Source organism: Meles meles, chromosome 17 (genome assembly GCF_922984935.1).
Source record: "Meles meles chromosome 17, mMelMel3.1 paternal haplotype, whole genome shotgun sequence".
Classification (NCBI taxonomy): domain Eukaryota; kingdom Metazoa; phylum Chordata; class Mammalia; order Carnivora; family Mustelidae; genus Meles; species Meles meles.
In genome coordinates, this window is record NC_060082.1 from 27,794,085 (window position 1) to 27,906,247 (window position 112,163).

The 112,163-nt window shown below is 46.2% G+C and overlaps 5 protein-coding genes and 1 pseudogene across 8 annotated transcripts; all 6 read left to right on the plus strand.

The window, feature by feature from the left end:
• Nucleotides 1–1,060: 1,060 nt before the first annotated feature.
• On the plus strand, nt 1,061–6,469 carry LOC123928424 (NADH-cytochrome b5 reductase 1). 2 transcript variants are annotated; one of them, XM_045983577.1, is made up of 10 exons: nt 1,061–1,163; nt 1,473–1,622; nt 1,744–1,816; nt 2,275–2,381; nt 2,621–2,750; nt 3,452–3,535; nt 4,669–4,754; nt 5,210–5,309; nt 5,650–5,839; nt 6,370–6,469. In XM_045983577.1, the coding sequence occupies exons 1-9, from the start codon at nt 1,149–1,151 to the stop codon at nt 5,820–5,822; spliced, it is 918 nt and encodes a 305-aa protein (XP_045839533.1). In that variant the 5' UTR covers nt 1,061–1,148; the 3' UTR covers nt 5,823–5,839; nt 6,370–6,469. The 2 variants fall into 2 exon arrangements, with proteins under 2 accessions (XP_045839533.1, XP_045839532.1); XM_045983576.1 differs by having other exon boundaries at nt 5,650–6,469.
• Nucleotides 6,470–9,686: 3,217 nt separating this feature from the next.
• On the plus strand, nt 9,687–24,924 carry ADIPOR1 (adiponectin receptor 1). Its single transcript, XM_045982963.1, has 8 exons — nt 9,687–9,860; nt 17,240–17,474; nt 18,969–19,085; nt 20,160–20,331; nt 20,780–20,966; nt 21,975–22,162; nt 23,538–23,731; nt 24,063–24,924. Exons 2-8 carry the CDS (start codon nt 17,334–17,336, stop codon nt 24,189–24,191), a joined length of 1,128 nt encoding a protein of 375 aa, XP_045838919.1. The 5' UTR covers nt 9,687–9,860; nt 17,240–17,333; the 3' UTR covers nt 24,192–24,924.
• A 1,405-nt stretch (nt 24,925–26,329) lies between these two features.
• On the plus strand, nt 26,330–27,247 carry LOC123927981 (annotated as a pseudogene).
• Nucleotides 27,248–32,568: 5,321 nt separating this feature from the next.
• KLHL12 (kelch like family member 12) lies at nt 32,569–62,519 on the plus strand. Of its 3 annotated transcripts, none has more exons than XM_045983287.1 (12): nt 32,569–32,726; nt 34,573–34,806; nt 39,394–39,547; nt 40,842–41,059; nt 47,073–47,222; nt 48,646–48,760; nt 57,032–57,138; nt 58,382–58,577; nt 59,675–59,833; nt 60,147–60,245; nt 60,602–60,788; nt 60,970–62,519. In XM_045983287.1, exons 2-12 carry the CDS (start codon nt 34,612–34,614, stop codon nt 61,094–61,096), a joined length of 1,707 nt encoding a protein of 568 aa, XP_045839243.1. In that variant the 5' UTR covers nt 32,569–32,726; nt 34,573–34,611; the 3' UTR covers nt 61,097–62,519. The 3 variants fall into 3 exon arrangements, with proteins under 3 accessions (XP_045839243.1, XP_045839245.1, XP_045839244.1); XM_045983288.1 differs by lacking the exon at nt 32,569–32,726 and adding an exon at nt 37,476–37,522 and having other exon boundaries at nt 34,674–34,806; XM_045983289.1 differs by lacking the exons at nt 39,394–39,547; nt 40,842–41,059.
• A 2,442-nt stretch (nt 62,520–64,961) lies between these two features.
• Nucleotides 64,962–74,620, plus strand: RABIF (RAB interacting factor). The gene is made up of 2 exons (XM_045982119.1): nt 64,962–65,376; nt 73,828–74,620. The coding sequence occupies exons 1-2, from the start codon at nt 65,077–65,079 to the stop codon at nt 74,071–74,073; spliced, it is 546 nt and encodes a 181-aa protein (XP_045838075.1). The 5' UTR covers nt 64,962–65,076; the 3' UTR covers nt 74,074–74,620.
• Nucleotides 74,621–82,262: 7,642 nt separating this feature from the next.
• LOC123927507 (tubulin alpha-8 chain) lies at nt 82,263–95,050 on the plus strand. The gene is made up of 5 exons (XM_045982118.1): nt 82,263–82,390; nt 84,053–84,275; nt 85,663–85,811; nt 87,814–88,494; nt 90,152–95,050. The coding sequence occupies exons 1-5, from the start codon at nt 82,388–82,390 to the stop codon at nt 90,443–90,445; spliced, it is 1,350 nt and encodes a 449-aa protein (XP_045838074.1). The 5' UTR covers nt 82,263–82,387; the 3' UTR covers nt 90,446–95,050.
• Nucleotides 95,051–112,163: the final 17,113 nt, after the last annotated feature.

Here is a 112,163-nt window from a genome sequence, read left to right on the forward strand (position 1 = left end):
TGCTTTCCTTCCTCTCTCTCTGCCTTCCTCTCTGCTTACTTGTGATCTCTGTCTGTCAAATAAATAAATAAATAAAACCTTTTTTTTAAAAAAAAGACCTTGGGAAAATACCGGAAGATGTGTATCTACCAGCCCACGTCAGAGACCTCAGAAGAAACCAAGGGCAAATGTCAGCCTGGTTGGGAAACTGTATAGGAGAAAGAATGGCCATCTTGGCATCCGGGGGCTCTCAGAGTCTATTTCTGACTCCTCTTGTCCCATTTTGTTGCCAGCAGAGCTCAGTTCTAAAACCCTATCAGTGCTATCTTCTGAGCCATGATAGCAGCTGACACCTGTCAAGTATTTTGCTCTAACAGGTAGTACACTAGGCACATTACATATCTCATTCAAGCCTCACAACAACCTTTATGGACTAGACAGATGGTAGTATATATCCATTTATAGACAAGGAATGCCAGAGAAGTTAAGTAAGGTCACAGAGCCCGGACGTGCTAGAGGCTAGATTCTTATCCAGTACAGTCAGCCTCCAAATCCCAAGACTTTCACTCTGAGGATAGGAGAACCCCGATCAGGACAAGCTGGATTTGGACCCAAAGGAAGCTACTGAGCGGCCCAGATGGCCTGGCGCTTATAAGCATAACCAGTTAAGGGTGACCGGGAAATGAAGTTGCAATGCCACACTGTTCATTCCTGAAAGAACCCCCACCAGACTGTGCAATTCTGTTGCAATTCATTCTGTTGGAATACTAAGGTAATTAACTTCAGCCTTTCCTTCTCGACTGTGGGCCCATCTCTGGCTCAATGCCAGACAGCTTTCTGTTTAGTTTCCGCAGACTCAGTTTTTCCAATCCTCCCCACCCTTGGTATGGTTCTACATTTGACGGGCCTCCCATCTTGCTCGGGAAGAGTGGATCGAAGTGGCAGGGACGGAAGGCTAGGGAGGGGAAGGAGGAATGGAGCTGCGGCCTTAAAAAATCTTGGATTAATCCATGCCCCGCGGCCCCGAGTCTGGGAGCACAGGGGTGGAGCGCAGAGCCACTCCGCCCGCCCGAACGCCCCGCCCCCACCGGGCCCCGCCTCCTGCCCGCCCCGTGGCGCATTGTGGGATCTGTCCGCGGGCCTGGCGGTGGAGGACGCGGTTCGCGGAAATGGGCTTCCAACCGGTGAGACCCTTGCTCGGTGCCCTGCACCAGGGGACTCCGCCCCATCTGGTGCTGGGAGCTCCGCTCCGGACCAGGGGCTCTCGCCACCGACCCCGCCCTATAGAGCGGTGCACCTGCCCAGGATGCCGGGGTCCCGGTACCGCACAGTCGGGCTCGGGACCCTGCTAAGGTTACCTTTCTGGCCCTGACAGGCTCCCGCGCTAGAGCTCGGGATCGCTATCCCTGGGGCGGCTGGTCGTACGGGGCAATCATCACCCACTCCCCGGCTCTTCCCCAGCGTGATGGTCACGCTGCCTCCTCTACCCACAGAGCCCAGTCCTGCTGGCCTCCCTGGGGGTGGGGCTGCTGACTCTGCTGGGCCTGGCTCTGGGCTCCTACTTGGTTCGGAGGTCCCGCCGGCCAAAAGTCACTCTCTTGGATCCCAATGAGAAGTACCTGCTGCGACTTCTAGACAAGACGGTAAGTTGTGAAGGAAGGAGCCTGGGTGGGGGAGGACCGTCCACTGTGGTTGGGATGCCCCAGGGGACTTCGCAGCACCAGACCTGCCTGATGAAACTTGTGTGTCATGCATCCCCTCCAGACTGTGAGCCACAACACCAAGAGGTTCCGCTTTGCCCTGCCCACCGCCCACCACATTCTGGGGCTGCCTGTGGGTAAGGAAAGTGTGGAGTGGGCTCCTTTCCCTGGTATCCTAACAGGGTAATTCCCGTTCCCCATCCAGTTCTGCATCCATCAGGTACCACTGACCCTTGGACCACTCCAGGGTGTGGCTTCTGTGCGCCCAGACACCCTTCACACACCAGTTATTCCTCATCCCTGCAGGATTTGTTTATACCTCCCCCTGAGCAAACACTAATTTTTTTCTCACTGCCCAGACTCTCAGTTCACCTGCCCTTCCTGGCAGTAATTGATGAGTTTCTCCAATGGGGGGGGGCTTATGAGGGATACTACTGGTGGCCCAAAGGGTCACCTCATGCCTGGTAGCTCATTGGAACCATGCTAGGAAGCAAGACATCCTTATTCTCTCGAAAGCCCTTAAGTATTTCGAAAGATAACAGGAATGCCGCTCATCTACAAGCAGCCTTTATGTAGCTCCCCACGTGGTCCCCAGGCAAACATGTCTACCTGTCTGCGCGGATCGATGGCGGCCTGGTCATCAGGCCATACACTCCCGTCACCAGTGACGAGGATCAAGGCTACGTGGATCTTGTCATCAAGGTAAGGGGGTGGGAAGGAGCCCCAGGAGCTCCTTATCCTTCTCTCTCTGGCATTTGTAAACTTTCAGGAGTTGTTTGATAGCAGGAGACATGTGTCCTTTGGGCATATGATGAAAGTATGTGGACTGGGGAAGATAGCATGTGCGTAATTCCTGCCCCAGCTTCAGGGAGGATTCTCCAGCAGGCGGCTCAGAAGTCAGTGACATTCCAAATAAAGTGTGTTCCATCCTGTTTTACCAGGTCTACATGAAGGGTGTGCACCCCAAATTTCCTGAGGGAGGGAAGATGTCTCAGTACCTGAATAGCCTGAAGATTGGGGATGTGGTGGAATTTCGAGGGCCAAGTGGGTTGCTTACTTACACTGGAAAAGGTAATGGTCTCTCTCCTCCCTAAGCCTGTCTCCCGCTTCTCCAGTGCCCATAGTCCTCTTGGCGCTGTGTGGCTGTGCGCATGCGTGTATGTGCGCCCATGGGGAAGGCCCAGAGCCGCCCTTCCTTTAAACACAGCACTGATATGATAGGCATATTTCTCAGCTCCATTTGCCCCAGGGATCGGTTCCCTAGCCACTCGAATTCACCAGCCATGACTGCTGTGGAGATGCCTAAAGCAAACCCATGTCTCTATTTCCCGCCCTCAAGAGATTCGCTTCTCGGGCTGAGCAGTTCAGATAGCTGGAGATAGCTTTTTTTCATCCCTGCCCATGGGAACAGCTGTGTGCATTAGCAAGCCTCCAGAGCTGCTCTGTGCCACTTGGGAAAACAGATTCCCACCTGGCCCCATGCCTGTCGCCCTACCAGGGAGCGACCCTCTGCCAGAAGCAGCTAATGACTCACTGTGTGGCCCTAAACTGACTGGGACTTAATAATATGGGACAGATAGTCCTGGCCCCATTGTCCCTCAAGTATATTATTGTCAGGGCTGCTCAGATCAAACCTCCACCCACCCAAGCTGCGGGATCCAATTTCGTAGCAGCTGCTGAACTGGCCTGGGACATGTTTTCAGTTGTGTTTGTTTTCTTATTTCCCGGTATTGTCTTTTTTTCTTCCACTCTCTCTTCACTTGACTTTTCAGGGAGTTTTAGCATTCAGCCAAACAAAAAGTCTCCACCGGAACCCCAAGTGGTGAAGAAACTGGGGATGATTGCCGGCGGAACAGGTGACTGTCACTTGAGGGGCTGTTCTCTTCCACCATTGTTAATTGTTGCCATAACACCCAGGTGACTCTTAGAAGGTTTGATAATCATAGCCAAGATGTTAATCAGGGGATTCCTGGCAGTGCCTAGAACTCCCCAGTATCAGAAAAACAAAATCATAATCAGGTATAAAGCAAAAAATAGTAATAATAATAATTAACAAATAGAATGAGAGAAATAAATCATGTGGCTCTCCCAAGATCTCCAGTTGAATGAATCTAATAATCTTTAGGTGAGAATGGAGAAGCAGCTAGAAATAGGGAAGTTGAGAAGGAAGAAAATGAACAAACACTGGACATTTCTCAATATTAGACATGATGCCTGTCACTTTATATGTGTGTCTATGAAGTAGATATTAGTCTTCCCCGTTTACAGATGAAAACAATGGAGGTTCAGAGAGGTTGAATGATCTCCATAGGGCTAAATAATAATGGGCAGGAGCAGGATTAGTACCTAGCTCTGTCCAGTTCCAAAGCACATGCTCTCCACCCACAAGCCCGGTGTTCCCGAACATTCATCATTGAATCAGTAGGTACTCAGAGTTATCTGTGGCATTGGAGTCCTAGCCTCTAATAGATTTTCAGAGGAAGAGTCTGAGTTGGGTTCCTTAGTAGGATTTTAACAGTATAATCTTATGTGAATAGTGAGCATGACCACAGTTCACCTACCGGGTACAAAGTTGAGTGTGGGGTCAAGGGCATCTCTGTCCCGGAAGGTCAGTGCTGCAGGACACACAGGAAGACAGAGGATTCGGGTACTAAAGGAGGATGGAGCGGAGTGGTGAAGGAATAGAATGAAAATGAAAGGTTGGGGGCACCTGGGTGGCTCAGTGGGTTAAAGCCTCTGCCTTCGGCTCGGGTCATGATCCCAGGGTCCCGGGATCGAGCCCCACATCAGGCTCTCTGCTCCGCAGGGAGCCTGCTTCCTCCTCTCTCTCTGCCTGCCTCTCTGCCTAGTTGTGATTTCTCTCTGTCAAATAAATAAAATATTAAAAAAAAGAAAAAAAAAAAAGAAAATGAAAGGTTGATCAGCTAAGGTGTGGGGACAGGGGAAGGGCTGCGGCCATCTCATCTCATCGTGGGCTGTCTGTCGGCAGGAATCACCCCCATGCTACAGCTGATCCGGGCCATCCTGAAAGACCCTGATGATCCAACCCAATGCTGTCTGCTTTTTGCCAACCAGGTTGGTTTACTCTTGTCAGGCCTCAGTCTTCTAAGTTACGGTAGAGGCTGAGAGGTGTGACCTGGGCAGGCACAGCCGGTCCAGTGCCAATTGTGGCCTCTGCCCAAGGGCCCCCGTTCAAGGGAGAGGACCCTCTCCTGCCACAAGGAGGACAGAGCACTGAGCCAAACTCCTTCCCTAGCCCCCAAGGGAAAATGAAAAGAAAATGTATAAAGAATTAGTTCTAAGTGTAGAAAGCTGCTTCTTGAATTTCCTTTGTTAAATATTCCATTTTTATTCCTGTGTAAATGAGGGCTACTCCCCTCTCCTTCCCCTCATGCTACCTCTCTAAACGCCTTGCTTCTTCCCTAGAACTTCAGCTTTTTGTTTTCATCCTGGTTGAAAAGTTGTTATAGCAAAGGACTTCTTTTACACATGCCTAAGGTGGTTCCTAAAGTCTTGGCTTCCCCTTTCAGACTGAAAAGGACATAATCTTGCGGGAGGACCTGGAGGAGCTGCAGGCCCGATATCCCAATCGCTTTAAGCTGTGGTTTACCCTGGATCACCCCCCAGAAGGTACCTGCCCCATTTCTGGACATCCCCCAAATCAGGGCCTTCTCCCCCTGGGGATTTCAGTTAAACCAACCCTGCCTGACATCACCAGACTCCCAAGTGTGAGTGCACAGACTTAGTGCCTCTGCTGAGCCCTTTTTTTCGGGTTCCTGTTTCCGGGGGGTAGCGGCAGGGATGGCTGTGAACCTGAAGCAGGCTCGGCGTACCCACCTAGCTACTGCTACAACTTGATCCCTTCTCAAGAGGTTTTACCCAGGACTCACCCCTCCCCACCCTAAGGCCCCCGATCCCCTTGCCAGCCTGAGTCTGTAGTGTCTGCCCTCTTCTTGCCTTTGTATTTCAGGTTGGGCCTACAGCAAGGGCTTTGTGACAGCGGACATGATCCAGGAGCATCTGCCCGCCCCAGGGGACGACGTGCTACTGCTGCTCTGTGGGCCACCCCCGATGGTGCAGCTGGCCTGCCATCCCAACCTGGACAAACTGGGCTACTCCCAAAAGATGCGATTCACCTACTGAGCATCCTGCTCTCCATGGTGCTGTTTCCCTGGTCCCGTTCCCTGCAGTTGTCCTCAGTCAGTACTCAAATGCTCTAAGTCCCAGATTGCTTTCCTGACAGTATCAGCCTTCTTATCTTACTCTGCAGCAGAAATCTGGATGCTACCTGCGGGAACAACATCCTTGTAGCCATGGAGGAGGGCCAGGGCTGCGTAGTTCCCTGGAAGGCCCCCCAGATCTCCCTGTGATAGAAGGTCCGGGTCAGGCCCACAGAGCAGTTTCTTCCACGGGTCAGAAAGAAGGAAACATGTGCATTCGTCCCAAGACTAGCTAGTTCCTTGATAGCATCACACTGGGTGTCTGTGATGAAAGGAACAATCTGTGTCACGGGTTTTACTTAATATTTGGTGCTGAACCCAAGCAGATTCTGCACGTGTGAGTGCAAGTTGAGCGGCCTTACATAGTCTCATAGCGATTGCAGGAAAGGAGGAAATGATTTCTTTAGACCTCAGAAAAGGGAATCTGAAATAATGTATGTGTGTGTCTGTCTCTCCCTGCCCCTGCCCAGGCTGGAAGGAGATGGCTACCCACAGTCTAAGGCAGCTGCTTGTGGCAGAAACCTCTGGCTATGCAAATAAATGGGGCTCAGGCCCCTGTGTTATACCTAAGGGGTTGTTGTGTTTGGGGTCCTTGTTTCTAAGGCTTTGCATGCCTGGGAATCCTGGGAGGAAGCCTTTCCCAGCACAGAATTTCTCCCAGGCCTTCCAGAGAACCTTTGAGCGGTAGAGCCATGTGCTGAAATCTGACCGGCCACCAAACTCAGGGATCACTTAACAAACAGCTGCCTCAGCAGAGCCAGAAGCTTGGCTTCTCCCTGGAGGCTTTTAAGGGTGGGGGAGGAGAACACAAGTCAGAGGCGATGCTTTTTGAACCCAGGTATGATCACAGTGGTCGCTTGGTTCGGCCACTCTTTCCCTGCCTTCTCTTGCCCCCCGCCTTCCTTCACCATACTTCTATTTCAGGGTACCTGGCAAGCAAACTAAAGTATTGTCTTTCTATTTGGGAGAGACACTTTCTTCTTTAAATAGTAACCTGATATCACCAGCCCCAGACAGACTTGTTGTTGCCTGGAGAGAGTTGGCCTCCCCCAGGCCCATCTATCCTGACTGCCCTTCTCCCAGGGTTGGACCAGGGCAGCTTCCTCAGATCTTCTTTGTTAGTCCCAGTGGGACAGAACAGTGAATCAATCCCAGGAGGAAGGTCGACATTGCTTCTCTGCATGAAATATGTGTTGCTTTCCCTGGGGCCCCAAGAGAAAGGCTTGTGGGACCTGCAGAATTCACCCCTCCATATAGTGAAGTCATCAGTGAATGCTGTTACTAGTATGCCATCAAACATTTCTTGATTAGCTAGAACGTGTAGGCCACTGTGCTCCATGAGACACACTTGTTCACCTCACCTCCAAAAAGAAAGATCTTGCATTGATCGTTAGGCTCAAATAGTGAAGCAGCCCAACAAAGAGAACTTCCCACACAAGAGCTCACCATTCCTTGTCTTATATGGGTTTCTGCCTCATTCACTCAACATAGAAACATTTATTAAGGACCTGCCACCAGCCAAGCAGTGTGCTAGTTCCTGAGGATACAATTCTGACCAAGATTGGTCTTAGACCCCCAAAAAACTCGGTCTAGAGTAAGATAGACAAGTGATAAACAATTATAACAGTGTGCAGTGTGATTAACAGTATACTAGAGATACAAGATGCGGATGGGAAGGGTTGGGGAAAGATTCAGAGTAGGAGAGAGAACTAACATTTTTTAAAGGTTTTATTTATTCATTTAGCAAAGAGGGAAAGTACAAGCAGGGAGAGCAGCAGAGTGGGAGGGAGAAGCAGGCTCTCTGCTGAGCTAGGAGCCGGATGTGGGACTCTATCCCAGGACCCTGGGATCACGACCTGAGCCAAAGGCAGCTGCTTAATGAACTGAGCCACCCAGGCATCCCGAGAACTAACATTTTTGAGTTAGCCATTTAATATGTGCTGTGCTAAATACTCATCTGTATAATTTAATCCTTATAATCCTATGAGTCTAAGATTAAGATTTTGCCAAAGGTGGTACAGTTGGGAGTGGCTGGCAGAGCCAGAATATGCACCTGGCATTGTCTCAGTCCAAAGCCAAACCCAGGACTGGGTATTGTAAATTGCTTTGGTCTTTCAGCAGAGAATGGGAGGAAGGGCAATCTGGCAGAAGGATCAGCATTTGCAAAAGCCTAGAGAAATGAAAGAAAGTCCATATTTGGAGAACTAGAAATTCATCGAGGCCCAAATGCCAGAGGGAAAGTAGAGCAAGATGAATCCTGAAAGTAGGTGAGAGCCAGCTGATAGAGGCCTTTGTAATATCACACTAAAGAAGCTTAAAGTTCAGATGCCTGGGTGGCTCAGTGGGTTAAGCCTCTCCCTTCGGCTCCCGTCCTGATCTCAGGGTTCTGGGATCGAGCCCCCCTCAGCAGGGAGTCTCTGCTTCCTCTTCTCTCTCTGCCTGCCTCTCTGCCCACTTGTGATCTCTGTCTGTCAAACAAATAAATAATTTAAAAAATGAAATTTAAAACTCAACTCTGTGGACAATAGGAGTTTCTGAGGGTTTTATACAGTGAGCAACTCACAATAGCTAACTTTTATGAAGCATTTGCCAGCCATCACACTAAGAACCTGCATAAATTATCATTTAATCTTGACAAAGATTCAGTGAGCTAGCACTTTTTTAAAAGATTTTATGACTTTATTATTTTTTATATTTTAATTTTTATTATTTTTAATAATACCATTTTATAGATAATAAATGTAATATTTTAATAAATACATATTTATTATTTTTAAATAATAAATATGCTCTCTATACCCAACATGGGGCTCAAACTCACAACCCAGAGATCAAGAGTCATGTGCTCCATGACTGAGCCAGCCAGGTGCCCCTGAAACACCACTATTTTATTCGCATTTTTCAGATGAGATCATTCTCTTGATCAGTAATGTACTCAAGATCATAGGCTGGCCAGGGTCAGAAACTTGGTTTTATGTGACTTCTGAGCCTCTTTTAACCAGCACCAAAAGAATTAATCCCAGTGCCCTGAGCCATCCATGTAAGAATATAATAAACTGCCTTCTCTTTCAGCATGTGGGATAGCACTAGCTACATACTATCCTTGGGAGAATTGAGAAAATTGTCAGTTCCTCAAAGTTTCTGTGTTCTGTGATTCATATGAGGGCTGCACCGCCCAATTGTCTCCCAGGCAAGCACTCTGGGGCCACCCTTCTGGCTGCGATATGGGAGCAGCGAGCTGGAGCAGAGAGTTCTCAAGCAGGACTAGTTAGAAAACAGCCCCGCTGTTTCTGAAAAGAAGTAACAGGAGTCAAAACTTAAAAGTCTAGCCCAGTACCTTGCACACGATAGGCACTTCAAGAAACATTCGGGGAGGGGAGAAAGGGACGGTGGGATTGAAGAAGGAACTAAGTGTTGTAGAGATAAAAACACTGGCGTTGGTAATAGATGAAGTAGAGAGTTTCCCAGTTTAGAAGACAAGGTGCATGGTAAGGAATTCGGCATTCCTTCGCTGGATTCCGTCTAAATCCCCGAAATTCCTTCCCATCACGCGCTGGAGGTGGTAACTCGGGGGTGTGGTCCTCGCGGGGTCTGGAGAGGCGGAGTTTACCAGTGGAACAGAGCGAAGGGGCGGGGCCTGCCGCGGGAAATTGCGCCTCGAAGGTGGTGCCTGCCGCGGAGGGGGCGGGACCGAGCCAGAGGGGGCGGCACTTCGCCCTCGGGAGGCGTGGCCTAGGGGACCTGGCCAGTGATTGGGACTGCGAGAGGAATGCCTAGCAGTAGGGGAGGGAGCGCCTGAGAGGAGGTGACGCGGCCGCGGAGGTGACGCTGTGTGGTCGCGCGCCCCTTCCGGCGCGAGGAGGGCGCTGAAGATCCGGGGCCCCTCGGCCGCAGGCCGCCTCCAGCGCCGCGGGATGTAGCGCGGGGGACCGCGGCCCCCAGCAGAGCCCGCCCGCCGGCCGTAAGTTCCCCCCGGGCTGCCGCGGCGAGCGGGTGGGCGAGGATCGGCCGCAGCACTGGGACCCCCAGGAGCCTCGGCCCAGACCTGAGGCGGGGACAGCCCGTCGGGCTGACCCGCCCAGACACGCGAGGGTCTCGAGTTCCCCCACCCTGGAGCCCGCAGCTCCTCCCGGCTGCTCCGCGGTCGGGGTTGTAAACATTTCCGGCCCCTCCCACTGCGCGCCGCCTCAGAGGCGGCCTCCGAGGCAGTCTAAGGGCGGGTGGGCTGCTGGTTCTCGGCTTAACCCCCCGGCTGCCAACAGTCCTGGTGAGTGCTGAGTGAGCCCTGGCGGGGGGTTGAGACGTCGGGATCCCGGCCCGGGGATCGTATCGGGACGGGCCAGGCCAGAGCTAAGCCGGGTCCCAAGGCCGCTGCGCGAGGCAAGTGGGGAATGGGGGTGTGGGCCTGGGTCGCAGAAGCGCCTCTCTCAGCCTTTGGTGACAGGGGCAGCCCCAAGGGTCCTCGATCACAAGTCTTTGGCAGATCAGACTGTGACAGTGTGCCCATCTCGACGGGATGGGAGGCGGGGGGAGAAAGTGAGATTAGTGGACGATTTACCTTTATTTAAGGTAATCCCAAAAGCTGGAACGTGAGCAAAATCGAAACTGTTTGGGAGAAAAACGGAATTTTATTCCTTCAGAAATTTCACATTGGTGTGTACTATCTTACGTGTGAGATTTTGGGTCTTCAAGCCTTTGGCTTTTAAGAAAATAAAATAGATAAATGCTTCCCCTCAGTTTCTGGTACTTCTCAGGCTACTGGGAAACTGAAACGGCGAATTTCAGTTTCTACAATTTCAGGTGCCGGGAGCAATAGGAGGCCTACATACTACTTTCCCAGATTAACCATACTATTTCCCCCAAGTATTTAGAAGACTGGCGAGAAAACAGCAGGGAATATATAGGCTGCTGATGTTAATTAAGTTAACACCATAATGGCTGGTTCTTTTCTAAAGTGAAGTCCTAGTGGGGTTATTCACTGCCTTTCTCTCTTGATAGGGGCTGGGTCACCTGTTAGGGTGCAACTGTTGTTGCTGATATTTTAGAGCATCTGTACAGCACCAGGAATTTAGACTGGGAGCTGCTAAGTAGATTACCCTGTCAGGGTAGCCGTTTCCAGCTTGCAGCCACTAAATTTATTTCCGGAGTAACTTCTGTGTTCCCCTATAGCAGTTGGTACTTGGGGAATCAATTTTCTGAAAAACCGTGGTGTGTGAGGGTCCATCTTCGGGTAGACCGCCACAAAACCATACCTGATTGTGGAATAGAATATGAAAGCCTTCCGTTCTCAGTGGCCAAGAAATTACATGATTCCCAAGGGATTTAAAAATAAATGACCACTTTGCCTGCAAGTAGGAAAGCATCACTAGGCTCACCATTGCTAATGGATAAAGGATTCCACCTTAAGTAGGCTTTTAGGCTGTCTTCAGTTTCTTAAAGTCTGGCCTCATTTTATCTGTGGAAGAGTCCCTTGTGGAAAAGTGGATTATTCACTACCCTGGGGACTGTGTTCTTCCAAGCCTGCCTTGGTTCATGCTACGTACACTTCTAGAATGGGCGCTACTTCCATTTTACCTGTCAAGATGCTTCCTTAAAATCTTCCACAGAACCTTTCCTGGTCATTCTAACTAAAATTGAGCATTTCTTCTGAATTCCTCCAGCACTTAATGGCATTTAGCTCTGTAGTGATGTTAGTAGAAAAAAGTTACTGCCCCCCTCTTAAAATAGAGGCCGGCAACCGTGTCATACCGCTAATTCTTTGCCTTATCTCTGTAGCCACGATGCCACGTACACTGTAAACAATCAGTAGGTATTGTCAGATGGATAAAGAATAGAATTTGTGTCCTTTCTAGGCCAGTTAAGTTTCTTCTCTGTTTCCCTAGGAAATTTCCTTTGACCCCTGTAGTATAAAGCCAAACTGAACTTTTTTTTTTTTTTTTTTTTAAAGATTCTGTTTATTTGACAGAGACACAGGGTGAGAGGGAACACAAGCAGGGGGAAGTGGGAGAGGGAGAAGCAGGCTTCCCGCTGAGCAAGGAGCCGGAAGGATCGTGACCTGAGCCAAAGGCAGATACTTAACAACTGAGCCACCCAGGTGCCCCAAAGTGAACTCTTTAGCACTCTTGCTGTAGGGGCACCTGGGTGGCTCATTTGGTTAAGAGGCTGCCTTTGGCTCATGTCACGATCTCAGGATGTATTTGGCTCAGGTTATGATATCAGGGTCCCGGGATAGAGCCCTACAGCTGGGAGTCTGCTTCTCCCTCCGCCCCTCCCCCTGCTCCTGCTTCTCCCTCTCCCTCTCTCCCGACTCATGCGTGCTCGCTCTCTCAAATAAATAAATAACATCTTAAAAAAAAAAAAAAGAAAAAAAAATCTTGCTGTATTATCCTGCCCCATCTACGTGTGATTGCACTGGTGAACTAAACAGTCATGTTCAAACCAGAAGCTTTATTAATTATGGTGTTGCTATTGTTTTTTCTGGTACTGGTACTTATCAAAGTCATTACATTTTGTCCTTGACGTCCATTTGTCTCTAATATCACCCACCAAACTTTGTTGCTCTCACCATTCTCAAAGTTAATTCCCTTTTCCTGCTCAGTAATGTTGGGGGCGTGATTAGTGTTTATATCTTCAATGGAAACGATCCTTGAAAGTGCCCTGTAGGCAAACCAGTTCCAACTGATTGGCGTTTAGGCATGCACCTAGATGGGGTTTCTGAGGTGCACAGTGTAATGTGACCGCTCTGATGTAGAACTATGCTAACCGTATGTCTAAAGGCCAAATATTAAAAACAGGGACTGGCATGAAACTCCATCATCAGCCTGGGTATTTTCTTTAATTTTTTTTTAAAAAAATTTGGGGATGAGGCCATGGCATTTGAAAAGCTTATCTGTCTGGGGGTGCCTAGGTGGCTCAGTCATTGTGTCTGCCTTCAACTCAGGTCATGATCCCAGGGTCCTGGGATTGAGCCCCGCAATAGGCTCCCTGCTCAGCGGGAAGCCTGCTTCTCCCTCTCCCACTCCCCCTGCTTGTGTTCCCTCTCTCGCTGTCTCTCGCTGTCAAATAAATAAATAAAATATTTAAAAAAAAAAAAAAAGCTTTTCTGTCTATAGGATCGAAAAGTCTTCTGTTGGGGTAGCTGGAGGAAGGCTACAAGGGAGGTGAGAGTGTGATTTTCCACTTCAGACACTACGTCTATGACACTTAGCATCCAGTGAGAATGCTAAGGCCCACTGCTGCAGTTTGGTAATTTTCAAACATAGGTCTTTGCTTTGACTCATTTTCCCCTAGCAGTGCTATGAAGCCACGTCCCCTAACAGAGCAGATGTAGTGAAGATGGCCGCGTTCTTTGACTTTACTGCTAAACTAATCTTGCTTTGGAATGATAGAGTCAGGCAGGCATAGTTAGAGCCTACCCATGCCCTCGCACAGAATCTCTAAGAGTCCAGAAACCCCGGCTTAAAAATTTGCAGAAGAAGCTTGATGCCTTTGACCCCAGGGAAGGAGTGTGCTTGGAAAACTTAGGAAGTGGTTCTCAGAATAAATGTCTCCAGAAACTGTGAGGAAAGTAAACTGTCTGGCTAACTGGCTGGTGATTAAGAATCAGTTCTTTCCCCAAGTGTGGCAGAGGATTATCTTATTTATAGGAGCACAAACACCTCCCTGCCTCCACAGCTCTTTTCTATTAAGATCATAGGTTTATCCAGTTGGGAAGCTTAGTGGTAAAGATTTTTATTAGCTTGAGTTGAAGAAATCCCATCAAAAATGCACTCAGTGGAGTTTGGCCCAGTTATAATTTGTTACACTGGGTGTGGTGAGTTTGAGGGGAAATGTGTTTCCTCTAAGATACTAAGGATATAGAAAGGTGGCAGAAAGTTGAAGCATGTTGGACTCTCCTGAGCGCTCCCAGAATCGGTCTTAACACCATAGGGGTTTATGCTGGTTTTATAGAATAAAGACAAAAACAGTTGATTGTAATAATTCCCAGTTGTTTGTGACTGGTCACCCTGCCAGAAGTTGTATTTCCAGGTCCCAGTATGATTTGCTCTTCTCTCTTGCCAGACCTCCGATCCCTATCTCTCCCTTTCCTGTCCCTGTGTTGCTACAGTTTAGAAGACCAAACTGGACAATGGACTTTGCTCACTATGATGACATGATCTCCATTGACCTCCGTTGTATGTACTTTACATGATGCATGATGCCATATCTTGTATATGAGTCATAGCTGGTGGCTGATTTGTGAGTTAATTGGGATGTCTGTTAGGTGTAGTGACCGGGCCTAGAAGTTAATGCTGAGGGGAGGTATAGGAGTTAGGGATAGAGGAGCTGGCGGGCATCAGAAGAATTAACAGAGTGATTTGGACTGAAAGGGAAAAGACATGATGGCCAAGAGACAGAGATCATCCTAGGAGAACACGAGACTTGAAGGCGTAAAAACTTTGCAGATCAAATGAGGAAATCAGTAAGAATACCAAGCTGGATTCTGCATTGGATCTCTGATCCTAACTGCCCAACTTACACTTTGACTCTGCTAGACTCATTGCCTCTAATGAAATAGTGACACAGCATTCGAAATCATTGAATTTAGTATGTGACCATTCTAGATTATGACTTTTCTCCCCCCACTGCCCTCCTGGGACTGTGAAATTGTATCACTGACTCTGTACGTATTACAAGTGACGTCATGTCATCCAGTTATGGGCTCCTTTGATGTCACTTGTTCAGCTGTGTATTTTGCACAGCTTAGAATGCCTTAGGGTGCTAGTGCTAAACGTATTTGTTAAATACTCCGTTAATATTTCGGCTTACTCTAGGGGAAAAGGAGAAAGCCCCACAAGCATAAGAAAAAGTGCAAAAACCCTTAGTTGGTGACAAGAAGCTAATAAGTCATATGCTTGGTGACTAGAATGCTGTCCCCTCCATGCATTCATTCCGAAATATGGGTTCTGACCAAAATCCAGGGTATATAGCACAGAACCTGAGTTGTTGATTTTTTTCCACCCTGGCAGCAGTGTTCTAGGCTAAGTGTATACTCCCAATACAGGCTTGTCCGAAGTGTGGAAAGTTTTTTTCATTTCTCTAGTATAAATTATTTCTTAGTAAAGTTGTTAATTCAGTAGTACTTCACTCTAAGGAAATTTGTTTTGTGGTCAACCCGTTGAAAAAGATTTCCCAGTGTTTCTTATGAGGATTGCCTATTTCCTGAGGTTTTTCAGGGGCCTCCAGTTGCCTGTTCTCCTTAGGCTCAGTTGTTGGCTTTTACTGTGGGCTGGCATCTGTCTTGTCGGAATCTTGCCCATTTGAAGGAAGAACTGTCTATGTGTCGACACCGTGTTAAAGTCTGTTGTGCAGTGAGTTACTGTTTGCTCTCGTACCAGATTTGCCTGTTGCTTTCAGATGTACTTGTGAGTTGAGCATAACATGACTTTGGAAACCTAAGGACTGCCCTCATCTGACTACTTAGATCCAATTATAAACCCTGAGAAGGAACTGCAATTAGTCTTGGATAAAAAGAGAACTGATATGAGCTATCAAATATGTTTATGTAGTGAACAGCGGTAGGAGTGTCTGTCTCATGAGCAGTCATGGTTATTGCCTATTATAAAAGATTTGGGTTCCCTAAGCTTCCATTTCCTCTCTGGTAATGCAGCCCACTCCCCGCGCAGGTGCTGCTTGACCCTCTCTGCATTGCCCTGTGGTCATTGGGTTCAGATAACCAGTGCCTAAAAATGCTAATATTCTGGTCATTAGTGTTGCTATGAGTAATAAACTCCTTTGTTGGGAGAGGGGGTGCTAGTAATATACAAAATGGTGAATACCTCTCTTTTCAATATCATTTTCATCTCCCTGAGACCTGATTGAAAGACCACTGCCTGAAGTCCAGCTCAGGAAAACCTCAAGTATTAGAAGTTTTTCCTAGAAAACTGACTTCTAGGTTTCTCTGGTTTTCCTTAAGGATTTGTGTACTTGTCTCTAGTTTCTGAAAAACTAATTTGAGTGGGGCTTAGATTATGAGCTACAGTGTTTGTGACAAGCACTTGCTGAGCTGGTTGTTTGGCATGTGTTTGGCAAAGGGCAAGGCTGGGGCTGCCTCCTTGTCTTCAGCTTCCTGCTCCCAGGTAAGTTATTGCTTGCTTTAAGGAGAGATTATGATGAAAGCTTGTTATCCACGTGTTTAACCCAGGCTATAATCCTACAACAGAATTAGTAGACATTGCAAAGAAATTAACCACTGGACATCTGGCTCACAACCAGGTTCCTTCTGCATGTGATGCACACTTGGCAGAGCATTTGTAGAAAAAGCCCACCCGAGTTCAGTTGGCATTTGATTTGTTTCAGGCTTGGTGGTCTTGAAACACAGTTGACCCTTGAACAACACAGAGGTTGTATGAGGCACTGATCCCCACACAGTTGAAAATCCTTGGATAACTTTGGACTTCCCAGAAGTTAACTCCTAACAGCATACTGTTGACCAGAGTCTTACCAATAACATAAACAGTTGATGATCACATATTTTGTATGTTACATGTATTACATTCTGTATTCTTACAATAAAGCTAGAAAAAAGAAACTTATTAAGAAAATCCTAAGAAGAGAAACTATATTTATAGTACTGTACATATATGTCTTGAAGAAAATCTGCATATAGGTGGACCCTCACAGTTCAAGCCTGTGTTGTTGAAGGGTCAGCTGTAATTACAGCCAGGGCCTGGCCTCCAATTTTTGCTCTTCATTCTCAGAGCCAAGCCTTTCTTGGGCAGAATAGCTTTGGGAATGGTAGGCTAGACTCTTATTAAATGGGCTCCACACCTTTGGCAGGGGGTGGTTGAGGGTGAGTCACTGGTTTTCCGTGGTGACAGTTTGGTACAATAACCACAGATCCTTTGAAGACAACCAATCAGATGTTATATTTTCAGCCTTATCTGTAAGATTAGTGACGTTCTGGGGCACCTGTGTGCTCAGTGGGTTAAAGCCTCTGCCTTCAGTTCAGGTCATGATCCCAGGGTCCTGGGATCGAGCCCCGCATTGGGCTCTCCACTCAGTGGGGAGCCTGCTTCCCCCTCTCTCTCTGCCTGCCTCTCTGCCTACTTGTGATCTCTGTCTGTCAAATAAATAAACAAAATCTTAAAAAAAAAAAAAAAGATTAGTGAAGTTCTGAGTCAAGACTAACATTGAAGAGGGAGAACAAGGAATAGATTTTAATTTAGCAATCACCTAGCCTTCAGAATTGGAGATAGGGTGTCAGCTGATTAGCTGTGTCTTACTCAGGGTTGACTCGAGGTCATGAAAGTAGAAGAGGAATCAATTGCCAATACCCTTCTTGTTTGTGTTTGCTTTCAGTGTTCACCATCACAGGGAGATCTCTGCCCCCTGGGGCTGAGAGACTCCAACCTTTCCCCAAGCTGAAGCTGCAGGGTTTTGGGGTACAAGCCAGATGTCTTCTCACAGAGGATCTGTGGTGGCACAGGGCAATGGAGCTCCAGCCAATAACAGGGAAACGGACACGGTGGAGCTGGCTGAACTGGGACCCCTGCTAGAAGAGAAGGGCAAACGGGTAATTGCCAACCCAACCAAAGTAAGTTGTCTTCCCAGGAGTCATTGCCTTGATCAGAACTTCTTATTAGGCCTGTGTCAGTGTCCATTTTTCTAAGATCTCACCTCTCTCCCCAAAGGAGGAACCCTAGCACCCTGGGACTATCTCTCCCAGGCTTATCATACTACATTACATGGATCTTACTTATTTGTATCCTTTTCCCACAGTAAGCTTTTGCAAGTTCACTCATCTTTATAACCCCAGGACTTAACACAAGGCCTGAAGTCCAGTAAGTAATTAGTAAATGCCTGTGAATGACTGAAGCATCAGTTAGGATTAGGTTTGGCTTCATATAACAGACAAAAACCCCTGTAGTCTTGACAAGAGGGTGTGTCTCATGTAAAAGAATTCTAGAAGTATCCATCCCAGGGTGATAGCAGAGGCTCCACTGCAGTCAGGCCCTGTCTTGCTCCCTTCCTCCATTGTCAGTGTTAGCCATCACACTCCCCTACCAGCCACCAGAAAAGAGGAAGGGGAAAGAGAAGAAGGTCCCACCCTTTCTGGAAGTACTTCACAACCCTTCCATTTACACCCCATGGGCCGGAACTTCGTTACATAGTTATGTTCGGCTGCAGTGGAATGTAGGCAAAGTGTCTCTTCTTTGGGCCTGAGGAAAATTACAGGAACATTGCCACCCTGAGTAAAACCAAGGACTTTGTTACTGAGGAAGAGAGAGAGAGAATGGATATTGGGGTAGGCAAGCAGAAATCTGTACCATAAAATTTAAGAGGGACCATTTGTTTCCCAGGGACCATCAACGGGAGAGAGAAAGAGAAGGAGCCGAACCGCCCGGCTCTCCATCTCCATGGTTTAGAGCCTTGGGACTGAGAGAAAAGTCTCTCTCCTTGATAGGGAAGTGCTCTCCCGTGTGCACACTTTGTGTCAAGGCTCCTTGGGGTACAGGACTCAGCGCTGCTGCTTTCTACAGAACCAGTCTGGAGGCCCTGAGACCCTTGGGAGCTGCAAGGAAGACAAAGTTACAGTCACGATATAATCCCCAGAGTCCGTGAACCGGGAACTATAAACAGATTTAAATTCTTAAGGGAATCTCTGAGACTCTGTCTCTTCCATAGTTTCGAGAATTTAGTGGTCTAGAATAGAGAGATATTTGGGAAATTGGGGACAGTTGAGAACCACTGTCCAAGAGGTAAGGAGGGGCCTCCAAACTTAAAGAACATTTAGGACTGGCGTGGCAGTCCCGTATCCCTTTCACGTCAGCCCCCATCCGTCTACCGCCTGGGTGCTGAATCGAGCGCTCACTCCAGCACTTGCAAAGTATTAACAAGCCTGAGCTACCATGTTATAAACTCATTAACTCTCATGCTTTTGGAGAAAAAGCCACAAGGTCCTATGTGTAGGAGTGTGGCCAGGCAGGAAGTGTTGAGTTTGGGTTTCTCTGGATCTTTCTGATCTGGACTAGCAGAGTTTATGAGATGGCTCTTAGGATTGGTTTTTACGTATTTTTCATCCCTGTAGGCTGAAGAAGAGCAAGCATGCCCGGTGCCCCAGGAAGAGGAGGAGGAGGTGCGGGTACTGACGCTTCCCCTGCAGGCCCACCATGCCATGGAGAAGATGGAGGAGTTTGTGTATAAGGTACAGCCCAGTAGCTTCTGTCCTGGAACAAGGGCAGTGGGCTTCCCTGGGATGCTCCCAGCTGGCATCCACTCATTGGACTGAAGAACTTTTACTCTCTCATGTGGGTTTGTCTTTACTTAGGGTGAAGGAAATCAAGGGGAAGGGTAGCTACATTTTTACTACCTACCGTGTTAGGCGGTGCTCAGAATATATTCTAAAACAGAAGTTCTTAGTTTTGTTTTGTTTTTGCTATGGATCCGTTTGGCAATCATTAGAACTTTCTAATTTTTAAAAATTCAGAAATTTTAATGTGGGCTCCTTTTATGCACACATTAGATATGCATTAATGACAAGTGATAATGTATTTTATTAAAATTTATGCTTCTGAGCAGTGAAGAGTAACAATATTTTGATATCTGCAAAACTAGTGTATGAAATTCTCCCCCATTTCCATGGGTGACAGTCACAGGTTCTGCACTACTGCGCTTTTGGTCACGTTTATAATTGAAGGGAGTGTTAGATTCCAGGTAGAGGTGAGTGAAAATGAAAGATCATTTTTTTCCATCCGGATTTCTACCCCTCCCTAGATTCTATCCGTTGTCTGTGTGTCCTGGGTTAAGAACCCATGCTCTAAAAAGACATAGTCCCAACCTAGGAAGGACTTAGAATCTACTGGGAGGGGGGGAGGATTGAGCAGGGGACAACTAGAGTCTCCTGGATTAGAGGGGCAAAGGAGGGATAAAATGTATGTTTTCGAAACCATTATATATAATTTCTATTTATTTGTTTTCATTCACTATTTTTACTTAATTGTGAAATTTCAAGTAGCTTAAAGAAATCTTGCTGTAATTTTTTTTTGAGATTGAAATACATTTATCTAAAGCATATCCAGATAAACTAACATGATGCAAGAACAAAGGCATTAGCAAAAATTGGTCAAGATACATAGTACTAAAAAAAAAAAAAAGATACACGGTACTGTGATGGCCTCGTTCATACTGTGTCTTGGATATCTGCAAGTCCAGGCTGATTCCCTTGTCCTTGTGGAAACTAGCACTCTTTAGGGCCCTTCTTAGAGTGTATATATTCCAGGTCTGGGAAGGACGCTGGAGGGTCATCCCGTATGACGTACTTCCTGATTGGCTGAAGGACAATGACTACTTGCTACATGGCCATAGGCCACCTATGCCCTCCTTCCGGGCTTGCTTCAAGAGCATTTTCCGCATCCATACAGAAACTGGCAACATCTGGACCCATCTGCTTGGTGAGTGATTGGGGCGGGGAAGAAATCCAATGTTTCGGTCTCCTTAAATGCCAAAGGAGGGATTATATAGCCTTTGTCCAGGGGAGGGAAAAGAACAAAGTTGTTCTGACCGATTGATTGATCCTTAATCACTGATCTTTGAGACTAGAAAAGGAAGGCCTAGAACCAAGAGAAGAAATTGGAACTAGATGTTCTTTTGGGATTCCCTTCAGAACTGTCCTCTGTGGAGGCAGTCGCTTGTATCTCATGAATTCCCATTGTCCAGACAAAATGGCATTTCAAAACAGCATTTCAAAAAGTGCTGTTTTAGTCTGAGTTTCTATGACTGGTGCCATTTTCTCCTGAAATTTTCGACCACAGTTCTGAACTCTGTTGTTTTAGTGCTGATTTAACACCATCAAGGTGCATGTACTGTCTTAGGCTTTTTTTTTTCTTTTCCCTCCTCTAGGTTTTGTCCTGTTTCTCTTTTTGGGAATCTTGACCATGCTCAGACCAAATATGTACTTCATGGCCCCTCTACAGGAGAAGGTGGTTTTTGGAATGTTCTTTTTGGGTGCAGTGCTCTGCCTCAGTTTCTCCTGGCTCTTTCACACCGTTTATTGTCATTCAGAGAAAGTCTCTCGGACTTTTTCCAAGTGAGTTGAAAGAAAGTCAGTGTGGAAAGACCACACACTACTGTCACGTCTTGTGATATGAGCTGACTGGGTGCTGAAAGCTCCAGTCGCTCCTAAAGGTTCCCGGATGTCCCAGAGGAACATTTCTATTTTGTGGGTATAATTGGGCGGTGAAGTTCTTCTCTTAAATCCTTCATGAAAAGATACACTGCAGCCTCCTCAACAGATGGATTTGACCTGTATGGTACTATCGCTTTTGAAATTTGGGGTGCCTGTGGGCTGCTCTTTGAGCCCAAGTACTCAGTACTATCTGACCTTCCCATTGGCCCGAGCCACAGCAGGGCATGATAAGGTATTCCTGCTTCGTGCCGCTGATGCTTCTCCCCACCCGTCCAGCTGGCCTTATCTTTGCTGCCCACGCACTGCTGGAAGCCCCAGATGTCCATCCGCTAATGCGTTTCAGATTCTCCAACTCTGTGCCTGGAATTCTGTTTATTTGCTTGTTGTTGTGGTTGTTGTTGTTGTTGTTGGTTTTGGTGGTGGCAGCGGAGGGGTTATTTTGGCTTTCCCGTAACACCATTAACAGGAATACATTTCCATCATTCACAAAGTCAGCTAAATCAGAACAGTACCTCTTAGGAGTACTCCCAATTCACGGGTTTTGTTTGGGGAACTCAAGTGATCAGAACTGAAGAACATTCAGAGCCCTTCGTGAATGGGAAGCTGGGGATGAGCTAGTGACAACTCCTAAACTGAAGTCTCCACTAGGGGGAGATTTGGCTGCTCCAAATCCAGGGATGAAGTCCTGGGGTCCCGGATTCTTAGAAACTTTTCCATTGCAAAATAGACGCGCTTGACCTGGTGGGGTTTTGATCCAGGATGCAGGATAGATTGTATGGGAAATGAGGGGAGGCTGAGTAGAGCTGTTCAAATCTGGGAGCAGGTGAACAGAAAGAACAAATTCAACAAGCCGTAGGATTTCTTCATTTCTCCCACTGATTGATTTCATGTTTATGGCTCTTTTTTTAGACTGGATTATTCAGGGATTGCTCTACTGATTATGGGGAGCTTTGTCCCCTGGCTCTATTACTCCTTCTACTGCTCCCCACAGCCACGGCTCATCTACCTCTCCATCGTCTGTGTCCTGGGCATTTCTGCCATCATCGTGGCACAGTGGGACCGGTTTGCCACTCCTAAGCACCGGCAGACAAGAGCAGGTGGGTAGGAAGACATAGAGGTAAACTTCATTTATATTCGGCCCTTGAGTCTAATAGGCCTAACCCTGGACCCTAAGGTTTGCAGTTGGGGGACCCCATCCAAGCCCTGATTTGTGTTTAGAACTCGGAAAGCACCAGGAATTTTCAAAGTTCAGTTCTCCCCGGTGTTTCATAGTATTTGAGTGACATGCTGGCAGGACAGATAACTACCAAGCTGGTTAATTCGCTGTAAGTATAGAAGTGACTGCTCTCAAATTTGGTTTGAGAAAGTTAAAAAATCTACAGAGCCATTTTAATGACCTGAGTCCTAGGCAAGGGAATGGAAGGGTTGGTTTGGTGAATTTAAAAAAAAAACAAAAACACCTTGAGCATAAACACTGGTCACAACTATTGTTAACAGCTACAAACATAAACATCTTTGTCTTGTCTCATCTGAACTCTCCTTTTAAGCTTCATTTTTGCAGCAGCACATTAGTTATCACTAGTTTTCAGGCCCTTTGGACTTCTTAATATGTGCTATGTCTTAAGCCTTCAGTTAAAAGAATTAAATATTTATGAGGCACCAGCTGTGTGCCAGCATTGTGCTTTAACCAGGTCATCTACAAAAATGCGGAAGGTCAGCCCTGCCCTCCAGTTAAGCGTAGGGTAGTGATGTTGAGACAAATACCCATTCTTCCCTTCCTCTTACCTGACTTGTGTGTCCCTGAGCCTTGACAACTTCTGATCTGGGTATGTCTGTCTACTCAGGAGGTCAGAGTCCCGTTAGTTAAGTTTTTTATGAACTTAATGGAAAAGCTGCCCAGCTCCTCTCTGACTTGGAAGCCACCCACCTGAAGCCTTGCCATTTAGGTTCTGTATCCAAGTCAGCCATGAGAGGTATTTGACATAGGCTTTTGGCCAAGGCTTCACATTTCTTTCTTTTTTTTTTTTTTTAGATTTTATCTATTTATTTGACAGGCAGAGAGAGAGGAGGAAGCAGGCTCTCCACTGAGCAGAGAGCCCGATGCGGGGCTCGATCCCAGGACCCTGGGATCATGACCTGAGCCAAAGGCAGAGGCTTAACCCACTGAGCCACCCAGGCGCCCCGAGGCTTCACATTTCTTAACAAATAATTAAGAATGTCAGATGTTTGTTCTCGGTGCTCCTTAAAAGGTAATAGCTAGATTAGCACGGACACAGACAGCCTTCTTCCCATTCTGGATGTTGAAGAAATGCCTGCTGAATGTTATCCGCCATGTGGTTCAGTTTCCTAAACATGTCCTGTTCACCAGAAAATAGCTAATTGTGACAATAAACAGCTGAATAGTAGAGTAAGACAGTGGTGCTTGCCACATGGTGACCATTTCCTTGGCAATCTTCTGTCTGCTTTGTTCAGGAGTGTTCCTGGGACTTGGCTTGAGTGGTGTTGTGCCCACCATGCACTTTACAATCGCTGAGGGCTTTGTCAAGGCCACCACAGTGGGCCAGATGGGCTGGTTCTTCCTCATGGCTGTGATGTACATCACCGGAGCCGGCCTTTATGCTGCGCGAATTCCTGAGCGTTTCTTTCCTGGGAAATTTGACATATGGGTAAGAAGGGACTCTTCCAGCGGGGCCTAGGATGTGAGTGACCAGCCAAAGTTAAAGGTCTGAGTACAAGGCGGTAAGAAACATAGGGACCGCGTAGTGTAGTGTTTCGGGGTACCTGTATATACATAGGGAGAAATGGCAGGGGAATAACCAGTATTAACATTTTGATGTATCTCTCACAAGATTTATAAAAAATTTTCTACAGCAAATACATCACTTTTATGATGTAAAAAGACTTTTAAGGAGACACTAGAAGAGGCAAATGCCTGCTACTTACTTGTGATCTCCCCTTGCCACTGTCCTAAAGGCCCTTCTCTTGTCATTCCTACAGTTCCAGTCTCATCAGATTTTCCATGTCCTGGTGGTGGCCGCAGCCTTTGTCCACTTCTACGGGGTCTCCAACCTTCAAGAATTCCGTTACGGCCTAGAGGGCGGCTGTACTGACGACTCCCTTCTCTGAGCCTTCCTACCTGAGGGGTGGAGGAGGAACTTCCCAAGTGCTTTTAAAAATAACTTCTTTGTTGACGTGAGAGGAAGAGTCTGAGTTGTCTGTTTCTAGAAGAAACCTCTTAAAGAATTCAGTACCAACCAAGCTTCAGCCCACTTTCACACCCACTGGGCAATACTTTCCATTTCCCTAGCTGAGGAGGGCGGGGATGGCCCAATTTAGCCATGCCCGTCTTCAGCAGCTCCCCCTTGTTGGCAAGGCAACTACCGTCCCCTCACAGAGACAGTACTTCGAAGCTCATGTTGAGATTTTACCCCTCCTCCAACCATTTTGGGAAAAAATGATGGACTGGGACTCTTCAGAAATTCTCTTTCTGGAGGAAAATATCCCTCCCTTACCCCCATCCTTACTTTGTAACCTGGCTTATAACAGGCCATCCATTTTTGTAGCACACTTTTCAAAAACAATTAGAACCTGGTCCCATCTTTCTCGGGCCTGGATCTGCTTTTACAGCAGGAAGAACAAAGCCACCAACTTTTACATAGCCCGGCTAATCATGGAAGTGTGTCCAGGCTGCAAGTAACTTGACTTTTAATTTTTTTTTTTTTCTTGGCAGAGTAATGTAAAATTAAAATGGGGAAAGATATTTAATATTTAATACTAAGCTTTAAAAAGAAACCTGCTATCATTGCTATGTATCTTGATGCAAAGACTATGATGATAATAAAAGAAAGTACAGAAGACACTCGGCATTGGAAGCTTTAACATGTGTGGTCTCAACTATTTGTACACAACTCCAAAGGATTAAAACCAGTAACGTAGTTTCAGATTCTGCTGAGATACAAACTTGAATCATAGTCATTGATTGACAGGCTGGCCTGTGCGGGCCAATGAATGAGCCTAATTTAATTCCTAGCATATGCTCCTCAATCCAGCTTTATTTTTCTCTACTTAGACCACACAGACATTGTGCTAGAGAGTTTGGTTTGCTGTAGTAGTATGAATTAGGAGATTCTCGAAGGTGTTGGGAATATATCCCTGTGATCAAATCTCTACTGCATATTACTTAAGAATTTCGTTCTTCTAAAGCTTCCCTCCTTGAGGATGTCTCATCAAGGGGTTATTCCATGCTTTTCTGGGCTTTTGTGAATTGCGCTCAACTTAGATTTGTCTTCATTAGGCGGCATACGGTCTGCACTTGTCACTGACTGTATGCAGTTAGATAGGAATCTTCTTGAGTTACAAAGTTGGGTTCACTTCAAAGGTCAAGTTTGTACAACTGGAGAACAAATGGTTCTTTTTAAAAAAAGACTCCAACTAGGCCAACACACAGGAAAGGTTTCTCAACCTCAAGTAGTAATCAGGGAAATGTAAATTAAAACCAAAGTGATAAACAATTTCAGTCCTGGCAGATTGGCACAAATTGAAGGTCGTATTGAGTGTTGGTATAGATGTCAAGCAGACCAGATGCTGTTGGTAGAAGTGCACATTGGTAGGATGACTCCGTGTGGACATGCATAGACCATATAGACACAGTATTCAAACATTTTATGAAACAACACTCTACAATATGAAATGCATCTTATGTCTATCCTAGATCACTTCATTTTTGGAAATGCTCCTTCTGGAGCACCTGGGTAGCTCAGTTGGCTAAGCATCAGACTTTGGCTCTGGTCGTGATCTTGGGGTTCTGGGATCCAGCCTCAAGTCAGGCTCCGTGCTCAGCCAGGAGTCTGTTTGTTCTTCTGCCCCTCCCCCCTGCACATGCTCTTTCTCAAATAAACAGAATCTTTAATAAATAAATAAAAATGATCCTTCTGACCCACTAAATTGTTCATAAGTCATTAATGGGCCACAGCTCACACTTTGAAAAGCACTACCCTTGAAAAACTTAGCTTATACCAAAAGACTGATTGTAACTGTCTCTAGTAGCAACACACTACAGACAAGCCAAATGTTGAAAACTGTTGAATGGAAAAATAAGTCTTGATTTACTCATATAAGAAAACATTATTTAGCAGTGAAAATTAGTGACAAGCAACAACATGGATGAATCTCCAGATTAGGGATAGGAGGGAAGCAACTCACAGAATACATCTGGTATGACTGCGTTTACATAAAGCTATTGATTTGCAAAACTAGCTCTCTTTCCCATCTTGCAAGATGGCGGGCGAAAAAGCTGAGAAGCCGGATACTAAGGAGAAGAAACCTGAAGCCAAGAAGGCTGATGGCGGTGGCAAGGCTGAGAAGGGTAACCAGAAGGCTAAAACGTCGAAGAAGGGGAAGCCCCACTGCAGCCGAAACCCTGTCCTAGTCAGAGGAATCGGCAGATACTCCCGATCGGCTATGTATTCCAGAAAGGCCACGTACAAGAGGAAGTATTCGGCAGCTAAATCCAGGGTTGAAAAGAAAAAGAAGGAGAAGGTTCTTGCTACCGTCACAAAACCAGTTGGTGGTGACAAGAACGGTGGTACCCGAGTGGTTAAACTTCGCAAAATGCCTAGGTATTACCCTACTGAAGACGTGCCTTGAAAGCTGTTGAGCCACGGCAAAAAACCTTTCAGTCAGCACGTGAGAAAACTGCGAGCTAGCATCACCCCTGGGACCATTTTGATCATCCTCACTGGGCGCCACAGAGGCAAGAGGGTAGTTTTCCTGAAGCAGCTGAGCAATGGCTTACTACTTGTGACTGGACCTCTGTCCCTCAATCGAGTTCCTCTGCATAGAACACACCAAAAAATTCGTCATTGCCACTTCTACCAAAATTGATATCAGCGGCGTGAAAATCCCCAAACATCTCACTGATGCTTATTTCAAGAAGAAGAAGTTGCATAAGCCCAGACACCAGGAGGGTGAGATCTTCAACACCGAAATACGAGATTACAGAGCAGCGCCAGGTTGATCAGAAAGCTGTGGACTCGCAAATTCTGCCAAAAGTCAAGGCTGTTCCTCAGCTTCAGGGCTACCTCCGCTCTGTGTTTTCTCTGACAAATGGAGTTTACCCTCACAAATTGGTGTTCTAAATTTCTTACAAAGAACCTAATTAAATAACTGATCCAAAAAAAAAATTTGCAAAACTAGTGCTAGTTCAGGGATATAGACATGGTAAAAACTTGAAAGAAGCAATGTTAATTCAGGAAAAAAAAAAATGGTTACCTCTGGAAGAGTAAGAACGGGATTAGAACAGGGGCCCATAGAATATTTCAAAAGTAGCGCCGCTCACATTCTTTTTAACCAGGTGGTGAGTACCCGGGCGTGCCTTATAACATAGTTATATTTTCTCGCATAATATGGAAGAAGTATTTATATCCGTTGAATACAAAACAACTTGAAGTTCAGAAAGTCCTTAAAGAGCTGTTGAATACAAAACAACTTGAAGTTCAGAAAGTCCTTAAAGAGCTGTTATCACAAGTCACAGACTGGTGACCGGCAGGCTGCAAACCTCCACAAACATGTTTTGCTTGGCCTACAGCGTGCAAACAGTCGCCTGCTGCTCAGTACCAGCAATGCCCTTGATGGAGGGCTCGTGCTCTCAGTGTTTCACTGCCCCTCGCTCACTGGGGTCACTGGTGTAGCTCCTGGAAGTAGCTACATTTGCAGTCACTAGTATAAAGCTTGGAAGGAAACAAACCGCATCTGACCCGACTGCATCCATTTTGTACGTGCGGACATCAGAGATCCCTAGCGATCAGTGAACCCTGGTGTGTAGGTGTTGGCTTATCTGTCAGTAGTAGGACCCAGGAAAGAGGATCTAAGAGAGAACGTTGTTATCTTTGTACTTTTCATATGTCATATTATATCTTTTTTATCTCTAACCCTGTGAAGTAGGTAGCATTATCCCAATCCACAGGTGAGAAACTTAAGGTCCCATGGGTCACCTGGGTGGCTCAGTTATTAAGTGTCTGCCTTCAGCTCAGGTCATGATTCCAGAGTCCTGGGATCAAGCCCCTCAGTGGGAAGCCTGCTTCTCCCTCTCTCACTCGCCCTGTTTGTGTTCCCTTTCTTGCTGTGTCTCCATCAAATAAATAAAATATTTAAAAAGGAAGGAAGGAAGGAAAATTAAGGTCCCAAAAGACCAAGACTTTCTGCCAAGTTGATGGACAGGTTTGGAGTTGGTATCTGAATGGAGATCATGCTGACTTAAACCCCGTGCTCTAAAGCTTTGGATCATTTAAAAATCCCTTCTGCTCCTGATTTCAGTATCTTCCCTAGCCTTTGTCAGAACTGCTAACTAGTAGCAAGTGAATATTATCTTCTTTCGGGGCGCCTGGGTGGCTTGGTGAGTTAAAGCCTCTGCCTTTGGCTCAGGTCATGATCCAAGGGTCCTGGGATTGAGCCCCGCATCGGGCTCTCTGCTCAGTGGAGAGCCTGCTTTCTCCTCTCTCTGCTTGCTTCTCTGTCTACTTGTGATCTCTGTCTGTCAAATAAATAAAATCTTAAAAGAATATATATTATCTTCTTTCTCTACATGCATACATGTAGTTCATTCACTTCCTAAATACTTGTTCAGGACCTGCTCTATAGTAGGCACTAGAGGAGAAGAAGTAAATGATGGCAAAACACTGCCAAGCTCTGATTAAAGAAAAGCCAAGAATAAAAGGATCAGGCTTTAGCTCTTCCCTATCAATAAATTAAAAATTAGGACGGACTAACTTATCCCTATCCTTAGAACATCCATTTTCAATTTAAACATAGAAGTTTGGGAACATTAGTAAACTCTTAAATTACTACAAATGGATAAGATCTAAGGAAATTCTTGAACACTCTGTCAGTCTGGTCCTCACAGAAGCATTCTCCAAGATGAAATTAAGTATACAAGGACTTTTATTACAGGAAACGCATATATGTAAAAGAAAATACAAAGGGAGCCAGAGAAGGCAGGGAGAGCCATGAGGCTGTGATGCGATTTTGACCGCCCCCCCAACTGAAGAAAAGAGGGGGAGAAGGTTGGGAGAGTCACCCTCGACTGCCTTGCAATCTAAGAAAGCTTCAGCAAAGCCCTTTGTTTGGGAGAAACCCTTGACCCAGAGTCCCCTGACCATGGAGCCCCGTTTCCCCTAAAAAAGGTCTGCTTTAGCATCTCTCTCTCCTATCCCCAGAAGGGGGCAGGAACCAGCCCTTGGAAGACATGACCTGGGTGCAAATTCACTGATGAATTTCAAAGCAGCAACTGGGGACCTGCTTTGATCACATTCAGTGAATGATTAAGAGAATATTCTCTTGTCTGCCATGCTCTGGTGGTACAGAAATGCAATGGATCCTGCCTAGCTGGTTTCAGAGATTCAGCCTATATTCTATGTACTTGATCTGGAGTTTCCAAAACCCAGTTCTTTGTCTTCTGTTCCTGAAACCCTTTTATATAAATATCCAAACCATAAAGGCAGGATGATGTTTGGAACCTGACTGACTGACTCACCCTATCCAGCCCTAGCCCTCCAGAATGGGCCTAAAAAGGTCAGAATAAGTCTGGGTTATAGGGTTTTGGGTTAGTTATCCAAATGACTAGAAATACTCTTGTGGGGAAAGGATAGCGTCCCCATGACTTAAAGACCCAAAACATGCTGAGACTATTGAAGAAAATTGGATAAGCCTGAACTAGTTCCCTCAGTGTTCTGGCTTTTTTGCTAGCAGTTTCTCCATCTTTTATTCTCTGGAAAAGTGTGGGCATATTCTAAACAAAGCCACTTTTTGTTTTAAGTACCCTCTCATATCATGAAAAATTCTCAATTTAGCAGACAGGAATTAGGCACTTTATCATTAAAGTGCTGTTTTGCATCTGGAAAACATGGGATTATTTTTACTTTCTTTTTAAAAAAATTTTCTTTTTTTAAAGATTTTATTTATTTGACAGAGCGAGACACAGCGAAAGAGGGAACACAAGCGGCGGGGGGTGGGGGGGGTGGGAGAGGGAGAAACAGGCTTCCTGCTGAGTAGGGATCCCAATGTGGGGCTTGATCCCAGAACCCTGGGATCATGACCTGAGTCAAAGGCAGATGCTGAACAACTGAGCCACCAAGGCACCCTGCTTTTTTTTTTTTTTAAAGATTTTATTTATTTATTTGACAGACAGAGATCACAAGTAGGCAGAGAGGCAGGCAGAGAGAGAGAGGAGGAAGCAGGCTCCCTGCAGAGCAGAGAGCCGGATGTGGGACTCAATCCCAGGACCCTGAGATCATGACCTGAGCTGAAGGCAGAGGCCCAACCCACTGAGCCACCCAGGCGCCCCGGCACCCTGCTTTTTTAAAGATTTTATTTTTAACCTCTACACCCAACATGGAGCTCAAACTCACCACCCCAAGATCAAGAGTTGCACATTCCACTGACTGGGACAGCAAGGTGCCCTATTTTCACTTTTTATTTAAATTGGACATATGTTTAATCCACATGATGAAAAGCTCAAAAGGCACAAGTTATAGAGGGAAAAATCTTTCCACCCTGTCTCATAACCAATCAGTTCCTCTCTCCAAAGAAACCAACATTTTGTATCTTTCCTGGTGAATTCTGTACATATACAGGCAAATATGAGTATTAATATTTTCCCAAACTTTTACACAAATAATAGCAACCTATACATCTATTCACAACTTCATGATATTGGATTGTATATGAATGTACCACACTTGTTGAAGCAGTTCCCTACTGATGGACTTTGTTTTCAGGCTAATCTGCAGAGAACCTGGTGCACACATCATTTTACATGTGCATGAGTATATATGAGGGATAAATTTATGAAAATCACTCGAAGTTATATTCATTCATCATTTTCATTCATGTTTCCCAAATGCCCCCAATAGAATTTGTGACAGTCCTGCTTGCCCACCCATAATGTGTAAATCAGGGATACTTTCATTTTTTTTTTAAGATTATTTGTGAGAGAGCATGTGCATGCAAGTGAGAAGCGGGGTCGGGGGTTCTTGGCAGAGGGAGAGAATCTTCAAGCAGACTCCCTGCTGAGCACCAAATCCCTAGGTGGAGCTCAATCTCTTGACTCGTTAAGATGACTGCTTGAGCCAAAACCAAGAGTTGGATGCTTAAATGACTGAGCCACCCAGGTGGCCCAATGAGGAATACTTTTAGATCAGAGAGAGATGATACAAAAGATGGAAACACTATGTAAAATTAGATTGTTATCCACTAGGCTATCATTTTATTATCTGTAAATCAAAGGCCCTACAAAGGAAAACGGTACAGTGGTTCTCCTTTTTCCACAATTTTGGTTACTGGTAGTCACTGATCTCTGGAACCAGACGATGCTCCAGACATATGGCCAGGTCAGTGCGTAGTCTAACACTATGTTACAGTGTCTACATCATTCCCTTCACTTCATCTCATCACGTAGGCATTTTATCATCTCACATCATCAAGAGAATGGTGGATACTGTACTATAGTTTTAGAGAGCGTGATCACATTCACACAACTTTTAGTGTGTTGGTATAGTCTGTTTTACTACTGTTGTTAATTACTTACTATGCCTAACTTAACGATTAAACTTCATGATACATATGCACAGGAAAAAATATAGCATAAATATTATTCAGCATTATCTGTGATTTCAGGCATCCTCTGGAAGCTTTGGAACATATCCCCACTGGATAAGGCAGAAGCACTGTACCATCAAAAATAGTTTGGACATGCATAGAAGTTGGTAATTCCTCATTCCCCTCTGGACCACTAAGATAACTATGCCAGAATCAAGTAGAAACAAAATTCCTAAACTGAACACTCTGCACCCACGAGCTGGTGAAAATCCAGCAGAAGAGAAAGAGGGGGATATGATGACTACTGGGACTTCCCAACCGATCCTTTGCAATTTCCCTCACAGCCTCCAACTTCTAGTGACCACAAGTTCCTTCCACTTCTTTGTCCTGCACTACAAGAAATAGAGGAGAACCACCTCAAGGGTGAAGATGGGCCCATTGTGATGCAGAGAATGCTGAGGTCAGTGGATCGCAAGGCTCAGAGGATTCTCCCCACAGCCATGGTCCGCGGGATAAGGCCGTTGTGGACAATGGACGCAAAGAAACTTGAAGCCCCCGTGGGTTTTCTCGATGTGAGAGGGTTCCTGAATACCCGGCAGGTAAAAGATGCTTCCTGCAACCAGCCCCTGAGTTTAGAAACGTGGAATCTCGTCCATCTGCTGGGTCTCGGGGGACTCGGGCAGAATCTGGTCTCAGCCAATCACGCGGCAGAGAACTGTACACCCCGCCCCTCTTTGCCGGACCCCACCCGGCCCCACCTTTTCTTTCCGCCTTTCTGTAAGTGGGCCCAGGCCGGCACCCGGGTACCTGAAGGTCATATGACGCCTCCTGCTCACGTGACGCAACCGGGGGCAGGGAGGAGGGCGGGTCTCGAGTTGCATTACGTCATTACGTCGCGCGGCCGCGGAGGCGAAATCCAGGACGACCACGGTGACGGCTCCAGAGCCGCCGGGTTGGGGCGGCGGCAGCGCTTGGGCTCCTCCTGAGCCGGCTGCTGGCCCCGCGCCCCACCCAATCTCCACGGGCGGGGAACAGGCCCGGCGTGGCTGGGTGGGCCCGCGAGCGGAGGTGAGTTGCAGGAGGAGGTGGCAGGCAGCTCTGCCCTTCCCTTCCTAGCCCCTGGCTCCCGCTTACGGCCCTTCCCCCATCCATCGACTCCCTCCGGGTTGGAACGCAGAGACACACCGGAGAGTTGAGGGAGGCTTGCGGGGCCGGGGGCGTTTCTGGTCTAGAGCGACCTCCTCTCAGCCCCTTCCTGACCGCGCCCCTCCAGGACCTCCACCTGGAACTGCCAGGGCTGTTCCCCGGTGTTGTCAGAAGGGAAGACTGTCTTTCCTTCTCCCACCTGGAATCCTCCCCTTCTTCCACCTGGAATTTAGTCTTTCCAGAATTTGACATTTTTCCGCTCTCGCCCTCTCCCCGAATCTTCCATGGTGGAACCCCTCTATTCAGATGTTAACAGAAGTTCCAGAAAGGTGAGAGGGAAAGATAGAGCTGAGGTTTTGCCTGATGAGGCAGGAATGTCCAAGGAGGAAGCCTACACTCAGTTAAGGTTAACTGTCGGTTGTGACACACAAACTGTAAAACCCAGTCCTAGGCTGAGCTCTGTGCTAACTCAGAAAATCTTCACCGAAAATGGGCATCTGTTCAGATTTTTCTTAATTTTCCAGAATTGGAAGTAAATAGACTTAAGGAAAATACTTTTGAAAAACGTCATATACTTTGATGAATCGCTTCCTGTTTTGCAAAATGGATCTTGCAGGTTGTTGGAGAGCTTATGTAGAGTTCTTATAATAATGCTAACTGCGTATAGAAGTAGATGAGAATTTAGGATCTCGTTCGTGCTATTCAAAAATTATGGTTGTGAGTTGTGGACTCTTGAAGATCATTGTTTAATTTTTTTTCCTTGGATTATATCAGAAAATTATAGATTCCAAATAGACTCTCTTAATAACCATCCCATTTCATTCCCCAGAAATTGTCCTTGAAACCAAAAAAAGGTCACTAAAGCCTGTCAACAGTCAAGAAAGTAAAAAGTACATTGGGTCTTTTTTAAGAATGTATTACTGAGTTTTTTTTTTAACTTGATGCATGTAAGTGAACTTTGCAAGTGACAGGCTATAGCAGTGAAATTAGTAGTGGAGTTTTAATAGGTTTCTACCCCAATAATTAGGCTCTTGGTTTCAGTATAGAAGAATTACTGCTGGACATTTGCTACTAATGTAGAGCCTTCAATAACTTAATCACGTGAGAGCCCATAGGTAAGCGTGCAGTATTTCCATTACTCAGGGTAGGTATTGGGTCCCCATTTGAAATGTCATTTTAAGAAGAAATCCAGATATATTTGGAAGTCATAATAATTCTTTGCCTATGTCTTTAGAAAAAAGTTATTTTCAGTAACTCTGGCCTTTATTGCTCTAAGTTGAATACACAATCTTTCTTTTCTTGCATTTGATTTCTAAACATTTAAGGTATACCTGCTAGTATAGGAAAAAATATAAAACAGAAACCTATCCTCTAAATACTTACCTACTTAATCTGTTTATGGTTATTAAGTAATAGTGATATCGTACCTCTAGGAAATTTTATCTTTTCATTTTATCATTTGAGACTGTGACAGCATTGTGAAGACATGCAAGGTATGTATGGTTTTTTTCCATTTACAGTACAGTTGGGTGTTGATTATAATAAATGTCAAGTGGTAGGGGCACTCGATATTGGAATTTGGAGGAAGAGGAGATTGTTTTTACTTGGGTTTGTGGCTAGAGTGCTGGGGGAAGACCAGTAAAAGGAGTACTCTCTACTTGTGTTTGGGTCTGAGGAAGCCGCCTTAATTTGTATAGCTAATTGAATATGTTTAATTTTCCTCATCCTTCAAGTGTGCTCTGGGGTTTTTTTTCTCTTGCACTTGCAGCATCCAAGGACCCCTTTCATTCCTTCTCCATATCACTTGATGGGAGGCATTATGGCCCCCAAAGACATAATGACAAATACTCACGCTAAATCCATCCTCAATTCAATGAACTCTCTCCGGAAGAGCAACACCCTCTGTGATGTGACCCTGAGAGTAGAGCAGAAAGACTTCCCTGCCCATCGGATCGTGCTAGCTGCCTGTAGCGACTATTTCTGTGCCATGTTCACCAGCGAGGTAAGTGATCAGTCACCGCCTCACAAATGAAACTCACACTTGCAACCTTGTAGTTGTCTCATCTCATTGGATAAAATAGTAGAAGCTTGATGTAATAGTAAATTTCTGTAGTATGGTGGTTCGGTGGGCAGACTGTGGTCAAAATCTGCCTTTAGATGATATCTTAGTTTCCTCATCTCTGAATTAGGGGTATTTGCAATGTGTAATCACATACGGTTATTGTGACAGTTATTTGAGAAAATCACATGTGAAGTGTTTAGAGCAGTGTCTGGCATGTGGTAAAACAAATGTCAGCTACTGGATTTTACTTATTTTTAAAATTTGTTTTCCTGGTTTTTTTCTCCTTCTAAAGTCTAATATTTTAAAGTGAATTCGAGGGGCACCTGGGGGGCTCAGTGGGTTAAAGCCTCTGCCTTCAGCTCGGGTCATGATCCTAGGGTCCTAGGATCGGGCCCAGCGTTGTCGGGCTCTCTGCTCAGCGGGGGACCTGCTTCCTCTTCTCTCTGCCTGCCTCTCTGCCTACTTGTGATCTCTGTCTGTCAAATAAATAAAATCTTTAAAAAAAAAAAAATAAAGTGAATTCGAGGAGGATAATGGGGAGAGAAGGAAAGAAGAGTAGGATTCAGTCCTCATCCAACTCCACCTAACAGTATATGAAGAAAATCAACAGTCATGCAACCACTGTAGATTTAGAGTAATTCCTCCTCTTAGTTTCAGCTCAGGTTGTGATCTCATGGGTATGAGATGAGCCTGCCTTCCCTCCTGGTCCTCTCCACTCAGCTGGGAGTCTGCTTGAAGCATCTCTCTCTCTCTGTCCCTCCCCACCCCTCCAAATAAATAAATAAATAAATAAATCTTTAAAAAAAAAAAACCGCTTTAGTAATTGGCAGAATACTTAAAATGTAGAGTAAGCCTCTTGAATATATTGTGAAGTGCTCTTAGAAAGCCAAACAACAGAGAGCATTGCAACTTTTTTTATTTTTCAAAATCTCAAGTCTGGTTTTTTAAATTTTAAATCAGTTATCTTGAATTCTTTGTAAAGATTTATTTATTTGAGAGAGTACGGGAGTGGGGGATAGAGGCAGAGGGAGAAGGGAAGGTGAGCATGGAGCCTATCACAGGGCTTGATCTCACAACCCTGAGATCATTACCTGAGCTGAAATCAAGAAATCAGGAGTTAGGGGCGCCTGGGTGGCTCAGTGGGTTAAAGCCTCTGCCTTCGGCTCAGGTCCTGATCCCAGGGTCCTGGGATCGAGCCCCACATCGGGCTCTCTGCTCAGCGGGGAGCCTGCTTCCCCCTCCCTCTCTCTGCCTGCTTCTCTGCTCACTTGTGATCTCTGTCAAATAAATAAAAATAAAATCTTTAAAAAAAAAGAAAGAAAGAAATCAGGAGTTGGATACTTAACTTACGAGCCACCCAAGCTTTTGAAGTTTTTTAAGCTTGAGTTGAGAGTACACCAGTGTATTATATCATGTATCTGTATTTATGCATATGTCTGAAATATCTCATTTTTTTTTTTAATTTTATTTATTTGACAGAGAGAAATCACAACTAGGCAGAGAGGCAGGCATAGAGAGAGGAGGAAGCAGGCTCCCTGCGGAGCAGAGATCCCAATGCAGGGCTCTATCCCAGGAGCCTGGGATCATGACCTGAGCCGAAGGCAGGGGTTTTAACCCACTGAGCCACCCAGGCGCCCCTGAAATATCTCATGTTAACATTATTTTCAAAAAAAAAATTTTTAAGAGAGAGAGCACGCAAGCAGGGACAGGGGGAAGGAGCAGACAGAGGGAGGAAGAGAGAGAATCTCTGGTGGGGAACCCAACGCAGGGCTCAGTCTCAGCAACCCTGAGATCATGACCTGAGCCGAAATCAAGAGTTGGAGGCTTAACTGACTGAGTCACCCAGGCGCCCCTTTAAAAATTTAAAAAACAAAAACAAAAAAACGGGGCATTCCTGGGTGGCTCAGTTCATTAAGCCTCTGCCTTTGGCTCAGGTCATGATCCTGGGGTCCTGGGATCAAGCCCCACGTTGGGCTCCCTGCTCCGAGGGGAGCCTGCTTCTCCCTCTCCTCCTGCTCATGAGCATGCGCACGTGCTCTCTCTCTCCCTCTTTCTCAAATAAATCGTAAAAGACTTTTTTTTTTAAACCATCAGTATTTTCTTTAATCTTTTTACCTTAGTGAAGGTGTTGCTGCTGAATCTGAATAGGAGAGTGATGGTTATATCTCATTCACCCTATGGAGAGATGTTGCCATCTCATTTTACAAACGAAGAAACAAGGTCCCCGATATTAAATGACTTGCCTTAGGTCACATGGCTTATAAATGGTGGAGGTGGGGTTTACTCCTAAATTTTCTGACTCTAAACCTAAATAATATATGCCGTATTTGAAAAGCTATGAATATATGCCATATTGCTTTATACAAATCTTACTTAGTTGCTTTATACAAATTTTAACTACTGTGCTTCCTCAGCCTCTGATAATGCGGATTTTTATATTCTATAATTTCAAAGCCAAAATAGTTTATGATGCTCTGAGCCACTGCTTGGTCTTATGGCTGGTAGGAAAAACATGGAAACCTGCCAGATCAGTCCTGCTAATTCAGGCTAATTTTAAAACGCTCTTGTGTAATACAACATCACCGATCACATCCTGTGTTTTCCTCCAGAAACAATAACTGCCCAGGAGCATCAGAAGCAGTTGGCATTTAACTGGGTAAGGAGGTTCTCTCAGCAGCTGCTGAGCATGAGGTACTAACGGAGCAGGACTGCTGACTACTAATTATATATTGTACATCCTGTTCTTTGTCAGCTTGAGGAAAATTAGCCTGTCTTTGCTCTCTCTGCACATTGAAATTGGTATGGAGTTCTATAAAAGAATTCTTTCTTTTTTCTCATCAGGGATTATTTTATAGTCTTTCTTTAAAAACTGGTATTAGGCAAGAAAATGCCAGATGGTTTGTCTTTATTTTTAAAAGTAACTGATATAAAGGAGAGGGTCCAGAGATCTAGGTCCGAGACTCAGTTCTCTTATCAATGCTTTGTAAACCCTGACAACCATCTAACTTCATTGGGTGGATCTTTAAAATAAAGTAGTTGAACTAGATGGTCCATTGTTCTCTTCCAGCCCTGAAATGCTCCTTGAATGAGGTCCAATGAAAAGCATTTGAGTGAGACAAAAGGACCTGAGGTTTTTAGCTGTCTCTTACTAGTTAAGACACTTTGGTTAAGTCACATAACTGCTTTGAATGGGAATAATACCAGAACTCTCAATCTTTACCAGGTTGCTGTGAGAATTAGGTGAAATAATAGTAAATAAGAAGCACTTGGAAAAATTGTAAAGCAAATATAAATGTGAAATGATACTATAAATTGTTCTGAGTTAATAAATAGCAAAATATTTTCATATTTAAGTCATTTGATGGGAATATGGTTTGTTGAATAAGAAATTTCTGAATAGATGTACTTGTATGTTTCTGTTTGTAAATATTTTTACTTGGTGCAATGTTAATAAAACATTTTTCCAAAATGATTACTAACGACATTTTTTTAAAAGATTTTATTTATTTATTTGACAGAGATCACAAGTAAGCAGAGAGGCAGGCAGAGAGAGAGGAGGAAGCAGGCTCCCTGCTGAGCAGAGAGCCGGATTCGGGGCTCGATCCCAGGACCTTGGGATCATGACCCAAGCTGAAGGCAGAGGCTTTAACCCACTGAGCCACCCAGGCGCCCCGAGAATACTTCTTGATTATTATTTTGGGCTTATGGAGAAATCAAAGATGATAAAGTCATTTAGTTTGTAATGGAAGGTTTGTGAGTAATTTTAATTTCTAACTAAGGTTAAGATATAATAAAATTTTCATAAGGTAATCAGTCTCCAGGTAGTTTACTGTCCTGTAAAACTGAAGATTTCCACTCTTGGTCAAAGTTTTCTGTGATTATCTGTCCTTTTTGATACTCATAACTCTTAAGTTATGGACTAAATATGCCACTAACAATTCAGTAATCCCGAAATAGACTCAATCCAATTTTGAAAAAGTATCAAAAGTTCAGTTATATTCAGCGTCACAGTAGAAGGCCCCTTAAGATGACTTGCATGTTTCATCATTACCAAGTGTAGTCTAAGGACAAACAACGATACTGAGTAGTCTTGGAGGATCTGGAGCTTACATCCCAATGTAAGCCACAGGGTCCTCTACAAGCATGAAACGTCATTGAAATTTTGTGTTTTATCGTAAAAGCTCAGGCACAGTAGTGTATGTTCACGGAATTCTTGCATTCTATTCTGTAATAGATCTATGTTTGTTTTATTATGAAAGTAGTGTTTTAAATTATTCACTAGTAAAATTGATATTCCAAGGTGTCAACCTCACTGTGTGCTCTTGGGTTACATACAGCTGCCCCCAATTTGAAGAGCTGCAGATATATGCCATATTTGCTTTATATAAATCAAACAAATTAGACCATAATTTTTTAAAGCTATGTATTCAATTAATGTTAACATCCCTTTAAGCTCTTGGATATGAGATTCTGCCTTCATCTCATGGAATTATAACCATCATTATTTCATACCCTTTGAATCTTCAGCTTTCAGAGAAGGGGAAACCCTATGTTGATATTCAAGGTTTAACTGCTTCTACCATGGAAATTCTGTTGGACTTTGTGTACACTGAAACTGTGCACGTGACAGTGGAGAACGTGCAAGAACTGCTCCCTGCAGCCTGTCTGCTGCAGCTGAAAGGTGCGGATGTTAAAGTTGCTGTCGGCCAGGGTAGCCTTGGGACTGTTTAAAATTAATGGTGTAAACTTAATCCTGAAAATCACGGAGACAGACTGTGGGCACTCACGTTTACTGTTTGTGGCACAGAAGATCAGATTTCAATCGTAATTTCAAAGAACCTCTCCACATGTGAGTATTTGGCTCCTTAAAGGAGAGTATTTACGCCTTTTCTGTTTTTTAAAAAATGGAAGAGGGAATAATAGACACATTCTCTTACATATATGTATACACTAACTCTACAGAGAAACACAGGAGACTGATACTTAACTATTCATGGCCTACATGGAAAGGAACTAGAAGGCCAGGTAGATAGGGAGGCCGAGGGGTTATTCATGGTAAACCCTTTTGTACTTTTAATTTTTGAATCATGTAAACTATCTCTTGGAAATTTAAATTGACATACAAAAATGAAAGTATATAATGTTTTCACAGGATTAAACATTCGTATTCTCAGTCTGTCTGTCTTAATCTGCCCTGATATTTCTGTGATTTTCAGTTTTTTCAAACACGTTGAAAATTTTCATTTTTTAATGCATGATTGAAAACAGTGTGAAGCTGTTGCACAGGTGCACAGCTGTAAAGTTCGATTTATGATCTGAACTTGTCAGTCAGAGAAATAAGAGATTGGCATTAGTGTCTTCTAGTTTTCCTTCATAGGAGTCTTTCAGTACGTTTGCATATAGAGTAGAAATTGGGTACATTATGTTAAATTGTGATTGGTTTTACAAAAGCTTGATTCCCAAGAGGCTTAAAGGCATTTTTAATTGTGCCACTGTCCAAATTGTCCAACAATTTGTCTTACTATATTTATACTTTTTTTTTTTTTAAAGATTTTATTTATTTATTTGACAGAGAGAGATCACAAGTAGGCAGAGAGGCAGGCAGAGAGAGAGGAGGAAGCAGACTCCCTGCGGAGCAGAGAGCCCAATGCGGGGCTCGATCCCAGGACCCTGAGATTATGACCTGAGCCGAAGGCAGCGGCTTAATCCACTGAGCCACCCAGGCGCCCCTATTTATACTTATTTTAAAGCCAAAACAGAGACATAGTTGTGAAGGCCAAGGTCACATAGCACATGAAACAGAAATTGAATTCCTTAAGCATAAAATTTTCTAATCTGATCATCAGGTGTTGAGCCAGGCTTCCTCTGTTACCTTGTAGAGAAGATATGTAGAGAAGATACCTCGATCCAAGGATGTAGACCAGTTCACACCTGGTCAAGTACCCTGAAGTGTTCGTTGTCTGTGTTTGTCCTAGGTGTGAAGCAAGCCTGCTGTGAATTCTTAGAAAGTCAGTTGGACCCCTCCAATTGCCTGGGTATCAGGGATTTTGCTGAAACTCACAACTGCGTTGACCTGATGCAAGCAGCTGAGGTTTTTAGCCAGAAGCATTTTCCTGAAGTGGTACAGCATGAAGAATTCATTCTTCTAAGTCAAGGAGAGGTGGAAAAGCTAATCAAATGTGATGAGATTCAGGTACAAATTTGCCTTGGTATTCGGGTTTCTTCAAGACTGGGCTATTACAGAACTTGGGAAAAACAAGGTGGAATTACTGTGTTTCTGTAGGAGGGCACCTTAATCAAGTGTCAGTATTGGTTCCAAAGGTTTCACTCAATACCCTGAAATATATGCCAAATTTATTTGCATTTTTATGGGAGGGAGTTAGCCACCTTCCTCAATGTATGATCCCAATGTTTAAGAGTCACTTTTTTTTTTTTTATGTTTCTCTAGATGTCTTACAACTGACCATTTTTAAAATTTTATTTATCTGCCACAGAGAGCGAGAGTGAGAGAGAGAGCACAAGCAGGGGAGCAGCAGGCAGAGGGAGAAGCAGACTCCCTGCTGAGGGACTTGATCCCAGAACCCTGGGATCACAACCTGAGCCAAAGGCCGACATTCAACCATCTGAGCCACCCAGGTGTCCCAAGAATCACTATTAAAGAGAGTGTAGAATAAGCAGAAATTGGAAATAAAGTAGATTTCTCTAGAACACTTCTCTATTACTCATTCATTCATTTTACAAACATTTATTAAGACTTTCTGCTATACAGCAGTAGATATTCTCAATAAACTGTATGTGCCAGGTGCTATGGATCCCAAAGTGAGTAAGATACAGTTCTTGTTTTCAGTAGTTCTCCGTGTAGTGGTAGCGAACAGACAAAAAGACAAAACTTATAGAGTATAAATGAGAGTAATGAACTTATTCAAAGTGAAGTTAGAGAAAAAGAAGAATTAAACCTTCTAAGTTAAAATGAGATCAAAAAGGAAGTGGGTCAAAAAGGAAGTGGGGTGCCTGGGTGGCTCAGTTGGTTATGCAACTGCCTTCAGCTCAGGTCATGATCCTGGAGTCCCGGGATCAAGTCCCGCATTGGGCTCCCTGCTTGGCGGGGAGTCTGCTTCTCCCTCCGACCCTCCCTCTTCTCAAGCTCTCTCTCTCTCTCTCATTCTCTCTCTCAAATAAATAAAATCTTTTAAAATAAATAAATAATTTTTTTAAAAAAGGAAGTGGATCAAAAAGGAAGTGAAAAGGGATGCCTGGGTGGCTCGGTGTGTTGAGCCTCTGCCTTCAGCTCGGGTCATGATCCCAGGGTCCTGGGATCGAGCCCCACATCAGGTTCTCTGCTCAGTGGGGAGCCTGCTCCCCCCCCCCGGCCCCGCCGCGTGCCTCTCTGCCTACTTGTGATCTCTCTCTCTGTCAAATAAATGGATAAATCTTTAAAAAAAAAAAAAAAAAGTGAAAAAAGATTGGTGATCATAAGCAGGAGGCGGATGATAAATGCCTGACAGGGCTGGGAGTGGGACGGAGTGGGAAGAAGAGACATGTGAACTGAGCCCTGAAGGAGTTGTTTTTCACCTAGCAGAGGGGAAACTACCTGCCCTTGCCCGGGCAGGCAAGGGTTCAGTGACTTACCCCAGCAGGAAGGATGTTGGTCAATCCTAATGCTAAATTACAGTGTCAGTAGCTTAGCCGAGTTTTTACTTCAGGAGATCTGTAGTTAGGCTGACAGTTGGAGTGAGAAGTCCAATATAGGGTTAGAGATGTCTTTGAAGCCCAAAGCATTAATTTCCAGTGGTCAAATTCTCTAGTTAGTAGCTCCCAGAAAATGCCTCGCAGAGCCCAGAAATTCGTGGCACCTCAGTTTAATATTGGAAAGAATCAAAGTGTGATGAATTTTCTAAGTGCTATGGAAGGAATTTGCTAAAGAAATCCTATAATAGGGGCGCCTGGGTGGCTCAGTGGATTAAGCCGCTGCCTTCGGCTCGGGTCATGATCTCGGGGTTCTGGGATCGAGTCCCGCATCGGGCTCTCTGCTCTGCAGGGGAGCCTGCTTCCTCCTCTCTCTCTGCCTGCCTCTCTGCCTACTTGTGATCTCTCTGTCTGTCAAATAAATAAATAAAATCTTTAAAAAAAAAAAAAGAAATCCTATAATACACTTTTGTAAACCCAATGATAATTATTTTATTAAAACTAAGATTTTTATGTAATATAATAAGTAGTATTAATAATGTCTCTTATCAAATTTTAGCCAACTTTTTCTTTTTGCCTTTCCCTACTGAATTTTCTGAGGGAAAATTGATTAGGGCACTTTGGTGACATTGTTCCCAACTAAAGAGGAATCATATTACAGTTCGACATGGTGTCATATTAGTCCAGAGAAGCTGCTGTTACAAATGTTACTGAGCCAAATATTTCTAAGGTTTTGTTCTCATTCTTGCTATGGTAGGACATTGTGTCCATGCGCTGAAATGCCAGGTATAGACAAATGGCACATTCTTCAGACTTGGGAAACTGGTAACTTGCTAGAATGTCTTGATTTTTTCTTGATTTATCCATACATGAGAAAATACAGTACATAGGATGAGTAAAACTTGAAGTTTTGCTGCGCATAATAATAAGAGAGCTAAAACTTACTCAGCATTTACTGTTGGTTCCTTTATTAAATATATGTTGGGTACTTGCGGTGTATCCAGAACAGTTCCGTGTGCCTGCGATCTGACTGTGGACAAAAAAGATAAAAATCCCTGTACTCTGGACTTTTCATGTTAATGGTACCGTTCTTGGTATTATTGGTAATAATATGGCATATACCATATTAATATATATACCATTAATAAGATATACCTTATTAATGGTATATCTTATCTAATGTAGTTCTCAAAAGTGTCTCCACTTTTCAGAGGAAGAAACTGAGGCTTCAAGGGGTTCCATCATACAAGAGCTAGTAAGTGGTAGAACCAGTCCTCATATCTGGGCAACCTGGCTCCAGATTGTTCTGTTCCAAGAAACGATGAGCAGATTGCCTAGTTAGTTTCTCATTGACCGAATCAGCAAGCAGTTACAGCAATCATTTGTTTTAGAACTATATAACCTTTGGAATAAAATTAAATGGAACAGGTATAGCAAAAGACTAATAACTTTTTTTTTTAAACCAGAATTTGTATCTTTTATTTCTTATTTTTTTATAAGACTAGTAACTTTTTTATTCAGAAACTGAGACGAAAAGAGTTGGAGAACTCTTTTGTATAGTCTTCCATCAGCCTCTGTCAGGACTGTCTCTTTTTCTGGAAAGACAGCAAATGGCACATTTTTTTCTTTTCCATATGCCAGCCAGAAAGAGGAACCAGATGTTTTACTCCCCAACTAATACTTCTCTTAATTATATAAAATGACAGTATTTAACACAATGGGAAACAGTATATTGTACTGGTTGAAACGACATGGGCTTTAGAATCATCCTGGGGTTTATTTTGGCTGTGTGACACGTGTTAACCTAACCACTAATCTTCAGTTTCCTCTGCCATAGATGGTAATCGTACTTAGTGCATAGGGCCATTCTGATCATTAAATATCAGTATCCAATACGTAAAATAGTTCCCTGTGAAAATTTATGATGGGGAAATTTTTCTCCGTAGTGAAGTATTAATGCAGGGTTTTTTTCCTCCCAGTTTAGTTGTTTCTCTGCAATACTAGTTTATTGTCTTCAGTAAGATCAAGGATATCTGCTTAGGATTGGAAAACCCCTTTATAAATTGATAAATCTCATTTGAATCTAGACTGTATCAGAGCCTAGCATGTAGCTATTTACAACTATTAGCTTGTCATTCTTGTCTTTGAAAAAAGACTTTTAATTGTGGACCGCCTTCTGCACAGGCCTCTGTATCTAATGCATCAGGTGGCTGGGTTAATTTGACCTCCCATAGATTTGGTGCATAAATTTCTCTCACCACTGCCATAGTCTAAGCACCGCCTTTTTTTTTTTTTTTTTTTTTTAAGATCTTACTCATTTATTTAACAGAAAGAGAGCACAAGCAGGGGGAGTGGCAGAGAGAAAGGGAAAAGCAGACTCCCCACTGATGAGGGAGTCTGACGCAGGGCCTGATCCCAGGACTATGGGGATCATGACCTAAGCACCCATCACCACGGCACCCCACTCAGGCACCCCAAAGCACCCGTCACCTTTTGCCTAATGTACCAGAGGAGCCTCTAATTGGTATCCCAGCTCTTGGCCCTTCTAAACTGTTCTACCCATGGTAGTCGGGGTAATCTGCAAACATCAGTATGATCATATCACAAGCTTGGTTGAAACCTTTTAGTGGTTTCCCATTGCTGTTAGAGTAAATTCCAGTCTTCTAATGCTCTCTCTGAGCTGTCTCTTGGCTGCCTCTCCAGCTTGATCTTTTACCATTCTTCCTCTCCCTCATTCATTCTACTACACCAGCCTGTAGTCTGTTTTTGCTCAGGCCAGTGCTGTCCAGTAGACTATGATGTGAAGATGGAGAGGATCGATAGTTGTGCCGTCCCGTTGGCTAATCTGTAGCCACATGTGGCTGCTGAGCACTTGAAATGTGGCTAGTTGACTGAGAAGCTGAGTTTTTAACTTAACTTAATTTTAATTAATGTAACTATAAATAGCCATACATGGCTAGTGGCTACCATGTTGGGCAGTACAGCTCTAGGGTTTTTGCATGTGCTCTTTTTTTTTTTTTTAAAGATTTTATTTATTTGACAGAGAGAGAGAGAGATCACAAGTAGGCATAGAGGCAGGCAGAGAGAGAGGGGGAAGCAGGCTCCCTGCTGAGCAGAGAGCCCGACGCGGGGCTTGATCCCAGGATCATGACCTGAGCCGAAGGCAGAGGCTTAACCCACTGAGCCACCCAGGCGCCCCGCATGTGCTCTTTTTGCCTTGGAGTCCTCTCTCTCTCTCCTGGCTAACTGCTACCCATCTCTCAGATTGAAATGTATTCCTTCTACAGGGAGGCCTTTTCTGACCCATCAGTCTGAATTAGGAAACCTCATGTTATTCTGTCTCTTAGCCCCTGTACTTTTCCTACATGGTGTATAATGACAAAGTGGGATTGTTCATTTTTGCGTTCTCTCCCTGCATAAAAACAAAGTTCATGTCTGACTTGCTACCAGTGTATAACCAGCTTCCAGCCCTGTGCCTGGCACTTAGTAGGTGTTTGGTAAAGCCAATAAATGAATATTCTGAAACATTTTCTCTATTTTTAGTTCTTGAGAAAAGTTCACAGAATGATGTCTTTATCTAGGCACTGTCACATTCTGAAAGGTACCTCAGAACAGATATACTCCCCAAATGATTGATTATATTTGTTATCGCCAAGCACAGTGCCTGATAAATAGGAATTGTTCAGATGCTAATGGACAGTTCTTAGGAAACTGCAGCATTATAGCATAATGACGTAAGAGAAGTTCCTGCCTCATCGGCTTGGATGGAAGAGTTGGGGAGCAATCCTGGAAGCAATCCTGGAAGTATCAGACAACACTTACTGGACACAAGTTATCTTAAGAGCTGATTTTGGGGGTGCTACTTCAGTCAGTAGAGCATGCATCTCTTGATCTCAGGGTTGTGAGTTCATGCCCCACATTGAGCAAAGAGCATACTTTTTTTTTTTTTTTAAGATTTTATTTATTTATTTGACAGACAGAGATCACAAGCAGGCAGAGAGGCAGACAGAGAGGAGGAAGCAGGCTCCCTGCCAAGCAGAGAGCCCGATGCGGGGCTCGAACCCAGGATCCTGGGATCATGACCTGAGCTGAAGGCAGAGGCTTTAACCCACTGAGCCACCCAGGCACCCCGAGCAAAGAGCATACTTTAAAAAAACAAAACAAGTGAACAAAAAATGCTTTTGAGTAGGGCAACAGATTCCTCCTCCCCTTGTAAAGTTTCAGAAATGACCAGAAAAAAAATTCAGGAATGGAAAAACTTCTGAAGTAAAAACCAACTTGTGACTGATGGTTTATATTGGGCCCTATCTCAGATTTTTTTTTATCCAGTTTGACTGCAGCTCTTTAACTGGTCTTAGTGAGTCGTGTGGGACGAGTGTTGTTTTCCCAAGTGCTTAATGATTTCTGGAAGAGAAGAAATAAATGTGGGAGAGCATGGGCAACAGGAAGGAGAAAGCATGGTTGCTTTCTGAGATAGTTGGAAAAACAGAGTTCCATGCTGTGTAATTACACCCTTTTAGGTGGATTCTGAAGAGCCCGTCTTTGAAGCTGTCATCAACTGGGTGAAGCATGCCAAGAAGGAGCGAGAAGAATCCTTGCCTGACCTGCTGCAGTACGTCCGGATGCCCCTGCTGACCCCCAGGTACATCACAGACGTAATAGATGCTGAGGTAAGGCACGCAAGGCACACAGCATCCAAAGCCTTGAATATCTCTTGCAGCTTAGTATTGTGTACACAGAATTGGTTATGAGCCTACATCAGTCAGCCTGTCCAGGAATGCCGGAGAGGGTGGCGCTAGGTAGTCTCCAGACGATCGCTTGGCAAGTCAGCCTTCTGGAGATGGAAACCTGTGGTTTAATTTTTGTTTTCTTGTCTTTTTGTTTTGTACGTCCCTATATGTTTTACATAAGCAACATGAGATGATAAATGTCCTCTTCTCCTTCAAACATGAGTTGTTCCAAATTGCCCTGAAAAAGATGCTTTGATTATCAAGTCTATTTTTGACTTCTGATACCAACATGAAAGTAGTTCGATGAATTTTTAGTACCAATTTGGGTAATACTCTGTTTATTTTTAAAAGTGTCTTTCCAGCCCAAGTTCTTCCTGTGTGGTATGTTTTCATAATTTTTACCATATGTATCACCGATTTACCTAGACCATATTTTGGGCAAATAACTGCCACTTAACATATAAATAAAACCCAGGTCAGTGAATGTGTTCCTCCTCCTGGCCCAGACCCAGACATCTTAACAACATAAACAGTTTTCCAGGTCACAGAACAGTTGCAGGCTGGTTAGTGCCACGTATCAAACTTTTTCTCATATTTGTAATTTCTAACAACTCATATAGCCATCGCTCTATTCTTTACATTGTGGTTCATAGTGCAGGCTCTTGAGTCCAACTCAGGAGACTGAAATCCCAAATTCACCGCTCATCCCGCAGTGAGGGAGCCTGGCCTCACTCCCCTTCTCCCTCTGAGCTCTTCTAGAGCTCCTCCTTGGCTCAGCCCAGCCAGAAGCCAGAGGGCCTAGGGACCCTATGACATTTTTCACATAGGCCAGCCTTCTAAGCCAGCAAGCGGATTGGGAAGGATGTGAAGTGAACCTGGGGATATAAAGGAGAGCTGCCCAGTACAGAGCTCCGTCAGGAGACACAGTCATCATGATGGTGCTGTGAACCTTGGGGAAAGTATTTCAGGCAAGACTTACTTCTTCCTACCATCCCAGGAATTAACAGAGGCCTTTTGGTTTTCCCTTAAGATTTTTCTTAGCTATTTCCTACTCGTATTTGTGTAATCACTGGAAGGATGTACAAACAAACTAATAAAAAGAGTTAATGCCTACTGCTGAGGTGGAGAGAGAATACTTCTCAGTACCTCTTTTTATGTCATTTGATTTTTGAACCATGTAATAATATATTGTCTATTAAAAAATTGTTCTCTTAATTTGTGGAAACCCACTGCATAGTTATTACTAGCAGCCCTTTTGGAACTGGTTTTCTGTATCAAGAAGTTACTTCTTATGTGTGCCATTTATACTTGTATATTACAGATGTGGCCCCTGTGGGTCACTGTACTGTCTGCTGTGTTTCAGCCTTTCATCCGCTGTAGTTTGCAGTGCAGGGATCTAGTTGATGAAGCAAAGAAGTTTCATCTGAGGCCTGAACTGCGAAGTCAGATGCAGGGACCCAGGACGAGGGCTCGTCTAGGTAAGCTAGCATCTTGGCAGGAGGAAGGGATATTTCTCAACACCTCTTGGTGGCATGATGTAGTTTAAAACATTCAGTAAGAAGTACAAAGACCTGGGTCAGACCTGTTTGTAATCTTTTAGTAATGTTGTCGTCTTGGACAAGTCACTTTACCACCCTGAGCTCTCCTACAAACCAAGGATACTTCCCTATCTATTTCACATAACTGAAGGATTAAATGGGATAGAGTATGTAACAACACTTTCTAAATTGTCAAGTATTAGACAGTATAAGTTATACTTTTATTTCAGTGGGGCGCCTGGGTGGCTCACTAGCTTAAGGGTCTGCCTTCAGCCCAGGTCCTGATCCCAGGTCCTAGGATCAAGCCGCATATCAGGCTCTCTGCTCAGTGGAGAGCCTGCTTTTCCCTCTCCCTCTGCCTGCCACTCCCTCTGCTTGTTTTCCCTCTCTCTCTCTCTCTCTCTCTGTGAAATAAATAAATAAAATATTTCTTTTTTAAAAAGGTATAATTTTATTTCACTTATTTTTTTAAAGATTTTATTTATTTATTTGACAGAGATCACAAGTAGAGCAGCAGGCAGAGAGAGAGGGGGAAGCAGGCTCTCTGCTCAGCAGGGCTCAATCCCAGGACCCTGGGATCATGACCTGAGCCGAAGGCAGAGGCTTAACTCACTGAGCCACCCAGGTGTCCCTTAATTTCACTGATTTTGTTGTTTTCTGGATTAAAAATTATTTCAAACACCACGTAGTAGTTTCACATTCTGGAATGAGAAGAGGAAGGAAAAGAAGTATACAAGTACAGGAGTGCAGTACAGTGGAAAGTACAGGGGTTTTGCTGGTGACATGCAGTAGTTCAGAGCCTTGACTCTGGAGCCAGACTGTGTGAGTGCAAATCCCAGCTTACTACTTACTAGGTATATTAACTTTGGCAGGAGACTTCCTCTCTGTGCTTCAGTTGCCTCTTCTGTAAAGTGGGAATCATCACAGTTCTTATCTCCAAGTTTGTTAGGAAGAGTAAATGAAGTAATTTATTTAAAAGGCTTAGGACTGTTCTTGGCAAATAAAAAGTACTATATACATTAGCTGTTACTTTAGCAAAGAGACTTAGGTTTAAATCACAACTCCACCAATGATGGTTGTGTGACCTTAGGTAAAGTATCAATTTATCTGAGCCTGTGCTTTTGCCTCTAAAATGAGGATACTGGGGTGCCTGGGTGGCTCAGTGGGTTAAGCCTCTGCCTTTAGCTCAGGTCGTGATCTCAGGGTCTTGGGATCAAGCCCTGCATTAAGCTCTGCTCAGCAGGGAGCCTGCTTCCCCCTCTATCTCTGCCTGCCTACTTGTGATCTCTCTTTCTGTCAAATAAATAAATAAAATGTTAAAAAAAAAAAAAGTCTAAAATGAGGATACTAATGTCTTCATTCAGTGGGTTGTTGTGGAGGTTAAATAGGATAGTATGTGTAAGATGCCTGACGTTGTAGCTTGCAGGTTAAGTAAGTACTCAGATATTACCTCACTTCCGGTTCCTATCCTTCCTATTCCACTATTCTAAGTTATAAATGATCTGTGGGGTGTTTTGTGTTTGTTCTTGTCTACTTTTTCTCTTATCTAACTGTGGACTCTCATATATGAAGTTGTTAATTGATAATTAAGCTTTACTTATTGCTTTAAGTAGAATGATGATTTGTCTCCTGCAATTTTTTAACGGCATAAGCACTGTACATCGATGTATTTCAGTGTAAAAATGTTAGAAATACAGAGAAGATCTTGAGAGATTAGTATATGATTCTACGTGCCCCTAGAGTTGTGAGGTTATTTTTCAGATGTTCCAGAAAAGAAATTCTGAAGCTGTCTCCAACTACATTATCTTAGTATCTCCTTGTCAGTGCCTTAAAAGTAAATTTCTTCCTACCATCATGTCTTTTACCCATCTCTCTTCACAGAGATTGCTAAACCAGCTACCAGGATAATGATTCTTCTGCATACACATAAGGAAATTATTTACAGCTACATAAAAATTGCATGCCAGATAATGGGTGGGGATTTTGTCTTAGTTATTTACCTTTTATCCATTATTCTTTTACAGAAGGTACAGTGGAAATTGCAATTTCTAATTTGTTACCATTTCCTTTTCTGAGCTAAAAATCAATACATGCGGAAATGTAGTCTCTGAACCCTGTGATGTTAGCAGTCCTGCAGGCTGTCTGCTGTAGTCCTCTAAGAGCACACCACAGCCCACACACACTCCTTCCCCCACCCCCACCATCCAGTAATGACAGTGGCACTGTCCAGATGCCTCAGCTTTACTACTGTGCTTTTTTCATACTGTTTTAGACATACTTTCTTCATGATACAGAGAAATCTAACTTAACAAGTCCAGTCCCCCGTCCCCCCACCCCGCCATTCATTGGCAGGGAACAAACAGGGTTCCTTCTAATTATTCCTTTCACTAGCTCGTTTCACATTAGTTTGTTAGAGTAGTGTCCCCAACTTAGGATCTGAAGACCTTGAAACACTTAGGAGTTCTCCCAAGAGAAAGACTTCCTAGGCACAAAGCAGTAGAAAAAAATCTAACAAAGATTTAAAAATTTAAAATTTAAAAAAAAAATAAAATAAAATAAAAATTTAAAATTTAAATTTAAAAATTTAAAAAAATCTAACAAAGGAACAGGTTAGTGTATTTTACTAAACAAAAATCATGCACAACATTATAAGACAAATTAGGTGGATTTGCTACAACTGTGACAAAGAGTTATTTATTTCTATATAACATATTATATATAAAGATATATATCTATAAAGATATATATATACATATATATATATAAAAAGAGCTCAGAATAAAAATACATGAGAGAAACACTAAAGACTTGAACGTATAGTTCACAGAGGAGGGAGTACAATTGACTACTAAATATGAGGGGGGAAATTCAACCTAATTCCTAATAGAGTCTTATTAGTAATAAGGTAAGAATTAAAACAATAACTACAATTTTTTGTCTACCAAAGCATCAGAGATTAGAAAACTATCCAGCTACAGAGAGTAGAATGAATTGGCAACCTTATATTGTTGGTGGCAATATAAATTGGTTTAAACCTCAGAAAGTATTCTTAGAATATACATATATTTTTTTAAAAGATTTTATTTATTTGAGAGAGAGAAAGAGCAAGCACACGTACCAGCAAGGTCGGAGGGGCGGTGTGGTGGGGGCAGATGGAGAGGCAAACTCCATGCCGAGCAGGGAGCCCATCTCAGGACTCCAATATAGGACTCTGAGATTGTGATCTGAGCAGAAGGCAGACACTTAACTACTGAGAAACCCAGGCACTCCTCTTATAATGTATATTAAAAGTTTTTTTTAAGTGCACGTTCTTCACTTCAGCAGCCCTCTCATTTCTGTCTTAAGAAAATAACTGCGGGGGCCCCTGGGTGGTTCAGTGGGTTAAAGCCTCTGTCTTCGGCTCAGGTCGTGATCCCAGGGTCCTGGGATCGAGCCCCGCATCGGGCTCTCTGCTCAGCAGGGAGCCTGCTTCCCTTCCTCTCTCTCTGCCTTGCCTCTCTGCCTACTTGTGATCTCTATCAAATAAATAAATAAAAAACCTGGGATTTCATATTCAAGCATATTTATCACAGGATTATATGTGATTATTTATAGTCCCAAATTACAAACACCTGAAATGTCTAAGAATAATAAAATTATGTATTAAAAGATTTTTGTTAATATCTTCGGGAAATTAAATATAAACAGCTGAGGGGCGCCTGGGTGACTCAGTGGGGTAAAGCCTGTGCCTTCGGCTCAGGTCATGATCCCAGGGTCCTGGAATCGAGCCCTGCATCGGGCTCTCTGCTCAGTGGGGAGCCTGTTTCCTCCTCTCTCTCTCTGCCTGCCTCTCTGCCTACTTGTGATCTATCAAATAAATAAATAAAATTTATATATATATATATAGGCAGCTGGAGAGGGGGTCGCCTGGCTGGCTCAGTTGGTGAAGCGTGCAGCTCTTGATCTCAGGGTTGTGAGTTCAAGCCACACATTGGTTGTGGATGTAGAGATTACTTAAAATAAAACCATAAAAAAAATTTAAAAACTAGGATACAATAAATATGGTCCCATTTATGTTATATAAATATTTAAAAACAGGGCTGGAAGGGAATAATCTTTTAAATTTTGGTGTGTCTTCATGTTGTGGAATTCCAGGTAAACATTTTTCATAATACTTGTCTCTATTTTCTAAATTCTTTTTACCAGTGAGCATGTATTTTACTTATGTTTTATAATCACAAATAATCTCTAAATCTTTTTAACCAATGGGGGGGTTTAGTATGCAAGTAAAGATGAGAATATACTAATCCTCAAGTTATTTCTCAAATTTTCTAAAAGAAAATGGCTTTTGTGCTAGACAAAGCTATTACACTAAATAAAGACATCAGAACTGACTAAAATTATATCTATTCATTGTGAAAACACTGGTGTTCTCATACTTACATTGGCACTTGTATGTAACTCTGGCAGTAATAGGGAAGTTAGTTTGTTAATACATCTTGGTAGATCGTCTTTTAGAACATGAGGTCTGTCTTGGAAAAATAATGAAAAGAGTGCTTTGTGGCAAAGAAGTTCTGGAACCAATGATCTAGGGTGCCAGGCATTTAGAACCATAAAATAACTGAATGACTCACACTGACACCTTTGTCCATGTTCCACTGTAGACATATAGTTACTATCAGAGTGCTTACTGAGAAACTTTGAAATAAGAGGAAGTGTTGTCAGTTCTCTGGGTTTTGTAGCATAATCTGAATATTTCCTATGTGTTTTTATGTCCCCATCCTTCAAAATCTGCCTGAGTGAAATCAGATTATCAAGAAAGAATGGTTTTTTCCCTAGGTTTTTTTTGTTGTTGTCGCCATTTTTTGTTTCTGGTAATTACATAAAGCAGCAGGAATTAAAGCTGAAAATCAGTGGAAATTTTTAAACGTACAAAGCATAGAAAATACCTCTCAGTTGTGGAGTATTTTCATTGTCTTAGCCATACCGGTATCATTCACTAGCATCACTATTTTTAAAAAGAGTTAGATTTTTATTACTGTTTTATTATTTTGGTGGGGGGTGGGGGGCCGTGCAGAGGGAGAGAAAGAATCTTAAGCATGCTCCACACCCAGCATGGAGCCTGACAAAGGGCTTGATCTCAAAACCCTGAGACCATGACCTGAGCCCAGATCAAGAGTCTCACACTTAATGAACTGAGCCACCCAGGTGCCCCTAGCATCGTATTTGTCTATAAGGGGAAATATGTTCGGATAGAAGGATTGCTTTTATTACCTCTGTTCAAATCAAAGGGAGAGAAAAGGTGCCATAAGAAAGGGACAGATAGGGGAATAATGCTACCAAGGAAGAAGCAAATACTTTGTGGTTCTGGCTTCTCCCAGCATGAAGGAATTCTATGCACAAATAAGCATAATATGAAAGGACCCTTTGTTCAAATGCTTTGCTTTTCTAAAAGGAACTGACTCCTGAGACCTGCTTACTGGCTCACCTTGGAAAAGGATCCATTTATTTTATTTGGCAAGTACACAAGACAGATGCTCTCTTTAATGAGGTTAAACTTAAGGGTTCATGTGTGAGTTATTAGGAAAAATTTCACACATATACAGAAAAAGAGTAATGTAATGATTCCTCATACCTGTCATCCATTTTCAATAATTAGCAACTCATGGCCAATTTAGAAGCAAATCTCAGGATATAATTCTACCCATATATATTATGTTTTCATATGTATCTCTGAAAGATAAAGGGCTTTTTTAAAACGTGTTTAAAGGGGCGCCTGGGTGGGCGCCTGGGTGGCTCAGTGGATTAAGCCGCTGCCTTCGGCTCAGGTCATGATCTCAGGGTCCTGGGATCGAGCCCCGCAGGGTCCTGGGATCGAGCCCCGTATCGGGCTCTCTGCTCCGCAGGGAGCCTGCTTCCTCCTCTCTCTCTGCCTGCCTCTCTGCCTACTTGTGATCTCTCTCTCTGTCAAATAAATAAATAAAATCTTTAAAAAAAATAAAATAAATAAAATGTGTTTAAAATGCCATTCTCACTCTTCAAAGGAAACGCACAACCAGGGGCGCCTGGGTGGGTCAGATGATTGGCTGGCTGCCTTCAGCTCGGGTCATGATCTCAGGGTCCAAGTCCCACATCGGGCTCCCTCCTCAGCAAGGAGCCTGCTTCTCCCTATGCCTGCTGCTCCCCCTGCTGTGTTTTCTCTCTCTAATAAATAAACTCTTTAAAAAAAGAAAACCCACAACCAGTTTATTCTCATCAGATGTCAAGGGCACGTTCATATTCCCCCAGTTTTGTTTTTGAACACTTATATTGCCCCACTTGTGATCCAGACAAGGTCCACATGTTGCACTGAGCCTATTTCTCTTTAGGCTCTTTATTTATTTTTTGTAAGGATTTTATTTACTTATTTGACAGACAGAGATCACAAGTAGGCAGAGAGACAGGCAGAGAGAGAGAGAGAAGGAAGCAGGCTCCCTGCTGAGCAGAGAGCCCCATGTGGGGCTCGATGCAGGGCTCCATCCCAGCACCCTGGGATCATGACCTGAGTTGAAGGCAAGGTTCTAACCCACTGAGCCGCCCAGGTGCCCCTCTCTTTAGGCTCTTTTAATCCATTGGTTTTTCCATCCTACTTTGGTATTTCCTTGCAGTTTATTTGTTGAAGAAACCAAGCTGTTTGACTTGTAGAATTTCCCACATTCTCAGTTTTGCTGATTGCATCCATGTAGTGTCATTTAGTATGTTCTGTCCCCTGAATTGCCTATAAACTGGTGGTTAGACTAGTAGGTAAGTTTCAAGATTTGGGTTCATTTTTTTTAGCAAGAATACTTCATTGGTGATAGTGGTGTACTTCCTGTGGAGCATTATGAAATAGTATTCTTGCTTTTCCTTAATGATTATAGTAGCTTTTGATAATAATTGTCAGAGCCATTATTCATTGGGGTGCATATGTGGTTTGGTTTTCTTTTGTTTTAAGATTTTATTTATTTATTTGACAGACAGAGATCACAAGGAGGCAGCGAGGCAGACAGAGAGAGGGGGGTGGAACCAGGCTCCCTGCTGAGCAGAGAGCTGGATGCAGGGCTTGATCCCAGGACCCTGGGATCATGACCCAAGCCGAAGGCAGAGGCTTTAACCCACTGAGCCACCCAGGTGCTCCTGCATCTGTGTTTTTTTGTTGTTGTTGTTGTTGTTGTTTTTTTAAGATTTTATTTATTTATCAGAGAGAGATAGAGAGAGAAAGATCACAAGTAGGCAGAGAGGCAGGCAGAGAGAGGATGGGAAGCAGGCTCCCCGCTGAGCAGAGAGCCCAATGCGGGGCTCGATCCCAGGACGCTAGGATCATGACCTGAGCCGAAGGCAGCTGCTTAACCAACTGAGCCACCCAGGCGTCCCGCATCTGTGTTTTTTAAAGGTACTCCATTTGCTCTTTCAAGCCTAGTTACTTATAAGATCGCTTTGGTTTCCTCAGTGCCATTCTAGTAATTGAATTTACAAAATGCTTGATTCTCTCCGTGAGCTCTAGTAGAGCACATGTACAGAGGATTTTCTCAAAAGACTTTGCTCTTTGAAGAGGTAGAGGAGGAGGTATCACAAGAAGGCTTTAAGGAAGAGGGGAAGACACAAAGGCCATCAAAATACCTTTTTTGGGAAAATAATAGGGGGAAAAAGTCTCTTTAAAAATCTGCTGTTATGATTACCTGGCAGTTGTGATGAATGGGCAGGGAACATGATCATAAAGTTGGCTAAATTGGAAAAATCTCATGGAAAGAGAGTTTTACAAATCTATCACTTGGTTCTTAAACCATAACTTCCAACTTTCTTGAGACAACATTAGGAGAATGTTCTTTCCCCATCATTACCAAAAACTCCCATTTTGAGTTTTACAGGCTGAGAAGGGAAGCTACCTTTAGCCCCCTACCTGCACTGAGAACCTCACTTACTGTGTCAACCAGAGTCATCTAGATAGGTTGGAATGTGTTCAAGTTTGCCTTCGGAGTTTTGATGTTGTCTTAAAATTCTAATTTCAGAGATCCAGGTCCTCAAGAGTTAGTGCCTCGGAAAGAAGTAATTTCCTATTAGGCAGCCTTATGATGAAGATCCTATTTCAGATTGTTCTCTGTGCCACATAAAACAAAATCTTTTCTACTTTCGTTTCTACTTTTCTACTATGTTTCTACTTACATTTCCCCTGGAATGGTAAAGTAACCTGTCTTTTTCTTTCTTTGTCCTCAGGAGCCAATGAAGTGCTTCTGGTGGTCGGGGGCTTTGGAAGCCAGCAGTCTCCCATCGATGTGGTAGAGAAATATGACCCCAAGACTCAGGAGTGGAGCTTTTTGCCAGTAAGCAGTGGGGGAACCAGTCATGGGGAAAGAGTTTAAATGTCCTCGGTCCCTGACTCTAGATCATAACTAATCCAGCCCTGCAAGTAGCAAAGCCTAGTAACCACATGATGCTCTTCATAATGGCATAGTGGGTTCTAGATCAGTCTGCCAGTAGTTATCGACCATTTAGGTAGAAGATCAGACTTCAGAACTATCAAAGGCCCTGTGTCAAATTAAACTTTCCTGCCCCACCACTATTGGGGCACCTTCCTGAACTGTCTGTGTAACTCCCAGCATGCTCTATTACCATGCTCTGTTAAACTGAACTCAGTGTTAAATTATATTACATTGAGCTAGTGATTACTTGAAGTCTTTGTATCTTTGTCCCTCTATATGTCTCTTTTTAGTGCTGGTGAACAATAATAATTCTGAGAAAACATGGGGAAAAAAAATTTTTTTAAGATTATTTATTTATTGGGCGCCTGGGTGGCTCAGTGGGTTAAGCCACTGCCTTCGGCTCAGGTCATAATCTCAGGGTCCTGGGATCGAGTCCCACATCGGGCTCTCTGCTTGGCAGGGAGCCTGCTTCCCTCTCTCTCTCTCTCTGCCTGCCTCTCTGCCTACTTGTGATCTCTCTGTGTCAAATAAATAAATAAAATCTTTAAAAAAAAAAAAGATTATTTATTTATTTGAGAGCAAGAGGAGTCAAGTCGGGGCGGGGGCAGAGGGAAAAGGAGGAGGAGAAAAGCAGATTCCCCACTGAACTAGGAGCCCAACTCCGGGCTTGATCCCACCACCCTGAGATTGTGACCTGAGCCAAAATCAAGAGTCAGACGAGCTCAACCGACTGAGCCACCCAGGTAATCTTTCTACCAACATGGAAATCTTTTAATCTACCCTCCTGACTTTTAGGATTTCTGGCCCTTTGATCAGCAGTTTGGGGACACTTTTCTGCCTTATAGAAGGATATAAAGGATATAAAGTTCTTTAGCCCTGGAATAGATAGTAGAATAGAAAGGAATCAGATACTGGATAATGGGAAGACATTAAACTTTTTGGAAACCTTGGAAAGAGGCTGTTCAGAAGGGTTGCATCTTGAAAAGCATCATAACAAGCAAGAGGGTGTTCATTCAGTAGACCACATGAGGGTCTCCACTGTGAAGGAGAGGAATGTAGATAAAAATAGGAAGGTTAGCAAAAAGTAAAGTCTAAGACTTGCATGCCTAAAATGATCTGTATCTCTTCTTTCCTAAACCCATAGAGCATCACTCGTAAGAGACGTTATGTGGCCTCCGTGTCCCTACATGACCGGATCTATGTAATTGGTGGCTATGATGGCCGTTCCCGCCTCAGTTCAGTGGAATGCCTCGACTACACAGCAGATGAGGATGGGGTCTGGTATTCCGTAGCCCCTATGAATGTCCGACGAGGCCTCGCTGGAGCCACTACCCTAGGAGGTATGCTTGGTGTGCAGGGCATTGTTTCCATTTTGTTGTTGCTGAATCAGTGTTTATACCTCTCCTGTTAGCTGGCAGGAGTGTGAAATGTGGAAGATACTGATAAGGATAAATATTTCTTTTTGCTTTTGGAAATAGTAATGTTACCAAAGCTTTTCAGTATTAATGGGAATTTCAGCACTGACAACAGAGTTGATAAATCAAGTTCCGGTGTGCTGAGTGGAGAATTGGCCCTAGTTGTATTTTTGCAAACTCGAGCCAGTCTTTGAGGATTCCATCTGACCCCATTCTTTTTAGGGGTCCTTTTTTTTTTTAGATTTTATTTATTTATGAGAGAGAGAGAGTGCACACACAAGTGGGGAGAGGGGCAGTGGGAGAAACAGACTCTCTGCTGAGCAGGGACCACCACCCCTCCAATCTCGGGGCTTGATCCCAGGACCCTGAGATCATGACCTGAACCAAAGTTAGACACTTAACCAACTGAAGCGCCCAGGTACCCCTAGATGTCTTTTTTTTTTTTTTTTTTTTTTAGATTTATTATTTTAGAGAGAGTGCAGGCACACACTAACAGGGGTGTTGTAGGGGTAGGAGCAGAGGGGAGAGGATCTCCAGCAGACTCCCTGCTGAGCACAGACCCTGACATGGGGCCCAGTCCCACAGTCCTCCTGAGATGATGACCTGAGCCAAAATCAAGAGTCAAGTACCCAAATGACTGAGCCACCCAGGCACCCCATCTTTTCAGATGTCTTAACTGTGACGTCTTCCTTCCTTATCTATAAGACTTGACTTACCCATGAAAAACACTTTGTTTTCGTTCCCAAACATTTGAAGTATTTGTGGGTAATTTATAAAGAGAGGAGTTATTAGAAATCTCTCATCTTTTTTTTTTTTAAAGATTTTATTTATTCACTTGACAGAGATCACAAGTAGGTAGAGAGGCAGGCTCCCTGCTGAGCAGAGAGCCCGATGTGGGGCTCGATCCCAGGACCCTGGGATCATGACCTGAGCTGAAGGCAGAGGCTTTAACCCACTGAGCCACCCAGGCGCCTCGAAATCTCTCATCTTCTAATAGTCTATGATTCATTCATTCTGAGCAGATATGATCTATGTGTCCGGAGGCTTTGACGGAAGCAGGCGTCATACCAGTATGGAGCGATATGACCCAAACATTGACCAGTGGAGCATGCTAGGAGATATGCAGACAGCCCGGGAGGGCGCTGGACTAGTTGTGGCCAGCGGAGTGATCTACTGCCTAGGTATTCAGTCTGGGAAGAAGCAGTGGGAGGGAACTTAATGGGTGGCAACTTCTAGGTGGGGATCCCTTTTCAATAAAATAAAGTTCATAGACTTTTTCAGCTAAAATTCTAGTCTATCCTCATATCTTTTCTCTTAGCTGGGACTATCTTTTTTGTGGAAGCAGAAATTAGGGTACTGTCAGATCTCTCTCCAGATTATTGAAACTCTTAAGAACTGAAATTAAAAGAATTCGTTGAAACACTCAGAGAAAGGCAGCCTGGGAATGGGCATGAGGATTTCCCATTTTTTCCAAAATGCTCTCTGCTTTTTCAGGAGGATATGATGGCCTGAATATCTTAAATTCAGTTGAGAAATATGATCCCCACACAGGACACTGGACTAATGTTACACCAATGGCCACCAAACGCTCTGGTAAGACCAGTCATATCTAAGGGAAAGGACAGTAGACCATGCTGACAAATCTTTACATTATGCAGTGGTGCTGCAATCAAAAATGGGGGATCAACAAATCAGAGTTGAAGTTCTTTCTTCACTGCACAGAGTAAAAGGAGTGAGGTTCTCTTCTCTTTGCCTATCTTTTATCACTATCTTTATTATCACTATATAGCGATAATAAAGACAACTAGATAATTCTAGGCCTGTCTGGCCCTAGTCCACATCCCTCAACTACCTTAGAGTTCAGCTAGCTATCAGTGATCATGTTTTGTTTTTAGAATTCTGATCCTAAGGTTAGTAGTATTCACTTGCTATGCCTTCTTTTCCCCCAGGTGCAGGAGTAGCCCTGCTGAATGACCATATTTATGTGGTAGGGGGATTTGATGGTACAGCCCACCTTTCTTCTGTGGAAGCATACAACATTCGCACCGATTCCTGGACAACTGTCACTAGTATGACCACTCCACGATGCTATGTAGGGGCCACGGTGCTTCGAGGGAGACTTTATGCTATTGCAGGGTAAGGATTTAGAAGCCAGACTAAAGTCGTCATGCATTCAGGACCAAATGATGCAATCCAAATTCTTGGATCAAGACAGACTTTAGGTTGGGGGAGACCTCTCCAGTGGTGGCCTTTGATGTAGGACTGTATGGAAAGGAAGAGAAAATTTATTTTCTTCTTTTGCTTCTTCCCCACTCAGATATGATGGGAATTCCCTGCTGAGTAGCATTGAGTGCTATGACCCTATCATCGACAACTGGGAAGTAGTGACATCCATGGGAACCCAGCGCTGTGATGCTGGCGTGTGTGTTCTTCGAGAGAAGTGACCATTGTTGGAGCACCATCCAGAGCTAGTGACCAGTCCAGGGGACAGTTTATGGGAGAGTCAAAGATCCTTTCCAGAATATCTATTTCTCACTGTGTGCACAGGATGATTACAAGCACCAGCGCAGTGATGATTGTACTTACTTGACACACACTCCGCCTTGCGCTGGTAGTTGTCCGTGAGGAGGGTGGGTAACAGACACTCAAGGGAAGACCGTGCACACAGAATGGATCTGAGAGGCCAGATCACCTCTCCTTCTGGTGTAGAGAGCACTCGTGTGCTCAGGAGAATCTGTATCTGTTGTGCCTCATGTACTGCAGAGAAGGACGGTGAGTGTGACCTACTAGATGTGGGCAGTATCCAGCGTGTAGATGATTGGAAGGATACGAACTTGAGTAAGCTGGGTAAAACCCAAGTCTTGTTTTCCAAGAATATCTTTCCTAGTCTGCAGTAGCTAGGGGCAACACAATTCCATTCTGGAGAATAACAAAGGGAAAAGCCCCCTGTCAAAATCTGGGGGGCTTGGGGAGAGACCTGGCACTCCTTTAAGGGACAGGGTTGGTATATCAGGACTGGGTTTAGAGTAAGGGAGGTCAATGGAATTTGATGGAATGTGAGTGAACCTAGAACACCACTGAAGTATAACCTGAAAGATTTGCAAGGGTGTATTATTGGAAGGATCTTTTTATTTCCCCATGGTCTTTCTGAACTAGAATGGTGCGCATCTTGGCACTGGAGACTGACAGAATAAGAGTGAACAAATGTTGGGGTGAAAAGATATAGAATAAATGTGGGAGTTCAGTATGTCTGGGAACAAACTAGAAGTACCTGTGATTTTACAATCGTCTTATTTCCTGCCAGGGCTCACCTATCCATGGCATGGTTTTCCCTGAGTGGGTGAGACACTCTTTCTGTGTTGAATCAAATACTACTACACTATTATACTTCGTTACTATTTTTACTATTTATTTGAGGATGGGGGTGGGGTGCAGCAGCCTATAGATGCAGCTGCCTGATTACAGCCCCGTTTCTTTTAAGGGCACACTCCTCCTGAGGAGTGCTTTTTTACTGCTGTGTTCGGTACAATGAGTGCTTTTCCTACTAGAAGGTTCCCTCACCTGTCCTTAGAGTAGATTTTACTCATCCCAGGACAGAATAATCAAGAACAACCAAAATCCTTTTGTTAGTTCCAGTACTTGGTATCGCCATTTCTGAGCCACCATGCAAGGCTCCCCTGTGTTTTGGAGTGAAATTCTTGGTTTTGTGGGTATTGGGAGTGTTGGGGATGTGATAACCTAAACAAGGATGCACTTTCCCTTTATTCCAAAATTCCATTTTTTCCTCTTTCCCTGAGTTGTATTGACCTCAAGAGTTCATTTCCTTTGTATTTTTTTAAGAAAATATTAAAAATCAATTGTCTCAAATGCCTGTAAGAGAGTTTATGGCTAACCAGCACTGTCTTGCAGATATTTGGGGGGAGCAGGCGGTCAGCTGTATGTCCTTTCTCTTCTTCCCATTCACCTTAGGTGATAGCCAACTAGCTCTTCTGTGTTTCTCTGTTAGACATGGGTAAGAGGTAGCCTACCCCTTTACCCTTGTGGGGATTCTCATCACGAAATATTTATATAAAAATGGCATAGGTATCGACTCCTCTCACACTTGTAGTTTACTTGAAAGCCAAACAGAATAAAGAGGACTCAATCTTGAACTCATTTAGTACGTACCCTCTTGACTTTGAGGATTTTATTCACTCCAGTCCTTTTTCTATTCGCTTAGAGTTGTCCCGTGACGTAAACAGCTATCCGGAAGGCCTGCCCTGCAGCACTGCAAAAAATCCTGATACTTCCAGAGAAAAGGGAAGGGGGAGCCAAAGAGGAAGTTATTTTCTGTAAAGGAGCCTGCCAACCTTTCCTCAGCAGATGGATTGTGCCTGCTGATCAGACCACGGCTATGAAACGTGACTCCTCCTATCAGGAAGAGCTCCAGGGGAGGCAGGAAAGTGAGGGGGTAAAGAACTGATGGCTATCTTTACTGCTGACTTTTGTGAGTTTCAGACCAGATTCCCAAATAGTTCATATATGGCAGCCACAACTGAATATTCTGCAGAAACTGAAACTCTTTGCTCTCTTTCCACTCCTCCCAGTCTTACATGCTTTGCTCATGGGTGTACAGAGGTCCCCCTAATTTAGGGGTTCTTCCTGTTTTTCTAGCTCTTAGATGGCAGCCAGCTATTTAGTTATCCTGTCTCAGAGATCTATCATTTATCTTGTGTCGCCCCTATTAAAATACATACATCCAGTTCATTTCTAGATTACATGATTTTATCTTTTAAAGTTCCAAATACATTGCTATATTTGTATTCCCTCTGCTGCCGCATAGTTCAGGCCTATATCTCTTGCCCAGACTCCTGGAGTAATAGCCTCCTGATAGTTTTACCTACACTCTTCCAGTCTAGAACCCTTGCATTTTGTCATCAGTGTTCTTCCTAAAGTACAACTAGGATCATTACAATATCTAATATACAGCAAAATTTCAGGGAATATCAAAGTTATTCCTAGCCCAAAATTCTGTAGATTCCCATTGCCCAAAGGTCAAATTCCTGGGGCGCCTGGGTGGCTCAGTGGGTTAAAGCCTCTGCCTTCAGCTCAGGTCATGATCTCAGGGTCCTGGGATCGAGCCCCACATCGGGCTCTCTGCTGAGCAGGGAGCCTGATTCCCCATCTCTCCCTGCCTGCCTCTCTGCCTACTTGTGATCTCTGTCTGTCAAATAAAATCTTCAAAAAAAAAAAAAAAAAGTTCAAATTCCTTCACGTGACTTTAGACCCATGGTGCTCTGGGCCCGCTCTACCATTCTGATCTTACTTCCCTCTACTATTCTCTCTTCCCGTAGGTATAGGTAGTTCAGTGAACTACTAACCATTCTTAAATTTGTTCTCAACTTTGTTTAGGTATTCTGTTCTTCTATCTGAAATAATCTTGCTTTTCAAAAAAGATCCTAGTCACATTCAGATGCCTTATTCAAATGTCACCTAGGAAAAGCCTTTCTGACTTTCCAGATGGGGATTATTCCCTAATCCTGGCTTCCACTTACTTCGTTCCCATGGTAGTCTTTAGCACATGTCATTGGTTTGGAGTATGACTTCCTGTTTAGACTATGTTCTCAAATATAGGGTCCCTATTATCATTGTATTGTCAGGGTGTGATTATATTACAGAACGACTCACTCAATGTTGAATTACTGAAGGACAAAGATGAAGAAAAACATGCAGATGGTGGTGGTAGGTAGTAGATTAGACATTACCTAATCAATAGCTTAGTTCCCCTTCATGTTCTCCTTCCCTTGCCATTTCAGGATATCCATGGCCTAATGCACTAAAACAGGTAAGCTAGAGATCTAATCAAATGGAACAGGAAAGTATAGTGTAATGACCAAGAGCAGTGGCTTTAAAGCCATGCCTGGATCTATTGACCCTGGAAAGTAACCCTTCTCATATTTACCTTTCTCAGTTGTGCACTGGGAGTAATTAGTGACAACCCCATAAGGAAACTGTGATGATTCAAAAGGTTTGTTTCTAAAGTGTGTCAACACGGTGTTTTGCCACATAGTAAACAGTATGATCAGAACAGAGACCAGCAATTAAAGTTTCCGGGCATCTTTTTCCAACACCAAAAAGGTACATATCCCTCTAAATAGTCTCTCACCGAAGGAACTAATGTGGGTAAGACTTGCTGATGTGTAGTGTGACCCGGATTCCCTTCACATCGCCTCCAGAAACGTCCCCATTCGTTCCTAAGACCAAATTTAAATTTAAGTAAACAAAGATATGGTCAACTTTAGTGAATTACCTACCCGGGTTTTACCCAATAATAAGGGAAGGCCGGTGACCAGGTGAGTATGAAGAGAGGATTTGTCACGTCCCAGGAAGTGAGTGACCCTGTCACAAAGCCAGCGGACACCTAACCACTCAGGTTAAGCGATGAATGGGGCGCTTGCGCAGTAGAATCCAGAGCGGGGGAAGCGGACGCCTGCGCAGAGCGGGAGTGGCCGCACGCTCCCCGCCCCGTCTCGGAAAGCCGCGCCAGCGCAGTTCGGAAAGATCCCGCAGAGACAGCGCCTGCGCGGCGGTGGCCGAGGGAGCCGTGGCGGTAGCGGCGATGGAACCAGCCGAGCCGCTAAACGACTTAGTGTCAGCCGAGGGCCGAAACCGGAAGGCGGTGCTGTGCCAACGCTGTGGCTCCCGGGTGCTGCAGCCAGGAACCGCTCTCTTCTCCCGCCGACAGGTAGGGAGGCAGGTTGGAGGCGCCTCACACCCGCACGTCTTCACAGGGGCCGCGGCGGCTGGAGTCCGGGTCCCCGCGCGCGTTTCCGGAGACCGCGCCCCTAGTCGCCTCCCGGCTCCGCCCGAGGCTGTCCGCGCTGGAGTTGCTGCAGGAGCGCAGCCCGGGGCCGGTCTCCCGGGACTGCCGACCCCCGGCCCCCGCCCGGCGCTAGGTGTGGACGCTGCTGCTCCGCGTGCGGTGCGGTGCGGGGCTGAGCCGAGCCCACAGGCTTCTCAGGGCCCGGCGCGCCGGGACGCACGCTGCGGAGCGGCCCGATGGCGTCCGGTGTACCCGGACTCCCGGCCCGCATCGCGCCGCCCCGCCGCTCTCCCTGACGTCGGGCGGCCTCTCCGCCCCAGGGGGAGCTCCCGAAACTACTCTGGTGTAGGGAATGTGACAGATGCCTCCCGTGACCTACACACGCTTTACCAGGGTACTGGGTGGAACGCAGAGTTTCCCACACGAATCCTGTTTCAGGTGGGATGAACACCTCAAGTCAGTTTTGAAGGAAGATTTAATTTGTTTTAATCTTTTCTTCAAGGTACGAATTGTAATCTGTTCATACTGCCATCACCCCCAATGGGGAACGCTGAAAACAGTTTTTGTATTTTGGTAAATTTTTATCGAGGTGTAGCATACCCACAGGAAAGTGCAAAGTATAATCTCATTCCAGGTATGTGCATACCCTGTCACTCAGAATTGTCCCTAAAAATATGCTCTGCCCTCATGACCCAACGCACTGGGAGTTAGGTGTCAACATAAGAATGGGGGGGCACACTCAGTCTATAACAGGGTGCTGCTGGCAGCTCGTACAGAGAAACCAGGAATGCTGCTAGGCATCCTGCAAAGCCCAAGACACCAACCTCCCTCCGCCTGGCCCCACAACAAAGAATTCTCCATCCCAGAACGTCAGTAGAACAAAGATTGAGAAACCATGGCCTAAAGACTACAAAGCTCATTCACATGTGTAATCCCAGTTGAGTTTACAACATCGGTAGTATTTGTTATTTATACCACTAGCCTGTGAGGTCCTGTATCTTGCCCACCTGCATATCTCCTACACTTAAGACTGGGCACATGGGGCGCTTGGGTGGCTCATTGGGTTAAGCCTCTGCCTTCGGTCAGGTCATAATCTCAGGGTCCTGGGATGGAGAGCCCCACATCAGGCTGGCTGCTCAGCCGGGAGCCTGCTTCCCCCTCTTTCTCTGTCTGCCTCTCTCCCTACTTGTGATTTCTCTCTCTGTCAAATAAATAAATAAAATTTTCAAAGAAAAAAAAAAAAAAACACTGCACATAAATAAGATAATAGTAGATAATTAGGTTTAAATAAATTAGTGAACAAAAGCTATTTGCCCAGTGTAAATAATGGGTTAGCAGGGAGAGAATGGATTAGTATGCCACTGTTGGTGCACATGTGTTCTTTTTTGTTGTTGTTGTTGTTGTTAAAGATTTTATTTATTTATTTGACAGTCAGAGATCACAAGTAGGCAGAGAGGCAGGCAGAGAGAGAGGAGAAAGCAGGCTCCCTGCTGAGCAGAGAGCCCAGCGCGGGGCTCGATCCCAAGACCCCGAGATCATGACCTGAGCCAAAGGCAGAGGCTTTAACCCACTGAGCCACCCAGGTGCCCCTGGCATGTGTTCTTTGTAAGTCCTGTAACTTTGGGGGTTTTTTTAAGATTTTATTTATTTTTTTATATTTTATTTACTGTTTTATTTTATTTATTTATTTGGTGCAACTTGTGTTCTTTGCAAATGCTATAACTATAACTGTTTTGTTTTTAAGATTTTATTTATTTTGGGTGCCTGAGTGGCTCAGTGGGTTAAGCTTCTGCCTTCTGCTCAGGGTCCTGGGATCGAGGCCTGCATCGGGCTCTCTGCTCTGTGGGAAGCCTGCTTCCCCCACCCCCGCACCGTCTCTCTGCTACTTGTGATCTTTCTCTGTCAAATAAATAAATAAAATCTTTTTTTAAATCTTTTTTAAAATCTTTTTTTAAAAAAGATTTTATTTGTTTATTTGGAAGGCAGAAAGCAAGCACAAGCAGGGGGAGCAGGAGGCAGAGGGAGAAGCAGGCGCCCCGCTGAACAAGGAGCCCACCGTGGGGCTCGATCCTGGACCCTAGGACCACAACCCGGGCTGAAGGCAGCCGCTTAACCAACTGAGGCACCCAGGTGCCCCTTTAACTGGTTCGGTTTTACATATAAAATGTTCATACCCTTGAATTCGGTACTTCTTGAAATCTTATCTAAAGTTGAAGACAGAGGAAATTATAATGAAGCCAAACAGAAATGGAGGGAACAGCAGTGTGATGTTTCACTGTTGTTAGAGGAAGTATGGTATGTTTGAAGAACTAAAAAGTTCAACTTGACCAGAAGACAGGATGTAATAAAACTGGCAAGAAACGAGGCCAGGTGGAGTTGAGGTGATTGGAATAGAGGAGGTGAGGGAGCTCTGGGGAGGACTCATCCCCTTGCGGAGTAGAAGCCCATCAGTGAGGGTAGGATGTGGAATCAAAAAGTTTCCTTTTTGGAACCTAAGCCAGGTGCCAGTCAGCTGTGGATACCACAGGGTATCCTTCAGATGACCGTGACAGGTCACCAGATGGCAGAAACCTTAAAGGAGCAAAGGTGGATGTGCGGATGTAGGAGTAATAATTTGGAAGCAAGAAGAGCACTGGTTCCCATTCCCCATCCAGAAGTAGGAAGAGTGTCAGAGAATGGGCAGCACCCAGGAGTCAGTGGTGGTGTCCTCGGCCAAGAGCCTCATTTCTATGAAAACAAAGAGAAAAGGGAAACACTCACCAAAGTTTGAGAATATAGGAAAGAGTGATGATTTTATAATAGAAGAGGGTAATTTCCTTTGTTCCATTTTTTGGAGCGGGAGATTCATGGCAGGAGTGGGCAGTGGAAGATTAACTCAGAGAGAGAAGGTATAGAGCTGTGTTTGGTGAGGAGTATGAGAGCAGAGGACCTGAGGGCGCACCCAAGAGCACTTTCTTCTGAGGCAAAACATGTCCTTAATCCACGACCCAGCCAGTACACTGTGGGACCTGTATCCTGGGGAAATGAAAACCTGTGTTCACACAAAAAGCTGTACATGAACGTCCATTGCTCCTTTATTCATAATATCCCCCAACTGGAAACAGCCCAGGTTTCCTTCAGCAGGGGAGTGACTAAAGAGACTGGCCAGCCATCCGCTGCAGTGAACTACAGTGGAGTGACCTAGTATGCATACAACTTGGACGCATCTCCTGGGAATTCTGCTGAGTGAAAAAGCCAGTCCCCAAATATTACATACTATATGATTCCATTTCTGTGCCGCTTTTGAGTTTTAGAAATGGAGAGCAGGTGAGTGATTGCCGGGGTTAGGAATGGGGGCCGGGGGCTTTGGTAAGTCTGGTTAAAAAGGTGACGAGAGGGATCCTCCTGCTGGTGGAGCTGTTCGGTGTCTTGACTGTGGTAGTGGAGACATGAACTTACCCAGGGTAAACTTGACAGAACTCTATATACACACGTTACGCACAGAAAGGAGTCCAGGTAAACTAGGGACATCTGAATGAAAGCAGCGGAGTGTTTCCGTTTGATGTCCTGGTTGTGATTTTATACTCTGGTTTTGCAAAATATTACCATCAGGGGAAACTGTATTACCAAAAAAGAGGATACATGGAATTTCTGTATTGTTTCTTAAATAGAACTAGCATATGTGTCTTTGTATTATTTCTTCACTACATGCGAACCTATAATTACCTTAATAAAACTTTAAAACTGATTAAACATTTTAAAAATCAGGACATTATGCTAAGTGAAATAAGCTAGTCACAAAAAGACAACTACTGTATGATTCCACTCTTATGAGGTACCAAGGGTAGTCAGATTCACAGAAAAAGCACAGCGGTGGTTGCCAGGGACTGGAAAATGGGGAGTTGGTGTTTAATGGGTACCAAGTGCCAGTTGATCTCAAGGTCCTGGGAAACTGCACCCCCAACCCCCATCAGCCTATGCTCAACAGGGAGCCTGCTTGAGGATCCTCTTTCCCCTCTAACCCCTTCCCCTGCTCACGCTCGGTCTCTCTTTCTCTCTGAAATACAGTCTTTTTTTAAATTGATAAGTTTTATGGTATGTATATATAGTTGATCACAAAAAATTAGGAATTAGAATGGAACGTGCATCTCAACTATGTTAGGCAATATTCTAATTCTCTGTTGCTACGTAACAAAACCACCCAAGACTGGTGACTAAAATTATTAACATTTTTTTTGCTTTACAGTTTGGGGAGTTGACTGAGCCTAGCTAGACGGTTCTCATTTGGGGTCTTTCGTGTGCGGTCAGAAGGGTCATCTGAAACGCTGTCTCCCTCACGTGTCTGCCTGTGGCCTGGGAAGACTCAAACACCTGAGCACTGGGACAGGCTCCAGGGGCCTCTCTCCCCATCGGGGCCTCAGGAGCCACAATTCTTACGTAAAAAATTCTTACGTAGAAGCTAAAGGCTCCCGGAGCAAGTGTTCCCACAGAAACCGGCAAAAGTGGCCAGGCCTTTTCTAAGCTAGCCTGTCCCCTCCCTCACACGTGACTCATCAGGACTGGCACAGCGGACTGCCCAGGCTCAGGGAGAGAGGCATGGACTCCGCCTCCTGGTGGAAGGACTGTCAAAGAATTTATGCACGTTTTAAAACCATCACAGATACAGAAGGGAGAAAATTTCCGAAAAGTTACTAGAAGTTTACTGTATATTTTAACAGTTTTTATTTTCGCCTATATTGTATGTAGCATGCTTGCCAAGTTTTCTACCATGAGAATGGATTTTTACAAAGAGAAAGAAAATATTTTTAAAAGGGTACTTACCAGGGTGCCTGGGTGGCTCAGTGGGTTAAGCCTCTGCCTTCGACTCAGATCATGATCCCAGGGTCCTGGGATCGAGCCCTGCATCGGGCTCTCTGCTTCCCTTCTTCTCTCTCTCTGCCTGCCTCTCTGCCTGCCTGTGATCTCTGTCTGCCAAATAAATAAATAAAATCTTAAAAAATAAAAGAGTACTTACCAGTTTTTTTCCCCTTTTCAAAGATTTGCCTGCTGCTCCCCCTGCTTGTACTGTCTCTCTCCCCGTGCTTGTGCTCGCTCTCTCTCTCTTTTAAAAAGGATTTTATGGGGCGCCTGGGTGGCTCAGTGGGTTAAGCCGCTGCCTTTGGCTCAGGTCATGATCTCAGGGTCCTGGGATCGAGTCCCGCGTCGGGCTCTCTGCTCAGCGGCGAGCCTGCTTCCCTCTCTCTCTCTCTCTCTCTGCCTGCCTCTCTGTCTACTTGTGATCTCTCTCTGTCAAATAAATAAATAAAATCTTTAAAAAAAATAAAAAATAAAAAAAATTTAAAAAAAGGATTTTATGTATTTGGGAGATAGAGCACATGAGCAGAGAGAGGGGCCGAAGGAGAGAGGAGACAAGCAGACTGGTCAGGGAGCCTGAGGTGGGGCTTGATCCCAGAATCCTGGGATCATCACCTGAGCCAAAGGTAGACTCTTAACTGACTGAGCCGTCCAGGCTCCCCTGTTAGCAGTTCTTGAAAAAGCAAAAGGAGTCCGCTGACACTCTCACTCACTGAGTGGGGATGTTCTACATCTCTTTGAAGAGATGGTCCAGGATTAGGGTACTGGCTGGGGTCCTGAGCAGCTAACCCACCTGGTCAGGGAGGGAACTGGTGACTTTGGCCCCCAACCAGCTGAGTTAGCAGCCTCAAATTAGATAGTAATATCTTGATTTCCACCCCAGTGATCTATCTAAAAAGCCTACTTGTATTCCAAATGTTAGATCCCCAAACTTGACCCTGCAGTAGCCCTGGATGCTGCAGAGAATGGGTTGGGATCCACACAGATACTTGTACAACGTACACATAAATAGGTCTAGTCTTGTGGGTCTGACTTACAGGATTTAAATAAAAATGGGTATGTTTAGAAAGAAAGGGAACAGGACCCAGTCTGACCCCTTGAATGAATGATTATAGTATCTCCTTTAAAATCTCTACTCAAAAGAGGGGCGCCTGGGTGGCTCAATCATTAAGCATCTACTTTTGGCTCATGGTCGTGATCCCAGGGTCCTGGGTTCAAACCCCAAATCAGGTTCCCTGCGGGAAGCCTGCTTCTCCCTTCTCATTCTCCCTGCTTCTCTGTTCCCTCTCTCACTGTGTCTGTCTCTGTCAAATAAAGAAAATATTTTTTAAGAAAAATTTTTTAAAAAATCACTACTCAGAAGGGACTGCGAAGGTGGTGTTTTGGCTTATAAAAAAAATACAGTAGGAGGGAAGCTGTGCTCCTTTGTTAGACACTTTTTTTTTTTTTTAAAGATTTTTTTTTTTTTTTATTTATTTATTTGACAGAGAGAGAGATCACAAGTAGGCAGAGAGGCAGGCAGAGAGAGAGGAGGAAGCAGGCTCCCTGCGGAGCAGAGAACCCGATGCGGGGCTAGATCCCAGGACCCTGAGATCATGACCTGAGCCGAAAGCAGCGGCTTAATCCACTGAGCCACCCAGGCGCCCCTGTTAGACACTTTTTAAGCTAATGCTTAAGAAGTCTTTGATTTTTCTCCCCTTAAAGTTTTACTCACCTTCTGTTTAGTTAAGATGTTGCTTTCACACCTACACTATAGGCCAGAAATACTTGTAGGGAAGTTTAGGCCCACAGAGAGAGCTAGGATTGGAACTCAGGTTTCCTGGTCCCTGAATTTTGATTCCTCTTCGCTTCTGCCTGTTCCCATTTTGACTTAGGGTAAAACAAAGCACTGGGGACTCATTTAAACATTAGATGAGGTGAAAGGATGACTTTAAGAGGAGGAGGGACTGTCCTCTTTTGTGACATCCTCAAATGCTGTCTCAGGTGTCACACCATAGGGTAGTGCACAGACACCTGTGCTCGTAAGCCAAGTGCTTGGAAGATGGGGAGTAGAAATGTTCTGGATCTGTGCTCCCTCCTCCTTGCAGTGCTCCCGCCTCCCTATTAGGGACAGCCACTGGCCAGAATCTGGTCCAGACTTCAGAGGTGCAAATTCCAGGGTATTGAATACAGACCAGCAGCTCTGTAGTTCCCTAACTGTAGCGTTCAGGAAGAGACTTATTCATCTGTCCCAAAGCATTTGCCTCTTTTGGACTAATATCAGTGTGGTTTGTTTGTTTGTTTGTTTTAATTTTAAAAAATGTGTTTTGCTTTTATTCTGCTTGCTAATGTCAGACTAACTCCCTGAGGCCATCCTATTAGAGTTTGGGGATGCAGTAGAAGTGTATCCTGGAGTGGAAAATGACTGTACTGGCAGCAGCCATAATGATGAGGGGCAGAAAGGTAACAAGCTTTGCTGGCATCGTTTCTTTGAGTACGCTGGGGCAGCTAAAGGTGTGTAAACTAACCATAGGGAAAAAATTGAAGGGTGTGTATGTGCGCAAAGCTTTGTTCTAATGATCAGGAAGGCATGTTGATTAATGGGTACAAGGATCCTTGGGATGATACTCCAAATTCTAGAACTAGTTTTTCCTTATTAATGCTCTTTTTGTAAGATAAATCCAGCATATACATAACACTATTAGAATAGAGCAAAGCCAGATATCCTGTATTTATTCTTTTGATAAATAGTTGAGTTCCTGCTCTGCATCCGTTATTATTCTGGGCACCGGGGTTATAGTAGTGAATGGGAAAGGTGAGCTCCTTGCTTTCCTGGGGCCTACATTCTAGTGGAGGGAGACCCGTGGTCAATAACTAAGCCAATAAATTAGTAATTTCAGAGAATGATGAGCAATAAAGAGGTAGTGGCATAAGGAAACTTTTGGGGGTGACGGATACAGTTGTCATCTTGCTGGTCATGGTTTATCAGTATTTGCATGGGCCAAAATGAATCAAATTATACACTTCAAATATGTGCCATGTATGTGTCAATTAATACCCCAGGAAAGGCATTTTCAAAAATAAAATACAATGGGCAGTATGGGAAGCTAACTGAGATTGTTTGGTCAGAGAAGAGGTTGCATTTGAGCTGAATATCATGGAGCCAGCCTTGCCAAGATCTGAGGGCAGAGCACACTCATCCTGTCTGCAGAAGGCAAGGCAAGGCAAGAAGGCCAGTGGCTTCAGCAGAAGCTGGCTGCAGCAGAATGACCTAGACGGAGATTAAGAACAGGCAGGGCCTTACAGACCACGGTAAGGACAGCGGTAAAGCCACATGACAACAGCACGTTACCTCTCTCATGTGTCTTAAGGAATCCGGGCATGGACTAGAGGCAACAGAAAAGCCACCCAACATCCTGGTCCAAAACTTAGTGATTGGACTCCTCATTTCGTTTTCATTCCAAGAAACTGCCAGGAAGCATGTAAAGTATCAGCAGAATGGGGTGACGATGGGACTGGGCCAGTCAGCTTGCGAATTCCTTGTGTTCTCTTCCACTGCAGCTTTTCCTTCCCTCCATGAGAAAGAAGCCCGCTCTGGCTGACAGCAGCAATCCTGATGGCGATCTCCTCCAGGAGCACTGGCTGGTTGATGACATGTTCATCTTTGAGAACGTGGGCTTCACCAAGGACGTGGGCAACATCAAGTTCCTGGTGTGCGCAGACTGTGAAATCGGACCAATTGGCTGGCATTGCCTGGATGACAAGAACAGTTTCTATGTGGCCTTGGAACGGGTTTCCCATGAGTAACTGAGGGGAGGGGGACACAGCTCCAGCAGCGACTATAAAAGCTACTCCCCTCGAGAACTGGCATGTAAGCTGGTGTACTTGCTCTGGCGTCGCCTTCTCTGTACTGATGTAAATGATGAGTATCGACATGTCCGGCTGAACATGCCTAGGGCTGACCCCGCTTCCTTAAAGCCTCAAGTGCATGCCTCTTAAGTAGCTCACTTTGCAGCCCAACATCTCCTGATCTCCCTTATCCCCCAGTTGCAGGACACTGGAACACGTCCACAAATCTCATCCCTGGCATCCCGCCTGGGCTCCCTGACCCTGGGCTCCCTTGTTTCTCGCTCTGTAAGAGCAACATCCATCCTTTTAGCCAAGACGACACATGACAGCTGATGCTCATGCTAATAGTTCCAGTGCCACATTTTTGTCTCTTTCAAGAAAGCGTACAACTTTCTTTCTTTCTGAGAGTGACTTTGTCGCATGACTAACTTTATCTACAGTAATTTATTATTTTTAAAAGCATAGCATTTACAGACTTCGGAATTTAAACTACTACTAAGAAACACATTACTTGGGCGCCTGGGTGGCTCAGTGGGTTAAGCCGCTGCCTTCGGCTCGGGTCATGATCTCGGGGTCCTGGGATCGAGTCCCACATCGGGCTCTCTGCTTGCAGAGAGCCTGCTTCCCTCTCTCTCTCTCTGCCTGCCTCTCTATCTACTTGTGATCTCTCTCTATCAAATAAATAAATAAAATCTTTAAAAAAAAAACACACATTACTTTGGACACACCTGTAATACCATATTTGAGAGCCGAGCCTCTAGGTGGATAGTGACTTTTTATTGTGAAGATGAATATATCCCCTTTTCCCTTCCAATCTTGCTGTGGTTTCTCATTACATCATAGCTGTTAAGTTGAGAGTCAGATTTTCAACCCTATCTGGCAGCCAACCCAAGGAAAACTCAGCCCTGGCTTCGAATCAGAGTGTAGGATGTGGGACATAGGAGGGACAGACACTTGCCACATTGTATGTGACTTTGCAGGTTTGTCTTATCTGTGCAGGTTACTCTTCCTTTGTTCTTAGGAAAGACTTCTCTGATGGATAGAGTCATCACTTACTGAACCTACCAGGCATGCTCATCGGAGTTTTGGTTCACTTGGAATCCCTGTACCAACCCAGAACACAGACTTTCTGTCCAAATGCCACTATCTCTATAGCTGTGGGGACTGCTCTAACAGTTCGAGGTTAGCAGACTGAGTAACCCTTCAGTATGACTGTCACTTGTTCTGTCATTTCTCTTCTGAAATAACTCAACATCTTAGGAATCTCTGTGACCAGGTCTCAGGTGTCCTCGCATAAGCCCTACGTCTAAGATTGAGGAGACCCTAGAATTGAAATAAGGTCTAAACAAACCTTACAATCTATAGCCTCTCCTTCTGTATCTGTTCTCTGCTTGCTTCTGCCTTCTTTCTCCCCAGAACTTTTCTAAGGGCTCCCCAACTAAAAAGTGTGGGCCTTGGGCACGGATTTGCAACCAACATACTCTAGAAAGGTGGCTTCCTTCCCCAGTCATAGCCTCAGTGAGCTCTAGTTGAAAATGAGAGAGCTGTTCTCTAGACAAATGTCCGTGATTATGGCATTTGCAGAAAAACACCTGTGAGAATTATCCACTCAGGTCAGAAGGAACAAAACCAAGTAGATGCCTCTAGGGGCACATGGCCCCTTCAATCACAAGCCAAAACCTAAGCAGAGCTTTTTTTTTTTTTAGATTAGATTTTTGACTTTTCCTTTTTTAATCACAAATAGTATGTGTTCACTGAAGATAAACACAAAAATGGGGTATAAACATTTTTTTAATCCCTCATTTCCACCATCCAGAGATTGCTTCTGGTAGTGTGGTGAAACTCCGGTTCTCAGTGTTTTTCTAAATGTATATATAAACATGTATGGTTTTTAAAAATAAATACAATATCATACTGTGCTCTTTTACGACTTGCTTTTTCCATTTGACAAAATAATGACTTCTCATGTTAACAGATAACCATCCATGGACACCCATGTTTTTAGCATTCCATTATGTTTCTGTCTTATCATTTATTTAAACGATCTACTATTAGATTGTCTCCAGTTTCTTATAAACAATGTGACGTAATGTGTGACTTTATAGTTAAATCTGTATACACATTCGTAATTATTTCCTACATTATTAAAAGTAAAATATGCATGTTTTCATGGATTATTGACACACATTGTTCAGAAACAGCTGTGCTAATCCACCCTCCTTCAGGAGCGTAGACGAGCACCCATTTCTCTGAAACCTCCCTAACACTGGGTATTTATTATTGTTAAAAGAATATTTTGCCACTTTAATAGAAAAAGTATCTCCTTGTTTTAATTTGCATTTATTTTATGTTTAATGAAATTTTTATATACTTTCTGGTCATTTGTATTTTTTTCTAGAAAATTGCCAAATATTGTTGCCCGAATACCCAAAAATATCAAGTTGTTATTCTGCCTTTGCAGTTTAATTGGAAATAAAGGCATTTAAACAGTAGAAATTAGATTCCTGTATGTCCTTGGGAAAAATACGCAATTTGAAAAAGCAGAGGAAAGCGGAAACCTGAACCTTAGGGTTTCTCTTGAGGTCTGCCAACTAATTAATTAATCGTTTAGTGTCCCTGTAAAATGAGGATGTCACCTCTTTGTTCCCCTTACGCATAATAGGCCCTCATTGGCTCTCAGGAAAAGACTCATGAAATCATTAACTGCTTTGTCACAGACAGAAGTGGCCCATGAGTACAGAAACCTGCTGCTAGGAGTACAGAAACCGGCAGCTCCTGTTAGGGAGAGCAATTGATTTTTCCAAGGCCTAATTGTTTCTACAAAATTCTTTTAACACAAAGTCAAAGGCGGACAGGAGGGTACTGACATTTTCCATATCGTTACTGTGCCATGTGTTAACCTACTCAGGCAACTCCTAAGTGTAACCTCGGTTCCTGATCATGGTAGATGGGTAATTTTGGATGACCATCCCACTGAGGGCAACTAGAAAGGCTAGACAAAGTATTTTAAAAACCCAGAGGCATCAGAGAGCTAACATGTGTTTGAAGAATTATGGACCAGGACCACTGAGAAGAGAGTGGCCCTGAGAACCGGACTCAGTAGTACAGGCCACTCCTCCGTTGGGGGCATTTGCAATGTGGAGAGGGGCAGGTCAGAGGCTGGTGGGTGACTGTGACAGCCTTCCAGAAGTAGGGGTCTGGGCCTGTCAGGGGGTGGTAGCTTCGGTAAATGTTTCTCACATTGGGTCGAGGCTCTCAGTCCTTTGCACCCCAAGAATAGGGGTGAACCAGAAGTAGGAAATAGAAAGGCTCACTCAGGAGATTGCATCTTGGCTTCCAATGATACCAGTCCTTGAAATCAGATTAAGTTGATCCCAAAGTAGTGATTTCCCCAAACCCTTGGCATAAGCAGACAAAAACTCTCTCTGAAGAAAAAATGTCATCACCCTAAACTTTGACTTGTTTCTACAGTAATTTTGCTAATACAATATCCTGAATACAATAAAATGGAACCAAGCATATGAGATAAGATATTAAGAAAACCAGTGAAACAGGAGACCATGGAAAGAGGCCCACAGGAGCCACAGATGGTGCAGCTATCAAACACAGACTATGAAGTAACTGCTTACTCTGTTCAAGGAGATAAACAAATTTAGGGAATTTGAACAGATACATGGACATGTGAAAAAAATACAAATTCTAGAATTTCAAAAAATCCAATAACCAAAATAAAGAATTCAGTGGAATTTGGTTTTGTTTTTTAAGATATTTATTTATTTATTTATTTAAGAGAGAGAGCAAGAGTGAGAAGGAGCGGGGGGAGAGGGAGAAGCAGACTCCCCACTGCACACAGAGCCCTGGTGTGGAGCTCAGTCCCAGGACCCCAGGATCATGACCTGAGTTGAAGGCAGATGTTAACCGACTGAGCCACCCAGCTGTCCCTAGAATGAATTATATTTCCGATGCAGTGAATAATAGTGGGTTAGAGGTCAGGTACAGCACCGTTGTTGTTTTCCCAATGCTTTTTGATAAAGACAATGAAAACTTGTGGTACACAATCATGCACAGCGTACATCTATGTGGTCATGACCACATCTAAGTCTTCACAGGGTAAGAAAATAAAGGTGTTAACTTCAGTATTGTCAATCTTTCCATTGTGACCAAGGTGTTCTTGTGTTTAGAGTTAAATTCCTGGAATATTTCAAAATGTGTCTAAATATCAGAATTTAAGGTCGAGAGAAGTATCCACCCAGTTTGCTTCAAATCTATTGAAACTTAAAATTCATTTAGCCTTGTATAGAAACAATGTTATCCACAATGAGTAATTAGTAGCCAGTGACACAAAACTATGTGTACCCAAAGCACAGTGTTACAATCAGTGGTTCTAATTTTTGCACATCAGGAACAAGTCATCTGTGACAATTCGAGCAGGGTCCCTTCAAAATCCAGACCTGGTGACCCCAGACATCCTATTTCAGATATGGGGCCAGGATGAACCATGACCTGTGGGAACTGGTAAGGAGATTAAATGTGGGCTAGGGACACTTATGGTCCTAAGGAAGTGAGGGAACAGTGACCAACTCCTGGTGGGTTTACACAATCCTTCCCTACTTTGTCCTAAATGGGTTCTGCTATGAGATGTGAAATAGGCACAGGGTGGAAAGGCGGTTCCATCCTAGGGAGCAGTTGCCCCTGTTCCAGGGTGGGTGAATTTCAAGATAAGACAATAGGGGGAAAAGCAAGCTCACAGACACACTCAACTTCGGCGACTTTGCTAGAGTGACCGTCAATTGTTAGGTAACTCAGTCATTTGAAAAGCAGGTACTACCTCTGCAATGTTGGCACTGGCTCCAGAATGGATAGGTCAGGTACGGCCCTGGGGTCTCCCTGTCTACCTTGATTCTTCACCAGCAGATGAACAGGATGTTTTTTTTTTTTTCTTTTAAGATTTTATTAATTTGGGGCGCCTGGGTGGCTCAGTGGGTTAAGCCTCTGCCTTCAGCTCAGGTCATGATCTCAGGGTCCTGGGATCGAGCCCCGCATAGGGCTCTCTGCTCGGCAGGGAGCCTGCGTCCCCCACCCTCCTATCTTCCTGCCTCTCTGCCTACTTGTGATCTCTGTCAATCTCTGTCTGTCAAATAAATAAATAAAGTCTTTTTTTTTAAAGATTTTATTTATTTATTTGACAGAGAGAGACCACAAGTAGACAGAGAGGCAGGCAGAGAGAGAGAGAGGGAAGCAGGCTCCCTGACAAGCAGAGAGCCCGATGTGGGACTCGATCCCAGGACCCTGAGATCATGACCTGAGCCGAAGGCAGCGGCTTAAGCCACTGAGCCACCCAGGCGCCCATAAATAAAGTCTTGAAAAAAAAAGATTTTATTAATTTATTTGACAGAGATCACAAGTAGGCAGAGAGGCAGGCAGAGAAGGGGAAGCAGGCTCCCTGCTGAGCAAAGAGCCGGATATGGGACTCAATCCCAGGATCCTGAGATCATGACCCGAGCCGAAGACAGAGGCTTTAACCCACTGAGCCACCCAGGCACCCTGAACAGGATATTCTTGTTCCCACAAAGCCTCTCTGTCTTCTTTGTCCCTTCCTCACCCAGACGGGACTGTGGGTTTCCTTTCAATTCAGTGTTATTTGATTCTTTGTGGCAAGGCAGGACAGGAAGGAAGTACCTATCCGGAAAGGATGCAGACTTATCAGGAATCTTTAGATTGTTTGAAACTTAGAGGTAACCATGACCTTTCCCTCTGAACTTCGGTATATCTTAAATTCCTGAAGAACTGTGTAAAAATGGCATGTCTGCAATGGCACTAAGCTTGAGATCAGTGGAGTGATATAGAGAAAAAGATGAAAGTTAGAAGAAGAATCTAAACTTTGGGAGCATGTGGGTGGCTCAGTGGGTTAAGCCTCTGCCTTCAACATGGGTCATGATTCAACATGGGATCGAGCCTGGCATCAGGCTCTCTGATCAGCGGAGAGCCTTTTTCCCCCCTCTCTCTCTGCCTGCCTCTCTGCTTCTGATCTCTCTCTCTCTGTCAAATAAGTAAAATAAGATCTTTAAAAAAAAAATCTAAGCTTTGCAGTCGTCTAGATAACAGAAATAAATCCAAACACCTTATAAGAGAACTGATTTTAATCTGTGCTCTATAAAGAAGCACATTGTTGAGAGAGGTTGGTTTGTGTCATTTCCACAAATAATACAGGCTTTACTGTTGCAAATATAGTTTTATTTGGGTGTAAAGCCCCACTCACTGTATTCAATAATGAAACGGAAGGACATTTTGAACTGGCAGACGCTACTAAGTTGGTGGAATGAATGCCTAATAGGACCAGGCAAGGAAGAGATAATGGTGTGGAGTTTATGCTTTTTGAGTTTATGGACAGATAGCTTCATTTTTTTTCCATTTTATTTATAGATAGCTTCATTTTAATCACTGATATGCCCACATTCAGTAAGATGTAACATTCGAGTTGTTTTGCTTGGGCCAGGGACAGCCAATGAATAACTATGTCTTAGCTTTGTATATCCAAGGGTTTTCAAAATACCTCTTTGAATGTTCAACCACACTCTCTCACCTTATCCCTTGACCAGAGATCACCACTTTAAAGCCGGAAGGCTCATAAAACACAAGGGTTGGGATCAAAGAACACACTTCAGAGTTTGAAGTTAACCTTTGCACCCTGAATTTAAACCACCAAACCACCTAGACAAACATTTAGTCTCAAAAACATAAGTCAGGACACTTTTTTTTTTTTAAGATTTTATTTATTTATTTGACAGAGAGAGATCATAAGTAGGCAGAGAGGCAGACAGAGAGAGTGAGAGGGAAGCAGGATCCCCGCTGAGCAGAGAGCCCGATGTGGGACTCGATCCCAGGACCCTGAGATCATGACCTGAGCCGAAGGCAGCAGCTTAAACCACTGAGCCACCCAGGCGCCCCAAGTCAGGACACTTTTGAATAACATGTCTAGAGTCTTGTAGAGAAACGGGTGCAGGAATCCAGGGGGAAGCTGACCTGATGCCCCCCTGGTGAGTGACACAGTAACTTTGAGTCTTCGTGAATTGTATCAACAAAAAGTCACTGCACCTGTAGATTTTCTTAAAGCAAGAATTCAGATCTCCAGGTCTGACTGGCAAAATCTGGGTGCAGTCGCCTTGCCAGCGGGAAGTGAGAACAGGAGGAGACAGATGCTTCAGACTCCTCTGGAATGTGCTGAACAAATATTAAGGTAATCATTGTGGGGTGTCCAGATATTTGATGAAACCAAATGCCAGTTAACCCTCCGAAGCTAGGAAATGGGCTAATTTGTTTCACTTAGGTATTTAGAAGGAAGACCTCATCTCAGACGGCTAAGAAACAACTGAGGGAAAATGTGTGTATGCCCTTTCCCATGGAGATCTATGAAACCACCACCGGGAGAAAAAAATACACAAGTAACATCTATGAACTGCCTAAAATACTGCTTATCACATCACTCTTCTAGTCACCGGCCCTCAAAGGTGCTCCACAGCCGGTGGAATTATGTGCAAACTCTTCAGAGTAGCACCCATGTTCACCCTACAAGTCCTCTTCAATGTGCTTTACCCAGCCTGGACCCCTTGCTCTCTCGCAATCGGAGTCACCTGATCTGAAGCGCTTGCCGCAGTGAAAGGGAGGTAAATTGCAATTAGCTGCGCCTGGAATGCTCTCTCCCACACCTGCCTGTCCAACCCTCCCCCACCCTAGCTGCCTTTTGAGCTTTCAGCACCTGGTTCTCATCACAGCATCTTTCCTTCTCTAGCGGTTGCTGAGCTCCAGTATGCGCCACCGTGCAAGGTTTATGCACTTTTCGAACTAGGTCTGCCGTATTACCCGTATAATGACTTAAGGCAACAACGGAACAAACGCGTTTCTCCAAAGCGCCAACCTCTCAGATCCAGCACACGCTCCAGCAGAAGGGACGAGGGTCCAGCGGCCCGGGAGGATTCGAATCCCCAAGGCTTTCCCTCCCTTTGGCTTTACAAACTGCCCAATGACCTGCTAGGGCGGGGATACTTCATAAGCGCCAGCCCAATAACGGAGAGGGGGCCGGGCTTCGCTGGGACCCCGGCCCAATGAGAGGCGCGGAGGGGGCAGGAGCCCCGCCGGGAGGCAGGGCTGGCGGCTGGGCGGGGATATATAAGCCCCAGCTAGCCGGACTGCACCGAGATTCCTAGTGTTGCTGGAGACCCGTAACGCGTCTGCAGCCAACGACTCTCCGCAAGCATCACCTGTCGGAACAACCATGGTGAGAGGGAGCTGGGGGCACTGGCAGAGTCCACGGGGAGGGGGGTGCTGCGCGGGGGCGCCCGAGGGTCCCCGGTAAGGGCCGGCTGCGCGGGAAGGAGGGGAGCCTGGGGCGCTGGGCAGTCCGACGTGTGTTGGGGGGTTTGGGCGGTCACGGCGACCACGGTGTGGGGGACTGTGCGGAAGGCCGGGCACTCCCGCCGCGTCCGAGCGCTCGCTGCTCTTCTGAGCCCCTTGCCTGGGAGAGGCGGGAGGGGCTGACGCGAGCTGGAGAAGTTCTGTGCGCTTCGGCTGCGGACTGGAGGGAAGTGCGCGGGGCCCGCGGGGCGCCAGCGTGGCGAGGTCCGTCCAGCGCTGCGCGCAGCCTGGGGGTCCCCAACCCCGGCGAGGCTGGGCAGCGCGCTCCGGAGTCGGGAGCCTGGACCCGCCCCAGTTTTGTCCCGCGGCCGTCCGGGACAAAGAGGCGCCCGCCCCCAGCTGCAGTCCCCGCCTCCCTGTGAAGTCACACTCCCGCGCTGGAGGCCAGACCCGGGCCGCTCAGCCAACTCCGGCAGGTTTCTCCAGTTCTGCACTGTCCGTCTGAATGCCTTTGTCTCGCCCCGCCAGATTCCGGCCAGAGGCCAGAGGTGCACGACCTTGACCCCTCCCTGGTCGGGCGTGACCGTGAGCTCCTCCTGCCGTCTAAGGAGGAATATTTTTACTCCACTTCTCTTCTGGTTGCCCAAGCCCGTGAAGTCCTTAAGTTAAACCGAAGAGCTCGGGGTGTGTCAGGCGCCAGGGCCTCCCAGGACTCTTTACACCCTGCCTGTGTCCTGAGCCCTTGTAAAGGCTCCGAGGCTGTCTTGAAGGATAGCTCCTGAAATCCCTAAACTCTTGCCAGTTCTCTTAGAAGACCTCCTATCCGCCTGGGACGTGTGCAAGCCCTTTCACACTCTAGACTGTGGGCCGGGGGTGAAGGACCAGAATAGAGTCTGTCCCTCATAGGAGTTACCTCAGGAGAGCTGAAAGGGCAGGGCAAGTCTTCTGGCTCCATCGTGACCCTCCAGCAGCACTTACCTGGATTGACTGTGCGCTGGAGTGGGCAGAGACAAGCGTCCAGAGTCAGGGCCTATCCCCCCCCCCCCCAAAAAGGGGACTTTGGGGGTGAGTTTTCAGACTAGCTCTAACTCCAGAGCCACTGCCTCTGTTAACCCACAGGCCTGAACTTCATCTTCTGCCCCTTCAAAAGGGGCACAGAGTCCCCACTATGGGAGACCCCTTCTCCTAGGGGTCCATTGCTGGAGGCCCCATCTTGGTGTGCAGGACTCTGAGCTTTCCTGGCCCCGCCCCGCCCCAGCCAGCACGCAGGGCACTAGACAGTGGGACTTGGCGGCTTGGTATCGGCTGTCTCTAGTTCCTGCCCCTGAAGATCTAGGCTTTTTAGCCACCTTCGTTCTCAAGCCCTAAGGAAATGAAAAGAAAATGAGAAAATGAGGTCGTTTGGCTTAAAGTGTGGGAAGGTCTGGAAAGGGAACCCAGGCTTTTGGGTTTGGGACCATGTAACTCACTATCAGGCCTCAGGCTCCAGGGAGGGAAGATAAAAGGGCGCTTCCAGGGCCTTTTCAAGGCCCACTTGCTTCCCTTCTCCATTCACACCACATCATGTCTCTGCTTCCCCCAACAGCGCGAGTGTATTTCCATCCATGTGGGCCAGGCGGGCGTGCAGATGGGCAATGCCTGCTGGGAGCTCTACTGCATGGAGCACGACATCCAGCCCAATGGCACCATGCTCAGTGACAAGGCGCTGAGCAGCGGCGATGACTCCTTCAACACCTTCTTCAGTGAGACGGGGGCTGGCAAGCATGTGCCCCGGGCTGTCTTTGTGGATCTGGAGCCTGCTGTCATAGGTGAGCGGGCGGGGGTTCCCCTCTCCAGCCTGTATTTTTTGCCAGCCCCAAAGTCAGTGGGGAGCTCTGCTTAGGGGGAAAGCTGTTGGATTGCAGGCAGCCCCCTGCCGAGAACAACTCTGAAGTCTGCTCTTCTGTCTAGACTCTGACTTCAGGAGGAGTCCTAAGGGCTTCCTGTGCCAAGAGGGTTATCAGTCAAACTGCTGTGCCCAGAAACTGCCAGATTTTTGAGTCAGGGGTCAGACGCAGAATGAAGGCTGCAGAAAAGAATGGTTATAAAAGCAGAAACTTTAAACTTACTTCCTTTTTCCTACCCGCAGACTCTTGAGCTTAACATTGCCTAAGGAACCGGGCACTGAGAACATTCTTAATGGCCCCCTACTCAGCCTTAACTGGAAGGGGCGGGCCCTTAATAGGATGTGGACCTGTGGGAACTCGGTTGTTGCTGGTTCCCAGGAGGTTCTCTGCTTCCTCCTTTCTGCATCTGGATCCCCTCAGTTTCCTGTTCCTGAAAACTTGACCCTACCCCCTTCCCTGTCTGTCTTTCTCTCTTTCCTCTTCTCTTTTTCTTCCTTCCTTCCTTCCTTGGGTCTTTCCTTCCTTCTTTCTCTCTCTCTCTCTCCCTTCCTTCCTTTCAGATTTAACTTATTTGAAAGAGAGCACAAGTGTGGGGGAGAGGGAGAAGCAGGTTTCCCCCTGAACAGGGAACCCAATGAGGGGCTCGATCCCAGGACCCTGAGATCGTGACCTGAATCAAGGTTAGACACTTAACCAACTGAGCAACCCAAGCACTCCTCCATCTCCCCATCTTTCCAAAGACCGTTTTCTAGATGTTAAACTGTGGAGTGGGTTTTCAGTCTATGTTCTAGTCCCAATCAAAAGTCATGAAGGGCACCTGGGTGGCTCAGTTGGTTGAGTGACTGCCTTCAGCTCAGGTCATGATCCCAGGGTCCCGGGATTGAGTCCCACATCGGGCTCCTTGCTTCATGTGGAGTCTGCTTCTCCCTCTGACCTACTCCCATCTCATGTTCTCTCACTCTCTCTCAAATAAAGAAAATCTTAAAATAAAAAAAAAAAGAAAAAAGTCATTGAGATTCCCCTAGACCCCCTCTGATTCCTCACCAAGTAGAAGTGGCTATGAGGGAAGGCGCTGTTAAAGGGACCCCCTGACTTACCCCCTTTCAGGCCCAGGGAGGACTCACTGGACTTTGGGGGTCTCTGGAAGGCCTTTTGCCATTCATGCTCCCTTTTGCAGTTTTACCTCGGGGAGCTCAGCTTCGCAGCATAAGTCCTAGCACCTGTGTCCATGCCGCAGCGGTCCTAGCACCTGTATCCTCGTGGGGGGTGAGACCAGCCTCTTACCTTTGCCCTCTTTCTTCCCCTCAAGATGGGGTAAGAACTGGCATTTATAGGCAGCTCTTCCACCCGGAGCAGCTGATATCTGGCAAGGAGGATGCGGCCAACAACTATGCCCGAGGCCACTACACTGTGGGGAAGGAGATCATCGATCTTGTGCTGGAGCGAATCCGAAAACTGGTGAGCCGACCGAGTGCCCTTGATACCGTCAGGAGTTCCATGTGTCCTGACTCTCCCTTCCTGGCCTGGGAGGCTGGACACACGTGGAAGAAAGAGAAACCACAGATCTGTGGCTGTGACCAGGGCCGGTGGTGTCCTGATGGCTCCTTTGGCTTATCTGTGTCCTCGCCTTCCCCTAGGGGGAGCTGCGTGTCCTGGGTGTGGATCTAGGGTTAGGAACCGGAATAACTGGTTCTGCCCCGAGTCTGTGGACTCAGGCTCCCTGCGTGGCTGGTTCCTAGCTTTGGCAGGTCTAACCGTCCAATCCAAGCCTTCTTTGAGCTTTGATCCCTCTCTGCCCCCAGCAGGTAGGTGGAAGCTGCTTTGGCTGCTCAGCCTGTTCTTAGATTCCTAAGCAGAACTTTACACCTGGGAGAGGCTCCCGCTTACTGGTTAGTTTTTAACCACTTCCCAGTTTACCCCATCCCTTGCCTGAGGCACTGAGCACCAGGAGTGAGGCCAACTGGGAGCCGGTACTACGGCACTGGTCCTCTAGAGGGACTGTCCAGACGTACTTCTGCTCACCAGTTCAGATGGAGGACTTGCCAGTCATTGACTTGAGGAATGGGATTCTGTGCTTGCAAAAACAAAGTTCCCTTTGGGCTTTGGATTTTCTTTCTTTTTTTTTTTTCTTTTTTTTAAGATTTTATTTATTTTTTTGAGAGAGCGAGAGATCACAAACAGCGGGGAGGGGTAGAAGCAGACTCCCGGCTGAGAAGCCCGATGCAGGGCTCATCCCAGGCCCCTGGGATCATGACCTGAGCCAAAGGCAGATGCTTAACCAACTGAATCACCCAGGTGTCCTAGGATTTTTTTTTTAAGAGGTTTTTGGGCTGAGGGGTGGGGGGAGGAGGGATGGTTTGCTTTTTGGGGTTTGTTTTCTGGTTTGGTGAGGTGCTTGGGATTTTTTAGTTGTTGTTATCAGTTTGCATAAAGCTTGCTTTTTGTTTAAGTGATTTTTATTGGGATATAATTGCCATAGCATTAGTTTCAGGTGTACAACAGAGTGATTCTCTATATGGATATATCGCAAATAAGTGAAGAATTTTTATGTCTTCACTCCCTGTGCATCTGGTACAAACTGATGCTCTTCTAAAAAAATGTACACTCCATAAAGGGTGCATTTGTTTTTGTTTTTGTTTTTTAAGATTTTATCCATTTATTTGACAGACAGAGATCACAGGCAGGCAGAGAGAGAAGGGGAAGCAGGCTCCCTGCTGAGCAGAGAGCCCGTTGTGGGGCTCGATCCCAGGACTCTGGGATCATGACCTGAGTGGAAGGCAGAGGCTTTAACCCACTGAGTCACCCAGGCGCCCCCAGATTGACACTCTGCTAGTCCAAGAGTCTAGCTACATCAGAAGTCAGCCCGAGTACTTGTTAAACACGCAGGTCCCTGGGTTCCAGTCTCAAGTGGGGGGCCAGGGAATCTCTATGTTCAACAAGATGCCGCCACTGCCTCCCCCGACCTCCCCCTCTCTTGCAGAGTTGAGAGGGCCCAGCTGTCTGACAACAATGTTCCATCCCACCCGACCCTCCTCACCTCTCCCCTCCCACCGCCCCTCACTTGCCACTTCATGAACACAGCAACGGCCTTCGAGGTCATCTGTCCCCTAGAACTCCAAACCCCTGTAGGTGTTCTCTTCTCACCTCTACTGAGAAGAAACAAAAGAGCATGAGAAAACTTTCTGGAGTCACAGAAATCTCTGTATCTTGATTAGTTTGGTAATGTAGGTATATACACTTGTCGAACCGTGCATTATACCTGCAGTAAAATGTAGTACAAATTGTGGTACACGGTTTATTTTGTTTATTGATTTTGTTGTGTTGGTTTTCTAAATACAGAAGTGAATAAAGTTGTGGTTGGGTCGCAGTAGCTTTGGGGACGGAGAGGGTTCCGTTGGGAGAAAGGGGCTGGGCGCAGAGTGGGTCGCCTGCCCGCTGACGCTGTTCTCTCCTACCCCAGACAGACCAGTGCACTGGCCTTCAGGGTTTCCTCATCTTCCACAGCTTTGGGGGTGGCACTGGCTCAGGCTTCACCTCCCTGTTGATGGAGCGCCTTTCTGTCGACTACGGCAAGAAGTCCAAGTTGGAATTTGCCATCTACCCCGCGCCCCAGGTGTCCACGGCCGTGGTGGAGCCCTACAACTCCATCCTGACCACCCACACCACCCTGGAGCACTCGGACTGTGCCTTCATGGTGGACAACGAGGCCATCTACGACATCTGCCGCCGCAACCTGGACATCGAGCGCCCCACCTACACCAACCTCAACCGGCTCATCGGCCAGATCGTGTCCTCCATCACGGCCTCCCTGCGCTTCGACGGGGCCCTCAACGTGGACCTCACGGAGTTCCAGACCAACCTGGTGCCCTACCCCCGCATCCACTTCCCCCTGGTGACCTACGCCCCCATCATCTCCGCCGAGAAGGCCTACCATGAGCAGCTGTCAGTGGCAGAGATCACCAACGCCTGCTTCGAGCCCTCCAACCAGATGGTCAAGTGTGACCCTCGCCATGGCAAATACATGGCCTGCTGCATGCTGTACCGCGGGGAAGTGGTGCCCAAGGACGTGAACGCCGCCATCGCCACCATCAAGACCAAGCGCACCATCCAGTTTGTGGACTGGTGTCCCACAGGTTTCAAGGCAAGCTGGGAATGAAGTTGGGGGTTGGACGGTGCAGCGGGGGGAGGGGAGGCGGTGAGCACGTGGCCTGCGTACCCGCCGAGAAGGGAGATTGCTACAGAGCGGCAGGCAGGACGGCAAATGTGCTAGGGATGGAGATTCGGGCAAATGATAGCTTTTTTATTCTGCTCGAACATTTGTCTTCATGAAAGGAAAAGTAGGTTTCACGTCTCTTAGCCTGGCAAATAGGCACTCCCTGGGGTCGCCAGTCGGGTTGGGACCGCTCGTTCGCCTGTGCGGGGGACGTACCCTCCCAATACGGCTCCTGCTGGGAAGAGCATGCTTCTGGAAACGCGGAAAGGCCTTCCATTCAGATAATGGGCAAGACATGGTCAGAAGATCTATGAACGCAGCCCCTTCCTTTTGAAGTAATGAGAAAGAATTTGTTTATGCCCCTTTGTTTTCTCGATCCACATTCCTAGAGGATACTGAGCAAGTTCAGGTTCTATGGGTTTTGTTCCAGGGTGAGATTAGAAAGATTAAAGGCGGCAGCTGTGGCATTAACCCACAGCTTCCCTGCCTGGTGTTGCTGTCGCAGACGTGACTGTGACGGGAGGGGACACAGCGACTCCGGTGTTAAAGCTAACAGCCATGTGCTGGGACTGAAGAGTGGTCCTGTAGCTCAAAACTAGCAACTGGGGCTAGGAAGTGTGGGAGGCGAATTCTCCCAGCTCCGTATTAGGAAAGCTTCAGCTACTGGGAGAAAGAATAGGCTGCCTTCAGGAAGTAGTAAGCTTGCTGTCTGGAGAGGCAGTTAAGGGGGAAGTTGACTTTTTTTTTTTTTTTTTAAACGCGGAATATGAAATGTTTATGTTCTGAATCGAGCAGTGTTTAAAGTAGGTTAGGGTTAGATCCGATTGGAGACCGTCATAAGATTTATACTTTTTAAACTATTTTCTAAACTATAGGAAAATGGGGAGATTAGTACAATTTACACATACACTGCCTAGATTCAACATCTGACTCTCCTAGGCTTATTTTTGCTTTGCTGACCCATTTACACTCATTTACAGACATTTCTGACCCACTGGTCTGTTTTTGTGCCTAACAAAATTAATACTCCTCCAAAATAAGAATGCTTAAGTCAGTATTTGAACTTGCCCAATTTCCACAAGTATCTCTCATATCTGTTTGCCAAAGTCAGGATATAATCTAGGCCCAGGCATAGTATTTTGTCTCTTCAGTCTTTTTTTTTTTTTTTTTTTTTTTTGAAGATTTTATTTATTTATTTGACAGACAGAGATCACAAGTAGGCAGAGAGAGGAGGAAGCAGGCTCCCTGCCCAGCAGAGAGGCCGATGCGGGGCTCGAACCCAGGACCCTGGGATCATGACCTGAGCCACCCAGGCACCCCTCTTCAGTCTTTTAATGTAAAGCAGCCACCCCTTTTCTTGGCAGTGGTTTTGAAGGGACTGGTCTTAGTGTCTTGAAAGTCCCCCATTCTGGATCCGTTTGTTTCCTAATGGCAGTTAACTTGCTCCCTTATCCCTGTGTTCCTTACAGACTGGCAAAGGCCAGACACCAGGGGACAGCCCCTCTCCAGGCTTTGGGAGTCCTCCCATGGATCCCTTCCCAGGAACCCAGACCAGGGGCTTACCCTGCTTGCTGTTTCTTCTTAGGTTGGCATTAACTACCAGCCCCCCACAGTGGTGCCCGGCGGCGACCTGGCCAAGGTGCAGCGGGCCGTGTGCATGCTGAGCAACACCACAGCCATCGCTGAGGCCTGGGCCCGCCTCGACCACAAGTTTGACCTGATGTACGCCAAACGGGCCTTTGTGCACTGGTACGTGGGCGAGGGCATGGAGGAAGGAGAGTTCTCAGAGGCCCGGGAGGACCTGGCCGCCCTGGAGAAGGATTATGAAGAAGTGGGAACAGAGTCTATGGACGGCGAAGATGAAAGTGAGGAGTTCTAGGGGGTCCTGGCCCCTGCAACGCCCGGTCTCTCTACCTGGTTTTGTATTTCTCGTTCCACTGTTTCCCTAACCCCCTACCAATACAGTCAGTGTTGCAAGCGATGTGGAGCTCTGTGATGTGAGGTTCCGCCCAGGCATGGGCCTTCACTAACTTCCCAACGTCCTCATTGTCCTTCTGAGTTAAGGCGCAGGGCGGCCTCTGCCTCCAGGGCTTCCAGCTGGGGGATGCCTACTGGAGGACTGATCAGACCACCCTGACACACAGGCAGGGGCTCAGGACCTGGACTGTGGTGCCTTGACTTCATGTGGTGGTTCCCTGTGTGTACCCCCTTATCCCAGCCCACCCCAAGGAAAGGTAAACCTTCTAGAGGTTCTGGCAAAAGCTGCTGAAAGTTTGTCTGCCCCTAGCATTCCGGGACAGAAAGTCTGTCTCAGTTTCAATGCCAGGAAGGAGTCAAGTATGTTGGTTGGGTTTTGGTGGGTTTTTTTGTTTTTTTTTTTTAACCTATCCTCCCTCCTCATGGCCAACAGAGGGCAGTAGAGGTTGAAGCCACAAGAATTGACAAACCAATCTGCTGCAGCCATCTTAAAATTTAGGGCTCGAGCCGGATGCCCTATGAAGTGAAGGCACAGGGTCCAAGAACCAGGATTCCAAAAGACGGGGTCTTTAGCTTGGGACTGTGAACATCTGAAATACTTCTCAAAGTGCCTATGAGCCTTTTAGACAAAAAAGTCTATATTTTTTATTTTTAAAGGGGTCCCTGATGAGAAAGATACAGTTCTTGGACCTAGCCACATATGGTCTTAGAGATCAATGTATTAGTCAGTAGAAGGACCTAGCAGGACCTGGGAGGAAACTGGATGGCCCCTTCCAGCATGGCCTGGGTTCGGGGAGGTCTCTCCTTAATGTGCTTGAAAGCCCCTCAGCCAGACAGGAATGTATTCTCTGAAGAGGTGGGATATCTCCGTGGGACCAAGCTCAGCCCCTGGCAAGGCCATTGAGCGGAACCCAGCCCAGCCCCCACCAGAAGGGTAGGGCCTCTACTCTTCATCTGAATCTACCTGCTTTTTATTTTTCAGACATCGAATTGCAGCGTGTTACTCAGGATGGGTCTCTCCTTTTTTTTGGGCAACAGTGAGCCTTGGGGCTACCCAGATGTGCCCACAGTGGCCTTGCTTTGGGTTCAGGGGACAAGTTTCTTAATGCTAACCTAGGAACTGATTCCCAACATCCAAGAGCCTTGTTTGATTGATCCCTGGGAGGCGTTTAGTGTCCTAGAGCTCATGAGCACAGCGCCCAGATCCAGACTTTGACCCCTATCCATGAAGCTACAGACATTTAAGAGGGCTTGTGGACCTATGTAAATTGCCAATCCCAGGCAACTAAATGGGTCTCTTCCTGAAGATCCGCAATGATTTAGGGCTTGGGTTAGAGGCGGAGCTAAGGTGTAGGAAGGGAAGGCGGTTAGGAAAACGCGGCCAGCGCCTATTCAAGGACCTGGATTAGTCTGTGTTCAGCAAGTACGTCCAGCCTGCCCTACTGGTATCTTCACCCAGAAACCGAGAGCTGACATTTTCGTTCCTCTTTCTTTCCCTGCTTTTTGCCTCACTGGACACATGAATTCATACATACTAGCACTTCTTCCCTCTGTGGGTTCAAACCACTAAATAGACCCCTCCTTGCCCTACAGGTGCCCCAGGCATTGGGAAGGAGAACAGCCAGTGGGAATTAATTAGACACCTAACCCTGAGGCCCTCCTGTGATGAGAACCGGGGGTGGGGTGAGTCAGTTACAAGTGGGCGGAGCAAGCCAGATAATTTATTTGGATAAACTTGCAGCTGCCGTCCTCTTCTCCTGTGGCCCCAAACTAGAATAGGTATAAGTCCCTCTCCCTTCTCTCACTTCCTATCCCTTTTCCGTGTGTATTTTTGAAATAAGCAGGAAGAGTCTTTTGTTACGTCTGTGTCTGGACTCCGCCCCTCCCCTCCAACACCCACTGCTGAGCCCCAGATAGAGCCATGTCCTTGGGTCCCCAGGGAGAGGCTTGCCTGGGTTCCTTTCCAGCTGTGGAGTCGTTGGTGGGGTAACGATGGAGAAGCGGAGAGATTCTTGCTATGGGAGCTGTGCTCTGACACCGAGGGCACCCAGTATCTTAACAAGCACTCTACTGAAAGCAGGAACCTAACGTGAGCATTAGGGTGGGGTGTTCACACGGAGTTTTCCCTGTAGCTGGCAGCAGGTGTGCTCTGGCCCTGGCCATAGCAGGGCCTAAACCCAGATGACCTCCTGCAGGTACCCCCCTTCCCTTTGTAACAGACCCAGGACCTAGGAGCCTGGTGGGAAGTTGGCTCTGCAGAGTCCTTGCAGAGGAGGGTGGTTATCCTGCTGGTGATCGGAACAGGACACTAAAAGGCATTAGCCTCAATGACAGGGAAGATTAGAGCATCTCTACCGCGGCTAACCGGTATTAGAAGCTCAACAAAAAATTCCCACCCTCAAAAAAGTATGGAGGCCTCGGCTGTTTCTTTCTCTCTCTGGTGCAGATTTTCACTAATTCCTGGTATTCAAGCCGCTCCTTCCCTCTCCCCTGAGCTGTGCCTGAGATGCCCGACACCAGAGCCTTTTAGATCTGACTGCTCCGAGGTGTAACCTTGTTTTCTTCTGGATGTGTTAACGGGTGCCTGCCAGTTCTAAGGTGAAAGACAGGGTCCTGGGGTCTGACTGCTTTTTTGTGAAGATTTTTGACGGGTCTTGCTGTTCTTGCCTCTTCCCTGTATCCCCCTCTCTCCCCCGCCACGTTCTGAACTCCCCAGGGTTTCCAGTCCCTTGGCCTTTTGGAGATTGGTGATGGGAGCCCTCTTGCTTCTTATAAGCACATAGTGTCGAGCACCAGTCCTCCTAGCTACAGCAAGGAACCGATCTGCTGCCTCTCTTTGTCTTCCCTCTTCCTTAAAGCTCAGATTGGGGTGAGAACTGTGCAGGTGCACCTAGAGGACATGGGAGTCCCCAGCGCCTCCTTCCGAGAGGATTGGCACTTGGAGAGAGGGCAGGCTGTTCCCGGCGGAGACTGGCAGAGGGAAAGAGACAGGAAGCACAGATACATTCTCTTCAGTTTGTAGCTGAAACTTGAGATGGAAGAAGGGGGAGCTAGAGAAAAAGGTACTGACTTAAAGGACCTTGGTTTTGCCTTCTCTTTCTCGAATGTTTATTGAGCGAGTACCTACTGTGTAGCACAGATTATTCTAGAGGCTAGACGGAACCAATGAGGCAACAGAGGAGTTTGAATTTTCTCCTGTATAAAACCTTCGTTGCTGTCAAGTGCCGGCATCCAGGGTCACCTGTCTTTAAAGCAGTGGTTCTCACAGGCTAGGGTGATGTCGCCAGACGGTTTGGGTTGGCACACCTGCAGAGGGGGTGTTCGGGCGTGCCGCGGGGAGAGAGCTCGGCTGCTACTCCAAGCATCCTACGAGGCACAGGACAGACCTCCTCTCAACAAGAGCTGTCCTGCCCCAAAATGTCAGTGGTGCCGAGATTGAAAACCTCACCTTAAAGAATTGCTTGGCAGTGGCAAGAAGGGTCAGTTCCCAAGCACAGTGCAGGAGAGGGGTAGAGGCAGCTGTGATAAGCGAGGTGAGGGCTGATGCTTCAGCCAGCACTGTGAGATGGGGAAGAGGTTGGAAGCCCAGTAGTTAGGACCAGCTGGTGTGGCCCGTGGAGAGGGATGTGCATGACCGGATTCCTGCCGTGGTCGCCGTGAGATGCTGTCCCTCCATGTTATTCTGTTTGGGTTTGGAGAGGAAGTCATCTTCAGACACTGCATTCGTCTCCTAAGGCGGCCATAAACCAAGGACCACTGACTGGGGAGCTGACGCAACAGAAATCAACTTTCTCACGGTTCTGGACACTGGAAGTCTGACACGAAGGTGTCATCAGGGTTGGTTCCTTCTGCGGCTTCTCCCTGGCCTTACAGATGGCCGTCTTCTTCCTGTGTCCTCACATGGTCTTCCCTCTGCCTGTCTGTGTCCCCATTTCCTCCTCTTACGAGGACACCAGTCATCTAGGACTCACCGTATGACTTTATCTTAATCACCTCTTGAAAGGTCCCTTCTCACGCAGTCCCACTCTGAGGTATGTCAGCATATGAATTTTGCGGGGGCACAGTTCAGCCTTTAACAGACAGTGCTGAGCTTGAGTTCCCTGGGGGCCAGCCCAAGCCCACGGAGCCCCCGGAGATGCTGCTCTGTTACTCAGGGTCAGGGCGTGAGATCGCCCGTGGAGAGTACCGAAGGACAGAGGAGATGCCCCAGAGAGCTCTGCTGTCCAGAGGGGTAGAGAGACCTCCCAGCCCAGGGGAGAGAACCATCACAGAAGGTTTGGGGACGGGATGTGTTTTTAGTCCTTGATGCTAGAGTCAGCTTGGAGAGAGACAGACGGGTACTGGTATAGTTGGGTCTGCAGATGGGAAGTTGGAATTCCTGGCTTCTGTTTTTTATTTTTTATTAAAGATTTTTATTTATTGGGACACCTGGGTGGCTTAGTGGGTTAAGCCTCTGCCTTCAGGTCAGGTCATGATCTCAGGATACTGGGATCGAGCCCCGCATGGGGCTCTCTGCTCCACGGGGAGCCTGCTTCCCCCCCTCTCTCTCTGCCTGCCTCTGCCTGCTTGTGATCTCTCTCTCTCTATATCAAATAAATAAAATCTTTAAAAAATAAAAAAAGATTTATTTGAGAGGAAGCACAAGCAGGGGGAGGGGCAGGGGGAGAAGCAGACTCCACACTGAGCAGGGAGCCCAATGTGGGGCTTGATCGCAGAACCCTGGGATCCTGACTCCAGCTAAAGGCAGACACTTAACCAACTAAGCCACCCAGGTACCCCTATTTTTTATTTAAAGTAGAAGAATTCATCTTTGGGACACCTGGGTGACTCAGTTGATTAAGTGTCTGCCTTCAGCTCAGATCATGATCCTGGGTCCTGGATTCGAGTCCTGCATCCCTGCTGAGCAGGGAGCCTGCTTCTCCTCTGCCTACCACTTCCCTTTGCTTTTGCCCTCTCTCTCTCTCTGACAAATAAATAAAATATAAAATTTTAAAAAAGAATTCATCTTTGGTTCATTCATGTGAATGGCATGAAAAGAATTAGATACTCCTCAAGACTTTCGATTTTCTGGGGGAATGGGAAGAAGCATCCCTGCTCTCTACCCAGTGAATCTGAAAATGGTCCATGCGCCCAGCAGCAGACATCGCCTCACCCCCTCTGAGCCCTCAGGGTCCTAGACCCCTCAATGCGGCCACTACCAAGGAAGGGGTCCCTAGCATTGGGGGGGGGGCGCCTGAGTCTAAGCTTAGAAGGGAAGAAACACAAAGAGGAAGCTATGTGAACAGATTACAATATGCAACAAAGATGAGTAGGAATGTGAATAAAGTCCAGAATCTGGTCTGTGGGGTTGATGACTGACTGCGTTTTGAAGGCTTAATAGGAATTGGCCAGAAAGGAACAAGGCAGAGGGCACAGCATGATCTCTCAGACTAATACAGCTAGATTGCTGCTGCCAGGGCCAATGATTCAGGGCAGAATGGTGGGAAACAGGTGAAAATTCAACAGGAACAGGCCATGTCTTCATAGCATAGCTGTCTTCCCACCCAAACAAGAGGTCCCTATGAAGAGTGAGAAGAGAGGACCCTTCCTGTGCTTGGGCCTTTGAGGACAGGGCCTATGTTTCAGTCACGCCCCACATAGTGCGGGCCCATGGTGCCCACCTGGGTACTAAGTTAAGGTGACGGACTCAGGTGTGAGTCAGGAAGATGGGAGTCGGAGTGCTCTGTTAAGGACAGAAAGACCTCAGAAGTCTGGGAGTTAAGGTTTAGAAGATGGTTATAAATGCTGCTGACTGCCCACATCCCTGGCCCCTTGTTTCCCACCTCACAGCGAAGCGGGTTCCTTTGTCCTGGGGAGAAAGAACAAAGTTGGAGACAAAATTGGTAACAGAGCTCTGGCCCCAGCCTCAAGCAGAGACTGCTTTTGCACTTCCTGGAGCATTCACACGCACACACACACACACACCTCAACTAACCCTCCCCCACCCTCAGAAGAGCAGGTGGGCGCTCTGGGTGCTGGCTCAGCCGTGACTTGAACACCTGCTCACGAAGACCTGGGCAGACTCAGCCAAGGCGGCTGTGTGGGATTCCCTCGTTTGTCAGGAAGGGCTGGGGGTGCTGCGGCCCACACTGCTTCCTCTCCCCTCTTCCCTCTAGCCTTCAGGAGGGAGGCTTGCAGTACAGCCGGCTGGGAAGAGGGATGACCCAGCTCTCAGGGGAGGGGTGGAGACCTCGTCAAGTAATTCTCTCCTCCCAACACTCCTTGTCTGTAAGTTGAGGACATGGACCAGATGGCCAGTTAAGGACACTTCCTGTGTATGGACATGGACACAGAACCTAGGCAGTAAGAAAGAAATCCAGCGATGCGGGTGTTCAAGGGACAGGTGCGCACGTACACACACACACACACACGCGCGCGCGCGCGCGCGCGCGTGTGCCTCGCTCACTCTCTCTCTCTTGCTGATCTAGAGTCTGGTTCTTCCCATCAAGTCTGAGCAGGCTCCCTGCCTCGGGCAGGCTCCTTGGAAGGCTTGGAAGGAAGCCTCCCTCCTCTGGGAGGGGCTGCTTTGAGACTATCACATCAGGAAGTCCGCAGGCAAGACCCATACAGGATTTTCTGGAGCAGCAACTAAAGGGGAAAACGCAGACCCTGGCCCATTTGGTCACCTTGTACTAACGAGCGGCTTACCAGGGATTAGTCCCCATCCCCACTGGGGGATGGGCCCCTGGAATGGATTTCATAAGCTCCAAGCACAAGTCACGTCTAATTGCTATATTTAAGACTCTGCAGAGGTGTGAGGGGCAGTGTGCAAATCCATTCAGCTGGCTTTAAAAAGCACAGAGCAGCTTAACTCATGATTAAGAGCAGACTTTGCAGCCGGAATACCTAGATCTGAATCCCAGCTTGGTTACTTAATCGCTCTGCGGCCTTTGTCATATTACCGGGCCTCCAGTTTCCTCATGCCTCAAATGAGCCTAGAACACCAGGCCCTGCCTCCTAGGGTGGTTATGAGGCTGAACCCACAGTGCTTAGAAGAGGACCTGGGACACGCAGCAAGTGTTCGTTGGTGCTCATTGCTGTCAATATGGCAGTTAGCATAACCCACTGCAGGGGGAAGAGGGGGACTTTCTGTATTGGTCTGAGCGTCTCCCATCACTGTTCTCCATATAGAATCCTCTGTTCCTATTCTAAGCAATCACTTCTTTGTCTCCCCTGATGCTCTTCCTTCCCCCCAAATTAAGCTCTTTTGAAGATACTCATTCTCGGTGGTTAATTATTCCAATTTTCCTTTCCGCCAAGACCTCTCACCACTTGCATTCCTCCTCTCCCCAAGTCCCAGTGTTCTGGAGCCCGCACAATTGGCTCTGTGCGTCCAAGCTCTGGCTGTAGGCCCACCCTTACAAAGCACCCCTCAGTACCTCTCTGCCCCCTCCCCTGCCTGCAGCCAGGGCCTCGGCGTCTCACCCGTGCTCTCAGAAGCTTCTAGGTAGGTCAGAGGGTGCCATTCATTATATACAAGCAGAACTTTGTCCTAATTCCCAGCCACTCAGCCAGCAGTGAGACCCAAATATTTTATCAGAGCGATAGGCAAGCATTGGCTCTGGCAGAAGGGTTCCAACAGGAAGAATCCCATATGAATTGTGAAGGCCCCGTGTTTGAGCCTCGTTCCTGTGCTCTCCTTCCATCTAAAACAAGCCACGCCACATTTCAGTGGCTTAAAACAACCATGTATTTGCTCATGATTCTGTAATTTGGGCAGAGCTTGGTGGCAGCAGCTCACCGTTGCTCAGTGGGGTTGGCTGGGGCAGCCCGAGATCCCGAGACAGCCTCACCCACGTCCCGGTGCCTCAGCAGAGGTGACAGATGTCTGGGGGTGGCCTGCATTTCCCTTTCTCTCATCCACGTCCCTCATCCTGTGGTGTAGTCAGGCATTACAGAGTCGCCGGCCTCCAGAGTGTCAAGCCAGAAGCTTGGAGGACTCGGGAGACTGAGGCCTTAATGCCCAGCTTCAGTGGAAGGCGTCATGGGTTGAACTGTGACCCTTACCCACTCAAAATCATACGCTGACGTTCTTTCAGTTTTTCAGAATGTGGCCTTAATTGGAAGGTCATACTGGTGTAGGGTGGACTCCTACGCCCCTTATTAGAGGAAGAGTTTGGGGCGCCTGGGTGGCTCAGTGGGTTAAAGCCTCTGCGTTCAGCTCAGGTGGTGATCCCAGGGTCCTGGGATCAAGCCCCGCATCGGGCTCTCTGCTCAGTGGGAAAGTCCCTTCCTTTCTCTCTCTGCCTGCCTCTTTGCCTACTTGATCTGTCAAATAAATAAATAAATCTTAAAAAAAAAAAAAAAAAAAGGAGGCGTTTGGACATGTCCACAAGGAGAATACCAAGACGGGTTGGAGTTCATGCGTGTACACCTGTCAGGTGCTAGGGAAGAGCCCTGGGGCAGAGACCACCCTAGTGGCTCAGAGGAAATGTGATGCCCACTGCACCTTGATCTTGGACATCTAGCCTCCAGAGCCATAGGACAACTTTCTGTTGTCTTAAGCACCCAGTTTGTAGGACTTTACTACAGCAGCCCGGCAAATGAATCCCAAAGGGAAATGAAGTCTGCCTCTTGGTGGGAAGGGAGCCCCATACGTACAGGGATGGGGGAAGTGTGGCTGTCCTGGCAGACCGTCTGCTCCAAGACTGCCCAAGAGTGGACGGACTAGAGAAGCCCAGGTTCTACGCCTGACTGCCCAGAACTTGCTGGGTAGTGTTGGAGAAGCCGTGTGGCTCTCATCCCCTTTCCCCGGACACTAGGGACAAGCTTAGCTAAGATGACCTTCTGGACTGTTGCCAGCTTGAAAACTCTGGGCTCCCTAAGAGTTCTTTTGTAGCCTGAATCAGTATCCCACGAAGGTTTGTAAACACGATGGCTGGCCACCACCCCCACCCAACTCTTGGATTCTGATTCTATAGGTCCCGGTGGGGCCTGAGAATTTGCATTTCTAAGAAGCTGGGGCAGTGCTTCCCAGCCCAGTCGGCCTGTTAGAATTGCCTGGGGGCTTTCCCAAACACTAAGGCCAGGGCTCTAGGCTTACAGCTTCTGTCTAACTGCTCTAGGATCCACGCTCTTGTATTTTTCTAAAAATCTCGGGTGAAGAGAATGTGCAGCCGGAGTCGAAAGCCAGGGCTCAAGGAACCCACACTGTCTCAGAAACAGTGCAATGAAGCCAATGAAGTGCTTTTAAGAAAAATTGTTCCTCAATCTGACCGGCAATGGCCCAAAGAGGATACAGTTTTTGATGAAGAAAAAGGTGTTCCCTCACTTCCTGAGGTGAAGGAATTTGACTTTTAAGTTCCTGTCACCCCTCTGGAACCCTTTGTAACTGCCTCTGGTCCCATCATCCCTCTCATGACCGACATGGTGCCACTGCTCAAGAAAGAGGTGGGAATTCAGTCCTCACAAGGAGGGAGAAGAGGAATCCCTCTTTTCTGCGTCCCCGCCTCATACAGCAGCACGGACTTGCGGAAGCTCTGGGCCTTAGCAGATAAACCTCCCCCAGGTGGCTTCAGTAACTTGTTGAACTTGAGTCGAAATAACCCAGACCTACTGGGCACCTACTCTGCCCTTGACCTGGACACAGCGAGCACACAGTCGGGAAGGCTCTGGGCTCGTGTGCTTCATTCTTTGTGCTTCAGCGACCTCAGACAGAAGGTCAGCGGGTTCCATGGCACTGAGCTGTAATGACGGAGGCACAGCTAGGACAGGGCACGGCTGAACTCTGGACCTACGCCCACTTGCTGCTGGGAGACGCCCCGCTCCTTGGTTGGCAGAGGGGGATGGGAGCGGGCAGGAGGTCTGCGAACAGTTGAACCTAATCATCCGCAGGACAGCCCCCTGCCCCGCACTGAGGCGACAGAGTGAAGAGGGCAAGTTCTGCTGGGGTCGGGAAAAGGAGAAGAGAGGGAAGACGCAAGTGACCGGAAGTTCAAGTTTGGGTAGGAAGGAATGAGGAGGGAAAAGTCAGAGCCGCCCTCCCATTTCTTCTTTCTGCTGGGCCTGCTGGGTCTTGGGGGCGGGGGGCGGATGTGACAGCTGCAGACTTCAGGCTAAGGAGCATTGAAACTGGATGGGATGCGGCCTCAGATTCTAGGATTCTAGAGCTTCTTCTAATTCTTTTTTAAGATTTTATTTATTTATTTGATAGAGATCACAAGTAGGCAGAGAGAGAGGGGGAAGCAGAGAGCCTGATGCAGGCCTCAACCCCAGGACCCTGAGATTATGACCGGAGCCGAAGGCAGAAGCTTTAACCCACTGAGCCACCCAGGCGCCCCTCTACAGCTGCTTCTTTTATTTATTTAATAGACAGAGATCACAAGTAGGCAGAGAGACAGGCAGAGAGAGAGGAGGAAGTAGGCTCTCCACTGAGCAGAGAGCCCAATGCGGGGCTCGATCCCAGGACCCTGGGATCATGACCTGGGCTGAAGGCAGAGGCTTTAACCCACTGAGCCACCCAGGCGCTCCTCTACAGCTGCTTCTTTCAGCAGGTAACAAAATGCCTACTCTGTACTGTGAAGCCTTGGGGCCCAGGGGTGAACAAACAGGCACACGACTATCGAGAGGCACATCCTCCCCGATCTCCCACAGTTCCCAGCTCCAGCTGGGGGGACGCAGAGAGAGCAGATAGCAGCAGGCCTGGCCTTGTGTGGGTGGGCAGGGGAGGCCCCTCTGAGGACCCATCACTGAAGCAGAGGACAGAGTCAGCCAGATGGATTTGGTTAAGGCCAGGAAAGAGCCCATGGGGAAGCCCCAGGTCTAGCACCAGGTCAGACCCCTGGAAAGAACTGCAGGAACCGTGTGGCTGCGGTGGTGGGAGCTGAGATCAGCGACACAGTTGTAGGCAGTGTTGAAAAACGGGTTTACCCCAAAGAGCGGTGGGACAGCCCCTGGAGGGACTGTAAGAGGCAATGTCCTGACCCAACCTGATGTATTCCTTGCCTAAAAATTCTGAGCCCTCACACGTGCTCATCTCGTTTGACTCCCACAGCAACCCTGTGCGGGTAATACCTTCACTGACAGATAAGAACACTTGGGATCACAGAGGTCAAGTGTCTGAGTTCACAGATCTGTCCCACCCCTTTGTCCTTCCCCAGGCCCAGGAGACACAGCCAGTGCCCACGTGGACCAATGGGAGGGGAGTGGTGATGTTGATGCCTGGGGGAGGGGCAGGGCGCCTGGGTGGCCTTCTCCTCTCAGACCTCTGCTCCGAGGATGTCCAGGAGTTCACGAGTAGCTCAACCAGAAGGAGGAGAATCATACCCTGAGGTGTCTCCATGGGAAAATCTGCCCCTCCCCACCCACCCGGGGCTGGGCAGACAACACAAAGGAAATGGCCTACCTGCCTGGGCCTGTCCGAGACTCCCTAGGAGAGGGGAGGAGCTCAGACCCCGTGGGAGGGCTGATCCTGCCCCGTCTCCTAAAGCAAAGGGAGGGGTAAGCTGCTGTGCTCTGATCGTCCACCCCCGGCTCAGGGTCAGGGAATAACATTTTAAAATCTCAGCTAGTAAACAGAGCGGAACTGAAGCCCACGTTCGGGTGACCCCAAGCCTGAGGGCTTCCCGGTTGAACCGCATTAACCGGGTAAACAGAGTTTACTTATTCCCAGGGAGAGCCTCAAAGGCTTGCAGCGGGATGTGAGACTGGCGCAGCCCCTCACCCCAGGTGTTGAGCTCTCAGTGGGAGCTCAGCGAAGGTTTGCAGGAATGAGAAACCTGGCGGGAGAGGGCTCGCTGCTGAGTCCTGCGGGTGGGGGTGGGGCGGGGTGGGGGGTTGGGCGCCCGGGCGAGGGAGGCAGGGGTCTCTTGCAGGGCCCATGGGCTGGCAGTCTTCTCCCCAACCTTCCCGGCGTGGTGGGTGTCAGGGCTCCCCAGTCTCACCTGGCCACCAGCTGCTGTACCGCCCGGCTGGGGCGTGGAGCCGGAATCTGGCTACCAAAGGAGAAACGCCATTCCCCGAAAAGGCAATTCAGGGGACATGAAGCAGCTGCTTTGGATAAAAGATGTGGCAGGCATAAAGGGAGGAAAAGAGGCCAGCGAAAGGGACAGCGTGGACCGACCTGGGGGAGCCCAGATGGGATGGGGAGGGGTGTGGCTTGTGCTCCCGCTTCGCTTCCTCCACATCCGCCCCCGCAGCCCCACTGCGTCACCAAGGGCTGGGGGCAGCAGGCGGGTGGATGGTGACTTCTGTGAGGTTTCTGGGCAGCCTTGTCCCTCAGGCCTGGGGTGGGGGGAGGGGCCCAGCCCCAGCACAGCCACCTTTGGCTGCTGTCCTACGGCAAGGGCCTCAGCCAGGTTCTGGGTTGTGGCAATCTCGTGGGACCCCTGCAAACCCCAGGTCATCTGTCTCTCTCATTTGTATTTGTATATTTTAATCTGTAAAAGAGAGGTCGCTCCTAGGGTGTGCTTCTGAAGATTAAATCAGATAAGGTATTCCTTCCTGTGAGCTTTATGAACTAAAGTGACTAGAAAAAGCAAAGGGATTATTCACTCATTCAACAAACACCCACAGAGTTGTTGGGCAGTGGATTTGGAGGTTAAGCAGGAACTCACTGTCCAGACAAATCCAACTCAAGTTGCCCTGGGAGCTCTTTGAAAGGGCCGCTGAGCTGGATCCTGCGGAAGAAGCAGGGGTTAGCCATGCAGAAACGGAGGGAGGGATTCCAGACTGGGTGGGGAGTGTGTGGGCGCCAGGGAGCCAAGGCACACATGATGGCCACGACAGAATCTTTTTGTCTTTTTTTCCTTTGGGTAATTCTAGCGAAGCCTAATACTCATCCAGTGCTTACTAAGTACCCACAAAATTCTAAGGGCTTCCTGTGTTTCTCACCCTTAATTCTCAGCTCTGCTTCTTATTACCCCCATTGGTCCCTGATGAGAAAACTTGGGTCTGCAGGAGAAAGTAACATCCCAAACTTGTTCTGCCAGTAAAGGACCCCTGAGCTTTGGACCCTGTTAGGCTGACTCTAAAAGGTGCAGTTGTAACCATTCACTGTAAGACTTCCTTTAAAAAAAAAAAAAAAAAAAAAAGATTTTATTTGTTTTTCAGAGAAAGAGAGCATGGACAGGGGGAGGGGCAGAGGGAGAAGCAAACTCCAAGCTGAGCAAAGAGCCCCATGTGGGAATTGATCTAAGGACCTTGGGATCATGACCCGAGCAGAAGGCCGATGCTTAACCGACTGAGCCACACATAGACCTCCTTTTTAAGAAGCCCCTTATGATTGGAGGGAGACAAGCCTTACGAGACTCTTAATCTCACAAAACAAACGGGGGGGGGGGGGGGTGCCTCAGTTAAGCCTCTGCCTTCAGTTCACGTCAGGATCCCAGGGTCCTGAGATTGAGCCTGAATCAGGCTCTCTGCTCAGCGGGGAGCCCGCTTTCCCTTCTCTCTCTCTGCCTGCCTCTCTGCCTACTTGTGTTCTCTGTCAAATAAATAAATAAAATACTAAAAAAAAAACAACCCACAAAAACAAACTGAGGGTTGCTGGGGGGTAGGGAGGGGTAGGGATAGGGCGGCTGGATGATGGACATTGGGGAGGGTATGTGCTAAGGTGAGTGCTATGAGTTGTGTAAGACTGATGATTCACAGACCTATACCCCTGGGGCAAATAATACATAATATGTTAATTTAAAAAAAAAAAAAAGTCCTCTTACTTTTTTCAACCCTCCAAAATATCCTTTCAAAGCAACATTTCCTTTCCTTAAGCATGACACCCCCCCAGGGCGCCTGGCTGGCTCAGTCCTAGAACATGGGACTCTTGAACTCAGGGTCATGAGTTCCAATCCAAATATCTCAATTCCTTTAGCTTTTCGTAAGACGGTTTCTGGCTTGAGATGGGCCAAAGTAAGGTTAGAAGTACACACAAAGAGTAAGAGTGATGTATTTAGGAAGAGGCTGAGGCCTAGATTGAACTCAAAACCTGACCAAAAGCTCTGCATCTCAGTGCTCCCAAAAAGCCCCAGCAAGGAGTTGGAAAAGCAAGAACAGAATTCGGGCTCAGAGAAGCATCTTGCTTTCTCATAGCCAAGGCTGGTTTCCTTACAGAGTTTACTTCCTTCAGAGGAAAATTAAGGCAACTTTGATCAGTGACTTCCTTGGCTTCCCCTGCCTCTCACTTGACAGCAGGAGCAGAGCTTCCCCTTTAAGAGACAAAGAGGGGCGCCTGGGTGGCTCAGTTGGTTAAGCACGTTTGGCTTAACCCACCAATGATCCCAGGTTCCTTCTCCCTCTGCCCTTCCTCCTGCTCTTGCTTTCTCTTTCTGTCTCTCAAATAAATCAATAAAAATCTTTTAAAAATTAAAAAAAGGGGCTCCTGCCTGGGTCCGTCGGTTAAGTGCCTGCCTTTGGCTCAGGTCATGATCTCAGGGTCCTGGGATCGAACCCCACATTGGGCTCTCTGCTCAACAAGGAGCCTGCCTCCCCCCTCTCTCTGCCTGCCTTTCTCTCTCTCTGTCAAATAAATAAATGAAATCTTTTTTTAAAAATAAAATAAATAATAAAAATTTAACAACAACAACAACAACAAAGAAACAAAGAATGTTCCAGAGAAGGGGGTGGTGGGAAAGGTAAGCCTACAAGGCTCAATCAGACACATGGCAGCCACAAGCCTGACGCCCTCCAAACCTCTGCTTGGACTTCTCTCTCTCTCTCTCTCTTTTTTTAAGATTTTATTTATTTACTTGCCAGAGAGAGAGAGATCACAAGTAGGCAGAGAGGCAGGCAGAGAGGGAGGAGGGAAGCAGCCTCCCAGAGAGCCCAACGCAGGGCTCTACCCCAGGACCCCAAGATCATTACCTGAGCCAAAGGCAGAGGCCCAACCCACTAAGCCACCCAAATGACCTCTGGACTTCTCTTTAAAAAGAGGTCTGATGGGGGCGCCTGGGTGGCTCAGTGGGTTAAGCCGCTGCCTTTGGCTCAGGTCATGATCCCAGGGTTCTGGGATTGAGCCCCGCATCGGGCTCTCTGCTCGGCAGGGAGCCTGCTTCCTCCTCTCTCTCTCTGCCTGCCTCTCTGCCTACTTGTGAACTCTGTCAAATAAATAAATAAATCTTTAAAAAAAAAAAAAAAGAGGTCTGATGGGCACCTGGGTGGCCCAGTTGGTTGGCGACTACCTTCAGCTCAGTTCATGATCCTGGAGTCCCGGGAGGTCCTGGAGCCCCACGGGGAGTCTGCTTCTCCCTTCAACCCTCCCCACTCTCCTGCTCTCTCTCTTTCTCTCAAATAAATAAATAAAATCTAAATAAATAAATAAATAAATAAAAAGAAGTCTGACGAGGCACGTCATTCTCAGCACTCATCACCACAGCCTGTAATCATTTGCCAGTGATGTGGCTGCTTTCTTGCCTAACTGCGTTTCATCTGCCAACCCCACGATGCCTCACCTTATCGTTTACCTTTACCACTCGGCTCCTTCAAGGTAAGAACCCGCACGGGAGCCACACACCCACTCTGGGGTCTGCGACTTCGACCCCCGTTGCCCTCCTCGGCTGGGTCAGTCACACCCAGCCAGGACCTGGCTTGAGCTACACCCTAAATCCTACACAGGCGAACTCTTTTGGCTCCTCAACCTTTGGATGCCCTAATCCGTAGTGACAGGGCTTCCCGTTGAATTATAGCACTCAGGGTAGGTCATTGGATGGCTTATGCTAAATGGTGTGGTCCTTCTGGAGGACATTAAGCCTCAGATGGGGTGGGGGTGTCGATAGGAAGACCCTGGCAGCCTCTGAAAGCAGAGCCAAGAAATGGAGCAGATCGATTTGGCCACCTGCGGACGAATCCGTGCTCAAAGATGGTTTGTGCCACTGAGCGAGAGGAGGAGGGTGTGTCCTGAGACTCGGTCTGAGTGATTCGTGCTTCTGGAGCAGAAAGGATGGCCCGAGAGGGTATCCAAGAACGTCGTGATCTAATCAAGGGCTTTATAACCTGAACTATAGCTGGTAACCTGGGAGGCCTCCCCAGAGCAGGACAGGGGCGTCGCTCCTTGTGCTCTGAAATTGTGTTTTTAGGGGTGCCTGGGTGGCTCAGTCAGTGAAGCGTCTGCCTTTGGCTCAGGTCATGATCCCAGGGTCCTGGGATTGAGTCCCGCGTAGGGCTCCTTGCTCAGCGAGGAGCCTGCTTCTCCCTCTCCCTCCGCCTGCTGCTCCCCCTGCTTGTGCTCTTTTTCTTTGTCAAATAAATAAACAAAATCTTAACAGATAATAATAATAATAAAATTGTGTTTTTATATACTTTGAATCAGTTGCCGGCATTTTAAAACTTGAGAGGTCTAGGGTCTTAGTCGGTAGAACATGAAATCCTTGATCTCAGGGTCATGAGTTCGAGCCCCAGGCTGGGTCTATGTAGAGCTTACTTTAAAACTTTAAAAAAACAAAAATTAAAAATTGAGCAGTCTGACATAAAAATTGGGATTCCCATCTTCTCTTGAGAAATCTCCAGATCAGGCAACAAAGGGCCCACATGCCTACAAGGCACCCATGCAGTAAAACTGAGCAGCCCTTCACTTGGGGGTGTGGACCCATAGGCCACAGGCCTCACCACTTTCCACCATCTCCCAGACACTGAGGCTGAGGACCAGCGGCCAGTTAGGGCAACAGTGTTGCTTCTGGGTTCTCTCTCTCTCTCTCTTTTTTTTTTTAGGATTTTATTTATTTACTTGACAGACAGAGATCACAAGTAGGCAGAGAGGCAGGCAGAGAGAGAAAGGGGAAGCAGGCTCCCTGCTGAGCAGAGAGCCCAATGCGGGGCTCGAACCCAGGACCCTGAGATCATGACCTGAGCCAAAGGCAGAGGCTTTAACCCACTGAGCCACCCAGGCGCCCCCCGCTACTGGGTTCTTACACCAGGCTTTGCTTCACCTGCCGGTGTTACCTCAGCGTCCCAGTGACACGTGAATAAGGCTGAGCCACTGTCTGAGAAGAAGGTGCCCTGATAAGGTCTTAGTCCTCTTGCTTGACTTACTCACTTAGACTTTGCGTCTAGAATACCCTTCCCTCCACTCCCCTGCCTGAGAAGTACCTCACCCATTTGACCTCACCTCCTCTGTGAAACTGTCCCTAATGGCTCCAGGCACAGTCACTCCCTCCCTCCACTGTGCCCCCTGAGTTCTGTATTTTGGTTGTCCCTCGCACTAGACCAAGAGCTCTTTAAGCCGGAGTGCGCAGCCAAGAGGCTTCTTACCCTGGGGTCCAGGGCCTGACATAGAACGCTCCTTGGCTCATAAGAGGTCACTCCATGGAAAAGTTTGAACGTGAGCCGAAGTAATACGTCTACATTGGGGAGGATATGAAAATAGAAAATCATAGAGGTTGAAGCACTTCGGGCAGAGAATGAGCAAGATTTGGTAAAAGCATTTTAGACAAGCAATTCTAGGTAATTCTGTTGCAAGCGGTTCATAGACCACTCTTATTTTTTTTTAAAAGATTGATTGATTGATTGATTGATTGATTTGACAGAGAGAAGAGATCACAAGTAGGCAGAGCAGCAGGCAGAGGGGAAGGGAGGAAGCAGGCTCCCCGCTGAGCAGAGAGCCCGACACGCCAGGACCCTGAGATCATGACCTGAACCGAAGGCAGAGGCTTAACCCACCGAACCACCCCAGCGCCCCTAGACCACTATTTTAAAACACTGTTTTAAGATTTTGGGTTTAGTTATGTAAGATAACCATGGCCAGAAATAGACACATCTGGAAGGGTGTCCTGGCTTTTGGAGCAAGCTAAAGAATTTGGTTTTGAACATGCTGAGCTCAGGATGACTGTGGAAGAACACAGTGGAAGGCACCTGTAAGCGCCAGAGAGAAGACACAGAGGCTCAGATTGGAGACCTCAGAGGACGCTGCTGACTTAGGTAGCATCTGGAAGCTCCTTCAGGTGCCTCTGAGCGTGATCGAGAAATTGAAGAGATGAGAAAGAAGATATAGAAGACGAATATTGGAATACTACAATGATGAACATTGGAATATTCCCATGTTTAGGGATGGGTGGAAGAAACGGTGTCAATGACAGGGATCACCATTCAGAGAGGCAGGTGGAAATATAGATTTGGTATAGGATTCGTGGAAGAAAGGTGGGAAAGAGAAGGGAAGAGGGGAGAAAGGAAAGGAAAGTGGGCAATGTCATTCATTAAGTGTCTATTACATGCCAGGTGCTGAGATAGACACCTGTCTGTATTTCCTTGTTTCATTCTAATTGGATTCTCCATCTGGACCCCCTTCAGAGTTGTCGGCACAGCAGAAGTGATCTTTCCAAAGCACAGCACAGATCGCTTTGCTCTCCTGCTTAAAACTGTTCCGTCAATCCGCTGTTGCCATCAGGGTAGTCGAAACCCCTTCATGTACTTCTACAGCTTTTTTTAAAACAACTGGTTTATTGAGATTTAATTCACATACCATAAAATTCACTCTTTTTTTTGATAGAGATTGAGCACAAGCAGGGTTTGGGTAGAGGGAGTGGGAAAGGGAAGAATCTCAAGCAGGATCTACGCTCAGCATGGAGCCCAATGTAGGGGCTCCATCCCACAGCCCTGAGATCATGACCTGAGCTGAAATCAAGAGTCAGACGTTTAACTGACTGAGCCACCTGGGCACCCCAAGTTCGCCTTTTAAAGTACACAATTCAGTAGTTTTTAGTATATTCACAGAGTTGTGCAACCATTATGACAATCAGTTTTAGAACATTTTCTTTCTTTCTTTCTTTTTTTTAAATTTACTTGTCAGAGGGAGAGAGAGAGCACAAGCAGAGGGAGCACCAGGCAGATGAAGACAGCAGGCTCCCTGCTGAGCAGGGAGCCCCATGTGAGACTTGATCCCAGGGCCCTGGGATCATAGCTGGAGCTGAAGGCAGACTCTTCATGACTGAGCCGCCCAGGCATCCTGAACGTTTTCTTTAAAAAAAAAAAAAGATTTTACTTTTAAGTAATCTCTACCTCCAACGTGAGAGTCGAACTTACAACCTTCCTTAAGATCAAGAGTTGCACAGTCTACTGACTGAACTAGCCAGGTGCTCCTAATTTTGGGATATTTTCATTACCCAGAAAGGACAGCCATGCCCATCTTCTTTCTTTTTTAAATTTATTAATTTGAAAGAGAGTGAGAGTGTGCAAGTGGGAGGGAGGGGCAGAGGGAAAGGGAGAGGGAAAAAAATCCCAAGCAGACTCCCTGCTGAGCACAGAGCCCAGTGTGGGGCTCCATCTCACCACCCTGACATGAGGACCTCAAAATTAAGCATCCCTAGAAGTCACTTTCCAATTTCCTCTTCCTCAGCCCTGGCTACTAAACTACTTTGGTTTCTGTGGATTTTCTTAGTCTGGACATTTCCTATATATGGAATCCTATGACATGTGGTCTCTCGTGACCAATTTCTTTCATGTAGCATAATGGTTCATAAATGCCGTAGCATATATCAGTACCCCTTTCCTTTTAATGGCCGTTTCATTGTATGGGCATATACTTCATTCTGTGTATCCCTTCATCAGTTGGACACATAGATTGTTTTCAGTGTTGGGTCATTATGATACTGGTATGAACATTTGTCTTGGCCTGGATGTAAGTTTCATTTTCCCGAGTATAAACCTAGGAGTGAAATTGCTGGATCACACAGTAATCTCTTGAACGTTTTGAGGAACTGCTAAACACTTTCCCAAGGTGGCTGTACTGTTTCACAACCCCATCAGCAAGGATGTGGGTCCCTATTTCTCTAAATCCTCATCAACACTTATTTTTCCATGTTCAGAGCCTTCCTAGTGGATGTGAAGTGGTATCTCATGGTGGTTTTGATTTGCAGTTCCCTGGTGACGAACGATGAGCATCTTCTCGTGTGCTTATGGGCCATTTCTACATCTTCTTTGGAGAAATCTCTATTCAAATCCTTTGCCCATCTTTAATGGGTTGTGTTTTTATTTTGAGTATAAGAGTTCTTTATAATATTCTGAATACCAGTCTCTTACCAGATATATGATTTGCAAATTTTTTTCCCATCCTGTGTGGTGTTGTATCATTGTCTTGATAGTGTCCTGTGAAACACAAAAGTCTTTATTTTGATGAAGCCCAACTTATCTATTCTTTTTTTTTAAAAGATTTATTTATTTATTTGTTTGACAGACATCACAAGTAGGCAGAGAGGCAGGCATAGAGAAGAGAGGAGGAAGAAGGCTCCCTGCTGAGCAGAGAACCCAATGTGGGGCTCGATCCCAGGACCCTGGGATCATGACCTGAGCTGAAGGCAGAGGCTTTAACCCACTGAGCCACCCAGGCGCCCCCTTATCTATTCTTTGATCGCTGATGCTTTTGGTGTCGTATCCTAACATACTGTTGCCTAATCCAAGGTCACAGTGATTTACACCTTATATTTTCCTCTAAAATTTTATAGTTTTTGCCCTTACATTTAGATCTACGATCTATTTTGGGTCAATTTTTTTATATGGTGTGAGGTAGGGGGTCTAGCTTCATTCTTTCGCATGTGGATATTCAGTTGTTCCAACACCATGTTGAAAAGACAACTCTTTCACCCATTGAATTGTCTGTAGCCCTTCTCAAACTGGTCCTCTCTCGGTCCTGTGGCTTCATCTTCTGCCCCATCCCTTCTCCCTCTCCTGTTCCACTAAATGAGCCTTTCTCACCTCTGGCCTACTTCTCAGCATGCTGATCCTTTTACGGGAAAATCTCTCTGAACTTCTTCCCACATTACTTGGATATCTTCTCTAATTATCTGTCAGGTCTAGGCTTGGATATCATATTTTCCAAGAAGCCTTTCCTAAGCCCCCAAGAATAGGAAGAGTAGTTCTGTGCTTCCAAAACACCATGTACTTAACCCCGACAGGGGATTTTTGTGTGCCTGGCATATAGTAGCTACTCAATAAGTGTCTGAGGAATGGATGAATCCCAGAAGTCAAGGAAGAAGGTTGTTTCAAGAAGGATCGCTAATTAGTATTGTGTATTGCTGTGGAGAGTTTAGGAGAATGAGGTCTGAAAAAAAGTCACTGGGCTTTTTACTATTTTTGTCATTACAAATAGGGAAGAGTTTCCATAGCATTGTGGATGTAGAAGCCAGTAGGGGGTGAGGGTAAAGGAGTGAATTGCTGATGAAAAAGTGAAGTTTTAGTTACAAACTGTTTATGGCCAAGTTTGTGAGGAAAGGATGAAACTAGATGGGCACTATGGAACAGCTTAAAGGGGTAGAGTTAAGGGCTTAGTTTTAGTCCATCTACCACTTTCCTGGATTTCAGAGAATTTGACTTCTAATGAGAGTCACTTTCTTGGCTTCTTATGTCAATTTTAGGGACACCCCAGGACTTCCCCATTAACCCTCCTACTGCCACATTTACACTCCCCCCACCTCTGTGTGTCAACATATAATTGTGTATAGGCACACACACAAACAAAAACAGCATCCCCCCAAATCTAAACATTTTGGGGGTGACTGAGGCCTACCCCAAGGTGGGGTAGGCTGTATCTGCTCCCAGAAAATGATGTCCTAAAAGAATCACTTGTCTGGGTAGAAAAAAGAAGGAACTGGTCTCTTAACATCATGGCGGCACCAAAAGAACCATAAAGCCTTCTCTCTCTGCCCCTCATTCCCTGGCATCTC

What these genes read in the sequence shown, in the direction of transcription:
- LOC123927507 (XM_045982118.1), top strand. An exon ending in TCTGGAGCCTGCTGTCATAG is followed by an intron (nt 84,276 to 85,662) that starts GTGAGCGGGCGG and finishes CTTCCCCTCAAG; the next exon opens with ATGGGGTAAGAACTGGCATT. An exon ending in GGTGTCCCACAGGTTTCAAG is followed by an intron (nt 88,495 to 90,151) that starts GCAAGCTGGGAA and finishes GTTTCTTCTTAG; the next exon opens with GTTGGCATTAACTACCAGCC.
- RABIF (XM_045982119.1), top strand. Translation starts at nt 65,077, where the DNA reads ATGGGGCGCTTGCGCAGTAGAATCCAGAGCGGGGGAAGCGGACGCCTG. An exon ending in CTCTCTTCTCCCGCCGACAG is followed by an intron (nt 65,377 to 73,827) that starts GTAGGGAGGCAG and finishes CTTCCACTGCAG; the next exon opens with CTTTTCCTTCCCTCCATGAG.
- KLHL12 (XM_045983287.1), top strand. Translation starts at nt 34,612, where the DNA reads ATGGGAGGCATTATGGCCCCCAAAGACATAATGACAAATACTCACGCT. An exon ending in CTGTCTGCTGCAGCTGAAAG is followed by an intron (nt 39,548 to 40,841) that starts GTGCGGATGTTA and finishes TGTTTGTCCTAG; the next exon opens with GTGTGAAGCAAGCCTGCTGT. An exon ending in CAGGACGAGGGCTCGTCTAG is followed by an intron (nt 48,761 to 57,031) that starts GTAAGCTAGCAT and finishes CTTTGTCCTCAG; the next exon opens with GAGCCAATGAAGTGCTTCTG.
- ADIPOR1 (XM_045982963.1), top strand. Translation starts at nt 17,334, where the DNA reads ATGTCTTCTCACAGAGGATCTGTGGTGGCACAGGGCAATGGAGCTCCA. An exon ending in GTCTCTCGGACTTTTTCCAA is followed by an intron (nt 20,967 to 21,974) that starts GTGAGTTGAAAG and finishes CTCTTTTTTTAG; the next exon opens with ACTGGATTATTCAGGGATTG. An exon ending in CTGGGAAATTTGACATATGG is followed by an intron (nt 23,732 to 24,062) that starts GTAAGAAGGGAC and finishes TCATTCCTACAG; the next exon opens with TTCCAGTCTCATCAGATTTT.
- LOC123928424 (XM_045983576.1), top strand. An exon ending in GCTTACTTACACTGGAAAAG is followed by an intron (nt 2,751 to 3,451) that starts GTAATGGTCTCT and finishes TTGACTTTTCAG; the next exon opens with GGAGTTTTAGCATTCAGCCA. An exon ending in GTCTGCTTTTTGCCAACCAG is followed by an intron (nt 4,755 to 5,209) that starts GTTGGTTTACTC and finishes TTCCCCTTTCAG; the next exon opens with ACTGAAAAGGACATAATCTT.